Source organism: Protomyctophum bolini (assembly GCF_963924005.1).
Source record: "Protomyctophum bolini genome assembly, chromosome: 16".
Taxonomy (NCBI): Eukaryota; Metazoa; Chordata; class Actinopteri; order Myctophiformes; family Myctophidae; genus Protomyctophum; species Protomyctophum bolini.
In genome coordinates, this window is record NC_137877.1 from 19,560,458 (window position 1) to 19,704,636 (window position 144,179).

The 144,179-nt window shown below is 42.7% G+C and overlaps 3 protein-coding genes across 3 annotated transcripts in view; 1 reads left to right on the plus strand and 2 right to left on the minus strand.

The window, feature by feature from the left end:
- Window positions 1-51,537: 51,537 nt before the first annotated feature.
- On the plus strand, window positions 51,538-77,842 carry vwc2l (von Willebrand factor C domain containing 2 like; the record flags this gene model as incomplete). The annotated part of the gene is made up of 3 exons (XM_080786501.1): window positions 51,538-51,927; window positions 68,495-68,624; window positions 77,691-77,842. The coding sequence occupies 3 exons, from the start codon at window positions 51,538-51,540 to the stop codon at window positions 77,840-77,842; spliced, it is 672 nt and encodes a 223-aa protein (XP_080642627.1).
- Window positions 77,843-83,876: 6,034 nt separating this feature from the next.
- Window positions 83,877-119,724, minus strand: bard1 (BRCA1 associated RING domain 1). Its single transcript, XM_080785003.1, has 11 exons — window positions 119,546-119,724; window positions 116,869-116,925; window positions 116,346-116,494; window positions 112,235-113,250; window positions 110,086-110,166; window positions 106,425-106,597; window positions 96,399-96,516; window positions 95,653-95,788; window positions 94,195-94,287; window positions 86,025-86,122; window positions 83,877-85,060 (listed from the first exon to the last, which is right to left on the minus strand). Exons 1-11 carry the CDS (start codon window positions 119,635-119,637, stop codon window positions 84,719-84,721), a joined length of 2,355 nt encoding a protein of 784 aa, XP_080641129.1. The 5' UTR covers window positions 119,638-119,724; the 3' UTR covers window positions 83,877-84,718.
- A 5,549-nt stretch (window positions 119,725-125,273) lies between these two features.
- The window catches only part of abca12 (ATP-binding cassette, sub-family A (ABC1), member 12), a 105,849-nt gene continuing 86,943 nt past the window's right edge, over window positions 125,274-144,179 (minus strand). Inside the window, exons 57-70 of the mRNA XM_080785324.1 lie at window positions 142,946-143,000; window positions 140,597-140,774; window positions 140,285-140,400; window positions 138,059-138,218; window positions 136,610-136,863; window positions 135,136-135,340; window positions 134,733-134,842; window positions 133,260-133,410; window positions 129,936-130,070; window positions 128,638-128,741; window positions 128,263-128,355; window positions 127,891-127,996; window positions 127,270-127,407; window positions 125,274-126,102 (exon numbers count right to left, since the gene is read on the minus strand). Of these exons, the coding sequence (XP_080641450.1) occupies window positions 126,010-126,102; window positions 127,270-127,407; window positions 127,891-127,996; window positions 128,263-128,355; window positions 128,638-128,741; window positions 129,936-130,070; window positions 133,260-133,410; window positions 134,733-134,842; window positions 135,136-135,340; window positions 136,610-136,863; window positions 138,059-138,218; window positions 140,285-140,400; window positions 140,597-140,774; window positions 142,946-143,000 (1,898 nt within the window). The 3' untranslated portion in view covers window positions 125,274-126,009. The remainder of the gene's footprint in view (window positions 126,103-127,269; window positions 127,408-127,890; window positions 127,997-128,262; window positions 128,356-128,637; window positions 128,742-129,935; window positions 130,071-133,259; window positions 133,411-134,732; window positions 134,843-135,135; window positions 135,341-136,609; window positions 136,864-138,058; window positions 138,219-140,284; window positions 140,401-140,596; window positions 140,775-142,945; window positions 143,001-144,179) is intronic.

Consider the following 144,179-nt stretch of genomic DNA (forward strand, 5'->3'; position numbering starts at 1 on the left):
TTGTGGTGAAACTGTGCATGCATATTCCCACTATAGGCTTTGGAAGAAATGCCACTTGACCATTTTCAAATCAGTCTCATGGTGGCGCTACAACAGGCCAAGCCACGTCACACACACACACACACACACACACACACACACACACACACACACACACACACACACACACACACACACACACACACACACACACACACACACACACACACACACACACACACACACACACACACACACACACACACACACACACACACACACACACACACACACACACACACACACACACACACACACACACACACACACACACACACACACACACCTATCCTCCTGTGGAGACCTGTGCCCAGAACGGCACTTTTTGTAGTTCTGTTTCTTTTTAGTTTTTTTGTTGATCTCCAGGTTCTTGTTATGCCTACACAATCAGGTTAGGTCATCCTGTCCCAGACAGTCCTTTGATTTACACAAACAACCCAGCCCTTGCCCAGAGAACCTGCAAACGCAACGGTTGAACAAACAACTGAAGCAAACTAATGGCAACTTGCTGGTGGATCTCAAAGGGCACAGAGGAGATGCCAGTGCACTTCAGATTACACAGAAAGTGACTGAGGGCTTTGAAGACATTCCTGCTTAACTAAGGTTGACAGGACTTTGTTAACCGACATCCGTGCATCAGAAGGTTTGATTCAGAAATGGTTGAGATTGAAAGGTAAAAGTAACTGAAAATGCAGAGCTTAGATGTACTTGCTTTAAAAGGGGACATTACTCCCTACAGTAAACAAAACAGTCAAAACTAGAAAAAGTGCCCTTCTGGGCACAGGTCTCCACCAGAAGGATAGGGGAGTGTGTGTGTGTGTGTGTGTGTGTGTGTGTGTGTGTGTGTGTGTGTGTGTGTGATGTTTGGCAAAATGTTTAGGAGCAGTGTGTGTGGCAGTTTGGCCTGTTGTAGCGCCACCATGGGGCTGATTTGAAAACTGTCAAGTGGCATTTCTTCCAAAGCTTAGTGGGAATATGCATGCAGTTTCACCACAATCGGACGCTGCGTTGAGTAGTTTTGGGCGATTTGTACAAAACGGGTGCAAAGCAGGCTACTCCTGAAAAGTTTAGAAACCAATCGTAGCCAATGAGGGTGGATTATGAGAAATAAAAAAACCCGTCTTGATCACATGACTATGACGAGCATGTGTACCGATTTGCGTGAAATGTGGATAAAATCTGAAGGAGTAATATTAGAAAATGTGTTTTACATATGTTGGCATCCTGGTGGCGCTAAAAAGAGCAGATGTAAAAAAATCCAGGCAAAGGTTTTTCCTTGGCCTCTAAGGAGTTGGCATACAAAGTTATCCACAGATCCGTGCTGTTAGAGGTAAAAAAACTTTTCGGCCAGTTATAGCGCCACCATGAGGCTGAGTTGAAAATGTTCATGTGGCATTTCTTCCTCGGCCTAGTGGGAATGTGCGTGCACAATTTCACGGAAATCCCACGATGTGTTCATGATTTGCAGCATTTTGTTTGAAACTGAGCACTCCTGCGAACTTTGGAAGCCAATCTTAGCCAATCAGGATGGAGTATGAGAAATCTGAAAGACGAGTTTCGTTGAATGGCTCTAGAGAGACTGTGTACCAATTTGCGTGATGTTTGGACAAAATCTGTAGGTGTACTGTCCAAAAACTTGTTTTGCACAAAGCGGCCTCCTGGTGGCGCTAAAACAGGCCATCAAGGGAGTGTGTGCAATTTGGCATAGACCGGGTTAACGGTGCCGGAGATCAGCTGTTCACAGACGGAAGGACGGACGGACACACGGACACACACGGACGGACGGACGGACGGACAGACAGACAGACAGAGTGCAAAACATTCTCTCCCCATACCTTCGGCCTGGTGGAGACAAAAATAAAAGAGAAGTCCTAATAGAAATAAGGTGGCCTCATCACACATATATGTCAAACAGCAGAGATCTGACATTGAGGCTGCAGTCTCTCTCTTTGTTTTTGTGAGGCAGTCTCTGTTTGCTAGGTTAGTTCTATATCATTCAAGAATGAGGCATCGCAGTCTCCCTTGGGCCCTGGCAGGCACAGACTAATAAAAGATGATGTGGCAGCCACTCATTATCCACTGATTGCTAGCCCAAGGACAAGTCAAAAACCCCTCTCTCACTGCGGAGCAAACACACGTACGTGCTGCACACATATTATGCATTCTGAACACATGAGTGCAGCGCACACATACATGCACATAAGCACTGCCATCACCATCACCAGAATAGAAGGCATTAAATGTGTCAAAACACATAATTTAGATTCAGCAGTTTTAAGTTTTAGCACCATCCATTTCTGAGCCTGTATATGACAAGCCACACAGAGATTTCTAGCCTTGAGTCTTTGAAAGAGGGTGAGAGCGAGGTTCGATGTGTATGGGTCACTGTGTAAACATTACTAGCCGAGATGACCTTAGATCTTGCGTAAAATCCAGTGAGCCTCCCATTACATGTTTTTAGACTAGAGCTTACTTACATTAACCACTTGAACCCTAGTATCCCTTTTCTGCAGAACTTTACCCTAGTATCCCTTTTCTGAGGAGAACTTTAGCCAAAAATAGCCAATCAACAAGTTCACAATGCTAGGTGCTTGTAGATCAACTATTTTCGGCAAAGAAGTTTGGTGTAAGGGAAAATGTGCATATATATTATTTTTTTAGTAGTAGTAAGGTTGTGTCACACCCCTGTCTCAGGCGAGGGTAATATGAACATAAAGGATGGCGAGGCAACACAGTTGGGCAGAGTTTAACAGTTTATTTCCCCCAAGTGCAGATTAAAGTGACATTAAACGTCTGAAAGTAGAAAATAAGTGTATTCAAAATAAAGTACCGGTACTTCATATTATATACATAATGTAAATCAAATCAATCATTTTAAATACCGGTAAATTATATTATAAGTATTTATAAATCAGGCCTTTTTAATATAAAGCAATTGTAACACGCACGCGCACAAACACACACACACACACACACACACACACACACACACACACACACACACACACACACACACACACACACACACACACACACACACACACACACACACACACACACACACACACACACACACACACACACACACACACTTGCAGCCTCAATGCAAAACGTTATTTATAGTATAGGTAGTGTTTCAACAAGAGTTATCTTCAGGGAATTGCTTATAGTAATTACCTCATCACAAAGAATGGTGATGAAGATGAGTCTGGGGGTGCAGCCAGGCACACGGCACTATTCTCCATATTTAGATCGCAGCCATCTTGCCAGCAAGGTGATACCTAGGTGACACTTCCCTTAGAGAGCCCATTCATCCAAACAGAAAAGTCCTCTCTAATTATATTAAACAACGTCAAATCACCAACATTGCAGCTGTAGGGAAAGCTTGAATTTTCCTCTTTCAATCTGTAACGTTTTTGTTTAATAAAAATCCACCGTAGACATTTTATGAGCTACTTCCTGTCAAGAAATTCCTTGCAGATGATTATTTTCTAAGTATCAGAGTATGGAAGCGCTCGTTATCAGTAAAGCAACCCCCTGCTGCGTCCTGCATTATGTGCACATTCAAAACAGGTGGTACGCATGGGCCGTTGAGTGATAGTCAACGAGCGCTTCCAAACTCCAGCACTTGAAAAATGTCAATCATCTGCAAGGAATTTCTTGACAGGAAGTAGCTCATAAAATGTCTACGGTGGATTTTTATGAAACAAACACTTTACAGATTGAAAGAGGATAATTCAAGTTTTCCCTACAGCTGCAATGTTGGTGATTTTGACGTTGTTTAATATAATTAGAGAGGACTTTTCAGTTTGGATGAATGGGAAGTGTCACCTAGGTATCACCTTGCTGGCAAGATGGCTGTGGTCTAAATATGGAGAATTGGGTGGTATTAATGTAAGCCTATAGATTATTCATGAGTGTGTTTTAGGTGTTACCATGTCTAGTCCCTTTCTTTTTAACAGGTGCTTAATCTACAGGCCCAAATACAATTCTATTTAGATGACGGGTTGGCTATGGAAGTGATTTCTTGACATAGCAGTGATTTCTTGACATATGAACTTAACAATCACTTGCTCATTCTCAGTTACTGTATGTTCTTTTTTATTTAAATCTAAAGGATAACAGAAACGCTGTGTAGAGCTCTATGGATATTGATTGCTAACTGCTGTCCACTGAGCAGAGACGGTGAATGAAAATGCCAAGAGGCTGTATGGATTGGATTCACAATTTTCTTACATGATGAAAGGTTTTTCAATTTCAATAAAATCGGCATGCAGGCTACTTTTTGAAAGTAACCTGCATCACGTCAACATTAGTGTGTATTGTGTACGTTACCAATCACTGGTTCCCCGCAAACACTGTACAATCACTGGTTCCCCCGCAAACACTGTACAATCACTGGTTCCCACACAATCACTGGTTCCCACACAAACACTGTACAATCACTGGTTCCCACGCAAACACTGTACAATCACTGGTTCCCCCGCAAACCCTGTACAATCACTGGTTCCCACACAAACACTGTACAATCACTGGTTCCCCCGCAAACACTGTACAATCACTGGTTCCCACACAAACACTGTACAATCACTGTTTCCCCCGCAAACACTGTACAATCACTGGTTCCCACGCAAACACTGTACAATCACTGGTTCCCCCGCAAACCCTGTACAATCACTGGTTCTCCCGCAAACACTGTACAATCACTGGTTCCCCCGCAAACACTGTACAATCACTGGTTCTCCCGCAAACACTGTACAATCACTGGTTCCCCCGCAAACCCTGTACAATCACTGGTTCTCCCGCAAACACTGTACAATCACTGGTTCCCCCGCAAACACTGTACAATCACTGGTTCCCCCACAAACACTGTACAATCACTGGTTCCCCCGCAAACACTGTACAATCACTGGTTCCCCCGCAAACACTGTACAATCACTGGTTCCCCCACAAACACTGTACAATCACTGGTTCCCCCGCAAACACTGTACAATCACTGGTTCCCCCACAAACACTGTACAATCACTGGTTCCCCCGCAAACACTGTACAATCACTGGTTCCCCCGCAAACACTGTACAATCACTGGTTCCCCCACAAACACTGTACAATCACTGGTTCCCCCACAAACACTGTACAATCACTGGTTCCCCCGCAAACACTGTACAATCACTGGTTCCCCCGCAAACACTGTACAATCACTGGTTCTCCCGCAAACACTGTACAATCACTGGTTCCCCCACAAACACTGTACAATCACTGTTTCCCCCGCAAACACTGTACAATCACTGGTTCCCCCGCAAACACTGTACAATCACTGGTTCCCCGCAAACACTGTACAATCACTGGTTCTCCCGCAAACCCTGTACAATCACTGGTTCTCCCGCAAACACTGTACAATCACTGGTTCTCCCGCAAACCCTGTACAATCACTGGTTCTCCCGCAAACACTGTACAATCACTGGTTCCCCCGCAAACACTGTACAATCACTGGTTCCCACGCAAACACTGTACAATGACTGGTTCCCCCGCAAACACTGTACAATCACTGGTTCCCACGCAAACACTGTACAATCACTGGTTCTCCCGCAAACACTGTACAATCACTGGTTCTCGTGATGTGATGCCTCTTGGAACTATGACTGGTGGCCTTCTGTTGGCATTGTTTCTTTATTGTCAATGTGATCTGTTTGTTTGCATATGTTTTCTGTATCCTGATGATTGCTGTGCACAAGACAAATTTCCGAAAGGACAAATAAAGTATCTATCTATCTAGTAGTAGGCAATTCGGAGCCTTGGATATTATGGGGATGTTTAATCAAGTTCTTTGTTTGAGAGTTTGTCTAAAAACTGGTTCTAATTATGTTTTTGACAGCACTCCATCAAGAAACTATTTTCAGAGGGATCTTGAAGGTCTTGATGATATTCTGAAGGATTGGTGACAGCATTTTGGCCATTTGTTCTTGTCGGAAAATGCTGTCCCTGCACTAGGGAAGCTTTTTGCCTTGTCAGCTTAAAACGTGGCAAACAATTTTGAAAACATTTGGAGCAAATGAACAACTAAGTACTGACTTTCCTGGGCCGGTGGGGACACAGGACATACTTCTAAAGCTTCCATGTGAATGCTTGAAAATTCTGAGAGTTTGTTCTCTCTCTCTCTCCTGTATTCATAAAGAATGCATACACACAAGCACATGATGTACATACAGAAGGATCAAGGACTGAGTTTAGGTCATCTTGTTTTGCAGAAGTCTCATGCATGGATCAAAGATAGTACCTGTAGCAGCTATTGCTGGGTGACCTTGATCCCAGGTCCAGAGCAACATAATGCTATTTCAGATAGACCTCCCAGAAACACACAATACACCTCCTTGGATTTAAAGTACATAGCCATTAAACTACTTGATGCATGGACATGACTGCACATGATGGCCATTTAGTCAATGGTACAAGGCTGAGTTTTATGCACGCTGGCAATGCAAAGTGTGGAGACATGTTTGACCTCATTAAATGGAACGCCACTATTATCATTATCGCCCCACCATATCTCAAACTCCTACGAGAGTTTCAACATATAGGCTTCTATCTGAGCTCTACTAGGGTGAGCCTCCCCCTCGTTAATCATTTAGGGGAAGCAATTTGCAGAGCATCTGTCCCAAGAAGGAGCCTATTAGGGGCCTTCGATGAAAGAGGAACGGCAGGACTAATGGTTGAGAAGTACGTTTAGAGAAATATTGCCTTCTTTGGATTGTTTGATGAACAGGCTGGGCTGTTGGTCCATTTCCCCGTAAAGGAGTGGATAGCTGTTCAGTCAGTCATTTGGACCCAATATTCTCAGGTGAAGTGTGTGCTTAGTCAAGGTAGACGCACTGATTGTGATTAATGTGCTCCTGTCGTTTCCCCTCCAGTGACCCAAGGTCTTGGAATCCCTCCCAGAGAGATAAGATTGGGCTTCTTTTCATGAAAAACAAGATCCGATACTGTACCACTTTTGTTAAACGCGCAGTAGTATTTCTGTCGCCGGTACCTTAACAGCACGATCTGCATTCACACGTCATTGTGCGGTTTAACATCTGTATTTACCCAGCCACCTCACTCCAGTGCCTCCCCAGTGCCTCCCCAGTGTCCCCCCAGTGCCCCCCCAGTGCCATCCCAGTGCCTCCTCAGCGTCGCCCCCCAGTGTCCCCTCGGGGCCCACCCAGTGCCATCCCCAGTGCCCACCGTTTGGCATTGCCCTCTACCATATTACGGAGTTTCACGAAAACCGACTGCATGGTCCAGCCAAAACTGCAATGTTTGGCAGAAGGAGGTGAAAAAAACAGACAAAAACAATAAGGGTCCCTTCAGGACGTCTTGGTCCCTTAACTACTGTACTTTTGAATCCCTGCATTTCTCTGAATTTATATTAAAAAGAAACTCAAGTACATTGATTGATGACACATTTTGATTGTGCAATTTTCACTTGTGAAATAAATAAATAATAGAAAAGTAATGATTGACCAGGAATATTTTTTTTACTCAAGTACTGGTGTTGAGTGCTACTGCGAACAACCACCCCTTGAGAACGCAGTGAGTTATTCATTTAATAGCACTCCTCTACCAAGATCTCAGTTGGAAGCTGTTGCACTGGCATGGTCGGCAGAAGAAAAAGCAATGGTTCGCATCCAATAACATGAATATGTTGTGTATTCAAGGGATACTTGACTAGGGAGTGTTAGGCCTGCATGCATGTGGAAACTGTCCACGTTCAATAGTTGTATTATGGGAAAAGGTTGGCTCTGCCCTGTTTGGCTTATCATTCCTCTCCTCCATTCTTAACGTGGGCGTCTGTCATTTTGCCTGTGTTGCAAGGCCGAGAGCCCCTGGGGCTTTACAGCTTTCACGTGTGATGTCTATTGTCAAAGACAGGTCAGATCAGTTGCACACTTTTAGTTTTGACTAATCTGAGAGAGCAAGTAAAAAATAGGTGGTTTAAATGCAAAATAATATAATAATATCTCGACGTGACAGGAACAAAGGTGCTTGATCCTATGAGTTTTTAAACATAAGTGACCAAATTTGAATGAGAGACTACCATTGGATTTTTGGGATTTTTTTTAAATGTCATATGAAAGCAGGGAATCATAGCTTCAAATTGATATATTGGTTGTTCAGTTTGACCCACCAGTTTGTGAGATAGGCTTATAGAGTAATGTCTTGCAGAAAACAGCGAGTTGAGAAAAGAGGCTTGAAAGGTTCACTTCTGTGGTAACATTACACCTAGCTACATGTTTAAGCATTTATTTCATATTTACATGTCGACACTTATTTCAGACATGCTCTAGTTAGTATGTGAAGAGAGTGCTATAACTCATTAAAAAAAAAAAAAAAAAAAAAGTTTTTCTCCTCTGGTCAAATCTGGTCACATAAGCAAAGCTCTCAAAAATATGTTACAACTGTGTCACATGCTCTGTTAGGGTCATTAAAAGGCCTGTACAATAGCTGTTGGGCACGGGTGTAATACTGTACATCAGGTATAATAATGTTAAGCATCAGGAACTCCACAATGTTGTTTCACAATTTGTTCAGTACCACTTTACCAGCAGGCAAGAAAGTGTGATTGTGGCTATAATGACCATGTTAATCCTCTGTATTCCAGCAGGGCTTTGGGAGAGCATTCTCTATGTTCACCAACTTTGATTCAACTGCTGAGCTCATACAGCATGCAAATTACATTTTAGGGTGGAATTGCCAATTTAATGAGGTGCCTTGGCAATAAACGAAAGGACAAAAAGGTTTTAGAGACAAGGCCAGTAAAAGAGGAAACAAAAGGCTTGGGAAATTAGCTCCTAATGGGCAACCAAAGCTTCCAGTTTCCACTGCAAGTTGGAAGGCTGGACTAAGGTGTATTGTACTGTATCACTACACCCATTAAATAATATAATCCAGTGATGGATGGCTGCATAAAGGAGGCTTTATGTAGGGGCCTATTAATGATGCACAATCTGCCACCGTATTGTCTATATAGCTAGAAAATACTGTCTGGAAAAACATGTATACCGGTATGCCCAATATTTATAAGAGAGGCGTTTCAAAGGTGGAAATATTGGAAATAATACAGCACTGGCTCCATGATGATGGCATCACATACTGTAATTACTGCTCTGTACAGGGGGACTGCCCATAAGTCCGACCTACCTACATGGCCGGTTTAGACTGAGGCGTGGCCATTAAGACTGAGGTTATAGAGTTAGCGACCTACGTGGCCGGCAGAGTAATAATATAGTAAGAGAGTGGCAACACTAGCGTTGGACCAGATACCACATTACGTCATCGTTGAGAGCTGGGACCAGAGTACATAGTGTGTATATGTATGACTAGCTCTCAGTGATGACGTAAGAGATATGGTCATCTGTGTAGTCTGGTCCCAGCAGACCAGGCACAGATTTACAAATTACAAATCACATTACAACTACATACAGAGTATGTAGTTGTAATTTGATTAGCAGTATACTGTTGTTACTTGGTTCCAAAAAGTGACAGCCAGTTTTTTTCAACCGTTTTTATGTGTATGCAAGTTTGTGCCTGGTTTGCTGGAACCAGATACCACATTACGTCATCGTTGAGAGCTGGGACCAGAGTACATGGTGTGTATATGTATGACTAGCTCTCAGTGATGACGTAAGAGATATGGTCATCTGTGTAGTCTGGTCCCAGCAGACCAGGCACAGATTTACAAATCACATTACAACTACATACAGAGTATGTAGTTGTAATTTGATTAGCAGTATACTGTGGTTACTTGGTTCCAAAAAGTGACAGCCATTTTTTTTCAACCGTATTTATGTGTATGCAAGTCTGTGCCTGGTTTGCTGGGACCAGATACCACATTACGTCATCGTTGAGAGCTGGGACCAGAGTACATGGTGTGTATATGTATGACTAGCTCTCAGTGATGACGTAATGTGGTATCTGGTCCCAGCAAAACAGGCACAGATTTGCATACACATAAAAACGGTTGAAAAAGACGGCTGTCACTTTGAAGAGACCAAGCGAAATTATTACTTGCGCGCTCTGCTTGCGCAAGTAACAAACAACGTAGTAGTATTTTTACTTCACTACTTTCTAAATTTTTCCAACTTTACCCTTTTGAAAGCTTCCCCAGAAAACACTGATTGAATCTGCAGCTTTCATCATCACTCAATACTTTTTCATCTTCACATTCAAATCAAAATATTTTAAAATAAAATATCTGCAGTGTTATAAACCTGGGATCATTGCGTGTTTCTGGGTCTTACAACAGACAACGTTCTCTACGCGACCCGACCAAGGCTGATCAGACCCGAGGCCCGGCCTTGCCAAGTGGCATGCTACAGCCCATGCAGTCTCTTGTGAGACTGAGAGACAGTTAATAGGGACATCGATGTCATAGTGATATTGTATTTTTAAGGCTGATATTACCGATACCAATATGATGACTGACTGATTAATGAGAGACAGCGAGGTGAAATTCCCGTCCGACGTTACCAACCGACGGTATTTTCACCTCGTTCTTTCAAGCATCCCTATCCCCACCTCCGGCCATTCCAGCCTGGAGATAACTCGTGTCTCCCAGCCAAGATGGAAAGAGGACAATGCAATAATGATTATTCAAAAGGGTTTCAAATTACTGCAATAATATCAAATGTTCTAAAGCTAATACAGTTTTAGTTTTTTTTCCTTTTTTGACTAAGGGAATACTTGTGTGGGTTCATGGCTCATAGTACAAAAAAGCAACTGAAGCGATTCAGTGAATTTGCAGGGCTTCACTGCAAAGTCACATCAAAGGCAAAGTAATTGTCTATCTCTCCCCAACCTTTTATCTTGTTGTAAAAATGAGAAAATCTCACAATTTTGTTGAAACAATGTCAGGCTTGTTTTTCTTTTAGGTTTTATGACCTCAATTTCATCCACCTATACCCTGAACTTTGAACATTGAGTGGATTTTCCGTGGTCTGGAATTTTCTTTGTGTGTTCTGAAGCCTTTTGAGCTGCAATGAAAACAGGCAAAACAACATACACATACAGTATATAGGATTTGTGGACTCTTACCTCACAATCGACAGGAAAATCAGAGCACTTGCTTGAGCAAGAAAACCCCAGACCACAGAAAATCTACTGAATGTTAAAAGTTCAGGTTTTTTTGGGTGCAATTGAGCTCAGAAAACCTAAAAAAATACAAAATACAAAAACTTTTTTGTCACAATCCATTAAAAAAAACAAAGGAGATCACGAAAACAAATCTGCAGAAGGAATCGTATTCTCAATATGCAGTCACTATCCTCTAACTATCCTTTCGCAGACGAAACCCACATTTTACATTATATTCAGCTTAATTCATGGGTTAATGACTTAATCGCCCATCCAAAATGATTATTGCATTGTGTGATTATATTCACAGGGATATCCCTGTCTGAGGAGCTGGACCTTGTGATCATCATCGCTGTGGTCTTCATCTTTTTCTGATGCAGACAGGGCAGGAGTCAGACAGAGGAGGAATTAGAATTCACCACCTCGACGCCAGTGCAACAGAATAGTCATTAATCTCCATGCGGACGGCCCCCCTCTCACCCATCCCAGTCACCATGTCACACACACACACACACACACACACACACACACACACACACACACACACACACACACACACACACACACACACAAAACCTCCATGTCTCTGTATTAAAAATGTATTCCATTTGCATACAAATCTGAATCCCAGCGCAATCTTGATATGATGCTGGGCATAGAAAAAACGTTTTCGTTATGCATCCTAGTGAGGTTTGATGTGTAGTAGGGCTCCTCATTCAGCATGGGAAAGGATAGGGAACGGGGTCAAGTCCCTTCCCCTGTGCGGAGGGCAGGGAGGTGGCGAGAATCGGCTTTCGCATACAACCCATATGGCCCTTTTTTTCTTCCCACCAGATAATGGACCATCTGAGCAGAGGAATAATCACACTGAAATACTGTATGAACAAATACAAATGTGCATAGATCATATTATAAATGTGATTCATGATGTCTCGTGTAACATAGAGTTATGTTAATATTAGTCTCTCATAACTGTTGGCATCAATTAACATTCCCAGCCCAGAGTGTGATGTGTTTATAATTTACAACCGTGTGCCTCATGAGGCACAGCTCACATGCTTATATTGCCAGTGGGCTTGAAGTTTTTCATGTGTGAACTTTATTACATTACACAGTTCCACAGAACCAGTAAATGTGTTATTCCACTTTTGGCTTCATGTGCCGACGTGCCGTAGGTGTAGCTTTGCCCTCCACCTTAGAAGTTCCAGTATAAATTAGCAAGGATGGTGGTCAGAGAGTCAAGGTGCTATGGCAGAGTCAAGGTGTCGTCTCTCGGCATCACTGCGGGCCCAGTCATGCTCCGCGGGTCTCTCAAATGTGCTCACACCTCAGTTTGGGCCGAGCCTTCCCTAGAGGTCGGACCACAAGTGGTGGCACATCGGGTCTGGCCACAGGCGATAAGGGGGACAAATGCGGGGAGTGTACGGGGGTTGTCTGCAAATACAGTAAGGCAAACAGAGAAGGAAAATGCATGGCTGTGGTGCCTCTGCATTGTGCTGAAATGCAAAGGCAGTGACCCTTAGGAATTGGATATGCTGCTCTAAAAAAACATGTTGGCTTAAAAAAGAACATAATTTGTGTCCATGCCCTCCAGCTACAGTTTTGCAAGCAATCTGTGGAGCTCAAACCCATAGTAAGAGTCAGTATAGTATAGGCTAAAGGTTGTATGAGATTAGAGCCTGCGACCACTGCCAGAATTTCAACCATCATTTAATAAAAAAAAAGAATTGTGACTGTCAATGAATTTGAAAAACTTTAGTTTCTATAAAAACATAAAGTTTCTAATTGAGAACATTTCACTTGTGAGCAAACAAATAAACGTTCATACAAACTGCAATATTTGAAAAGAACATTAAACTTAAAAAAACAAGCAAAATGCAAACCACTTTTGCCTCGTTCGATCGCTTAATGACATGCCCAAAGGTGGAATATTCTCTCTCAACCCCTGCGGCAACCGCTACTTTGAAAACAACAGGTTTAACAAATCGAAATTACAATGACAAAAATGTCACCATGCTAAAGTGCAACGGGGAAATAGATTTTTAGTCCTCAACTGGAGCATAACCTCAGTGAAGGCTTGTGTATGGGCTTCAGGCAATGACGTACAAGCAGGGAAGCAGCATGAACTATGAAGGTCTAAGTAACACGAACAGCCAGGGAACAGGGGGCTATAAGGTGAATGTGAAGAAAGGATTTTTGAACCCTTTCTATATATGTCCCCCTTTTGGTGACATTGGCCCAGTTCAAACTTCAACGTTGCAATTGGTAAAGTATTTTGGAAATAAACCCGAAGTGGTATGGTTTATCCACTCGTTATGGCTTTTGGCTGGCTATAAGTGCATCAAACTGGCTTAGCAAGCTTTGGTTGTTGCAGTACCAGTGAAAACCAGGCACAGACTCGGTGATGACCACAAAGAGTGTGGTGACATCTGTAGAGACAGAGGCCGGCCGGAGAGACGGTAACCTGGGGCTGGGATGGTGAGGTTTGGCAGCCCAAACCACTTCCTCCGTGAGGAGGAACCCAAAACCTACAGACCTGTAAGGAGGGTTTATAATCAGCCTTGAGTGGCACAGAGGCTGAGATGTGTGCTGTTCAGCAGCAACGAGGAACACACAGAAGGATTCTGTACTTCTGGTCAGACAAAGGAGGAGCCAGGCCCGGATGCCCACAGCGCCAGGAGCGTCTTAGTGTCGCCAACATCTCATCAGCCATCTTCCCTATTAACTGTCTCTCAGTCTCACAAGAGACTGCATGGGCTGTAGCATGCCACTTGGCAAGGCCGGGCCTCGGGTCTGATCAGCCTTGGTCGGGTCGCGTAGAGAAGGTTGTCTGTTGTAAGACCCAGAAACACGCAATGATCCCAGGTTTATAACACTGTTGATGTGTCCAAGTTTGTTCATCAATAGATGTTTAAATTTACGGTAACCGATATGAAGCGGCTGCACGAATAGAGCTGGATCAATGCCACATTTGTGAGTCGATTTCAATCCCGGTTTTAGAATCCTATAGAGTCTATAGGAAATATCAGTCAAAACAACAGTAATTGGTGGTCTATATATATAGCCTACTGTAATACTAGGAGTATACTAGGAGTTTACTAGGGGTATAGTATACTACTCCACTACATGTCAGATCCAAATATTGTACTTCTACTCCCCTACAATATTTGGACACTTAGTTACTAGTTACTTTGTAGATTTTGATTATTATTATTACAAAAGATACATTAACCACTTCAGCCCTCTCAGACGCTCAGGGCTCTGAGCTGTGTAATTCCATTGAAAATAGAACCATCCAGAACCAACCAAACAGTGGAATTTCTAGAGAGGCTAACCTAACTTTTTTTCTTCCGTGGCACCCCTGAATTACATTGATACTAGCACATTACATTTATGTCATATTACGGTACGAAAAATACGTCAATCCTTCCTCCTGAGATACAGTATGTCACAAGGAAAACTTGGAAGAATATCCGATTCCTTTATACTTCGACACGTTGGGACTGAAATCAATGATTTTGCTCAACAAATGACACCAAAGCATAAAATTACATCTTAGCACTGCTATGAATCAGGAATTGAGCTCCATCCATTTACAGCTGGGCTTCCCTATAGTGACAGAATAGCAGTGGCTTGATTGGCCTCTATTCATTTCACCCGAAAGCGGCCTGGGCCAATTCGTAGTCAATCATTGACCCATTCAGACACATGGCAAAGATGTCATGATGGAAAGGATCAGCCACCTCAGCCACTGCCTTATTTACTATAACAAGCCAGTGTAATGTTACTGCACAAGACCATTAATCATTGCATACAAATTTCCATTCCCTTCCCATACCCGTTCAAAGGATTTCATTTCGTGTCCAATGTCCTCATTTCTCACACGAAAACTAAGCAGAGAGGGATAATGCTTAATTTATGCCCCGTCGTACAATGGTGTTGCACAAGAGGGCATACATCAGGCTACTATTATGCATTCATGACCTGGGACAATGAAGACATCACCATTGTAGCACATGATATGAGACAACTCAAATGGTGTTGCTTTAGTAATGCCATTTGATGACAAGAATGTCATTGTCAGCTTCAATGGCAGAGAAAAATATATCCTAGAGTAGTCTTCATCATAATCGTCTTTGGCTAAATAAAAGGGGGGGGGGGTGCACATTGCACTGTTCTCCTCTGGGCAAATACAGTCAGATTGCTGGTGGGTGTTATCATTGTGTTTTAAGCCTCTAGTCATTGGATATGTCCATTCCTGGCTGAGTGACATGAAAAAAATTTATTTTCATGATGGTGTTTAAGTAGCCCCTCAGCCCTCAAAACAAAAGCCACACTTATTGCATGCTTATGTTGAGTATGAGTATCAGTGAAGACACTGCTATTTGTTTTGTCTCCTCTCATGCCAGGGGCTCATCAGCATGAGGAGGAGTGATCGTGTTGTTGTTTGATAAGTGCATCACTGCACCTCTAGAATTAAAAATCAACTGGTGCATGAAATAAACAAAAGGCAGAGCGCAAGATGGCCTCTTCTCCTCTCCAGTGATTACCGGGGAATAAAATGTTGCATTCGTAGCAGGCTTACAGCAGTTAACTATGGAATCAAAATCCCCATATATTGTGCCCTGGTCTCGGGACATCACTATGCCATCATCAGGGATGATAGTAAATCAGGGATCAAAGTAAATGCGACCTCCTGTCGCAATTAAGCCCATGTATGGAGATTCCTTATGTCATCAATATTAGTATATGATATATGTTGATCCTTCCCTTCTTCGATGTTTCCCTTTTGACTGATACCTGTCCATTCAAACTCTAGATGGCTGCCCCAAAGCTATTTGTGCAGCCGCGCCCGACAACCGGCCTGGACCGTCATCCAACCCTGACATTCCATATGTTGATCTGACCTCATCAAACCCTGTACACTCAAGACAAGCTCCATCTATGGCCAGTGCATGTGACCTCGCCCCTTAGCGTTAATTTCACTTTCATGCAATGTATATTATTTGAAGGACATTTGACTTCCCATCCCTCTACAATACACAAAATAGGTTGTGAACTGGGTACCAGTGCATCTGTTCAATCACGATGCTGGATGAAGGCAAAGGTATACAGGAGATTTTGTTTTGAAATTTAACAGCATATTTGTGAAGTTATTGGCTTGCTTTGTCAGGGGAATGGACTCAAGTATAGATGGAGGTTCAATACAGTTATTAGATTAAAAAATCTAAAAGGGAGCAGGCAGGATTAAAAAATATACGGTACAAGGTCAAGGTCACACAGGTCAGGTCAGGCAGGCAGATCAAGTGTCAGGCACTATAGAAATATGAAGATAACACTTAAAGTGACGAGAAAGCCAATACAGGAACAATTTTAAAAAATTGCAGACGCAATTTACAGTAAGAAATTGCAAGGAAAGGGCCTTTCTGTGTGGAGTTTGCATGTTCTCCCCGTGTCTCCTAGGGTAGGTACCCTCACAAAAAACATGCAGTAATCCTGGTCCCTAAACTGCTTCCCCCTGGCCAGCCGGGAGCCTGATGGAGGGGAAAGGAACTGGTTGGAATAACGTGTTCCTTCCACGCGCTGTCCAAACAGGGAAACTCCCTCGTCAGGTGTAAAGGAGCTACTTAGACACTCATGAAGGAAGCATAACCCCCGTATATGGGGACTATGTTGGTGGAGGGTGTGTAGAGCCCAGGATCACATTAGATAATTGACACAGGTGTGAAAAACGGGTTACAAAATCGTGGGATAAAAAAATAGAGTAAATAGAAATAGTAATCTAGGATCCTATAGGTAAACCAAGAATCATAAATTATACACCCCATGAAGCCTTGAATTATTGATTATTTTTGTTCTCATTCCTAAACCACTAATTTGATGACTGGCGGTGTCTCCAGTGGACCCGGTTTACAAGTTCACAATGAGTAAGGCCACGACTTGTTGTGACCTTGTAGATCTGCTATTTTTGTTTGCCTATTTTTGAGTGGTGCAACCACTCCTACAACCAGCAATGTCCGTGCGTATCTATGTATCCATGTTCATGAGCACGAGTATATGACTTATTAGTACCAGTAGGGGGCGCCAGAAACAGAGAGGGATAGTGCTGTGCCTGCTGCCTGCTAATGAGAGAGAGAGAGAGAGAGAGAGAGAGAGAGAGAGAGAGAGGTGAGGTGGGGGGTATGCCAAAAATAAGGATGCTAGGGCTCATGTGTTTGTTTTTGTGTTAAATGTATTGTTCACGTAATTAAAATTGTTTTAGGAAGAAAATAAAACGTCATGAAAACTACTGGTTGAACTGCCATAGAATTTGTTGTGCTCTAAAGAGGATGAACGCATCTAAAAGTCTATAATATTTTATATTTATTCTATAATATTTCTTAAGGGTTTTCTTTCCATATCAGTTCACTTGATATAGTTAACACCTCTGATTCCTCTGCATCAGTAGCTATTTCTAAAATAAAATAATATATCTGCAAAAAACCCATAATGGTGAAGGCAGAGCCTTTTCCTTTCAGTCTGATGACTATAAAAGGGATTATGCTAAGGCTTATTCCAACAAAAGGTGAAAACATGAATCTTTAGTTATTCCAGAAAATTGCTGTGAATTAAAAAACAATCTTTAAAAATACAGCACTTTCGGAGGCAATTTAACTTGACGTCATGCAGATGTAAGAAAAAATCCTTTACTTTTGGATTGGATAGAGGGGTCAGGATAACAGTTAAAGAGGCCCAGATAGTCTGAAAATGTGTTAAATCGAAATTTTAGAATTTTTTATATGAATAGACTGGAAGTAAAGGCCTTTTGCCAAACTGCACCCATCGTTTTCACCAGAGCCTTATCGATTAATTTACAATTCAACCAATTCGAAGAGAAACACACCCAGGATTTTAAAATTATTTCACCTTGAATTTTACTTTTGAATCAACAAGATCAAAACATGATTTGAGTTAGATTTGGAAGCCAATCTAAGCCAATAGAATATGAAAAATCGGACAGATAACATGACTATAGAGATAATGTGTGATGCGTGATGTTTGGACAAAATCTGTATGAGTAATAGCGAGAAATGTGTTTTGCTAAACTCGGCCTGCTCATGGCGCTATAGCAGGCGGATGAAAACATTTGGGATTTGGGTATTGGTGGAGAACATGGGCTTGAAAATTAGAACTAAATAAACGAGAGTAAAGTTCAAATTAAATGACTGAATCAATAAAAAATACTTCTGTAGTAGACATATTGATGGTTGGTCATATTGATTCATGTTTTAATCCCTCAGAACAACTCTGCAAATATAAGTACAAGTAGATTATTTAATATAACAAATGTCAGGGGTGTGGGGGTGAGACATATACCAGAAATACAGCATTGCAGCTGCCTCACGCTACAGAAACAGGAGATAGGCTCCTACCCTATGGGCCTCATGGCTCGGCAAGGCTACATACGTGAGGCTAGGCATTTGTGTCAAATATCTGGATATTCCCTCATAGAATTCCTGAGATATCACGCTCACAAAGCTAGGACGGATATACGGAGAGACGGACGGTAAACATAATTCCTAAACCCTATTCTTAAGCCCAAACCACAGAAGTGTGTATGTATCACCGGCACCACCGTGGCAAAACATTTCACTCACTCTGTCCCCCATTAGAGAAGATGAATGTCAGCATACATTTATGCCACCATGATGTGTTCTTGTTGTTGTTTCCTAGTACCCACCACTATCACCATTCACCACCATCACCATCATCACCCACGAACTCTGAATCTCTCTTTATGGCATCCCTCTCACCATGCTGTGCTGATTTAGTGATTTTAATGTCCCATTACTCTGAACAAAGGTTTATTACAGGCAGAGAAACAACAAGGATGTGGATCGTTAACAGGCATAACAAACAACATGGACACTTAGACAGCACCTGTAAGGGTGTGTGTATGTATGTGTGTGTGTGTGTGTGTGTGTGTGTGTGTGTGTGTGTGTGTGCGCGTGTGTGTGTGTGTGTGTGTGTGTGTGTGTGTGTGTGTGTGTGTGCGTGCAGAGTGTGTGTGCGCATGTGAGTATTCGCACGAGTGTGCATGTGTGTACAGTATGTGCATGTGTGTGTGAGCGTGTCCACTGCACTCGGATATTTCTACTAGTGCATTAATTTTAGGGCAGCCGATTCAGCCATTGGCTTTGTAATCAAATCACCAAAGTCATTTGATTTGCCCTGGAGTCTTTTACTTGATAGAATTAATCATTTACCACAATCTCCCATGACCAAACCTGGCATCAGGAAACATGGGATACTCTGCCTCCAAATCAATGGCTGTGCAGAAAGGACGCAATTACAAACTTAACCATCCCTTCCTCAATTTCATTAACCCTCTGCCTTCCTCCGCCTCCACTCTGAACGAGGTGGTCGATAGCACGGAGACCCTTAATGGACTGACTTTCAGTTCAGACAGACAATAAATGACAGCACAGGCCTCATTAAAGCCTGATTTATGCTTTGTCGTGCGACGTTGTCACACGTCAAAAGCAGCCCATAAGCTCACAACACGTTGCAGACACAGTGCGTTGTGAGCTTGTATACCGGCTTAAGGGTGAGTGGCTGCATCCAAAACAACCCATTGGAACCATGCGAGACATACAGAGAATTCTTCAACCAATATTGCAGGTGATGAAGATTTTGTGAGGGAAAGGTGAAAGGCCATGGGCAATTGCTCTCAAATTAGTTGTGCAGCCAGAGCCAGATTAAGCTGTAGAATTTCAAATGAAACGGCCCCCCTAGCCACCAGTGTGTGGCTCAGGGAATTTGTAGGCATAGCTCCATTGGATTTATTATTTTGTTATTTATTATTATTGTATTGTTTTGCACATTTATGAGCTGTGCTCATCCTGGTGAAAACGAGAACCATCAGATGCATCTCAAAATACTTCTTCCCCACCCGGTAAATGCAAAGCAGAACATTCAGCCATCCAGTTGACAAAATGTAGGCTTTGGCAAACAATAACATGCACGTCAGTGAGTTTGTTTCATTCGTTAATCTCTGTAAGTCTCAGGCCTATAAACTCAGACAGGAGGATAGAAAAAGCAGAGCACTCCGATAAACTGACAGGGGAAATGCATGACACACAAATACAACCATTATTATTTAATTCAGAAATAAGTAAATGGAGCGTGTGTGTGTGTGTGTGTGTGTGTGTGTGTGTGTGTTGGGGGAACAATGGCAAAGTGGAGCGTGTGTGTGTGTGTGTGTGTGTGTGTGTGTGCGTGCGTCTGTGCTTACTTGAAACAGGAGTAAAATTCCCTAAATTCATCGCTGTGGCTGATACTCTGAAGTCACATCCAGACTGTTCTCTGTTTCCTGTCATCTAATAAAAGGCAGTAACATGATACAGGTGGTTCTTCGGGCAGAGCAGAGTGATAATTGGTCCTCACTAATAAATAATTAACTAAATAAAAGTAAAATACATCTGTGTCTCAGAGGTGGGCTGAGGTCAGTTCAGAAACCTGCCTACCAATGCAATGACTACTGATTATTTACTTTTTTATGTTTACAATGGCTTTTATTTCAGCATGCTAACCTTGCAGAAAGAGCAAGGCTGTAGTTTCAATTTGCCTCTAAACCCCGCCAATGATGTCACTGGTAGGCAGGCTTCTGAACTGTCCACAGCCCACCAATGAGACACAGGTCGAGGACACAGAAAATGTGCCTTAAGTTATGATAATGAGCAATTAGTGAGGACCAATTATATGAAGATAAGCGCTCCTTTAAAGGACCTACACTATGAATTTAAACCTTTCCCATCAAGACGCTACAAAGACAGAGGGGTTTATGGCACCAGCAGTAGCCTAGTACAGTACAGTATATTCTAAACAAAATACGTCTATATTTCAATGTGCTGTCAGCGCTATAAGAGTACCATAATCTACACCATGTGTCTTCTTGTGATTCCCCTGCAATTAAATTATGTTCCTCCTCTAAGCTACAACGCATGGAGAGTGTAAAGAAAACAGTTTATACTCACACTTCTATTGATTTATCCTTTATTGCCTGAGATTTATGAATTATTGTAAATCGGGTGGTGTCGCTCATAACAGTGCCACAGGCCTTTTAAATCAAGCTGACAGGCTTATTATTGTGCTCAGGCAGAGAGGGAGGAATTTACCATCCCTGATCCGGGAGGAGAAATTATTACCCAGGTCTCCCCTGGTGGTGAGGGGCTTCCGCCATAATGGCATTCCCAAATCCTTCCCATGACACTCTCAGACATTCATGGCAGTGAATAAGTAATTCAAGGCTATAGAATAATTTAGCCTTAAATCAATAACATCACCTTTAATGTTGGTATTGCATGATTACAAGACCGACAACTATTTCAAGGACAGTTGTAATGAGTATCATAATATTTTCTTGGTTTTTGGTAGAAATCGGAACAATTTTTTACACTTTCCTAATTCCTGTGTGAACAGAGTATAGTGCAGTTTCATCTGCTTGTAGCATTATGTGTGAAATCCTTTTTTTCCCCTTTTACTCCCCAATTTAGTTATGTCAATTGATTCCACACAATTATGTGTTGTCACTGCTCTTGTTGACACTTTAAATGTTCTGATGAATTAAGAACAAAAGATACAGATAGTCTTTTTCTGGTTTTATCCTCGTAGCAGCTTTTGTATTGACCCGTACTTTCTTTTGAACTGTACCCATTCTACAAATTGTGAATAAAATGTTCAATCAAACTCACCTACCCATGAGTAGGGTGCCCCACTTCGTCATATTTCTCTCACCCCACACTCCCTGCCTGCTGACAGCCTTTCCTGGCTGCCTTTGCCCTGGGTTGGAGGGTTGGCTCCCACAGTGTCAGTTTGCTTGCCAATAGTTCCGGGTGCTTGACACTGCAAAACAGGGGGTGGTCAGATGTTCAATATTACCTCCCAGCCAGTATCCCTGTGTCCACATTGTGTAAATGAGTACCGCTGAGGTACATTGTGTCCGGAACCGTTCCTTTTTGAGTGGTGCAACCACTCCAAGGAACAGCAATGTCCGTGTCCGCCTATGTGTTCACCTATGTGTTCACCTATGTGTTCACCTATGTGTTGGTTAATGAGCACGTACTGTATAATGAGTAGCAGTAGGGGCGCATTTGAAATGCACTCCTCTCACTTTGCTTCTCCGTTCCTCCTCATCTTGTTTTATGAAGTATTTTTTAAACAGACGTTAACCTCAAGTAGAAGAGAATATGCCTTTTTTTTTTACACGGTACAAGATTAATCTATCTCAGATTTATTGCAGAGAGAAAAGACGTGACCGTCTTTTATTCCATCCATTCACTTTTATAAGATCGTCTTTGGGCCGATTCATACTCCTATTTTAGAGCCGAATAAAAGTCGGTTCGGCTCTGTGGAGCCTACAATGTGACGTCATTTGAGGTTCGTGGGGGGCGGGTACCGTCCTAAAGTCGGCTCTTCGGTGCTACTGAAAATTTCTGACGAGCTGAAATCATTTCGGCACTATAGCGCCGAAACAGCGGTAAAATAGGAGTATGAATCGGCCCTTAGTTGCTTCCACAGCAGCTCTATGCTACCTGACATCATGCTCTTTTGTGAGCACTTGTTGAGAATTGCCTCATAATATCTCAGCCCCTTGTTTTACTATTGCATTTTTAAATGAACTTGTTTTGTTTTTCCTAATAGAGTTGAATATTTATTTTCTTCGTGAAGCGATTATTATTATTATTATTGCAACCAATTAACACTGTTGGTTATAATAGTGATGTAACAGGAATAACTTCCAACCAATTTGGATCAATAGATCTAAATACATTATATTCCACTGCCACTTCATACAATACATAAAACACAAAGCTTCTAACAAAAGTGAATAAAAGAGATCCCTCTGGTCCAAGGTCCCACTCCTGGTGTGCACACAACAGAGGGACCCCTGCTGTGTGTGTGCGCCGCACACCAGGAGTGTGCACAGTGTGTGTGTGGGTGTGTGTGTGCAAAGTACTAAATAGCAAGCAAAGCAAAGGACTACTACTGAAAGGTACCTTGGGGCCATAGTCTAAGTCCTTGACTAGGGGGTTAGACTCCCCATTGTTGTGTGGGTTAAAGCTCCATGTGATGTCTGAGAGTAAGATGCTCTCAAACAATACAGTATACTCCTGAGGAATAACCAGAACCTTTATTCATTTTCTAAATTACTGTATGTTTTTGATTATCTTGTTAATTATGCTATTGCTGTAAACAGCACTGCAACAAAGTACATTTACTTGAGTACTTTAATTAAGTACTTTAAGTATTTTACGTCAGTATGTACTTGGATAATTTGGATACTACTTTCACGCTGTAAAGTAGCATACTCAATACCTTCAATTCAATTCAATTCAATTCAATTCAATTTTATTATAGTGTCAAATCACAACAAGTTGTTTCAAGACACTTTACAACCAACATCCACCCAGAGCAAGCAATATTGCGACAATGGTAATAACGAAAAACTCCCCTTTAGGAAGAAACGTCAGGCAGAACCCGACTCTAGGGTGGGCAGCCATCTGCCTCGACCGTGTCGGGGGGGGGGGGGGGGGGTAGAGGGAGAGAGAGAGAGAGAGATAGACATAGAGAGAAAAAAGACAGAGAAATAGGCAGGTGGGGTCTGGTCCACATCTGGTCCAGGTCGAGCTCTGTGAGGCCACACTTCTGGTGGGCTCCAGAAGTGTGACCTGTTTTTTTTTTTTGGTGTCTATTTCAGCACAGTTACTGTGGTTACATTACCGATTGCATAATCCAAGGCACTGCTCACTTCACACTGGGTGTGATTATTTTTCTTCCTGAATTGCAATTGGCCAGATTGACTTTGAAATGAATTTCCCCTTGAAATGTGGTATACAAATACACTTCCTTGCCTTACCCCTGCAGTCCTGCCTTGAGAATCACACATGGCTCCAGTGTTGTTCTCTTCACTCTCAGCGCAACCACACAGGTTAAGATAAATGTAAAGGTTTCCATTATAGTCTCAGTGAATTGCGTATACACTGCAAATTAGTCAAAAGACATATTTTATCAAAAAGGTTTGGCTGTATTTTATTCTTGTGATACCAATGTATGTTTGTCCACAGCTATTAATAGATTAAGTCCAACAGTCATATATCTTCTGTCGGTATATGGCATGGTCTGTAATGACAAGATACAAACCTGTCAGACGCACATGTCCAATTTGTGGCTTCCTGTAAATTGATAAACATGCAGGCATGCAAATCAATCATCTGTCCAGCTGATAATATCCCTAAAGAAGCTCTGCTCTACTGGCTAAACTATTCCATTCGTGTGAAAGCCATTCTTCAAGCTCCTACAGTGCTCCTGCTTGATGTGTTATCAATTTCCGTGCGTCTGTATTGAACATGCATCCACTTTATATACCGGTAGTTGTGTCTATTTGTGTTGTATTCATCCTCGGTCGAGACTCGATATCAAAAACCGCTTTCCATCTTGACGTTGTGGGGAGGTTCATTTTTTATTTTATTTTATTTCCCCCTAAATTTAGAGCAGCCATTTATTTTGTACCGCATTTTTTCTCCCCAATTTAGTCCTGCTAATTAATTCCTCCTCACACTTGTTTTCTGTGTTTTCTTTGCTGTTGTATCCTACTTACTCAGTAGCTTGTAGATCTGCTATTGTCATTATTTGTCATACAACAAAGTATATAAAAACATACTTTGTTTTTATATACAACAAAGTATGTTCGAAAACAGCTCGAATTCAAACACTGGTGTTTGAATAACTATGGAGATATAGTATACAGAGGCCCCTTTTCCACCGGGGTTCTGTAATTTTTTCCCGCCTAATATTGAACCAGTTCAGAGCATTTCCACTGAAAATGAAGGTTCCAACATGGAACCAGTTCTAGAACCAAAGTTATTTTGGGCGCCCGAGTGTGGTATCCCTGTTTTAATGTTGCTGGCAGTACAGCACATCTGAAAGACTATGATGTATGTTTCTCTACTACATCATTTAAGTCGTTTGCATAATCAGCCGTTATTATTTCAAGAATTATGGCTGAAACAAATTAGCTTTGTTTATTATTATAAGCATTTCATGACAACTTGATGGCTATAGCGCACCATAAAACGTTTAATACATCATTGTTGCAAGTTAAGCATAATATAAGCACCTATATACTTTTATAAATGTGTTCACAATGGGACGGTCCTCTTGCCTCTTTTACTGTAATTTAACGTTGGGGATAATTTAATTTCCGGATTGTCTCTCCCCATTGAAAAGGCTGCTGTGTGCTCTAAACATTATGCCGTTTCTTTTTCCCTGGGTCAGCCACATTGTTGGGGGGTACTTTAGCTAAATGCTGATGGCACCAGAGCTGTGGCCACAATCCCATTTGAGCAGTCACTGATACTTTGCATTAAATGCTTTTCAATCTGCTAGAGATCACATTAGGCGGTTCCCTCTTATCGACTCATCTAAAGAGTTTATGTCTTCATCTAATTAGAACCGATGCTTTCTTAATAGCTCAATGCTTAGAATGATTTCATAAGCATGTCCCATATGGCCCAACGACGGTCCACTGCACAACACCCTTGCAGTCTCACCCAGAATGAACATTGAACATTGTGTGGTCACGTCATATTGTGGCCTTCGCCATATTAACTATGACCATTATTGTGAATGTCACAGCTATTGTGATGATCGCAGAGGGCTCCAGTGGAGAAGGGAGTTATTACCAATGTCATCGTCGTCAGCATCAATTCCATTCTCGTCATTATAATACACATGCTGCTAGTGGACAAACGGCTGTGTTAGTTTTTCAGTCCGTCAGAAGTTTTAGTCCCAAAAAATATATGGGGGAGGGGAGGGAACAATTAGGGAAGCCTGATGGGCAGGACCAAAATGTGTTACTGCACCAGTGTCTCCTACAGGTCAGGTTATGCAGGTTGTCTATCACCAGGGGGTGTTGAACTGTGGGTCGGGTGTTATTCCACTCATGCTGTGTCTTCCCGGCGAAGCCCATAATGACCGACTAGAAAAAGCTACAAAAAACGAAGCCAAATACATCCAATGCTCTTGTACTACTGAATTCAAGATTTAGCACAATATGCTACTACTAATAATACTAGTACTGTATACTACTACTAATATTTATTTAATGATTTTAATTAGTTAATCATTAAATATTAGAGGCATGATACCAAAATGCATCAATCTCAAACATAAAATAAAACATTTGTTTTTTTTTTGTCTCATCTGTTGGAGAACCTGCCTTGCAATCAGTCTACACTACAGCTACAATTTATGTCCCAATATGAGCAACTAGGTCCAGTGTCCAAAACACTGCAATTGTGTATTGGTATATAGACCTTAGAGAATATATATTAATTGAGACGTCACTGTATTTCTCCTCCCATCCACTTAATTCCATTAAGTTGCTCAAAAGTGCATGAGGCTATTTCACTCCTCCTTCCGGGTAGGAACAGAGTGCATTCTGGGATGGATTGGGCCAAATTGTGAACGCGCTGGCCGTTGACTAGCATTGCGCCATTTGCGCACATTCACGTATGAAACATAGCGTTCACGTGTCAACGGCCCAGCACTGGCTCGAGCTGCAATACCAAATTCGGCCACTATGTCCATTTCGCCTCAGGGTTTCCTCTCGGTGACGTCTCTATTACTCTAAGGTATTAGACGCCTTAACAGACGACGTCACACTGATAAGCAACAGCATGCTTGCTCATACCGGCAGCACAAGAACCCTAACCTGACGCTGCCAGATCCAAAAAGCTTGCTACACAAATTTGTTTCACAGTTTATTTGGATCTGGGATCTCTGAGGGGGTTGAGCTAACACCAATCCGTTCCGTACCGAACCAATCAGCGTGAGCTAAGGGCGGGATATGTGCGAAACCGGATGTGAAGCTATATAGACACGTCAATATGATTGGTTGTGTTTGCACGCCCACATGGTAATAGACAGACGGTCCCATCCAATCATCTACCAAGTATCTTGAAAAAAAGGAACAGCCCCGTCACCGAATTTGCTTCCGCGATCCCAGATCCCAATAAGCTGTGAAACAAATTTGTGTAGCAAGCTTCTTGGATCTGGCAGCGTCAGGTTACAAGAACCCTGCCTCTCATAAGATAATCTGAGTTCCCAGAAGTTTTATTTTTCGCCACTAGGCGGGGGAGAAAAAAGGAACTTCTGGGAAAAAAGGAACGTATCCCTGTGAGGGAAGTACGTTGCGCTCAGAATCTGAGCGGACACTCCCCTTTCCGGTCTGAAGCACTGTGCATACCATGAAAATAGTCCGAAGGGAATCCAATTCCAAATTGAATTGTAGTAGGCCACCACCGCTCAAGGAGCAATTGTTTCCCTTCCGTCTTATTTAGATGTAGCGCCCACTCCATGTGGAACCCGCCCCTGTTTTTTGATTCGCATTTCATTTGAAACGCAACGCACTGGGACACGCCCCTGCTGCACAGGATCTGAGGCCAATTATCCTAGACTACTCATAAGATGCAATGGAAAAGTTCTAACTGCACTGACGTGTAAAAAATGCACCATCAAACTTTCAGATGCTGTTTTTCTCCCAGTGTGGAGACTGGAGAGGGATTTTTATTGTGATCTCTCGCCCTTGAAATCCTTGGCCCCGGCTGATATCAGTGATATGAGACACGTCCCAGGTGTCCATGGCCAAAGTGTGCTGCTCAACATGCCTTTGCACTGTGCTGCGTGTCACAGGGGCAATCCTTTTATTTAGAAAAGCAAATGGAGCTGCATGGATGTTTTTTGTTTGTTTGCTTTATGCATGTGAGATACAAGAGGGAAATTGGATGCCAACATCATATCTTAGTAATGAGGAATCCCAATGACATACCTTTAATACTGTGGTTCCAGTGGTTTCCATTATCTGTGTTTACCACCTGTTTTGTTTTGTTTTTGCTTTGCATAGCAAAACCCTGTTCCTTTGTGTTTCAGCTGCCTTGTTAATGAAATGAGTCTTGACTTCACTCTGGGTAATGTGGTGCTGAAAAAACGAAGACTGGCAGGTAGAAAGAAGGTACCTAAGTTTCCCAGACTCTTCGCCCTTCTGGCTCCAAAGCTATGCAATGAACTTCCAATTGCAATCAGAACTGCGGACTAACTCCCAATCTTCCGCCGAGGTCTGAAGACCCACCTCATCAGACTTCATCTTAGCCTGTAGCACTTGCCCTAGCCTTGACGACCTTGCAGGCGTATGCAAAGGCTCAATTTATGTAATTTACATACATTTTATGTAGACATAGCACTCTATAGTCACTATAGAGTGCTATGGTATATACTATAGCAGGGGTGCCCAAAAGGTAGATCGTGATCTACCAGTAGATCACACAGGCTGTGCAGGTAGACCACATGACATGCCCCTAAAAAGGTATAATTTAAATAAATAAAAATATATTTTTTGGCATTTAGTTATATACAAAAAAAACATACCAATTCCATTTCCCCCCTCTATTTCCCATTCCAAGTGCGTTTGCCCTAATATGTAACTATTTTCAGCAATGGGATAATATAAATATTTTGGTGGGTAGATCTGGGTGAGTTGGTCATTTTGAAAGTAGCTCTCAAGTAGCTCTAAAATGTGTGGGCACCCCTGCACTATAGTATAGTGTGTACTCATAGTTTAACTGTACAGATATTTTACTGTTAGATGGATGTTAGGTTCTTAGATATTTACTGTAAATTGCTCAGTTGCTAAATGCCTAATTGTGACCTACATCTTTTCACCAGAGGAGAACAACACAGGCAGACTCTTCACATACTAGAGAAATCCCCTAGAAATATATGTCAGAGGTTCAAAGCTGAAATTGACATGTAAATATGAAATAAATGCTTAAACATGTAGCTAGGTGTAATGTTAAGAGTCCACAGAAGTGAAACTTTCAAGCCTGCTTTCTCAACTCAACAAGACATAAGCCATATCTCCAAAACTGGTGGGTCAAACTGAACAAACAATATGTCAATTTGAAGCTATGATTCCCTGATTTCATATCACATGACATTGTAAATTATCCTCCCTTTATGAAGAAAAGGCGCTGCACTGCTGAAAATGAGGTGGTGTTTGTATTGTATATAAATGGTTTTACATCATCATTACATCATCCTCGATGTAAGATGTAAGACAAGGCAACATTATTGAAAAATTAAACTAGCAACATTGAGCAATTGGATGGCCTATTTATCCTCTAAAATGTATAGATTGTTTACAGAGACGGACGGTGGGTGTTTGTTTCTCCTCTTTGTCTATGAGCTCTCCTGCCAGGCACAGCATGCTGGCTTGAGACCCCTGGAGCTCACGCTTATTCATTTCCCATAGGTTTCTTCACAGGCTGTGCCCTGATTTTAAAGGCAACACAAACACAAATGTTGTGCATATTGAAGGCATATGAAGATCATGTCAGTGATACTGTATATATGTTCACACTAGGTGCATTTTATGATACAGAGTTTTGCATACAGAGTTTTCTTTTCTTACTTTTTGTTTAGTCTATACTATTTTAGAGTCTATTGGAAAGTGCCGCATATTGACAATGAAGTTTTAAACTAGTTGGTGTAGATGCAAAATTAATGAAGTCTGAGCAACTACATGGTATTCATCAGCTAAAATGAATCAATCTTTTATAGACAAGCTGTCAGTGGAACACCAACGGTCTGTGTTTCTCTTTGCAGGCTGTCACCTCTCTCTTCTGGCGGGCATGGCTGCCTTTCTCAGTTATGGAGCAGTGTGACTGGCGTTGGTGAACCAGCGATATATTCATAGGTATGCCTTAAAGAAAAGTTCAACTCCACGATGAATATAGTGAATTTGATGTATATGTTACAATAGGTTTGATATGCTTTTTTTGAGGTAGAAGAGGAAGAGGAACGCTGTGTAGTCATGATAGCCATGACTACACAATAGTTGAGCTTCATGATAGCCATGAAGCTCAACTATTAAGGATTAACCTGTGATGTCATGCCGTACTTTTTATTTGTGTTTTTTCTATTAATTTGGTCATTAAGGTCCACAGAATGAGAGGCGTGCTCTGCCGGGAACACTGCGAAAAAAAGTTATGGCCATTTTTGTATACCACACCATAGACAACCTATATAAGGCAACATTTTCCAAATTCCATCATGCTTTAAGTAGCATGTGACAATTGTGACATGTCAAACTAGGCGGTTTTCATGATTCTAAATCCATTCCAAGCATTAGTTTTGCACGAAAACCACACCAAAATTCGGCCATAGCCACTTGCCACAATGTGCCCAAATGTGCTGACCTCATCACATTTGTGCTGACCTCATCACATTTGTGATGACGGCTATGGCCGTGTTTAAGCCAAGGAGTGTTTTTCGTGCAAAACAAATGCTTCGAATGGATTCAGATGCACTCTGCTTAGCAGTGCTCTGATCAGCGCCTGCCGCTATGTGGTTGCCTTTTGGCATTTCTCATAGTGTTTGGGGCGAATGTTTAGTTTTTGTTGTTGACTAGTGATTGAGCATACCCTTATGAATACTATACATATCTATGAAATCCTTTCCACCCAACTTAACTCCCACAAATCAGCTTGATTGCTCTCTAGAGTCAATAATGATGAATGATGTTGGTTGTCATGCTGAGATTCTAAGAACTGTAGTGTTAAACACCATCACACATTGTCAAACACATGTTTAGCAGCATGTACAGTATTTAGTAAAACAAAGAGAGCCATTGCATAGAGGGCGCCAGCTGGCCAGCAGAGCTGCACACACCCCAGGCACCTTACTGTACTGGAGGTGAGATGGCGTTCCATGCTGTGCCGGTGACATGCATGGCTTTAATAGTTCGGCTAGAGGACGGGCAAAGTAGCTTTAACACTAGCAAGCACTGCTGTGAAAGAACATGGCAGTCCCAGATTACTTTTTTCATAGTGCTCTGTCTGAATAGAAAGATGGATGTGGTTAAACTTTTTCAATATCTGAAAGTAAATTGATGTTTTAAAGAAATAACCACATTCAGTGATTAAGATTATAATAAATATTAAACTAGAACTGCACTCTGTCGAGTGCCTACTTGCTTGTTGCACCCAAGCAGAGCGCAAGCAGAGCGCGCAAGTACTGTCGAGCGCTACAAACTCTCGAATCTCAGCCTCTCTGTGAAAGAACGTTTGCAATATTGACTTTTTAGGTTTAGCTATTTGCTACGTAACTAGATTTTGGAGGTAAAAAAGTAGTATTTTGAAGTATGGTAAAAGCGATCTATGAAATAAATACAGTCCCATCGATTTAGAAGTGTCCAGGATCCACTTGTAGTTTCTCAAAGAAAAATATGTTTCAGTGTTGTATATGTAATTTGTAACTTGATTAGCGGTATACTGTGGTTACTTGGGTCGTTTGATGCGTACTGTATGTCCCGTAGCAGCATATGACGTGATGAACATATGACGTGCCTCTATGTATATATGTGTAATTTGTGAGTTGATTAGTGGTATACTGTGGTTACTCGGGTCGTTTGATGCATATGTCCCTTTAATCCACCCGACACTGAAACATAATTATTATCATCATTACGTCACCACCGTAAACCAATTATACCCTGGCATTGGTACATATCTTCATCACGGCATGGGACATACGCATCGTAGCACCGGACGAAAACATACTGTACCTGCACGGTCTGCTTGTGTATGTCCCATGGCAGCGTATGACGTAATGATTACTTGTGCTTGTTAAGGTAGTGGTGTCGGATTACATAGGGGCATTACCTTTAATCCACCCGACGCTGAAACATATCACCATTACGTCACCAGGGTTTGATGCGGTCAGTGTCATGATCTTCATATAGGAGACAGCCATATATGGAGCGTGTCACGAGGCGTGATGGACTGATGACCAAATATGGAGCGCGGTCACGAGGCGTGACGGACTGACGGCCATATATGGAGGCGTGAGGGTTGGACGGACTGACTGACTGGCTGGCTGACTGGCAGGTTTTCATATAGTAATCTGCGACCTGGTGGCCATAATCTGCGACCTACGGTCGCAACTATGTATACTTTCAACCTGGTGACCCTATTTTAGGCATGCCATAGAAGAAGTTGAAAGCTTTCAAAAGAATTGTCCATGTCCAATAAGGCATACATATAAGGAGTACAGTACACACATTTGGAGTTGTTTTCAATGAGAGTGTTGCATATTTATACTGTGCTGGAAATGGCAGCAGCTAGCGCAATGAGGTGCTGATCTTCTATTTAGCACTGTATGTTATGTCTGCCATTTTTATCTGGTCGCTGAAAGTTGAAATATTTATTGTGTTTTGAGCTGGGAAAAATGCTTTGGTGGACACAATGCCTTATAGCTCATTTTTATAAACCTCAGTCTCCGCTATCCAACATAAAACATAAAACATAATTTTAATACGAAAGCTAGCAGAGCCCTTCCAGTGCGAGCTCTTGACACACAGGACATATATATCAGATTTTCACATATTCTAGGGGATTCTGGGTACAAATCTGCAAAATTGTCCTTTAAGAAAACAAGAAAAGTGAGCTACTGTATTTTGGAAAGTGAAGGGGCCAATGATCATGTTCCAGAGGAGACTTCCTCTGTTATGAACATTTTACCTCTATAACGAGTCCTCGCTAATGCTCCCTAGAGGTGGACCATGGATGGATAGTTCAAAAGATTGCATTGGCTACGAAATTACATCTCCTTTTTATTGAAGCAAGAATAGTGGCAGCAGTCGTGCAGCGTGCCAACTTTCCAGGAAGAGAAATGATGCTGTTTCCATGAGCTTGAAATCCCCACTGATGTTGTCAATTTTAGGCATATTTCCATACTATCCACAGCCCACCTCTGAGACCTAAAGTGAGCAGACAGAAATGGTGCCATCTTATATAGACGAATTCAGAAACGGGTCTCATGGTCGCAGCTTACGTATTTCCTGTAGTGTAGGCGGAGCCGACATAACTACGGGGTAAACCTGCCTCTTAAAAAACCTCTTCTACTAAGGTGATTGGTAGAGTGACTGAGTTAGTCTGAGTTAGTCTGCCTCAAAAGTTACTCTTTTACCTGCTTTTTACTAACACTAACATTACAAAGATGCCCAGAACATTGGGATGAACCTGTGTAGTTTATAGCTGCTCCAACAGTAGTGGCAACATTCCAAAAAAATAAAAACGAAATGTCAAAATATCCATTGCGGTGGCTGAGAGCAGAGCCATATAGAGTACCCAATACCCAATCTTATTTTTTTATGAACACATGGCAACACACTTTATACCTCATACTAAGCATTTGGTATGAGGTATAAAGTACAGCGGCCTTGTGTTCATAAAACAGAAAGATTGGGTATTGGGTATTGGCTGTTGAGTTGAGTAGTTGAATAGAGTTGAGTTGAGTAGTCTACGACAGATAGCTATAATGTAAATAGGTGATCTATAGGCTCACAGCGCATTGAATCATGATGCAATGTGAGCTTGTAAATCAGCTGTGAACCATATTTGAAAAATCTCTCTTGGTTAAAGGTAGAAATGCAGCAGAGGAGCCAGCCTCTGTTCCTCACTCGTTTTGATCAACCTGTTGCTCCTATTCTGGGCACAAGTCTGTACTGTGCCTGCCGACCACCTCTCAGTCCAGGACCATGTGTTTGATCTCTCTGCACTGTGCCTGCAGACCACCTCTCAGTCCAGGACCATGTGTTTGATCTCTCTGCACTGTGCCTGCAGACCACCTCTCAGTCCAGGACCATGTGTTTGATCTCTCTGCACTGTGCCTGCAGACCACCTCTCAGTCCAGGACCATGTGTTTGATCTCTCTGCACTGTGCCTGCAGACCACCTCTCAGTCCAGGACCATGTGTTTGATCTCTCTGCACTGTGCCTGCAGACCACCTCTCAGTCCAGGACCATGTGTTTGATCTCTCTGCACTGTGCCTGCAGACCACCTCTCAGTCCAGGACCATGTGTTTGATCTCTCTGCACTGTGCCTGCAGACCACCTCTCAGTCCAGGACCATGTGTTTGATCTCTCTGCACTGTGCCTGCAGACCACCTCTCAGTCCAGGACCATGTATTTGATCTCTCTGCACTGTGCCTGCAGACCACCTCTCAGTCCAGGACCATGTGTTTGATCTCTCTGCACTGTGCCTGCAGACCACCTCTCAGTCCAGGACCATGTGTTTGATCTCTCTGCACTGTGCCTGCAGACCACCTCTCAGTCCAGGACCATGTATTTGATCTCTCTGCACTGTGCCTGCAGACCACCTCTCAGTCCAGGACCATGTGTTTGATCTCTCTGCACTGTGCCTGCAGACCACCTCTCAGTCCAGGACCATGTGTTTGATCTCTCTGCACTGTGCCTGCAGACCACCTCTCAGTCTAGGACCATGTGTTTGATCTCTCTGCACTGTGCCTGCAGACCACCTCTCAGTCTAGGACCATGTGTTTGATCTCTCTGCACTGTGCCTGCAGACCACCTCTCAGTCCAGGACCATGTGTTTGATCTCTCTGCACTGTGCCTGCAGACCACCTCTCAGTCCAGGACCATGTGTTTGATCTCTCTGCACTGTGCCTGCAGACCACCTCTCAGTCCAGGACCATGTATTTGATCTCTCTGCACTGTGCCTGCAGACCACCTCTCAGTCTAGGACCATGTGTTTGATCTCTCTGCACTGTTCATCAGCAAAAAATACTGCACATCATGCCACCCTCACGTCACGTGTAAGATGTACAAATCCAACAGCACATGTATGCCTCTGAAGTATCATTTGAAGATCAATCATTCTGTTTCATTCCTCTGACAGAAAGGACATTTTGCATGTGAAGGTGAATTGAGTCTATTTGCAAGTCTTTTGAATAGAATAGAGGAATGAGCTGTGTTGTTGATGTTTTTATTCATTTATTTTCATTGTGATGATAAGGATGTGAATAATTAAGTGGCACATGGGGACCGATTTCAATTACCTTCAGGAGGATCCCTATTCACCGACAGACCGTATAGAATTCTGTAAATGGTTCTGGGTCAAATTATTCTGGACAAACACAAGAGACATAGAAGGCCCAAACGCTATTAAGAATTCATTTGCAGGTTGATATGCAAATTAAGAGAGGAAATCTAAATATTGACCACTTGTTCTTTGCTTTGGTTGAGAGATTTTCATGCGCAAAATAAATTAAAAGGGCTATAATTAAAACGTGTTAAATCTATATTTTGGGAGGGCGGATTTTCATTTCAATTACATTCAGAGTTTCAGACAGGCTGTTTTTCTCCCCTGGTGTTAATCATTCAATACAAAAGGCACTGTAATGTATATGTAAGTGAAAGTGGAATGTCTTCAGAATTAATTTACAACACCATTCAGCCACGTATATATCACAACTATATCTTCTCGTATAAGTGCAACATACTGTTTACTGGTACATGCTCTGCATGGCCATACTGCAATACCATTAACACTCTTGCCTATTCAGGCTGCCAACATAAAGTACAGGACTATGGTATTTTTGTTATATGTTGATGCATTGTATAGGTATAGAGACAACCTGCGGTAGATGCTACTAATGTGATATGACTCATATAAGTCACAGTGAATGGTATCCCTGTTAATTATGCAAATACTGAGTAAAAGCCATTTGTCACAGCCTGTTGTCTAGGTTTCATTGTGGATGCACTCACCAAGAATTAGCCAACAGGTCCGGAGTCGGTGGGTGTGTGTATGTTGAGAAAGCTACTCACATAAATGGATATGGACATGAATTCTCACAGATGGTAGAATTGACGGGCCCTCCGTGCGCGCTCTCGTTTCTCCTGGAGGTTTGTTGCACTTGCAGCCAGCATCCACAGCCTGCCACCACCTGTGAGGACTCCCTCCTTTCCCCTCTTTTAGGGCTGTGAATATTGGATGAAGGAAGGAGGGGTGACAAGAAGAGGAATCAGCAGTGAGGCAGATAGAGAAGATGAGAGCCCCCATGGCAGAAAAGGTTTGTTTCTGCTGTAAGCTAACAGTCCCTGTAAGAGAGAAAAATAGAATAAGGATTCTTTAGGGGAGAGAGAGGGTGGGCGGCCGTGTGCACCTCATCCCCACCAATGCCACCATGCTTCTGGCTAATTATCAGTAGCAGCATCGAAGCAGCCAGATGTTCATATTATGAGGAATGTTGGCCTATACCATCTGGCATTGGGTGATTTGACAATACAGTATGGTTTCATGTAGACTAAGCTTATGGAATCAGATTTTTCTGTGACTATGCTAACCAGTGTTAGTGAGGGGGGGGGACGGTATATTGAGTACAGTATGTCTTGGCTTTTATATAGTCAGACCTGCAACATACAGGATTAGCCTGTTAAACACCACACGCCTGCAAAACCTGCCTTCCTAACTGGGACTTCCCTTTAAGATAACACTACTGTGCCCTACAGTGCCAGCAGCTGCATGTACTGTTTACAGTAGTGAGCTATGACTGTGTACTGTATATGCTCAACACGTACACAGCTTAGCCAGAATTTGTTACACCACCAGTCCAGGAAGAAAGAAAAAAGTAATAAACTAGGCCAGGCGATTTTTGCAGTGGAAGAATGTGTTACAGGTGCAATGCTTACCTGCTTGTTGTGCATTATAGTCACCCAGTCTACAATTCTTCCACTTCCATCTCAAACCTCCCGCCCCCCTTTCTGTAGTACATTGTTGTCTTAGAAAGCAATGAGCACACTGTGATTTACAATCCTTTACACTATATATGTACTGTCCATTTGTCTATGTTCATGTAGTTTCTGTAAGAGGTTTTTTCTTTTTTTTTCATCCTCACATCTAAGGGTCCAATTTAGGTGATATACAGTATGTATGGCACACATTGGTGCATGGTCTAAAACACAGGACACAATTGCATTGCGACCAATTAGACCAATCAGAGCATCTTCTACCATTCCCTTTGGGAAGTCAAGACAATTTTCTGCTGAGGAAAAGTGGACGTGTGCATCTAGCAGTATTAATGTGATATCACTTCAGGACATAGTGGGAACTGGGTAGTCTGGGCAAGCAAAGAATCACACTTTCCTCTATAGCAATGTCTCCTCATTCTAAGACTGCCTGATCAGATAAATATGTGAGCAAGAAAGAAAGAAAGAAAGAAAAATGGTAAATGGTGCATTTATATAGCGCCTTTATCCAAGGTGCTTTACATAGATTGTGCATTACATTCACCCAGTCACACATATTCATACACCGATGGCGGTGGAAACCATGCAAGGCACCAACCAGCACATCAGGAGCAATTAGGGGTTCAGTTCAAGGACACTTCGACACTAAGGTTCCCTGGTTCGAACTGGCAACCTTGCAGTTACCATCTGGCCACTCTACCCCTGAACCACCGCCGCCGAGAGAAAGAAAGAAAGAAGTTCCATGGCATTCTGCCCTTCAGTTGTTTGTTTATAATTTGTATATTGTTTGTTCAAAATTGTGTTCCCTTTAATTGTTTTCTGTCCCTGTACATTTGAACATAATTTGAAGGTATGTTGTGGACATTTTACTTGTTTGCATGATGCAAACCAATGTTTGTCAGGCCATATTTATGACAAATATATATGATATATATATTATATATATATAAATATATGATATCTTCATTTTAAATCAAATTAAGAATTTGCCATCTCTAATATTTATGTATATTTGGGGCTTCTGTAGCAGGCATCCGATCTGTGGCATGTAGCATAATTTGTATGAGTTTGGTGTGTATTGCATTGATATTGGAACATCACAAGACCACAATTAAAACCAATTACAAGAATGAAAGGATAGTGAACTGAAGAGACTTGAAAGGCTGCAGTAGGCCGTATAGCAGATACGATTCATAATATATTTATGCCATACTACCAAGAAGACGTCCTTCATGAATACATACAGTACATTAACCAAGCGGTTACACACTTAGCACACACTTTATAGCCAACACAATATCTTTGCAGTTGTACCTACAGTTGTTTTTTACTTGGCCAAAAACCTTTAGATAGGCCTATGTACCGGTATGAATGTTCAGATCAAGTTCAGATAGATCAGTTATAAGGTTTTTGTATCTTTTGTAAATTCAAAATGTGATTATAAAATGTATTGCCCACTTAAAACATCTATACTTAGTAAACTAATACTTAATTGACCAGGGTTGGCTCTGTGCTCAGTCCGCTCTTTTTCCCTCTTGCCCATCTACAAGTTGTGAGCTTGTTGATCTGCTGTTACACATCTAAGCTACCTGTATGCAACACCATACAGCCTGCGATATAGTCTCAAGATAGTATATTATTCTACCTCAGGAAATAATTAATGGACATTCTGAATGATGACATTGGCAGGGGATTAGCAAAGCTAAATGTTAGCTGTGGTGTCGTATAGGGCCAAGGGCCTATACGACACCACAGCTAACATTTAGCTTTGCTAACCCATATACTTTTTTATGGCCTATACTATAGGCCATAAACTACTCAGAATCTTGCACCTTTGGTAAGCAATAAAGAGCAGGTCTTCTCTGTGTTCACCCATTGGTCAAACGATCACGCAGTGATAACTGCTGTGGCATCGTCCCATTAGTTTGGTTACTACACACACCAACATCCATTACATGTCCCGTGGCCCGCCCCATCGTACTGTTTCTACAATAAATCATTATGTTAGAATCAAACATGATAAGCGTGTCATAGGAACATCATCATTGATCAGATGTGAATTCAAAGCAGTAAAATCTATGATAAAACAAGGGTATATTTTTGATGGCTGGATGGACGCTAAAAAAGTCTATTACAAATTTGTAGCATCTCACATCATTATGTCTTGGAGTTTCATCCCATATCTCCACTAATAGCCCAAACTGTTGTAAGCAAATTATCATTACTTTTTTCATGAAAACCCATACATCATGAGGCATAATCTGAAACAGCACATAAGGTATGCAGAAACTGTAATTTGTCAAATGTTTGTATACTCTGCAGTGACAATAAATTGAATCTAATCTAATCTATGCTGAAACTTATATATATAGCTTATATAGTTCACACTATGTCCTGAAGTGATATCACATTAATACTGCTAGATGCACACGTCCACTTTTCCTCAGCAGAAAATTGTCCTCCGACTTCCCAAAGGGAATGGTAGAAGATGCTCTGATTGGTCTAATTGGTCGCAATGCAATTGTGTCCTGTGTTTTAGAACATGCACCAATGTGTGCCATACATACTGTATATCACCTAAATTGGACCCTTAGATGTGAGGATGAAAAAAAAAGAAAAAACCTCTTACAGAAACTACATGAACATAGACAAATGGACAGTACATATATAGTGTAAAGGATTGTAAATCACAGTGTGCTCATTGCTTTCTAAGACACAACAATGTACTACAGAAAGGGGGGCGGGAGGTTTGAGATGGAAGTGGAAGAATTGTAGACTGGGTGACTATAATGCACAACAAGCAGGTAAGCATTGCACCTGTAACACATTCTTCCACTGCAAAAATGGCCTGGCCTAGTTTATTACTTTTTTCTTTCTTCCTGGACTGGTGGTGTAACAAATTCTGGCTAAGCTGTGTACGTGTTGAGCATATACAGTACACAGTCATAGCTCACTACTGTAAACAGTACGCAGCTGCTGGCATTGCAGGGCACAGTAGTGTTATCTTAAAGGGAAGTCCCAGTTAGGAAGGCAGGTTTTGCAGGCGTGTGGTGTTTAACAGGCTAATCCTGTATGTTGCAGGTCTGACTATATAAAAGCCAAGACATACTGTACTCAATATACCGTCCCCCCCCTTGATGTCATGTAATCAATATATGGTCTCAGACACAGGTTACTTGGTTCCCTGGTTAATTGTGAAGACATTGAGTAAAAAAAGAAGAAAATCTATTCTGAAAACACATAATGATTCAGAGCAAGTCCGGGCAATATAGTACCACTCAATTATCCCAGCTGAATATGGAAATGTGATGACTTTTGTGCCGCCCTCGTTACGTAGAGAGGATAATTTGGCATAATTTGTCGGTGAGCATAAACACCTTCCTTCCATCAAAACTCTGGAGACCGTTCTCTCTTTAGATAGCAGGTTTATTGACAGTTAGAAGTGTAAAACTGAAAACAGACAAAAAGCATTGTCAAACTATGCTGCTTACTGTAAAGTGCAAATATATTGCATGTATAAACTGCAAACTGCATATATAAATTGCATGTCATTGAATTACTAATGTAACAATTAAATATGCATTGCATATTACACAACTTCAACAAATGTAATTAGTAGGCCTAATTACTTTAAAGGCTACTGAAGTCTGCACTCTAATGCCGAATTAAAGTACAAATGTCACATTGACATAAACACTGATGCACTGTTGCATAACACCATGCATAATAAAGAAGCAATAAGAAAACTTAGGTAGGTATACTGTGAGACATGTGAGTAGACTCTACACAGAGAATCACTTGACAGGCATTCTCACGTCAAACTTGACAAAACGTACTTCCATACAGAAAATAATGAACTGCAAAGATTAATCAGGTGAAAAGGTACAATACATACCAACGATGCTACGACTGGGAGAACATCTTCTTCTTCTTCTTGGGGTTTTATGGCGGTTGGCATCCAAATAGTTGCATTACCGCCCCCTTCTGATCCGTGTGTGGATCAGACAAAACTAAAACTTATATAGCGTAACTTATCATCGCCCTGTACAAACTTAATAGTGCCCAGTCCAAAGTGATCCCCATCCATATTGTCCATTCTGTGCGCTACATCCCAGACCCTGAGGCCTGAGATGGTGTGAATTCTTCTCTCAATGTACTATCCACGTCTTCTGCAGTGACATCACCTACATCTAGGAATCTCCTCGCCGCTTCCAACACCATCTTAATTCGCTCCGACTTAGTTTGTATGTCCGCCGCACAGTTGATGATCATCGCAATGAATGCAGATACAATATACAGAAGCTCTGGTCTGCATGTGTCGTGAATAGTTTGCAATGAAAATATAATGCACTTCCTGAAAGGTCACGTGATGTGTCACATGATGACCTGTATTTCTTAAAGAGACACTACTTGCCATAGGAAACAATGAATTAGCTTATTTTCAAAATAAAACCCAAAACATGAAATAAACAACCGTAACAGAACAACTTTATTAGAACATGCTTCAATCAATAATATACAGTGAAGATGCATTTGAACAACAACCTGGCTTCCCGTACGTCATTAAAGGCGAAATCTTCTTCAATATGCGTAAGTCATACATATTCATGTGAGTATTTATTTTCTTCTGCCATGTTTGTGGCCGTTGAGGCAGGAGCAAGGAGTAAGTCCAGCACATTTAACCCTGTCTAATTATGGACGCTTTCCCTGCTCCTGTTATGACTGCATGCTGCACGGTTGCCACGGCAGCGGCCTGATATTCCCCTCCTCTGTGACAGGCTTTAATGAGGTCTGCAGGTTCTCCCCTCAGTATGCAGAGCGACGTTTTCTTTCAATCTGCTCAATGCTTCTAACACCAAATCAAATCCTCTCTTGCCACAGGGTTCCCTGGATTATCACACCGCCTACCTGTGCCATCAGATCAGAGGCCTCGAGCAACAGACATGGAGATCAGGGGGACTGGTAGTGATCGTGGGAGGCATGGGAGGGGGGCATAGTTGATGGGGTCAACGATTACAGAAGTGACAGACGCTGATCATTATTATCCGAGCGTTTTCCAGGAATGAGAGAGTGGTTACCAGAGGTATTTAAACCTTGCTGTTGCCTGCTGCAGCCTGTCGATATTAGCAGCAGCCTGCCTTCAGATAATTCCCATTTGGCTGTACTCTGAAACAAGTATAAAGTAACTGCAAAAGTCTGCAATAAATACAGTGATATGGTTCCGAATCATGCAGTTGGAGTGCATTTTGCCCATTAGCACAGCCTTCATGGGTCAATTCCATAACTAGTGCGACACGCCGACACCAACATCGTCTCCCCTAGAGAATGCAGTGCATTGAGCATCGTTGTCTTTAAAGGTATATCAAGTGATTTCACTTCATTCAAATATCACTTCTTCTTTTGTTTTGTTGTGATAATCCTCAATACCATAGAATGTGCTGACCATAAGGAGTTCCTCCCTGTCCCCAGTTAACCCCTGGGGGTCAAAAAACCTAGGTGGCCCAGCCTTCATCCAATCAGAATAGAGAGGGGCCTTCCGGCCAATCATGATTGAGCGGGGTGTGTGTGCTGTTGGCCTGTCCCCCCACTGTAGTGCGTGCATGTAGCAGTTGTGCACATCTTGTTATCGGGGCGGAACGGGGCGGGTTTTCCGAATCACCCAAATAACTGAATGCTCCTTTAATTAGTGACCTAACGTGTGCAACAGTGCATTCAAGCTGTTCAGCAGGTGGAGTTACAAGTAACAGGTCTTTAATCAGACACAAGCTTTGAGATTAATGCAGAAGCATGTGCACATCATCAGATGAGATGATCCCCTCTCAATACAGGCAAATAGGTTGTTGTGAATTGCAGTATCAGGATAGGCCATGTTTCAGCGGATCCACAATCCCAGGGCGTTGAGTCATTGAAGTTGGATACCCCAGAATACATTTCATATAACTGACTGACAGGCCTTCCACGCCATGTATGCAGTGACAATCAATCTAATCTACTTGCTGAATGTCAGAGAACATTCCAACTCCCACCTATCTCATGTGCCTGGAGTCTGATGAGTTTCTGACCGGGTTGTTTGGCATGCTGCTAAAAACAGCATCATCGTGCAAATCAATTTCAGAGTGGAATATAATATGCTTATGCTGTCCTAAGACCGGTATGGTTGGTTTACTGGTTTACTGGACTGTAGGTGTGTGGCAGATGCATGATTTGTGAAAATGACAATAAAACCAAAAGTTAACGAGAAGGGCAATGGAAAACTAAGATACTGTAGTGTACTGTGCAGTGTGCATGGATTTGACATTCTGATTCGACAATTGGGAGGGTCCAATTTAGCCACAAATCACTTATGCAGCGTCCGATCTGTCACATATTGAGGTGCCTCTAAACAACACATAACAAATGTGATTTTATTCCCCCCACCTAATTACAGTTTGCCTGTAATTACCTTAACAAATTTGTGGGTGGGAGTATTTCTTTCTAAATTGGCATATGCAGTATTATGAACGCAAACTTCACTAGTGTTATACAGTAGCCTACATGTACCGATGTGTTCATGAAAATAATTCAGCTGTGTTACAGTAACAGTTACACTGGAACAAAAACGGAGGAAAATGTATCCAATTGAAGATGCAAAATACATCAAAATATAATCATTCCTCTTGTCATTCCTTCCTCATGACAAGACACTTATTTTGTTCACAGGCGGCAGCAGACAGACAGACAGACAGACAGCACGTAACAGCATTGAAGACTGTGTGGTTGTGTTTCTGTATACATCTTGTCCCTTGTGTTACACAGAGGAATCATCTCAGATTCTATTTGATTCAGATGCCAAAACGTACAGTATATCCCTGTAGGTCTTCTCCCTCTCCTCACTTTACATGTGTATGTTTTAAAGAACTGGAGTCATAAAGAAGCAACACAGCAGCACCGGCGCTCACCTCTTTGCCTCCCGGAGGTCCTGCAGCGCCATCAGCCTTTGGAGAAAGCAAATTAGAAAGCTTCTACAGGTCCCCCTGGGTGGCTGGAGGGCTCTTAGCCTAACTTGGTGGAAAATGCCAGCACCCACAGGGGCCCTGTAACACACAGCCATGCAGGCTAATAAGCATCACATAGAGATTCAAACGTCCACCGGTGAGCCGAGACTAGAGAGCACACTGTTTATCAACCAGTGGTCCTCGGACCACAGTGTGGTCCATGGCATAGTTACAGGTGGTCCTTGGGAAAATGTTTAGCATTACTTAAATGGAACAAAGAACACACGTGACGTGTCCATAGTGCAGCAGGGGGAGGGGGGTATGTGTCCATTCATGTTCATGTTTCTGCTATTCCTTTGTTATTCATTCATGTTGTTTACTTCTTCTATCTCTCTTTCCTCCCTTCCTTTTTGTCTTTGTCTCTCTTCCTCTCGTTCCTATTTATATTTCTATCTTTCTACTTGCTTTCATATTTCTTTTTTTTTCAAAAGCAAGATTAAATGCCATATGTTTTTGAGGGACTCTAGCCCCTCCTATATTCAGCTATAGATTCTTTAGATTCTTGTCCTAACACAAACATCAAATGCCATTGACAATGAACAGAGAATTTACGTCATTATGTGTCTGAGCAAATCGGCTATTTTTGTGTCAACACATGCCATTGACAATGAATAGAGAATTTATTTCATATGTAGACGAGCAAATCAACATGATGTTAAGAGCGCACCTAACCTAGTTCATATTATTACTATCACTTTCTGAGATCCGTTTCTTCATGTTTATTTCTATATAACCCTGTGTGAAGTGTATAGTATATATATATATATATATATATAATTTTTCACATTTCACAAATACAGGACAGTTCTATCTGAATTAGCATAATATTATGCAACATAACGACGTGAGTATACTGGAGATACACCCTGCATGGAACTACGGATGCTTCCAAATAACCACAATGACTGATCCACTTAAACATTCATCATAATAAGATTACAAAATTACTTTAGTGACTCCAAGCAAAAACCAGCGGAAGACATCTATTTTTCTACACAGTGGAGAGGCATGAATTGGCTATTGTTATGCAGTCGAAACAGCAAGGGATTCCAGCAGCTCATGCCAAGGATTAGATTTGTCACAGTTAAATTCTAATACTAGCCTTAATTTAAGGGAGGGAGGAGAATATTTAGCTACCTAGAGGTGGTCTGTCTTGTTAAATGGGAAATTCTCTGCTAGGGGACCTTGGTCCAAAGATATCTCATTAACCATAACCTACTTTTCATGGAAGAGGGAAAGTTCATGGTTCACTCCTACCACAAGTCTCCCACAGTATCGAGTCACTTCAGTCACACACCCGAACCAAACTCCCCCATTCCACTCTCACATCTCTATTTCTTCTCTATTTGTTCTCTCTCTCTCTCTCTCTCTGTCCCCCTCTTTAGTTTAATAAGACAGCATGAATAGCTGTGACCAAATACAATGTCTTGGACCTGCTATAGCAGTCTGTAAATGCAGCCCTAATGACTAAATCATTATAACATGTAGGACCATAGTGGATGCACTGCTGGAGGAAAGCGAGGCATGAGTGTGTGGAAGTGGGGAGGCGGGAGAGACAGCTGCCTGTCCATTAGCTAATTGAATTGGAATCACTCCTGTGGTCTGGGATTTGCTCCCTTCACTGCAAACACAGAGAGCATGACTGAGAAATAAACATATATCTGTAAGCGCGCACGCACGCACACACGCACGCACACACACAGGCTACCTACCGGTGGTGGAAAAAAGTACTCACAATTTTTCCTTAAGTAAAAGCATCAACCATCAATACTGCAATGTAGACATACTGTTAAAAGTCCAGAATTAAAAATGTAATTGAGTAAAAGTACTGGCAGTAAAGTATTGGCATCAAAATATACTTAAAGTAGCAAAAGAAAAAAAAATACTCATTATGCAGAATGCCTCATTTGAAGTTTTCAAATGTATAAAAACCATTTGAAAATAGCAGATCTACAAGCTCACAATGGGTCACGATGTCACATTGTGAGCTTGTAGGTCAGCTATTTTCAAATGGCCAAAATGAATATAGGGCTGAAGTGGTTACTGTATATTTTGTGATAATAATAAAAATCTACAAAGTAACTATAGTAAATAACGTTTTCAAATAAATGTAGTGGAGTAAAAGTACAATATTTGGATCCGAGATGTAGTGGAGTAGAAGTAAAAGTATTGGAAATTATAATAATTATAAATAATCAAGTAAAGTACAAATAACTCAAAATTGTAAAAAAGTACAGTACGCCTATACTTACCGGTAAGTAAATGTTCTTAGCTACTTTCCACCACCAATTCTAGTTTAGATTAATCGGCATCAGTTCAATTAATCAATCAGACGATGAATTAATCGGTCGGTCCGATTAATCGGTCTGTCTTTACAGATAAACAAGCCCAAAGTAACAGCTTGAACAGATCTACAAGCTCACAATATTAAATATAAAGCTATTTAAGTTCAGGTTACATGTTCAGAATGGACAAAATTATTATAATTTTTCAATACAGAATGAGATCATATCGACATCGGTAATATCGGTTATCGGCCATAACAGCAATTAATTATATTGGATATTGATATCGGCCAAAATGTCTCATCGGCATAATACATACACCTAAGCAAAAACACTCCATCCATCCATCCATCCAACCACCTTATTTATAGCAGCAGTAGTTGCCCTGGCTGGTACATTTCCCAATACTGGGGTTGTTTGGTTTCATCCAGTCCATGTTTTTCATGAGTAAGAGTGAAGGCCTAATGGGCCATGCCGTGCTGCAGTAGCTGGCTGTCTGAGACAACACATCCCACGTTAAAACCCAACATGGACCCAAGTGCGATGTCAGATTTAATAATTGATATATCCCTGTTCCGGCTTGGTGCCTTGCCTTCCCCCATAGCTAAAAGTAGGTGCAAGAGGAGGAAAGGAAGTGAAAGGCTTCACAAACCATCAGTGTGTCCGTATTATATACACGGCAACAGCCTGGCTGCTCTGCGTGACACGGCTGGGGTGTGGAGCTGTTGTGATGCATAGTTGAACATGTGCTGGTATGGTAACTGGTAAGGCAAAACCTGCCTCTCAGTTTGACTATTGACTATTTTAGTTTAGTCATAGTCTTTGGAATGAAACTTAATTTAGTTTTAGTTACCTGTTAGTGACCTGGAATGTTTTAGTGTTATAGTCTAATTTTAGTCAACTAAATGTCATGCGATTTTAGTCGACTAAATATACAGTTGATTTAGTCGACTAAAATGTATTTTGGCGGGCCTTGATGTCGTCATAATGGCTGATTTTACACTCGCTTTACACTCACAACGCGTCACGCTGCGACGCGTTGTGAGCTTGTAGATCGGCTATTTTCAGCATGCAACTAAGTGTAAAATGACTTTGGCCCTTGTGCTAACCTAGTTTTTATTTGTTGACGAAATTGTCAATATATTTAGTCTTAGTTTTAGTCCTCATTGATTAGTTTTCAATTAGTTTCCATTTAGTTTTCGTCAGCGGAAAAAGGTAGTCGGCGAACATTTTTCGTCTTAGTATTAGTCGACGAAATCAACACGGCTCTCTCTCAGTCAGAGTGAGATTTATTTTGGAGGCCTTCAGTCTCTGCAACGTCTTCCAAGAGTTACATCCGTGCATGGCAAGGGGAAGTGACCAAAGGATAGAAGCTGCACTACTCAACATCCCCTGTGGAGGAGGGGGCAGAAGGAGGGAGAGGACTGAGGAGCATACGGTACACGCCAATACAACTGGCAGAAGTCTGGAAATGAGATGCTAATAACTTTTGAGAGAATAATGCAAAAAAAAAAAAAGTTAAAAACAAAAAAAACAAAATGCTAAAACGAAATGCAGGAAACCGTGAATGAATTGCACACCCCCTGCTTCTGCATTATTCAGCCAAAGAGAAAAAAGTTATCTGTAGCCTACGACCTCAGTTTGCCCTCCCACGTTAGCCTGCTAGATGTTTGAGCTGACACTGTAATTATGCGCTTGTCACTTGTCACGGAGGGTTTGCGTGTTGTGATTGCAGCCGAGGCAATCTCTGCATTTCCAGACACCACACCTGTCACCTTTTAGAGAGAACCAAACTCTGCGTGATCCCATACAGTGTCAGAGGTATTGTCTCAGGGTCTGATCGACTTAATGATGTGCTCAGATTGTACAATATATAATTACGCAATATATCATTAGGTTGCATGCAGTAACCACCACAGTATAAATACATGGCCCTGCTTGTGGAGCCTTTAGTAGGAACTCAGGAGCCAATTAGCAGAACATAGTTGACAGCTGCACGTTAACGGGTCACTACCTCGAAAAAGTGAGAAAATGTGTCTCAATTCCATGTCATCAAGCCAAGGATCTCTGATTGCGACCACAGGTCGCAGTTACTATGAAAACGTGCAGGAAGCCTGTCACGCTCAAGCCTGTCACACTTCCTGTACCCGCATTAAACCAGGAAATGTCGCATCAGGACTTAATCCTTCTTAATCTGTGTATATGAAATATAGCTAACTCGTTGAATATCTTAGTTACATCAATATTGTTCAAAATCGTTTAAAAAAAGGCAAATAACTTTAGGGACAATGGGTTTAGCACTGATGAAAATATAGCCCATATATATAGGCTCCTGCCCTATGAGATCACAGGGCTCGACAAGGCTTACTTTCTTTCTTACATACTGCATGTACACAATTACACACAGACACGTTACATGGACTTTTCTTATATAGTTATATAGCCTATACTTATGTACTCACGTAGGTCTATAGCCCACAGTGTGTCTGTAAGAGTGGTTGTCCGCATGCGGCCCGCGGATCACCAGTTTGACACCCCTGGTATAGATCATCACTTACCATGCATACCATGTCTATAATATTTTATAAACTTACTTGTAATGTAATGCTAATGCATTATAATCTGTTATTTCTCTCTCTCTCTCTCTCTCTCTCTCTCTCTCTCTCTCTCTCTGAACATTTGTTGGGAACATGCATGTAGAGCAACAGATATGCATGATGTGGACTGTGGAGGTAGATTGGCATATAGAAACATTTGATGTATCACAGTTATCTGCAACCATGGTAAATTAGGTTTCAATATTCCAAAGAGTGGCATTTGAAATGTATCAGCTCCAGGGCTACTTCAAATATTATGTTCCAATCATTACATCAGCATTATAACAATTAGCTAGTAGGCTATTTATCTAAGGCAGGCCCCAAGGATCCCTTTGATAATATTGGTGCCATTAAGCAGCAGGGATCATTGATTAATATGTGGCCTCTGTGGCTGATAATCATTTGTGTTTTCACTTTGAATGTGGGCGGGCAGTGGCCTCTATGGGCAATCTTCTGTAAAGTGAAGTGGACATTTTTGTTGCTCTGAAGCAAAAGCCACATTCACTAAGAGATGTAATTTTATATAAGTGTGGTCGAATTAAAAACTAATGCTGCAAGTGACTGAGGCAGTGAAAACATTGATCATATTGCAGGCACAAAATCCATGTCCACACACAAACCCACTACACGTGCAGGCACCTATATTCTGCGCACTCTTCCGCACACATAGTCACATAAAGAATGCACAGCGTAGAAGCGCCACATTTTATTGGCATGCAGAACAACTAAATCCATTCTTAATGCATTTGTTTTAATCCCTGGCCCACGCCCGGTTATTATTATTATTATTTTTGTCTCGTCATGATTGCACTCACACTTTCTGATAGTTATCGCACGTCGTTTTAACAGAAAGGGGAAGCGGGATGAGTGCAGGTGCTGAGGTCCTCGATAAGACGCGCTGCTGAACAGCAGCTGCATGCATGTGCCGTGGACAGTCGCTCTCCAAGGTTCTGAACAGCGGCTGTGCCGTGGACAGTCGCTCTCCAAGGTTCTGAACAGCGGCTGTGCCGTGGACAGTCGCTCTCCAAGGTTCTGAACAGCGGCTGTGCCGTGGACAGTCGCTCTCCAAGGTTCTGAACAGTGGCTGTGCCGCGGACAGTCGCTCTCCAGGGTTCTGAATCGAGGCTGTGGCGTGGACGGACAGTCGCACTCCAAGGTGCCGAATCGAGGCTGTGGCGTGGACGGACGCTCTCCAAGGTCCTGATCCGAGGCTGGACGTGGCGTGGACAATCGCTCTCCCTCCTCCTGGAAGTCGGAGCGTGTCCTCCTCACTCGCAGAAGGATGATGACAACTTGCTCTGTCCGCTTTCACATCACTGCCCGCATTCGGACTTCTTGAATCGTGTGGTTATTTTCAAGCCGGAGGGATGTCCGTACAAAACACTTTCAAGCTCACGGTGAGCTTTCGCCGAGCACCAATAGCGCCGCATTATATCTCTGTAACTGCCCTTCTTGAATATTTTTCGACTCTTGAAGTTGTCCAGTAAGCTATATTGTCTGGATTTTGTCTAATTCTCTCAGTCTATATGCAAAGTGCTGGATGTATGCAACAAGACCGAATGCCATTTCATACACCTGCATCGTTTGGAAATATTATAATGACTGGGTGACCGATTGCTCTGGGAACAATTCATAGGATTTCTCTAAAGGTTTTCCCCCATTTTTTCCCCATCACGTGTTTTTCTTTCCATTTATTTTATTTCCGTTTTTTACATTACTGTTACCATGATTATGACCAGTGAGTTCCCAGGAAAACCATGAATCAGACCTATAGTTTTACGTGGATATCACTTTGCTTGCGGTGGAAAGGGGCTAACGATGTCTACAAAGGGCTGGTGCTTTAATTGCTTTTAAGCAGAGCCGCAAAAGGGGAGGATTACGCTATTTGTTTTCGGAGCCTGGCGAATTTACCCCGTGGATAAACTGAAGGTGGCTGTCTTTGATCAGCTCTACGAGCCAATGCCAGATTCTGTTGCTTCAGATTAAGTGGAATCAAACAATTTAACGCGGTGAGTTTGTTGTTGCCAAATTTCCTACAGCTTACAGTAACTATACCATTGACTGAAATACATCATCTTTGGTGATTACTGTATACCTCACCCTGCTCGCTGCTGACAGTAAGTGACATTTCAACGCATTTCAATGCCAGTGAAGCAAATGCAAAATGAATCAGAGAATCCTTTAAGTGTTTACAAAGTCTATTGTGTTCTGCTTTAGTTTCCCCCTCTCATGAGGCGATACACTTGGATTAAAGCCCACTATGCGCATTTAACAGTGAATCGGAACATGATGGTGTGTACACTATGGCTACCGTCTACAGCAGGCTACCTGTTGTTCCGCGCAACTCATAATGGATTTTAAATTGTTCAAATCGAAATTAACTATTTAATTTCGACGTAGGCCTAAGAGGAGAAAATAAAGCGAATAGCCTGCACTCCACCCACTTTAAATAATGGACGTGTTGACATTTTCACACGATGGTGGGAGCATAATTGTCATGACTTTGAATTAGGCCTAGTATTGAAATTAGAGGCACTCTCTATTCTCTCTCTCTCTGCCCCCTCCCCCTGGCACACACTCATTATGAACACACGCGCGCGCACACACACACACACACACACACACACACACACGATATCCATTGATAGATTTGTTCTATATTATGAGTATGACGTAGACTTAATAGTCAAAAATGCGTTTAATTTGTGTCTGTTATTTCGTTGTCCCCATTGAAGCGCAGGAAAGGCGAGTGGACACAACAGGGGCCTAGAATGACATCCAGACCCTCTTGTTGAATGCAATGTTGGGAATACCGCCGTGGCGAAGGATGGGCCCTTTCTTTCCAACGACCTGTGTTGTTCTCCTCGCCCTGAACGCCGTCTCTCCGGCCTCCGTCAGTCCCGAGGATTACCCCGTGGCGACGGACGAGGCGGAGCGGACAAACAATGACAACATCGTCTTCGACGACTACCGGGGGAAAGGCTGCGTGGACGACAGTGGCTTCGTGTACAAACTCGGGGAGCGGTTCTTCCCCGGACACTCGAACTGTCCGTGCGTATGCACTGAGGACGGGCCCGTGTGCGACCAGCCGGAGTGTCCCAGGATCCACCCCAAGTGCACAAAGGTGGAGCACAATGGATGTTGCCCCGAGTGCAAGGAAGTTAAAAACTTTTGCGAATACCGAGGGAAAAAATACAAAGTCTTGGAAGAATTTAAGGTAAGGAGCCTTAAACTTCGTTTAGAGCCAATTCAAATAATTTGCTTCATTGATGCGTTTGGTTCCATTGTGTCCATACGTTCATTCAAAAAGTATATAGGCCTACATATAGAAATCTTTGGGAAAGCATTATTATCCTATTATTTAGTTTAATGTCTGGAGGTAGCAAAGGAGCCATGTGCTATTATGGCTGAACCAGAAAGTAAATGTAACTATATACAAATAGCCTTCTCCGAGTCCTGCATGCATGCTCACATTAGGGTATTATGCAATATGGTCAACATCACGATTGCCATTGACACAAGAGCACTGCACAAAGTCTCTGTTGTTGTGTAGATCAGTGGTTTTCAACCAGTGGTCCCCCGTGCATGCTAAGTGATGGAAAGTTGGTAAGCCTTATATATCTTTAACTCTTGACCATTTGGTTTCATGAGAGGCTAAATGAAATCAATTGGTGGTCTGTGGCTCAAATGCAGAATAAATAATGGGCTTGATATGAAATGGGTTAAAAACCACTGGTGTAGATGGCTGGGTAGCATATAGCCATAGCATAAATAGTCAGGGATCTCAAACTTAATTTTAAGTACCACCAACTTAATATGTATTTGTCTGTGGAACCCCATCTGCAAAGATTTTGTGCCAGAGATGCAAAATAAGAAAATCAAGATCTTAAAAAATTAAATAAAAAAGAAAAGAAAATGCAGACATAGGCCTTCATTGCAATTTTGTGAGCTTGTACAATATAGGTCTGCTATTTTCAAATGGCCGATGTGGGTTAACTTATAAAGCACGGTTTTAGACTGATTTTGTTGCTATATTGACACATTCAGCTGGGGACCCCACCCCCGCACCCCCCTCAACAACCCCTTGGAAAAGGTTGCGAGTGTTAATTTAACACTCAAGGTTTGTGGTGTGTGAAGAGTAAAGTGTGTTTGTGTGGGAGGTATGCATGGCTGCCTCCCTGAATGACATCACTTGCTCCTTGCTGCTCCAGTCATGCCAACATGCAGCATTTCTAAAGTTCCAAAATGCAGTGCTGATGTTGGGAAACCTTTGCTCTGTGGAGGATGTGCTGACATCAAACCAAGAAGCTGTTAGATGTGTGCGTGTGTGGGCGTTTGTGCGTGCGACAGTGCGACTGTGCATGTGCAGCTGTGCTCCAAGATAGTTTATCTTTCTGGAACATGTATGCATGTAAACCTTGTGCTGTTCTTGATGGAAATCGCTTCCCTTTTAGACGTACAACTTACAATTTAGGTGTTTAGCAGATGCTCTTATCCTGTGCTTACAAAGTGCAAGATGGGAGAAAGCAGCTTGAACCTAAAGTATAGTCCACTGGTCCTCAACATGAGGTCCAGCAAACTCAGGAGTCTTTGAGGCAGAACCACAGGGGTCCCCACAACTAAATGATTGATGGTTAGAAACCAAATGGAAAAAAACCTTTAAGTAAAACTACCAATACAAGTAAAAGTCCGGTATTCAAAATTTACTTCAGTAAAAATACAAAAGTATTAAATATAATATTTAAATATACTTAAGTAGCCTACTGAAAGTAAAAGTACTCATTATGCAGAATGAGTCCCATTTTACAAGTTTCCAAATGTATAAAAATACTTTGAAAACAGCCGATCTACAAGCTCACAATGTGTCACATCATGATGCATTGTGAGCTTGCAGATCTGATATTTTCAAATGTCCGAAATATAGGACTGAACTGAAGTGGTTAGTGTGTTTTGTAATATTAATCAAAATCTTCAAAGTAACTAGTAACTAACGTTTTCATATAATTGTAGTAGGGGGTGGTGTCATGTAAAGTGGGCCATCAGGTAAAATGAGCCAGCTAAGGTTTCAGCCTCCTAGCTATATTGTGTCTTTAGATTTTTACAGCCAATGACTGCACAAATGTCTTGCCACAACTGTACTTGACTTCAAACAATTGATTGTGTATAATCTGTGTTATGATGGTCTTCACCAGATATAATGCTGATATTTTGCTTAGCTAACACATTTTTTAATGAAAATGCAAATGTTGTTAGTGGCCCAATTTAACTTAATGTCTTTCAGGTTAAATGGGCCACCCATTTCAGCTAAAATGGGCCACCCATTGTTATATCTGTAATGATGAGCCCCTAGATTATTGTCATTTCTGCATGCCTGTGTGATTGCAAATAGGTTGCATCTATGTGATTGGGGCTGTTTTTGCATGCACATTTCTTCCAAAGCACAGACTTATATTGACTTAAAGTTGAACAAACTCATTTGTTTCATCATTAAATGTTGTAATTCTACACTGTATGTTGCATGCTATTCATTGTATTATTAAAATGTAGGCCTAATGACATTATTTTTTATCAGAAATGACTCTGTTTTGCTTTTGCATTGTAGATGATAGAGTGGCTCATTTTTGCTGAACACCTTTAAAATGTATTTCACCTGGCATCCGCCCTGAGCAGTCATCGGGCACGTTCGGAAATAGCGCACTGAGCACTGTGCAATGCAAACTAATAGGCGAGTGCGCTCCCAGTGCGCATATCCGAACGCACATGACTGATGTGGTTGCACCTCATCAGATGTGATGCATTGCATCTCCCACCATAACAACCATAGACCAAGCATGGTCTTTTTATGTCAAGTACAACTGTGGCAAGAATCATGTGCATCCATTGGCTGTTCAACTTTAAAGAGCAAGGAGCTAATAGGCTAAAAATAAATGTGGCCCATCTTAGCTAATCAGGTGGCTCAATTTACATGAAAATGTAAAATCAAAAAAATATGTGACAGCTTATGTTTCAAAAGCTGTAGGGGCTGAGCTATTATTTTTTCATTATATAAATGTAACTCAAACATATTGAAAACAGTCAATGTTAATCATAAAACCCAATGTGTCACTTTTTCTTAGATTCCCAGGCACACTCAAGTAACACTCAAGTAAAAAATACCTCAACATATTGTACAATACTTGTGTAAATGTACAGTACTTGTAATTTTATGACACTGCTATGAGCAATGTCAAATACAGGCTGTTTAACCCACTTAAACTCTATATACTTCATTGACCCCATGTGGCGTAGCTCCCCTCCTACCTTTTCCCTCTATATACCAAATATCTTAGTGGATAATTACCGATCTACCACCTCATGTTGTTGTTGCTGCCAACGAGGTTCAAACAGCTTAATCCAACTGTGTGTGGGCTGTGGATGATCAACATCGCCTTAACCCATTCAGGACGGGAACCCCTTTTGATGTTTTTAACATTATTTTATACTTAAGCTATTGATGCCTGAAGACCGAAAGCTTGCAAAATAAATACTTTGATTGTGCGCAGATCTGAGTGTGCGGGGCTTCCCTTCTCATTTTCCCTTTGTGACTCCAGCACCTCACTTAATTTTTTTCAGCAGATGAGCCGTGGTTCTTTTTACATACTTTAGCTATTGGAAAATAGCAGATCTACAATCTCATAGTGCAGCACCGAACTACGTGCTATGAGCTTTTAGATCTATTTTTTTTAATCGTGAAAACTTGTCGCAAATCTTTGAATATATATTCTTTTAGAGCGAATGTTTTTAACTCAAATCTTTACTTCTGGGGGTCCCTGGAACAACATATTTTCAGATGGGGGTCCGCAGCCAAATACAGATAATCCTTGACATGCCTTGTTTTGTCTTGTTCTCCTGTATGCCAACTGTCTGTTACTGTACATGATGTTTGTCTAATTGCTCAGAAACGTGTGTATTTCGTAATCTCTGGATCCCCTTGAAAACGAGATGATTCATCTCAAGGGGCTATTCCCAATAAAGAATTTCCAAAAGGTTGAGCACCACTGACACAAACATTTTAAGAATTTAGAAGACTTTTTATTTTAGAATCGCGAAAAAAAAGAGAAAAAAATAGAGGATCCACAAGCTTTACAAGATTTGTTGTTTTGCATTCCCTTCACCATAGTAAAAACTGCATTCTTTGTTCTGGAGAGGGCAGTTTTTTACATATGGGTATGGCAGGGGCTCAAGCCTCCTTTGAAAAACAACAGAAAGGAGCTTTAACTCCAATATGCATGCAGGTATACAGTATTTTCTCATCTTCAAGCCCTATAGTGCCACCGCAAAACAGCAGATCTGCTATTTCCATTTGGGGACTAAGATTTAGCATGATGCAAAACAGCATTAATAATCCTGTTTAATAATCCTATTACTACTATTAAATCCTAATACTTTACACATTTTTGGAGTAATACAAATTGGCTTTTGAAAGTTTAGACTGTTGTGGGTTAAATAATTGGATTGAGGTTGGAATGAGAGCTACACAAAGAGTAAATGAGGCCTTAAATTAAACTTCAAATGAATGGTGGTCTATGGCAGAGTAGGAGACGAGGCGGTGGCAGCAACAAGGGCCAGCATGAGTATAGAGCGTCGCAGTCATGACGACGCCAGGCCCAGGAAATCAATCCCAATGCATTTTTCCCATAGACATTTCAAAACGTAGACCTTTTAGGCGTCTCTTGTCGTGACAAATCATGACAACACACACAATATTTTGGACCAAACAAATAATTTATTAAATAATAAAAGAAAAACAACAACAAAAAGTGTTGTAACCTGCCGTTTTTTTCTTCTACTTTCTAATTATTTGTTTGGCCCTGAAAAATTGTGTTTGTTGTCATGATTTGTCATGACAAGAGTTGCTTTGTCCGCGGCGTAAACGTCTTTAAATAAATACTTTCTGAAAAGTCTATGAGGAAAATGGACAGGGATTTATTTTCCGGGTCTCTCTGACGCTCTATTATATGCACAGCAAAAGCCTTCAACACTTTTACCCTATAATTAGTTGATTGTGGTCCCTCCAGGGGTCTATAGGTCCCCTCCTTGTTGCACTCTACACCCACTCTCTGTGCAGAAAATAGCCAGTCTACTTGCTCACATCAGAATGTTAATTTGCCTGCTCTGAATAGGGACGTTAGGTTCCATGTGGTTAACTTAACCACATGGAGTGTATACGAATGTCTTCAGATTAAGCTTGAATATTGCCATAGAAATGTTGGATTTACACAGGGGATCGTTTTTATCATATCCTGTGTTTTGGTAAAGTACATACTGTATACAGCCACCATACGTTCAATCTAAATTCAACTACATTCAGAGTATTACTTCATTCGTCTGGCTTTAGAGTCACATTATTGGACTGTGCAAAGTGTACCTGCACCGGATGAGTGCAATTACACACAACTGCAAACACAACTTATTGACTCACTGTAATATTTGTTTTAGGCTAATTTATGAGTCATGTGTCAGGGGAATAAAAGGTTCTCATTCAGCAACATTACAAGCAGTAGGATGCGTCAGAGCATTTCTCTTTATCAAATACCTGGAGCTAAATATGGCTTGCTATTGTTTACAAAGCTTATTAGCTCTCGGGGGCTTTAACATCAGGCATGAGCGTGGGGACTTCAAGCACAAACTTGATCTACTTATCTATGTCACATTAATAATCCTTGAATATTATATCTGCTATTTTTGCAAACATATTTTAACGTATGACATGCCAAAATAGGGACAGCCGTTTTGAAAGTGGTTAAGTGACGTAGTGTGATGTTAATCAGGGGATGTGTAAAATCAGCCCTTTTGCCCATGTAGCTAATCTTATGTGACCAGTGTGTTTGCCAGCATCAGCCTCAACTCTGCATTGGGATGCATGCACACACTCTCCCTGCAAGCATGTGAGCATCTCAGTTTTGAGTCCATCAATAGTGCATCTCACCCTCACAGCCACACTAACCTTGAATTGCGTGGCCGGTGAGGGAAGGACATTTCACGGCACTCAAAAAACGATTCATTTGCCGTTATTGATTTTTCCAGCATTGAAAAAAGACAGCCCTAAAGAGAGAGGAAATCGTGGCTATGAATGGCCACCCAATGTTAATCAGTGAAAAAAAAACTGATATTGCCCAACTGGGAAGGGGCACAGAACTGCTCTAGCAAGGTCATGTGGATTACTCTCAGCAAGTCTTTGTCAAATACAGCAGTGGTATCTCAACTTATAGGGTCCGAGGTCCCCAAAGGAGATTCCTAGGGGTCCCAGAAAATATTTTCTGGGCTGCTCCTTACAGAAAATATTTTCTGTGAACTCCCAGAATGTTTTATTTAAATTGATCATTTTTTGATCATGAAAGGAAAAAAAAGTCTGCAAAAGCAGACAACCCGCAACACTCAAAATTAGAAAAGTATTCTTATAGAGCGTCGCAGTTCCGCTCCTTTTCATGACGACAAGCGTCCGTCATGATTTAAAGACCTGTAAGCCTCAGACAAAGCCAACTCGGATGGTGACAAAATCATGATCAATATAAAATTAATAAACACAATTTTTTGGGCCGAACAAATAATTAGAAAGAAGACAAAAAACAACAAAGAAGTGTTCTACACCGCATGCCCTTTTCTTCTTCTGACCTCATCAAACCCTGTACACTCAAGACAAGCTCTATATATGGCCAATACAGAATTCATAGCAAACAAAATGGTAGGAGCACACACCAAGAGTAAGGAGGTGCTGACCACGGGAGACAAACTTTAGAACAGAAAGGAGAGGTCGCACAACTCGTAGTCCCGATGCAAAAAAATACTTTTTATTTACCAATGTTTCGACAAGCTAGTTGTCTTCTTCAGGCTAAGCCAGCCTGACGGCGTGCCGCGGGTTCGACTCCCGATCCCGACGGCCTTTGCCGCATGTCCTCCCCCCATCTCTCTCCCCATTTCCTGTCAGTCTACTTTCAACCTATCAATAAAGGCATAAAAAGCCCCAACAAAATATCTTAAAAAAAGAAAAGCTACTGTAGATGTCTTCTTCAGGGTATGAATACAGAATTTATTCCATATGTTGATCTGACAAAGCGCCAGCGCTCACCCAGCAGTCTGCCGTCACCCAGGTGGATGCGTGCACGCGACCTCGCCCTTTAGGCATTTCATTTTAACACAAAGTATGCCAAGAACACAGGACTTCTTCTCTCCACAACCCGCCTTTGCCAGAACGAGGGAACTCGTCTTTCTTTAATTTTATCCAGTAAATAAAAATAATATTAAATACATGTTCTGCACAAAATGAGACAATCTGGGGTGTTTAGGATCTTAGAAAACATGAAAACAAGCTAAGCTAAGCTAGCGCTGATGGTACCACGCCGGTGGGTGCTGCCCCTCCATGAGTAATAACAATCCCAACATGGGGGCTGCACCACGTGGTTAGTCAGGGAGCCCTTCTTCTTTTTTGGTTTTTCACGCATTCTTCTGGCACTGGTGCCCCTTTTTCCCCTAGAGGGCTGGGATGGATTGTATTAACTTACAAGCAAGCAATGTACAAAAATACAATAAACACGTTTTTGATACGTAATTTAATAAAACCACTTACAGTAGGCCCTATTAAAACGTTTAGAAAATGACCAACCTACATTGCTCACATAATCACATTGTGACACGTTGAGAGCTTGCACATCTGCTAAATTAGAACGTTTTTGAAAAAGTTTGAAAGCAACACACAGGCTGCATAATTGCCTATACAGAGTCAAACAAAAATAGCCGATATGTTGGCCCTATATACCGATGTATCTGTCTGGCCCTAATTTGGTGGAGCTTGACAACTAAAAGGCTGAGGAATACACAGCATCCAGCGACAGCCTGGAGTACTTCAGTCAGGAAATGAACGTCCTGGCACCCTGCAGTGATCAAGGAAATCAAACACTCCCCACAGTGTCTGAGAATAGAGACCCAATTAAAAGATGCCGACAGGTTAACCTTTGGTGCAGGCCTCGTGGCATTTATTTGGTTGTGATCCTGGGGAGGTGTGTGCAGCTCTGTATTTGCATTCGACAGCAGGAGAGGATCTGCATTGATAGATGAATTCGGACAAGACATAGGTCACATATAATACATACAGCAGTGGTTCTCAAACCGTTTCACCTCAAGGACCCCCAAATTGAATGTATTTGACCGCAAACACCCCATCTCTCAAGAGTTTGTGTGTGTGTGTGTGTATATATATATATACACAAGATCTCTACAGTACTAGCATACAACGCAAGCTTTCAGATATAGGCTATTGGCTATTTCCGAATAGACAAATTATATAATAGGCTTGCTTAAACTGACTTTGATGCTGTATCAACACATTTTAGCTGGGGACCCATTGGACCCCTGGGAGTCCCCCGGGCCCCACTTTGAGTCCCACTGCAATACAACATCGCCCTTGTTCGCCATCATTATAGTGAGTCTCATCACATAATACAACAGAAAGGTCAGCCATTAAGTGACACTTACGTAATGCTGAGAGCAGACATTGTGTCAGTGTTTTCAAGGGCCATTCACCCCACGTATAGCGTTGGTACATTGTCGGACTTCCATTTGTATAATTCTAAGCCTGGCTTGCCTCATGCAGTACATCAGCAACACAGGAATTATTTTGACAGTGAAGCCCAGTTTTGCAGGGAAAAACTACTTTTACAGCTTCCCCCAAGCAGATGACGGCTCAGATGGCTCTGATGAGCACACAGGGGCATCTGTTATGGGTTAAGTGTTTTGGACAGGGAGGGACAATTTGACACATAGCCGAGGGTGACCTTCCAATTCCCAGATGGCCTACATACAGTATAGTACTACCCATTCATCTACAATACAGAACAGCCGGACTGTATCAGTGATGCAGTGTTTGTTTTGCTGTCCATTACTGCCCTGAGAGAGCTCACTCACTCTAGGCATTTTACCTACAGGGGGCAAACTACTGTAGAGGGTGCCTATAGGGATTCCGCTTAGAGATACTGCAGGGGGGCCGAACGAATCATTATTGTCCGAAATGTTTTGTTCGTTTTCATGAGTTGTCATGATCCGAGTTGGAAAAGGAAGTTGCCGCCCCGTTGTTCCTGCCTGTCGACTACAAAACAATACTACAACATGACATAACGATATAATCCGCTCCCGACAGGATCATATACCCTAAATGAAATGGTGCCCTATATAGCCTGGGACCAGTGTTCACTTTAGGGCTGCACTGTCTTTTTCTTTGGCTAACTGGCTGTATATGCCAAGTAGTAATTTCACATCATTCACTCTTACAGTATGTACTGTATACGTGCTGCAGAAAAGTCTGTCTGTGTGTGTGTGTGTGTGTGTGTGTGTGTGTGTGTGTGTGTGTGTGTGTGTGTGTGTGTGTGTGTGTGGGTGTGTGTGTGTGTGTGTGTGCGGGGGGTGGGGGAAGTAGTAGGCTAGGCAACATAGTGTCAATCATTCACTGACTATCTGATCAAGATTATCTCTCATCTATTATCTCAAATACACCCTTGGCCTATAGACTGGTGTGGTCAGAGACAATAGTGACACGTTTCACTATTTGAAAGGAGAAAAAAAAAAGCACCACATTCCAGAACACATTAAAATGCACTATGTCGTCATGCCACTTTGTGTTTTGGCATCAGCCAAACACGGCAGCGTGCGTTTTGTCTGCGTCTCTGTCCTCAGGCTGCAGGCAGTGTGTGAGCTGAACCTCTTTGAACCACTTACTGTAAACCCTATATACTTCATTGACCGCGGTTCCCGGAGGGTCTGTACTCTTTTTATTTCCCTCAACTGAATGAGGTGCACAACTAAAAAGCATTCTCAGTGGTGCTGAAGCAGTGCATGCTTCCGCACAACAGCAACAACAACAAAAGAGAGCGACTCGTAAGAAGGTGCTGTGTGGTGGCACCACCGCTAGCCAGCCCTTGGCTTATAGGGCACGTGTGCCACTGAGAAAAAGGGAGCAGTGTAGCATGTCTGTTCGGGAAAACGTCTGGCCCCAGCCTCGCTTCAATGAAGAACCAAGAGACATAGCTTTCTTCTCTGCAGAAAAAGCAGAATAATTCCTCATTTAAAAGCTAACAGAGTTTACTGATTTTTGAAAAAAAAGAAAATCATCAGTCTCAGATTACTTATAAATGTGAATTTAAAATGCTCACACAGCTTTGCATAACTTGACACGATTACTGAAAACTAGATTAGATGAATGCACACATGCGCAGTCATGTGCACACTCATAATAACCAATCCTGGGTAAACGCGCACGCACGCACGCACAACCACACACACACACACACACACACACACACACACACACACACACACACACACACACACACAATTAGTGACTTATCTTGCTCTTCATCAGTGACACCTATGAGAGGAAAAAAAAGCAGCAGCGATGAGTAGCTCAAATTGATTTTCCTATCGTGCTGCGTGCATGCTTGCGTGCGTGCGTGCCTTAATTTGAAGAAGTGATCAAGAGCAAACAAGTAGGCCAGAAGCAACTTTCAAGACAGTTTTTCCTCAAGAACTAAGACAGGTTTAAAAGCAGACCTCCTCTTAACATCTAGCAAACAACGCACCACCCCCATTCCTTCCCCTGATGTGCTGAACTCCCTGACTGCTGATAACATGCAGCTCTGACACGGGTGACACCAGCTTCCAGTTTGACTGTCAAAGCACTATAACCCTTTATCTGGTAGCTGCCTGCGTGAGCTCCCTTTGACCATGTTGTCTGGCTTCAGTGTACGTTTACTGTGCTGTTTACCCGCTCGAAGGTTGGCTTTTAAGCAGATTTATTTGGCCTCCTCCTACAGTTAAGTCGGAGTGAAACTGGAGGGGCGTGACAGCCGACTCACTCATACAGTATACCAGGGTGAATGGGATTTGGGGGGGGGGGGGGGGGGGGGGACTTTGTCTGAGCATCACCAAAACATCCTGCGGCACTTCTGAATTCGGTGTCGGTGTTGTTCGGGTTGCTGGGCTGAGGCATGCATAACTGACACAAAAGTTTTCATTAAAGACTTGAATGCCACTGAATACTGAGTTGATCGCTGCTGTATCACAGGTGCATGTTATTTATTATTATTATAATTAAGCCATTTAGACCGGCTGCCATGGCACCGTTACTTTATCTTTGAAGCCAGGAATGCATGCACTTCTCCTTGATTTATAACCACGGCCCGCTTCTGTGGCCAATGCGGAAGTGCCTCTCGCCTGCAGACTAGACCTAAATATATAATTCTATGGACTAGACCGCGACGGAGGCCCGCTGTCTCAAGCAAACTGAGACATTATCGAGTGAGTTGCCGTGTCGAACGTTACAAAGTCGAGCCGACTGAGGGGCGTTCGAGTTGCGACCCGATAGGCAGAGAATAGTAAATCATGTTCTAGCGAGAGCGTTTTCCCCGACTGCCACTCGAAGAGGCTACTGGCCAATCACAAGTGTCCTTGCACAACCGTGTAGGCTTTCGAAGGACGCAGTTAAGACAAACAAACAGACAGGCCATAGGACACAAATATGATGTGCCGTGCTGTATGACACCATAAGAATAACAAGTACGTTGTCACATTGAGCGGTATTGACTGTCACCAGTGCCTTTACCGTCGCACCACGATTTGACAGAAACCTCTCACTAAGGAAAACAAACATAGCTTAAGCAGGTTTAGTCATGCATCACTAATGTGGCCCTCAAGGATTATATACAATAACTAATTTTCTCCTTTTTTGGTCTCTCTCTAAAGATTGTAATGCATCTTCTGAGGAAAATAGTGTCTTTGTTTGCCAAATATAGATTTCAAAAGACAGCTTGCCTTCGTGTTTTCAGTTTTCTGCACGTTTTATAGTAATTCCCTCCTCCATGGCGTTGGCAGCTGGTCAAATATTAATAACAATTTGAGTTAGTTGGATCCATGCATCCATTTAACTAATAGTACCACCTGGAACTCCAATTGTGAGTTCATGTTTGTAAACGTGTCTGCTCCCACTATTAGCAAACTTGGACTGACGCGTATCAGAGCATCTGGTAATTCCTGTGCAATAGCATTCTGCTCATCAATTCTACTGTACTCTGCTGTCCAAATAACTATCACATGGATTGTACAAACAAATGATTTTACCAGGCGCAGGATCAACATAACACTAAATATTCATTTCAATTCAAAAGGGCATTATTGTCATGAGAAAACGTACGTTAAAATTGACAATGCAAAATTATCCTGATAGGTTGAGTTAAATATCTCAACCTATAACAAATTTTGTTTGTCATAAGACACATCTGCTTCAATAACAAGATGGAGATTCAGTGCTGCTAAGGTGCAGGTATAGATTATGTTCAATTTGTCACAGATTTATGGGTGAAACATACTGTATATTTTACTGTAGATCAGACCCTTATTTGTAACCATACACATACATAGCCAATTTGTAAAATAAGCTACAGTATTCTTACTTTAATTCCCTGACTAGGCATATCTGCTGTGACTCAACATAATCTTGATTGAACATGGGTTTTGGCCGCTGGCTATTTCGTATCAGTATAAAGCCAGTTGTGAATGTGATTGCTATTATATTTTTCACAGACCCAGGCACCCTAATTTCACTCGACAGGCAATCAGTCTTGCCAGTAAGCTTGACAGTAGTAGTGTAACCACACACCTTCTTTTGTCCTGCAGGGTAGGTTCCCAAACCTCACCTCAGAGTGCAGATGTTCTCATTGAAGTAACAGACAAGAGAATCATTAGTTTGAGATAAGCCAAAAACACGGCAATTACACCGTATTACATGGTTTAAACGCCTTAGACTTAGGGAGGTCTCGCTTCTTACCCCCGGTGTTCCTCTACTGACCCTGGCTCCCACCCTCTCCTGGCCCGACAGGCTGACAGGCGGTGAGCCTGTCTCCTCCATATGCATGAATCAATATCTTGCTATTTTAATTGGCATGCTACCGCATGGACGGGTGAGAGGGGCAGCAACCTGTAGTAATGTTAAACACTGCCATTTGGAGAGCATTTCCTTGCATTTTGCTGATGAAAGAATACAAACTCTTTGACCACTTGTCTTAAACCCTATATACTTTGTTGAATGGAAGGGTCCGTAATTGGTAATTAAATAAACTAGTCCGGGCATGTGAGGGAAGATAACTGAGGGGATGAGGAGCTGATGGGTAAGCATGGACTTAAGGAGAGAAACTAATCTAAGGAAAGATGGTGGTGGATTTAGGGAAAAAAAGCATGGAAATGGCTGTGGTGAACGCCAATTTCAAGAAGAGGGTGGAACACTGGGTAACAAGAGCATAAAGGTAGGAGCACAATGACTGGACAACTACTGCAGAAGTTGTAAGGGAGACAGCTTAGAAAGGACTTGAGGTTGAATGAATGGAGTGCGGGTCGGGAAAGCATACAGAGAAAAAGTAGGCAGGAGTACAAGGTGATGCAGGGTAAGGTGAAGAGAGAGGTGGCAAAGACTAAGGAAAAGTAGCATAAGGACTTGCATGAGGTAGGTTGGACACAAGGAGAGAGAAAAGAGGTTGGACACAAGGAGAGAGAAAAGACCAGTACCGATTGTCCAGACAGAGGGACAGAGCCGGGAAGGATGTGCAACAGCTAACGGTGATAAAGGATAGAGATTGAAATGTTCTGACAAGTGAAACAGTGTGTTGAAGATGCATTACTTCAAGGGGCTGATGAATTAAGAAAATGAGAGAGGGAGGGAGAGAGAGAGAGAGAGAGAGAGAGAGAGAGGGGGGGTGGATGGATGGATGAGGGGGATTTGGAAGGAGGAAGTGAGGGCAGCTATTAAGAGGGTGAAAAATGGACAGTTGGTCCAGATGACATACCGGTGGCGGAGTTTCCTCACTAGATTTTAGTGATCTTGGAAGGCAAGAGGATGCCTGAACAGTTGAAAAAGTGTTAGAGGTCTAAGGTTGATGAGCCACAGCATAAAGCTATGGGAAAGAGCACTGGACGTTAGGCTAAGAGAAGAGCTAGGTGACGATTAGTGAGTAGCGGAAAGGGTATAGCACAGACACCATTCGCCATGCGAGTGTGTAGAATAGATGGAGAAGGTCAGAAGGAGTTACACTTTTGTCTTTGTGGACCTAGAACAAGCAGGTGCCGGAGTGTGGAGTGTGGTAGGAGTGACGGTTTCAAGGTGAGGATGGGCTTACACAAAGGATTGTCTCCAAGCCCTTTCATTTTTGCATTGGGCAGGCTGACAGAGTTAGGCAGGAGGCACCGTAGAGTAGACTATGATATGTGCAGGCGACATTATGATATGTAGTGAGAGTTGTAAAACAGAATATGTGTGCTTGAACGAGAGAGAGAGAGAGAGGATAGTGAGGATGCAAAGAGTATAGAGGTGGCAAAGGTGAAGGATTAAATACCTGGGGTAAACTATCCAAAGTAATGAGGAGTGTGGAAGAGAGATGAAGAATTCTTATTTAGGAGTGCAAAGGAACATGAAATTGAAAAAACCCTGTTTGACACTCATTGTCATATGACTCCTGGGATCATGTGTACCTCATTTTGTACAATAATGTTTATTCAACAAACACTGGCATTTGCAGCATTTGTGTTGCCCCCTGTGGGTAACAATGTGTTTTGGACAACATCTGTATAGTAGTAGAAAAATCACACCCGTGTGAGATAAGGGGTCGCTCTTCTCATTATACATCATCAGACATCATCTCATGAACAACTGAATTTATGTGATTGGTTAGCCGATTTGCTTGTCTACATATGACGTATATTTTCCCTTCATTGTCAATGGCATTTAATGTTTGTGTTGCCACAAATTTACGACATATTTGAGGCACATATGACCTCATTTCACGATCCATTGTCAATGGCAAATATGAGACATGTGGGGACAAAAGCTGTATATACTGTAGAAGGGGCTAGCGCCCCTCAAACAATTACACTCATGTGAAGTGAAGGGCGCTCTTAGCCAATAAAATCATCACATTCTGTGCTACAAACACATTCTGTACTCAAACAAATTCCGTGCTCAAACACACCTATACAAAGCTGTGCATAGGAGAAAAAGTGTTTAAGTAAATGCTAAATGACGGAAAAATCTTGTTAGGCAGAAATGTGTGTGGCCTACATTGGGAGTTACGTCATGATCCAAGGAATCCAGGGGAAAGTAAATGTTGATAGTGCGACCTACAGTATGGTTCATGAGTTATAGGCCAAAATGTAAAGCAGTCTGGTATAGCTCCACTATGAGGTAAATAGAAAAATAAAGAAAATTGGGTAGTGTGCACAAAACGTTTGATGACGATCAGTCCAGCAGTTTGCGGAATTACGGTAGCTGCACATAGACACAAACATAATCGCTGCCGCCCAGTATTAATAATAATTATAACTTAGTGTTAAATTAAAGTCTATACCAGTGTCAGTTAAGCCTCACTGAGAATCCACAGAAAGCCTGGTTTAAGACACTCAAGCTCCCACGGAGAGCTTAGATAAAAAAAAAATAATAATACTAAAAAAAAAAAATCCTGTCACAGCTCAGTTGAGACCGAAGGCTCATTCTTGTTATGAACTGCAATGAGCAGGACAACAGTGACATCACTTGAACTGGAGGAATAATGGAATAACGGGGGCTAACTGTGTCACACATTCGCTTCTCAATCTTATTTTCCCCGGTGATCTGCTGCAGTCACCTCACTACTCACTCTCCTCCCAGCTGGATTGTGAACAGAACGAAAGGGGAAATGAGCAGAAAGGTAATGTTAGCACAGAAAGTGCTGCTGGAGCTCGCATGAGTGCAGCTGGGAGGGACTGTCGATGATGGCAAGACTAAGAGAAGAGATAAGATAAGATAAACCTTCATTGATCGCTGGAGGGAAATGTGGGTGTCATAGCAGCAACAGCAGTAAGAGTGAAACACAGGAGAGGTACAGGTACTAGAAACAATGAAAGACTTTCCAAACAAGAACGAGATGTACTTATCGCTAGCAAGAAAATATAGCAGATGAGTTATTGTGGTCTCATCATCTTAAGACTTTTGCATGCTATACACTAATACATTGGACAAGGTCATGAGTTGCCTTCTCTTTCCAATTTTCTGGGGAGATGGGGGAGTGGGGTATGAAACACTTTGTGGCATCAATATTATACATCTTTCCTACATCCATATTTTCTCAGCAAGTGCAGACCTATTGCATTTGTTGACAGAGGACATGCACTGCTGATGACGAGCGGTTGGAAAATCTGGAATGATGAGGAGTAGTTGACCTTTGGCGTGTTGTGAACAATGTGTATTTTTCCGCTTCATGCAATTGCAATTTTACGGTCAAAAGAGTTTGTACAGTTGATGCAGTCAAGATGCACCAGTGCAGATGGGACAGATCATCACTATAAAGAATGCTAGGCGAGGCCCCTAAGCCGGGTCTGGAGGCACAATGCAGCAAAATGCAACACACTGTGAGCTAATTGAACGACTGAAAACATACCAGATTCTATATTACATTCTTACTCCTAATGCCCTTGTTCAATGTTGGCTCAAGGCTGTGCCTGTGCACAATACACAGACTTATTTCTCAGCTGGACATTAGTTGCAGAGATGGAAAATTTGCATTAGACAAAGATCAGCACAAAGGCATAAAAGGAGCTGCGAAGTGTGGAGAATGAATCTGAAATATGACTGGCGTTACTGTATAGGCACTCGAACTGCACTTCAATAAGGGAGATGAAACATGTTGAGTCATCTAACCCACATTCCTCTCTCTCTATCCCTCTCTCTGCTCCCATAGCCGTCGCCTTGTGAATGGTGCCGCTGCGAACCAAATAATGAGGTGCACTGCGTGGTCTCCGACTGTGCCATTCCAGAGTGTGTCAACCCCGTGTATGAGCCGGAACAGTGCTGTCCCATCTGTAAAAACGGTAAGTGGCCCGTCTTCTATGCTGGAATTCATTGCGTGCACTCTCTCCAGAAGTAATTAAAATTGCATTAACCACTTAACCATATATAATTAGTTGACTGAGGTCCCCAGGGATCTATACTAGGCCTCCTCCTTTTTCCCTCTACTCAAAAAGCTTTGCCGAAAATAGCCGACCTTTACAAGCTAGTGTGTCCTGTTGCAACGTGCTGTGTGCTTGTAGATCGCCTATTTTCGGCAAATGGTCTCCCCCAGAATAGAGACACAAGGCTTGTTATTAAACTGACAGCAGAAAGTGTATCTGTATCCATTTTATGACCAATCCTTCAGAGGATGAGGACATAATTGATGTTTTATGAATTAAAATTGGCCCGTTGGTCACTAATGAGTGGTACTAGCTTTAATTATAAATGACACTCTAAGCAGAGTAAACATTGGCCCATTGATTAAGGCCAGAGTAGGAGGGGCTAATGGGACCCTGGAGAGCCCTTTATCTCCCAGTGCCCCCATGCCCTTGTCACACTCAGCCAATCCCCAAATTAGAATTATAGTATTCCAATGGCTCGTTGGCTATTTACAAGGTGGGATGGGAGATTCCCCTTAGCCAGCCCCAATTCTGTAGGGCAGATGGAGCTTTATGACTGAACTGCACTAACGGCTCCTTCTGAACATGGCCCAAGAAGGGCCTGGGAATGATTAAGTACAAGAAGTGCTTAGAGTACATAACATCGAATGCAGTCGACAACAATGTTGCGGTATGCAAGAGATTTATAATCAGCCACATACGTTCTTACGTATGTGGCTGATTATACATTGTTGTGGCAGTACTGATTAGAAGACTAATAAGACTGTTAAACCTCCAGGATAAAATTCAAAGGAACCCCTGATAAGCAATGATAGGATCATAGAGAACAGAAGGAAATGCAAACTCGTTATTGTCTTCTCAATTTGTACTGTACCTCAATCAAATGTAGACATTTATTTCGATAATTGCCTATATATAGGATATATATTTTGAAGGTTCTAATGGCTGACCTACTATACTCAACTTAGCTTATTTAAAATATAAATTAAAATGGTATTGGACAAAGATATTGACACCTACTGTATACATTGAGGACTCTAACAGGAGCTCTCATTCAAGGTTTCTTCGACTATGCATGCACCTCGTGGTACCACGTACAGCACCACAAAGGCCCTAACACGGCTCCAGACATCCCAAAACAAACTGGTCAGGCTTCTGCTTGGCCTCACTGCTACAACCCACCTTACCCCTACTCTTTTTTTTGTTTTCTAAGATTTGTTTTGGGGATTTTTTATGCCTTTAGGGAAGACAGGAAATGCAGGGAGAGAGATATGAGAGAGAAAAGAGATGGGGGAGGGAGGGGAAGAGAGAGGGGGGGCGGGGGGGGGGAGAGAGAGAGAGAGACACGCGGCAAAGGCTGATGGGCTCGGGAATCGAACCTGGGCTACTACTAGGTGCCCAGATGGTTGAGATAACCGTCCGGGCCACCCCTACTCATTTTGATAGGTTGGGATGGCTCAGGGTAGAGGACAGTACATAAACTTGCAATGGGCCAAGTCTACAAGATATGCTACACCACATAGACACCCATGTACTTGTCAAACCACGTCCTAAACATCAATGCCTTCCACAATCACCACACCAGAGGGAGCTCCACTAATCATGTTCAACCCAGATTTGGCTCAAACTAGGGGTTAAATGTGTTCTCCTCCAATGCAAATCCCTACTATCCTTCAAAACTGCTCTGAAAGAGCACTTACAGATGGCTGCAATTTGTTTGATTTCTAACCGGGGTTTTTTTACGATGTTTTTGCATAGTACTGTATATTTGTATGTCATTATTCATTAAATGTTTCTTATATGAAACAAGCCAATAGACTTTCATGTCTTAGCAGACATACTGTAGTATTGAACTGTACTTTCCTGTTCTTTTTTCTGCAAACTGTTAAAGCAATCAATCAATCAAACCTCAACTTAATATATTCTAGCAGCTTTGTTGAAGCTTTGGAAGCAATAACTGCAATCAAGCACTTTCTGTAACTGAATAAGATTGATCTACTTTACTTGTACAGTAGCTTGTTGGCCCACTCTTGAGCAAACCGTAACTGTAGTGCGTAATGCAGCAATGCAACCCCAAATCATCACTGAGCTCTTGCATTAGAAAACTTAATTTTGTCTTGATGGGATTTACCAAAACACTGCAGTCCAAAGAACATGACAGTGGCTTGTCAACATGCATGATCTGGCAAAGTCCAGTTGGACCTTTTGTGCATTCAAACAGCGACAAATGATGCAACTGTACCTTCAACTTAAAGACCAGTGTGATCTATTTAAAAGTTTCCCTTGCTTTTTTCCCTCAACCATTCAAACAATCTTTCTTTTCCATCTTGGGCCAATATTCCTCTTGCGACCGCATTAAAGTTAGCTACAGTCCCAGGGGGTCCCAGGGGCATTAAACGTAATACTATTCGCAACAGTTGTCAAAGGACCATCAAGCACTTTGAAGATAGTTATAACCTTTACATTGAGGCAAGGCAAGCAGAATAGCAGTAGTTTCTGAACTTTTGTGTTTTGTTCCTCCTCAAACCATCTTGCACACCGACTTGTAGGTGGTGCGCATAATAAAATATATTCTAATTTGAGCACATTTCAGGAGAAAACGTTCGTGTGACCACCGCGCTCTGATTTATGTTGTGTTACCAACTTAGATCAACATCAAAAGCAGAGAGGTCGAACACACCAACACATACATTTGAGCAGGTTTATTTACTTCTTCAGGACAAATATTTCAGCTACAAGCCTTCTTCAGTGTTCCCCACTCCCACAACTACACTGAAGGCTTGTTCTTCAGTGTTCCCCACTCACACAACTACACTGAAGAAGGCTTGTAGCCGAAAAGTTTGTCCTGATGAAGTAAATAAACCTGTGTAACCAAATGTATTTCTTGGTGTGTGCGACCTCTCTACTTTTTATGAAGCACATTTCAGGAGAAATTCTACATTCTCTTAAAAAGTGTGTGTAAGCCAAATAGTCTCCTGTAGCAGTAGAAAGGGGAGAGTTAAGCCTAATATATCCATTGTCTCACGATTGTGGCACGACACTGTCGTGCCATTATTGTTTTGGTGTCTTTATGTGATAGTTCAGTGAAGAGACAGGAGACGTTGGTGAGTGACAAGCCGCAATTGTGCCGGCAGGTTTAGGAATGGAACACGGGACACGCTGTCAGGCATCAAACCCTATGTGGTACATGCCTTAACCACTTGGCCATCAGCACCACCGGAATCAGGCTTTAATCCGGGCAGACAGGAAACACCACAGTGGCATTTTAGGGAGGCCTGCTGTCTCCAAGCCCCCAAGGGAGACTGGCCCAGCTTTGGCAGGCATATGAAAACTCTCTGAAGGTGGACAGCTGAGTGGTGGTGGGGGGTGGAAAGAAACACATAGTAGCAGAGCTTCGCTTAAGCCATGGGACGGGCAACCGTGGGAGGAAGCCATCCACTCATGTACTGCAGATGGGTGCACAAGTATTCAGAAGACTCGGGCTTGTCTTTTTTTTTCTCTCTTTCTTCACCTGCTCAGAGAAAGGAGAGAGGCAGAGAGAAATGGAGGTTTAAGGCTCCAGTCACGCATTTGAAACAGAGATTCGAATGTGTGACTAAGGCCTAAAACCTACCGGCCACTGGCTTCCTGAGATTGGACACTTGGCCATTGGAAGGGGCTCTTACACGCATCACCAGATACAACTCTTAACTAAAACATTCTGCCGGAAAGAAAGAGACATCAAGCTCAGAACAGTTTCACCCCAGGCCAGTGGAAACTCAAGAAAATGTCTCCTCCTACTGTGCCACACTAATCATATGAAATCACGAAGGGGATACCTGCAGTATAATTATAGAATATTTGTGTGCCCCCCGGCACATACAGTAATTAGCAAGTAAAAATAAATGGCCAGTGTTATTTGTGAACTCAAGAAGGCTGAATCATTTACAACTCATGTCAGTTGGCCATTGTGACATGCTGTCAGTCTGCCACACAGTGACACAGAGGTTACTAAAGCCAGGTAACACTTATTCCTGATGACACTTTGACAGCGTTTCATGGACAACTGACAACTGACAGTGACACGAGACTTTATACACCAGATAATGTCATATACTGTACTGTAGCCTGCAGGTGCATTCTCAAGACAGAACACCATTGCAAATTTAGGAAGTAAGCGATCTGAAGCGACGGCGTGGACACAGAACCGGGCAGAACCGGGCTCTTTCCCTAAAACTTTATGGACCATAAACCCAGAGAGAGCCTGCAGACCAGCATCCTTTGAGCAGTGACAGGTAGCGGAAACTATGTCCTTGTGCCTTGCAGCGATACGATCTATCTGCCCATAAACAATCACACACTTGGCAGCCATTAGTGGTCACCCTCTTTCCTCATTAACCTCCCCTGGGTTTGTCCTGTAACCTGTGCCAGCTGTCCGGGGGCAGATCTATGAGAATTTAGACTTGGCAGGCTCTCTCATAGGGGATTCACACTGAGACGGACTGAGTCCGTTTCATTCCAACCGTTCCCAAATATGGTTGACTGGTCCCCGCTGGCCATGATTCACATTGGCCGAGATTCAACAGCGCACCCGGGTACAATTCATTCAACTTATGTGCCTCAGAGGGGCGCTGTGGACGATGGGGCCTTGGGAGAGATAAAATGGTAATGTCACAGTAGAGTCACTTTCAGAGTTTAGAGCAAATAATAAAGTTTGGCTGTGTTCCTGACGTTGTCTTGAGTTATAATAATAACAACATCATACTATAATTCAGTCAATGTCTGTCTGTCTGTCTGTCTGTCTGTGTGTGTGTGTGTGTGTGTGTGTGTGTGTGTGTGTCAGAAACACCGCCGTAGCTCCTCACTGCCTGCACCAATCACTCCCACTTTTCACACAGGCATTGACCATAATAATATGGAGGTCTTAACGAAGCCCTTTTTCCAATTTAACAAATTATAAATGTAATAATGAATTTATTAGTGAATAAAAAATGCGAAAACGCACCCAGGGCGCAGTACCCCCCGCGGGGGGGGGGCAAATATCTCACAACGGGTAAGGGCTAGTAACAACAATACACAACTAAAGCAGTGTGCGCTGATGGTCTTAAACAGCACAATGCAACGTTGTCTCTCGTCTGTATGACGGTGACATCACGTACATATCCTTGGTATGTTAACAGTGAAGTCACTGACTAATCCTTGGTATGTTTGTCCTATAGCTGCATTGCGTGGCATGTGTTTCTTTTCCACAGCTCGTGCTGTGCTACTCAAACACTAGCGGATTACCAATCATTCTTTGTCAACATTCAAGTAGAACACAAGAAGTACAACCAAGGTAAAATAATGTGTCATTATAAAAATATCTAAATTATGATAATAATAATAATAATACACTTTATTTATATAGCACCTTTCATACATAAAATGCAACCAAAAGTGCTTAACATAAAACAAAAAGCAGCGAAGACCAAAAAAACTAAAAGCTAGTCAGTACAAGAAAAAAGTTGTACAAATTAACAAATAAAATAGCAATACAAACACAAGACACAAGATAAATGTAAACAAATGCCAAGTTGAAAAGATACGTTTTCAACTCGGTCTTAAAGACATCAAGGGAGGTCGCCCTTTTAAGGTGCAGTGGTACTGTGTTCCACAACTTACGGCCTCACTGGTATTCTTATGTTGAGCTTTAGGCAGTTTTAGTAGAAGAGCGGAGGAAGACCCGAGTGTTCTAGGTGGAACATCAAAATTGATGGAATTCAATGTATATGAGGGTGCCAGGATATTACGTGCTTTATACACAAATAAAAGTGCTTTAAAGTTATTCTAAAAGATACTGGTAACGAACAGGACTGGACTAATGTGATCTCTTCTTCTAGTATTTGTTAAAATTCTAGCTGCCGCATTCTGGATTATCTGTATTCTTTTCATAGATTTTTTTAGGTAGTCCTGTAAAAAGGGAGTACTTCTGCATCTCTCTGATTTAAAAAAGGTCTTACTTTAGCCATGTTTCTTAAATGAACTTCCACTTCCTCCTTTTAGTACGGATGGCTTTCACATTGCAGCAATCCGTATCCGAGACTTGATTGATTGCGAACGGTACGCATCATTCACACTACCACAACATCTGCAAAGTGGTCCCGAGTGCGCACCCGGGACCATAGTGTGAATCCCCTATCAATGTCTCCTCTAAGGCCAGATCGAATGGCTTTTATTATGTCCGAGTAGTCCATGGGACACATCTGTGCCGAGGGGAAGCAAATTAGGCATAAGAGGTTGCCAAAGATTGCTTTTTATGGCTTTCATAGTGTCGCCGCCAGGTCGGAAACCTTGTATGTACAAAACTGTTACTTTATAGGAAATGGGATTTTCTTTTCCTTTAACACTTTCAACCAGGGATCCTTATTTTGGGCACGTCACTGCAAACATTTTCAAAAGTAGTGAAACTAGCAGATCTACAATCTGATGACATGCGAGCTTGAAATAGATTGGCTATAGATTTAGATTATGCAACACTGTTGTACAACGTCTAAAAGTATAACGTGACCAATAAGATTAATAAAAAACAAACCAAAGAAAGTACAAGGAGAATAAGAGATACAAGGTTCCTGCCTGACAGGCTAACATATATAATAGGGACTTTAAGCAATGACGGTTTTCAGGACGGCTCCGCTAGGCGGAAGTACGGCTGCTATGACGCAATCGCGGTAGCAGCCAAAATCGTTAAGCAAACAGCCGTCGGTGACGGGTTCCCACCCCTTTTTGGTTCCCATGGTGACGACGTGTCTATGCAGCATATGTCAAACATAAACAGATAAAAAAGAGAACACCCCGTCGTGCGTCAGCTAACTTGCCAATAACTTGCTTCTTACATGCGCTGGACATGATCAGCAGTGGAAAGAGGAAGGTACTGGATCAATTTGTGTTATTCTAAAACAGTTTTAATAAACATGGTAATTATGACATATGGAATTAGTATCATTTCTTCAGAGCATGCCAACACATTACACAGCAGAAAGTGATGGAGCAATCGGTGTAAATGTATGACAGTTTATTTCAATAAACATGGTTATTGACATGGCGTTGTAGACACTACGTGGAAGTGTAGGTTCTGCCGTAGTAGGAAGGGCTATGACGGCAAGCAGGTTTATCTATCGAGTGCTGATCCATTTCCGGTTGCCGGATCGGACTGCCGTAGCCGTCGTTGCTTAAAGTCCCTTATGCTTGCTCACTGCACCACAGCTCCACTCGTAAACAGGATGCAGGGGCATAGGAAGTTGAACCGAAGGAGAGGAAAGTGATTTTGAATCCAGTCTGATGTGAGAACTAAAACAACACATATTCTCACTAATGATGGTCCCACGGGGCTGTGGGCTGTTCTGGAAGGCCCTGCTCTTCATGCTAATCTCTGAGTTGAGTCAACATCCTGGAGAGGAGGCCGACGCTATTATTAGGGTCCAATGCCGATCCTAATTTTGTCCTAGACCACGAATCTAGAATTGATTAGAGAAAACAAAAAAATAACCGACAGCACAAGCAACACAACGCATCATGAGCTTGTTGGATCAATTTTTTAAAATAATAATTATTATTATTATTACTATAATTAAAACGTATGCTCCGATAATTACATGCACAAAAGAGTTCACTAGCGGCTGCATAATTGCAGATGGCGATGACATGATAAATGTCAAAAATGATAGGTTGGAGGAAGAGGTCTGAATATTAATACACTGTTCAAATTCCACTAATATTGCTGACTGCATGGTAGTCACTTGGTCCGCGCTCTTGAGACTGTCTCAGTAATAGGTTATTAACCTTTTTTTAATGTAATATACTGTATAAACACTGTAGTGCTTATAATACAGAAGGCCTATATTAGACAGCACTAATCAAAATTATAATTAGTTAGATATATGATGTGCGTGAATAATAATCAGAAAAGCCAGTGTCTCCTGGGGTGTCAAGGGTTTTTCATCGTCAGAAACGGAGGTATGGAGTCTGGCAAGATTTACAGAGCTAAACGTAAGAGACAAATCCAAAGTGACCGTCACACTAATTGAGCCACTGATTGTTTCATTTAAATTATTACAATTGGGACCAATTCCTGGCACATGCATGCACTTCTGTCTTGGCAAGGGACGTGGACGTGGCAGTCTTGACTCACCAGAGGCAAGATCTTGATCATGTGGTTTACATTTACAGTAAGTAAGGTCGATGCATTTAACGAAAGTGACAGCGATTTGACACGCAAACTCAGTCAGATGATACATCCGGTGAAATAATTGTCCATCAAATCAGACAATTTGCCACATGAACCCTAGCGTAACCCATTCTGGGCATGTCATAGTAGGTAGGCTATAAGATTTAAGTGGTTAAAAGGAACCAGAATCTTATCACCAGAAACAAATCCATGGAAGTAAATCTTAACCGCATTTCACAGATAAATGTGACTTCACGCCTTATCAGTTCAATAGTTCTCTACAGTTTCACCACAGGACGGGATGGGCATCCAGAGGAATTGTGTGTGTGAGGAATTTCTAAGGAGTCTGTGGCCTTTTCATGCAGACTGAAGTGATTAACACCATCCTCCCTGCTGCCTCTCAAAGCAGCTTTCTCTCTCTCTATCTCTCTCTGTGTACTCCCAACCTCTCCTCTCTGTACTGCCAAGCCAGTGCCTGGCAGCCTTCTCTGCTCGCGGCGCATTAGGATGCAAAGCGCTCCATGTCAAGGGAGAAGGGGAGGCTAACAAAAGCGCTTTAGTGTAGCAAAAACAAGCCCATCGGTGCATGCCCGTGAAAATATCTGTGCGTGTGCTCCGACTTGGCCGACTCCCTGCGGCCCTATGCATTGCTCCCGACACCCCTTGTGAAAAAAAAGTAAAAACAAAACGCAAAAAAAAAACATAATCCCAGGAGAGCCTTACTCAATGTATCCCCACCTCCTCTTTCTCACCCCTTCTTGCTCTGTCCCTCTCCCCCCTTCCTTCCCATCCTCATGCGGCAGGTCCAAATTGCTTTGCCGGAACGACGATCATCCCAGCCGGTATAGAAGTGAAAGTGGACGATTGCACCATCTGCCGCTGCCACAACGGGGACTGGTGGAAACCTGCGCAGTGCCTGCGGCGGGAGTGCCTCAATGGCCAGTCGTTGTCATAGAGACCCCATCAGGGAGGACAGTGGCAAAGTTAGGGCGAGGGCCCTGCCCGCTGTGCGTGCCATTTTGTATGATTGACAGGGAGAGGAGCACAATTCCTTGGCAACCTGAGGCTGCGTGGTGCAGCCTAGAGACACTTCACTGGCTTCAAGCAAGAGCGGCGGACTGGGCCACTGCTGGACGAAAAGGACGGAAGTTTGTCTCAAGACTCTTTTCACCTTTCCAGTTTTAACCGTTGCTATATATTTTCAGAGATCGACTTGCTTGACTTTGCTGCTCTCACACACTGAAGTTTATATATTTCACAAACTCTTTCCTAACCATTTGGCACTGATGAAATGCTCTGTTGATTTCTGTATGTATGTCATCCCGCTCGTTGTAGTCGCCATCACGATCACGCAGGTGTTGTAAAAACCTACCGACAGCAGGTGAAATACAAAGTAAGCACACAACTTGGGGCGTTTCTTTCTTTCCTGTAAGGATAAGATATACGGATGGGAACGGAACACTGCAAAGCTTTGCTAAGCTTAACCACTTAGTATATCAAACATGTCACAACGCATGTCGTTGTGACCACGTTGTGAGCTTGCAGATTGGCTAGTTTTGCCGAAGAGATCTGGTGTAGAGGGCAAAAAGTGACCAAGTACACAGCCAACCCCATTCAACTAAGTATTAGTTTACTAGAGAGGGTTCAAGTGGACAAGAGCTTGTTTACAAGATGCACATAATCACACAGACACACATTTGTGTCCTCGTATGGCTTTTTTGTGCTTTCCACTGTGGCAGGAAATTATTACTTAGGTGCTGCTCAGTATTCTTATTATCAAACCCAGCAATGTGTATATGGTACTATGGTTTGTGACTTCATCAACCATGATAATGTAGTTTCAAGCCCCGTCTGTGATAGGGTAACATAGGCCGACAGAGTGGGTGGAATTTGACAGGAAGGATTTAGCCAGCAACTATCACAAATCATCTGCGAAGCGAAACGCACACCCGAAAGCCGTGGTGGACAGCATTTCTACAGTCAACCCAACTCTGGGCAATCCCTTTTCGCTTAATTGCCTTTATTGTTTTCCCCTGCGGTCCATATCCACCAAAAATATTCCTACAAACAGCTTGAACTTGTTATCTAAGCAATTAGTGAGCCAAGAGCAGGCTGCTTTAATTTCCCTTAATCAAGGAGTATTGTGTGATAAATCACCCGGCTAGAAGCTTGGCACCACAACAGCACCCTGCATGCAGAGATCACTTGGCACCAACCAGGAGACAAAACTGGGAAATCGACGTGTCTTCGTGCTGTAGAGCGCCATTCATAGCACATTATTCACATGCATGAACACAAGCACTTCCATCAACACACATAGCTCATTTCAGTTCATGTTAACGGTGTTGTCCCACACTGTACCATGTTAAGCACTCAAGCCAATAAGAAACTTGATGGGACAAAAGGATGTTACCCGCCACTCTTCTGCTATAGATTCTACCATAGACTTTCTGTTTTGCCACCTCCTCTATATATCTGCATAGCTCAGCCACTGTGGTGTGTGGCTGTAACACCGGCCTACAGTATACCTTAGGACAGACTTTAATGCATTGGCTTGATAGATTCCAGTTCCAGGTTGGCTTTTAAGAGGTAACACAACACTCTCCCAACAAACCCTGCCTATCCTGTGCGCAACACATCACCGCTTTTTGAGATGATAAATACTAGTCATTAATTCAAAGGTGAATTCTGGTAAGCTTGCACAATTCATCACCAGAATTTTTCTTTTTCCATTTCCAGAAAATCCGTTCCCGTTAACCTTACAGACCCTATTTCTGGGCTGTGATGGATGGGCTGTTTAATAACGGCTCCCAGCGCTCTGTAATGAGACAGAAATGAACATAGTATGAGGACCCCAGACTGAAAGAGGTGGCAGACTGAAAGACGGCGCAGAGGAACACGTCACCTTAAAAGCCACTAAAACACTGGGTGGGCATTCAGCGAAGCTGCAGTGTACTGCGAAGGAATGCAGATACGGAAGGTTGCCAGGTTCAAGCCCTATTCAAATATATTAAAAGAAAATAGCCTATATAAACATGAAGCTCACAATGCGCCATGCTTTAAGCTTGTAGATTGGCCATTTGATTTATGTTTTTAACATTTTTGTTAAAACGGCTACATAATTGCACATAACGATCGTCAAATATGTAAAATAATGGCTGATATAAAGTTCAAGCGGAGGTCCAAAATTGTATCCGGGGTCATTTCTACCATTAAAGCTGCAATGATTTAATGTCTCTCATTGTAGAAAGACAGACCTCATCCATCTGGCTTGAGACGCACTGGTCCGCAGACAGTTATGAAGCTGATGTCTATATTTTATCAATCAGTCTCAGTACTTCAACCCTTTGTGATTAATGGCGGTGTTTCGTTCATGTTAATTACTTTAACTGTCAAAGGATTATTCAAGTCTATATAGACATGTCTAAATGAATGGGAATGACGGGTATTGAGGGAAAGTGAGTGTTCCACATGACGGGGCATTACTGCCCACTGATGCCTTAATGCTACTGTTCCAGAGTAGATCCTTATTTAAAGCATGGCCTTGGGCTGCGTACCAACAGCTGAGACCTCTCTATAAGAAAAAAAGAGCAGGTGGGAGACCACTGTACAGTGCATTAAAAGAACATTAAATGCCTTCAAAGATGTGTATTTGAAGGCTTAAAATGTTTTTTTGTAAAATGGTCTCCCACCTCATCTTTTTACTTTGGACCTTGGCCTTATTGGGAACCCTCAGACTTTCCACTTGTGTGACAAATCTACATATAAGTGCCGTTTTACTTTGTACCCTTTGGCGTACTGTACCAGCATTGCTGCAACGAACCACAATAAGCAAGCCAGACTTCAACCTGGTCGCCTAAACCTTTTGTGGGTGTCCAGCCGCAGCAAGCAGGGCAAAAGTCAGGGAGAGAGACTCGTCACAGCACAGAACTAAACGAAAACATGTCTATGACTGAGGTTGACAGCCTCCAAAGATAGCCGATAGGACTTTGAAGTAGCAGTAAGTGGTTTCTGGAAAGGACATCTACAGCATACCTACTGTACTGCATGTAGATGTATATGGATGTATATATGTTGCAAAATTCAAATAGGAGCTTGCAGATTGAGCACTCAAACTCATTGAAATTTGAAACTGTAACCCACACACATGATCTGGATTTGAAATTTAAAAAAGTCACACAGACATCGAAACGCACCAAGAATTGTTTATTCTTGTGACTTGATAAATGTAAAGATATGAATAATTTGTGCTTGTGCAAATTTCAATGTGCAACATGTATATCGCATGTGTTCAAATTAAATCTATCCATGTCTCAAACTTTACAACATATATACCTTCATGTGTATGACCTTTCCTTCTTTTCATAAATGTGCAAGTGTGAAGAGCTAGGGCAGAGGACCTGAGCCAATACTTCATTCTCATTCCCTCAACACTGACTAGACCGGAGGTTTCACCCTCACTGGCTAGTGGCTGCCCACCAGTCTTTTGACCCCAATGCTGATCACTACCGTTAGTACATTCTACATCAACTCACCACCAGCTGCACAAGATGAGCGACAGGATTGAGAGAGACTGAATTCAGGTAATGAGATAAGCTAAGGAAAGAAGCGGGGAAGTATTGGGATCGCTTGAATGGGGAACGAGGCATAGTACAAGACTTTGTACATCACAAGAAGTAGGTCACGTAATTAGTTCCCTGAAACTAAGTTTGAAAAACTTTGATCAACTGGGAGTTGAGAGTTGGGGAGTGGAAGTAATTCCCCAATTAGATTTATGGCTTCTGATGGATTATTCCACAGAGGAACACGAATAACCCAAAACTCAGTTTGACAGCCCCACCCCCTCTCGTAGGCAGGGTTCGTGCTTCGATGTCAAGATGTATGCACATCATCTTTCGTGATTCGATAGCATAGGCTGCATAAACACCTATGTAAGACGCAGCCACACACACAGCATGATGGGCTCCATGTGAATGACTAACTGTAAACCCTGAGGTGACCTTTCTCCCGTTAGCATGGTGTGAATTTCAGGAATAACCCGCAACAATCTGTCAGTATTCATTTTCCATCAAGCAATTGATTATTTTGTGTCTGTCCCCAAGTGTCTATTCAAATTACAGTAGCCTACCACCCCCAATCCATTACAAACCACAGGCTTGTACATGGGCGTTTTGTAATAGGTGTACTACTTGCTCTTTTCATGAGACACCGACTTACTGTAGCTGGACGCTTTGAAAGATTGTTTTGTTTTTTTTCTTCTTCTTCTTCCTTTTTTTAAATAACAAAACTGTTACATAATGTGTGCCTGAAAAACAAAGAGAGAACTATCTGGATTAAGGAGAGAGAAACACTGTTATTATACAATCAATTATATTCCTTTTCAGGGGCACCAGGGGTCTGTTGATACAAATGTGGTTTACTATTATGTCTTCATAGAGTCAAACCGTTATGTAAAATAGAAAGAAAAGTTTTTAAGTTCTGGCAGTCCCCGTAGCACGCACACCCACACAGGATCATCACTAATAGAGTATGTATGAGCAAAGGGTACGCCAGGCCAAAAATAAATTCAAATTAATACAAATTCAAATTTGACATTTGAAAAGTAAAAACAACCTTTGGTGCTCCTCATGCTGTGAATATGTAAATATCTTCGAACGTATAAATGTGTATTCTGACATCCCGAGGTGGAAAAAGGAAATGTGTATTATTTATGGAAACAAAGACTATTTTGTTAAATAGACTTGAAAACGAAGTGTTATTCAGAAAAACGGTATGTGTCGTGTGTGTGGATTTCTTTAATCTTTTCTTTAATTTATGTTTTTTATTTGCGTGGGAGTGCTAAAGATCATTCACTGCCCTGCAGGTCACTATACAGCAGACTCTGCATGACAGCACGCCGATAACAGATACTGCACACACACAATTCCTTAACTGCTGACAAGGCCGGTATAGCTCCCTGCGTCTAAATGTACACCGGGCGCTGCATGTTCGCTCGCTGAAATCCCACCACAGCTCAGAGAACGTGGCTGCAAACAAATTTCCCTGAACCTAGTCCCACCACCACTCCTCCTCCTCTCTGCACGCCAATGTCGAACAAAACAAAACATACAACTCTCTCTGCTATAGGTTAAAGCTGACCCTGCGAAACACACACGGAACCTGTCCACCGGGAAGAGGTCTGTTGTGAATTTAGGTCAAGATAAAAAACTATTCACCCGTCTTGCTGCTGTGGGAGACAGAGAGTGAGATGGTAAAGAAGATTGTGGTGGATAAGGGTTTGGTGCCGCTCGGTGAGTTAAAGGGCATTTACTCACAAGTTCACCCGCCCTCCCCCATTCCAATGCATTACCAGTCAGTCTGGGCTTCTGTCCTGTCCGCACCACTAATTGCCTTCTACCCCCCCCCCCCCCCCCCCACCCCACGGTCGGGAAGGGGGAAGCAATTTAATGCAGCACGCACCAATCAATAGCAATTAGGCGCATCCCTGACTAATCCTATTGAAAACAGCATCTTGGGAGATGGCCAGTATGAGACCTCTGGAGGCGCAGGGCCAAATCTGCTGCCTTGCACCGGTAGTGGTGCTGGTAGGGCAAGGGACGCACACATGCGCACACAGAGTACACACGCGCACACACAGAGTACACACACGCACACATACAGTGCACACACCTTGCAGAGACAATAGGGAGAAGAAAAGTTTTTGCATCCTTTCCAGCGCAACTACGAACTGACAGCGATAAATTGCCTTGCATTTCCTCATTCTATAATTAATCTTGCTTTATAATCGATTTTTTCTTTCTTTCAAAGACCCATTTTCTTTGTGTTTCTTTGTTTTACCAGTCACATTGGCAATTAGAGTTAATTAGTTAATTAACTATTTCTGGTGAGTATTAACTCACGCGGTAAGACTACCATTGACAAGAACACAAAACAATTGATTCCAATACGCTGTACCCACGGTGCAAAACAGGGATATTCATTTTCAAATGCATTTAACATGACTTTTATACAAAAAGAAAACACCTTTACAGAACACACAATAGTATGTGTTATACATCATGAATACGACACAATAAATTGTCATAGCATGTCTATAACACAATACAGACATTGAGTCATGTTATGGTATTCCTGTCTAGGAGCTCTTATCAACACACAAAAAACAAAACAAAATTTGTATAGTTTTCAAAGGATCATTCCATGGATCAATACATGTCATGGACGCAAAACAAATTTCAGTGCAAGCCGACAATAAAGTTGTATCATATCGTATCATTAGGCCTGGTAAATGCATCAATATTATATCGAGACTAGATATTCTAGACTATACTTATACCGATCTAAAGCCTCACAGCGTGTTGTATCGTGACCCGTTATGAACTTGTAGATCTGCTATTTTGGGGTGTAAAGATTAAAAAGTTATCGTCACAAATAATACCATATTGGTCCAAAATATAGTGGTATTTAATTTGGTAATATGATTGATTTAATACTTTATTGTCAGAAATGTAATGTGTACATATCTTTCACGTAAAGCGCACGCACTGGGCTGCTGGCCTGTAATTGATTCAGAACTTTGGTAGGTTGTATTAGCAACATTAGTCCAGATATTGTCCATGATGCCATCCACTGTCAAAACAAGTCTCAAAATGACACATATAGCCTCAAGGCTACATGTGAATTCCCATTCCCATTACAAGGAGTCCGTGGCCTAATGTATATGAAATTCGGGTAAAAATGTTTAAGAATCACTGATTGGCATCACAAGTTTAACTTGAACCAGACTAAAGGTTTTAGCGGCTCCATTGCTTTTCAGAAAAATGCAACCACCTTAAGTCCTAGAGTTGGGCACGGGCAGCAAGCGGAACGCTGCGATGCAGTCAATGACCCAGGAGGAGGGGGCCGACCACACCTTGCCCCGCCTCACCTCCGGTGGCTTGTGGGGGCCCCGGGGCTCGTACAGGATGTACTGGGTGCACAGGGCCTGGTCCGAGCCTGGCAGGGCATGGTAGGCGGCGGCGCTCAAGGTCTGCGTGACGTCGCTGTCGGGCTTGGGCTGCCGCATCAGGAGCTGGCCGCCGCCTTCCCTCAGCAGCTGGATGAGTTCCTCTTTGGGAGGCGCCGTGAAAGAGCCCAGCAGGAAGAAGAAACAGCCGTCGAAGAGGGGCGGGAACTGAGCCCGGGAGAGGAGATGGGGGAGGGGGTTCACGGAAACGGAGCGCGCAAGATGGGGAAAGGGGACGAGGGAAAACGCAGTGGGAGCCAGAGAGAGGGACAGAGAAAGAGACAGATAGAGAAATTAGACATCAACGCCCAACGCACCACAAGCGAGTCGTTTCATGATTCACGCAGGCCTGTTCCACATTAGCAGCTTTCTGCAGCATCAAAGGCCTGGCTCAGAAAGAGAAACAGTCAGGAGTTAGATCCCTTATCTCCAGCCGTTTAAAAGATGTTAATCATTCAGCGGGATTCACTGGGTAAAACCTCACGTCTTAACGAGAACAGAGGCGGAGGGAACAAAGTGGCGCCCTGTTACCATTTCCCTTTGCTTGTAATGAATTTTAATGCTGAATCATTGCATCGACTCAGTCTCACTGCTCTGCTGTTGTGTTACCAACAGTGTGGGGTACACAGCCGTTTGTGTTCTGTTGCATTTCCAACAGTGTGGGGTACACAGCCGTACAGTGTGGGGTACACAGCTGTTTGTGTTCTGTTGCATTTCCAACAGTGTGGGGTACACAGCCGTACAGAGTCGGGTACACAGCCGTTTGTGCGTTTGAGTCGTAACGTGTGCGCGCTCCCAAACTTTTTAAAGCAGCAGGAACAGAAGCAAATCGAGCCACCTGAGGCCGTTCTATTCGCAGCATCAATGAACTCAATTGTTTCTGGTTGAAAAGATTTTCACCAATATAGCGTGCCACTCTGCTCTAGTCTCCTCAGCAGTGACCATTTTCACTGCACAAAATGAAGAGGACCAGTCGAAAGGCAGGTATTTGTTATCCTGTTCAAGGACAGCGCTGTATTACACTGTGCTGAGCATCTCAACGGGCTGCTGCTGCTGTCCTTCAGGTAATAGAAAACATCTTCTACAAGTAGCTAAACAGAACTACGTACATGTCTGAGTGTTTCAGACTTACCAAGCTGCATCTGTTGATGCGGCTGCGCTGGGGGCCTTCTACTGCCTCGTACTCAGGCTCAGGAATCCAGGTGCCTGCCTGCAGGCATGCATCCACCCCTAACAGTGGACAGAGGGGGGGGTAACACCAATAAAAAGATAAAAACACACATAAAAAGCAAGTGAGACTTGCAAGCGAGACGGCTGCAGATGAGGATATACGATGGCTGCATCCCACTCATCGTCGTCAGTGGCTAAGATGAAAGTGCTGCCATCACTGCGTGTGTTGACCAACAACAAGCGCCATCCCCAGTATGATGGACTTAATGATGCAATTACTGTTCAGAATAACAGAAGACTTAAAAGGGATCAAGCTCCATCTCTACCCTGCCTCACTGGAGCTGCGTGACAGCAAAAAAATACTATTTTCAGGAAAAAGATGAAAAATGTTTCCACTAAAACTCTTTTGTGATTTTTTTTAAGCAGAAAATACAAGCACAGTGACAGTGAAAATCACGCTGCCTTCACGACCCAACGCTGTCACAGATAAAAGATGTTTTTGAACAATTGTATTAGATATGGGAGTCTTCAGATGCAGCTATTTTTCAGTAAATACTCGGTTATTTCATTGTTGATTTAAAAAAAAAGACACATGGGGGAGGGAAACATGGGGTGGAAAAAGATGGCAAACATGATCCATCCCTGACAAAGCATTGACATGATTGCAAATACATCTTGCTTTAGATTCTACAATCACACAAACACAATATAATGACTAAAACGGCTGTGCAGCAACTTAAAAATAATAATGATACCCTTGTTTGTAATGATAATTCATAGATTTTGCATTAAATACTGTCAATGCAAATGGCCTAGCGGACTTAATGGAGATCGACATGGTGCCCCGTGCGTGTCGCCACAACAACTACACGCAAGCCCCTCTTCATTCATTTCACCTCCCGTGGCCATTTAATTTCCCATGTGGTTATGCCTGGCTGCAAGATACAGTGACATTAACAGATTAGGTTACAATGTGTGCGAATGCCCCGCCACAACATGGCCATCTAAAGATGAGACACAGAAACCCAGCAAATTATACACGCACGCACGCGCACGCACGCGCACGCACGCACACAGTAACACTGGTTGGGTATAATTACATTTCCTCATCCCCCTTAATTACAGCTTTCATTTGGAGACCTTGTTGGGGGGGGTATTAATCCAGCCCTCGCTCCGGACGATAGCACTGGTTCGTTAGCCCGGTACCAAGAACTCATCATTAGCATATCTGCTAATTACAGTTGCACAGAAGACGAGTGCGATCTGCAAACCCTTCAAACTCTGCCTTATATCCTAAATGAGCAGTATATACAAAATAAAATAATGCGTGTGCACTGGATGCACAAGTATGAGGGCTTTATTTCCCTCCTCAAGTACCAGCAACTACACCTAGAAGGCGAATTCACTGTGGTGTGCACCGCAGTGAACCGCAGCCATGTCCAGTTCCAGAGGGGCTTTGCTATGAGGGCATGCAGGGGACACTAACACACACTAACATAAAGAAACTGGGGGTGACGGGGAGAGGGAGAGAGAGATGTGTATCCACCACAGCTTGGATACACTAGCTCCACAATAAAACAAAGCACAGAATGACAGAGTAGGGCCGGCAAGAAGCAAACTGTGGCTTTGCTATGAAGGCATGGGGCCAGAGTCACACACTAACATAAAGAAACAGAGGGTGACGGTGACAAGGAGAGAGAGAGAGAGAGAGAGAGAGAGAGAGAGAGAGAGAGAGAGAGAGAGATGTGTATCCACCAGAGCTTGGGTGCACTAGCTCCACAATAAAACACAGCACAGAATGAAGGAGTAGGGCCGGCAAGAAGCAAACTGTGGCTCGAACCTTGCCGTCAGTGGCAGGCTACTGAGGCATGGCACGCCCAGAGCTGCGTGCACGCATGCACACACACAAACGTGCACAGGCCCACACAAGAAACATGCCCAAGTGATTGTGGAGAGGAGACGAGATGTGTCAAGAGCTCAGCTGCTGTGGAGAGGACAGGGGAACGTGGAGGGTTCCACACACACACACCCACAGGCATGCAGTGCACGCATCGACAAACATTGAAATTTCTAACTTCTAAATAAAAGATGGCAGGGACACAAGGGGTGTGCACAACATTTGGCATTAATTCTCTCTCACACACACACACACACACACACACACACACACACACACACACACACACAGTAAAGAGACTGCTGATGGATACACCAGTCAAGGGTATACCGCAACAGACACCTCTTTGACAGGCATGTCCTTTTCACTTCCCCTGAAGCAAAGCGTCTCTGAATATCTGCTTGTCGCAAGAAATGTCGTTCAAGGATGCCAGAGGCAGATTGGGAATGGCTACATTTTGGCTGGACCACATTATGGCGGGGCCAGCCGTATAAAGGTGAGTGTCTCCGAGTCAATGTCTGATTAATTGAAAATGATGGACCCTGTTGTAAACAAGTGTAATGTTTTATCATCGTGTTGTCCACAGTAACAGTTTTTGTATCGAGTTGTGCTTTTGTTTGAAATGTACCCATTCTGCATACTGTGAATACATTTTTCAATGAATCAACCAAGCAGACTTTTTACACCATTACAGAAATTACACCATTTGGCCCAGTTGGCCTAGAAACGAAGAAGCAAACCGTGAAGCAATCTTACCTCCAGGCTATAGCATGTAGTCTATTCTAATAACCAACCGTTTCTACAGTGTGTATTTGCCCGTAAAAATAGATATGTACAGACCGGAAAAAATATTAAGCAGACACATGTGACAACTTTTCATTTCCCATTCACGTGTCATAACATGAGCTGTGACTGTAATATAGCTCTAAGTAGTTTGTGTAGTCAGGCCACTGCTGTGAACACAATGCTAGGCTCTCCTCTATTTAACATCTCCGGCACCCTCCCTCCCTCCCCTTCAATTTGATTATTATAATAAACACATTTTTATAGCACCTTTCATGACATAAATGCAGCGCAAAGTGCTTTACAGAGTAAAAAAAGAGAAAAGCAAAAAACTAAAAATAACATAACATCGAATAATATCTTAGAACATAAAACATTAAAATAACAAAAGGCAGCAATTCAGGCAGAACAGTGAATACATGAATGACTAAAAGCTATGTGTAAATATTTCAGAGATTGGCCAGAAAGTTGGTTGAATTAAGTTCATAACATTGCGATCTTAAATTCCTTTAGGGTCTGTATAACACTGGGTACGAGTGATTAAAGGCTTGCTGTGTGTCTTTCCCAGGCCCCGAGGGTTTAGAACTCTGCCTCAAAACCAACTTAGTCAAAGGAACGTCTTTTGCACTTGACACGCTCTCACTTCTGTCAGCGTTTCTGTGAAGTCAGGAGAGTTTACGTAGCTGTTTTGGGGGAAGGAAAAAATGTGCTCGGCTCATACTTGACATTCAGGTCAGGAGCGTGCAAATAGAATTTAGAAATGGGCAATGTTTTCTGCTATGAATGCACCTAGACGCCAACCAGACAGATCTCATCAAACCCTTAGATGTCCATATGGAGCAGACCTGTTCTGACATTCCATATGTTGATCCTTCTCCCTTCCGAGGCCCTGCCTGGCCTTACTAATTAGCACACATGTTACGCCCTACCCGGCCCGGGAAAGAAAATCTCATTATGGGCATTGCCAGACCTGTTGTTTCAGCGCGACCTCGCCCTTTAGGGTGTCTTACTGGTAAATTAATCAATAAAATATTCTATATTCAATGTATTGCCAAAACCAGCTTAGAATTGATTTAGAATTTGTTTGTGTGTGCTCAGAGATACAGTAACAACTTTGATGATGTAATTTCATCAAGTCACTGACGTTATGGAGAGTTTCATGTTCACGTCTTCCTCGTAGATGTTTGGACTTTGGTCATGTCAGTTCATAAGTATAAAAGATCATCCTGGCTGGCTGAAAACAAAGGATCGGCCAACCAGCTCTGGTGTCCTCTCTGCTTGATCGACTGCTGAGCTCAGCAGAGGTGGAAACTGCAGAGAGGGGCTGCAAGAGCTCATCTAAAACGTATGAAACAGTATGGGCACAAAACCTCGCTACGTGATCTATTATCGACCATTATGAATAAAAGGTTGTCCGTCACCTTACTAATCGTGACATTCTTTTACCAGTCCATCTGGATCGAGACAATACAATCTCAGAACTAAGATTAAAGACACAGCATCAATGCAAAGTCTGTCCTCCTCACGTACAGCTCAGAATGCTGGGGACTGGTTAAAAGTTGAATACTTACTTCTGGTTAGAAGTTCCTTCCACAAAGGGTGCTTGAGAAAAATCTGCTAAATCTCATGTTAAGTTTCTTCTATTATGTTGATGAACTGAAAATCTGGAATGAACCCCAGTTCATTCCAGGTTGGGACCTTAGGGCCACTCACTTCATAAATATTTCATATATGCTGCTACTACAGTACCTTCACAGGAGTCTCTTTATTTTTTTTTATTGAGCACACAGCTCGACATTAGTCTGTTTTAAGTTTAACTGACATTTTCCTTCTCTCTACTCTCAAGATTATCCATTTTGTAACTGAAATTCATGTTGTCTTGTACAGAAAGTAATTTTTTTAAACCTCTAATCTTGTGACGTGACAATAAACTTGACAATCGGCTTGTGCCCTCCCCAAAGCATTCCTCTCACCAACCATCTGTCTGAACATACTGGCTGTCCCTACAGAGCACAACCTCTCACCGTTCTGAATCTGGTGCTGAGCATGTGGGTGTCTGTGTGCTGCTCCCAACTTGTTCATTGATCATGTAGGAGTGCACAATCTTTAAACACTTCAAGTTCTCCTATTAAACATTACTGGTGTAAGACATTAGCTGCAACAAACAGTATGCAACTCCATAAACGAATACAAAACAGAAAAAGTACCAAGATCCTGGCACTGCCTCTTTAAAAGTAACCAACATGAATGGAAACACATTTCTTGTATTATAATTGTGCATTAAATTACTATACTATTGTGCTATAACTGCACAGAATTGTGTTGTGATGATTTGATCGTTATATTGATTATCAATAAAGCCCAATGCCTATCGTCTCTATACTGAACTCAAAATAAAAAGCAGTTTTCTGAAAAACTCAAGGCTTATAGCTTACATATCGAGAGTGGGTTAACTGGCTGGTTGACACCGGCAGCTTTCTGCACGGGGGAGTTTGGAAGCTTTTAGTTTCTTTCTGCTGGGAATTGGTTGCTCCTAGCTTAACCCTGATCCATGACGCCGAAGCTATGGCATTGGCATTTAGAAGAGCCCTACTGAACAGTTAGTGATGACAGCTCTGAGGGACAGCTGAACGGCAGACACTCAAATCTTTCCTCCCACCAAAACAACCTTTGCTCACAACCTTTTACCCCCTTTTTTTCTCCCCAATTAAATCGTCGTGCCAATTGATTCCGGCCACACACTTGCTGTGGTACTTGTCACTGTTTAATCTTACCGACTCACCTGCCAGTGAGGATCCACCACCGGGAGGATGTAGAGCCTTCGTCCTACTCCTCCCGCTCAACTCTCCCTGCTGACAATTATCAGTTGCACCATTGTGGATTCAAACCTACAACCTCCGCGGTGGTGGGATAACGAAAGATTATATTAAAGACCCGGGCTGTTTGGAACCTCTGTGAAAGAGACTTATAAATGAATATTTTCTGTTGTACAGTTGTCCCTTAGTTTACCGGTATGTTGTGTCCTTTACCTTTATTCCCCTAAGGAGCTAAATAATTGGGTGGAAATAGTCAATTTGGAGTGTCCTTGGCTTCTATGGAATACATTGAAATACCTCTACTACAGCATGCATATATTCAATGTTCATGGTCACCTGGTGCAGCTGAGTGGAGAGCTCCTGATTCAGTTTAAGCAGTGTTGTCGTGAATGAAAAGTACCAGCCAGTAGCCTGTTTATGCAAACCAAGAATTAGATGGTGGTAACGGCAAATAAGTTGGCTTCTCTTCTCACAAATCTTTTTTCGTTTTTCATGGACAATTCAATTTTTTTTCATCACGTGTAATTCCTGTCACTGCTCACCCCTACAGTTGGTCATGTGGGCGGTGTAGACAGTCATTTGTCTCCTTACTATACACACTAGTGTGTATAGTAGTTTCCAGGAGACTCTTTTCACCTGACAGTGAGAAGTTTCAGTGGGAGGACGTAATGCATGTGGAAAAACACCATATCTCCCCACTGAACAGACAACCTGACCACCAATCTACAGTATAGTAGTCGCTAGGGAAGTTACCGGGGTCCCACCCATGAACACAGGGTACTGTAGATAATAAGTATATTGGTTACGTTTATTCCTTTAGATAATTTATTGCTCGTTAATTTATGTAAAGAATCAAAGTTTTTGTTGCAAAATGAATCAAAGAAAATTAAATCAAATGAGGCAGAATTAGCTACTGTGATTTCCTTGGTTCCTTGCCAAAGTTATACTGCATTTTTTGTAATTAATGATAATAAAGGTATAACACATCTCTGCCAAGTACTGCCAGGTTCTGGTTAAAGATTACAGGCGTCAGGCATACAGTGTGACTAACATGTTACTAGGATTTTACACATTTGGCTCCACAGAAAAAGCCTATCATTGTGTAACCTGTCCAAACATGGTCCAGGTAGTATACGGTACTTTTATTAGCAACAAAAAATAATAATAAATAAATAACGAAAAAAGACAAATATTGCCCTCTATTACAGTAGACACTTTTGTCTGGTCAGCGTAGCATCATTCTGCATTTTTACTTGGGACAGCACAACAATACAGGACAGGGTTATAACATTTAAACACTAATACCTGCTTTTGGTGAACCACCTGGTCTAAGTATGTCTGACTCGCACAGACATGAATATGAGGAACAAGAGGAGGAATATAGTAACATGCTACTGTGTGTGTCGTATCGATTTGAACCAAATGGACAGAGAAAGTCATGCAGAAATATGTGGAAAGGGTCACTGAGGTTGTGTATGACAGAAATTACTGCTGGTATACAGCTGCAGTATACACAGGACAAATGGGAGCTCTGGGAATTGTTTGGTGATGTCAACAGAGGATGAATCCTGGTGTGGCGAAAAAAGAAAAAAAACTTTGACTTTCAAATAATAGTCCATCCTGCGTATCGTAGTGTGTGCACCCAAACTACGACTTGAGACTGCAACCACTGATAGGCTCACAAAACAAACTACGACTTGAGACTGCAACCACTGATAGGCTCACACCCAAACTACGACTTGAGACTGCAACCACTGATAGGCTCACAAAACAAACTACGACTTGAGACTGCAACCACTGATAGGCTCACAAAACATCTTGATGGTGGTAACACTGTATAGAAAGGTCGAAGGAATAAACACATTCATAATGCATTTATACGTATATATCCGGTACCCAACCTTCCTAGTTCACAACTAAAGCAATTTGCAAGTGTGTCACACAGATTTGTGCAGTGCTGGTCAGCAGGCTGTGGGTCCACTTCCCAATGCACTACAAACACTCAGAACAGCCACAATTCTTTCTATAATGGACAAACCTCGACATCAGAAAAAGACAGAGCATATACTGTACAAGTCTTTTGGAATAGTACATCGATCTAATGTTAAAAAAATATATATATTATTTTAAATGGCTTGTTATTCATTACAGTATTACATTTATTTCCATATGTGGCCCCTGAACATCTCGACACCTACCCAGGTGGGCCTCGAGTTGCAAAACGTTTGAGTAGATTTCTTTTGAAAAATGACAGCACAAAAACTTGGGATTCTTTGGTAAAATTCCCTAGATGTTCCATGACTTTAACAGTTAATGTATCAACAATCAACACTTAGTACTTGCTGAGTGTACTGTTAAGAGCTGTGGTCATGTGTATCTTAATGGCATAACATCATAAAAAGGACCGTGTGGCTTAATGGCTAAAACATTAGTACTGATTAGTACCGAGGTTATTAGCCGTTTCCTGCAGGGCCCTTCTATAAATAAAAGGCATACAAGTAAATAGTTTTTTCGCAAGCCTGGCATATTGCAGCATCCCATGATTCCCATAGCCTTTGAGCAGTGATACAGTCTGATATCCTATTTGAATTCATCATTCACACACACAGACACACAAGGCGAGAGCTCGTACTCACAGCTATATCTGAGCACCCAGCTACCAGCGAGCACACCCAGGAGGCTGGAAAGGGTGGTGGGCATGGGTCCGTCTGGTACCACAACATGGCTCACTGGGGGGGGGGGGGGGGGGAGAGAAAACATATCTCAATCAGGTACAGTGTACACACACACAGACTCACAGGATAAGTAGCATACTGGATGGGTACAAAATAGAGTACCTGCGGTTAGTCACAAGCATATAAATGGAGTGTATCGTTACATTCAACATCAAATCTCAGGTGGAAAAGACAATGTCATTTAATTCTCCTTCACTTGTTCAAAAACAGCAATGAAACCTTTTATTTTATTATTTTTATTATTTTTTTTAATTTTTATATACCTTTTATGGTGAGGTATTTGAAAGACAGAGAGTCTGACTATTAAATGCCTTTGTTCAGATTGCTGATTGACTGCAATGATTATGCAAGTCTGAGAAACCGCCCAATTCAAGAGACTGAGACAAAGACACAGAATTATGAGTTAATCAAAAATTAAGCACAGGCTTATTGCCTCTTCAGTCAACAAGCCGCAGTGGCTGACAACTACGAAATGACTATAATTATATCTCCGGGGCAAAAGGATCCTTGCATAGTGCGTCAAGTGTGGATTCGCCTCGCCTTAAGTTCAACATGCGAGTGATTTTCTGAAAGCGTCAACTTCAATCCCCTCCGGTCAGACGGGGAGAGAAACACTTATAATTTCCATTACGGTTTGTTCGTCACTCTGACAGTGCTTCCAAACGGCTTATGCGGAATCGCTTCAATTACTTTTGCATTCTGCTGTTCTTCCAGCCATTACTAGGCAACAGTGAAGAAGCTGCCACCTCGACTACTCTATCAGAATGACATATGAAGCTATGAAAGCTCTCACTAGTTACTGCTGTGGTTCTGTGAGTGATAATCCTTAAGTAGCTACCATCTGGACTGGAGGTTCTCTTTTCTTCATTTTTTTTATGAAGACAAAAAAGGTCAAATTTAGCTGGTAAAACTTAAACGTCTGCGTGGGATGTGAGACAAAAACTTCCTTACTTCAGAAGTATAAAACACTATGAAAATGATTTTGAAATGCTACAAACACTCAGTTGATGAGTGCTGTACCACTTCAGACTTCACCTCACCCATTTACACTCCTCTCCTTGTATCCGATTCTCTTTTTGTCACATTGTTGTTTACTATACTTGTTCATATGTTTGTTACTTTGATACGTTTATTCTTGACCACAAAAGTTGAAATGTCATTTAGTTCACATTTAGTTTAGACAGATGCTACTGTAGGTTAGATTTTTTTTACCAGATATCCTAGTTTCACTGAGGCACGCCGCACAACATTGCTCATTTTGCACTCTACTTATGTGACAATTTACCTTGTTTGTGGGTTCATGCTTACACTGATGATCTCGCACTTGTTAAGGGTGTCTGCTAAATGCTTAAATTGTACCTGAGCCGGAGAAAGCATCCGCTTTTTTTCCTCCCAGTAGCCGGCCCAGTTTGGCCACTCGGTTCTGCTGAGCTCGGGACAGTTTACTGGCCAGAAGCACCACCTGCTCCTCCCTTCTTGCCACCACACTGCTCAGCTAGAACGGTACACAACAAAATAGCACACAGGGTCAAAAAAAGAGAGAAGAGGACGCACTCACCCACATAATGAAAAGTCTTGTACTCTAGAGGAAAGGCGTCAAAGAGAGAAAAAAGGACGATGGTCTTTTTTTAAGCAATGGTTAGTCATTAAAATGTGCTGTACCCCAAGTAGAAGGGTTCATCTCTGTGGGGACCTACAGTACGGAACATCGACGACATTATGGTTTATGAATGCATGCATCATTTAGTTTCAGTCTCATGTTTCTACTACAGTAGGTCAAGGTCAAATCTGACTTCATACCAGTTTAACCCATTTTGGGCGTGAACCCCTTTTGGTGTTAGCATTATGTTATGCTTTAGCTATTGAAAAATAGCAGATCTACAAGCTCATAGCGCGCCACCGAGTGGCGCGCTACGAGCTTGTAGGTCAGCTATTTTTGAAGAATCGTGAAAAGTGAAATGAAAGTGTTTGAGAACGACTGACATAGAAAAACATAGCTTTTTCAAGAAAACAGTCAGGATTTAGAAGACATTTGCAGAATCGTTCCCAGGTCAGAATAGGTTAATCTTGTGCCATACACTATTCTAATTCCCATGTGGCCCTACCGAGGCTGGAGGAGTAATGGCTATGCCAGCAGGGTCGGGTCCTTCCAAGACTGTCTGGAACACTGCCTGCATCTCCGGAGTGACTGCGTAGTCTGCCGGCCGCTTTCCATGCAGATTCCTGTCATTAAGAAAGAGGCTTTGTTTTACTTGAAAACAAATCAAATAAAACACGCACGCACACACGCACGAGCGCACAGTAAAATTGCAGTCTGTGTGTGTACAGAGGGCAAAGCCAAATATATAAAGATGGATAGCATCATGACAGGTATACCCGAGTGTGTAAGCACAAGACTGGTATTGTTTCTGCTTCCCCGTGTGCGTGAATCCATGTCTCAGTCCTGTTCCACTCCAGTGCATACACACTACATATGGATGCTAAAGGTTACATTTACTTAACCACGTATCCCCTATACACTTAGTAAAACGGACCCGAGTTGGCTCTCTACTTAGACTGCCTGCCCCCCAGTCTACACCAAGCTTGTGAGCTTGTGAATCCACTCAGAATTCCAACATCCCATTATTTCGTCTGTCAGGTTAGTGTTAGGTTAGGGATAGGGTTAGTCATAATGGGGGCCAGTCAGAGCAATGGGACGTCTAAAAATAATGACACGTTACCACCAGAATGTGGATGCTGCGGTTCAAGTGCAAATGTGTAAAATACATATTAGAAGAATAGGGACAAGTTAGCCGTCGTTCAGTGATTAGTTAGTTCATTACAGTGCACGTTGTTAACACTTTGGCACGCCATGTATCTGTATGCACACAGCGGTGAGAACAAGTTTCCCGCATTTATCTAGGCCAGAAGCACGTTAACAGCATGCCCATATTCTGGGCATGCCAAAATAAACATTCTCCAAAAATAGCTAATCTATCAGGTCATAATGCGTTGAGCTATGAGCTTGTCGATCGCCTATTTACGGCGAAGACATTTGGATTTTGGTGTAGGAGTAACAAGGAGGGGGCATGGTACTGTATAGGGCCCAGGGGGAACACGGTTAACTATAGTCTAAGTCAGGGGTGGGCAACTGTGACGATGGCCAATATATTTCCACACTCACTCCATAGGGCCACAGTGCATATTACTGTCGTAGCATAAATAGCCGATCTACAAGCTCAAAACACGTCGCAATGCGACAAGTTTTGAGCTTGTGGATCAGCTATTTTTGCTATATTTTAATTGAAAACCTGAATATTTGCTATTTTTGAATTGGAATCCTGAAAAGTAACCTTTTTATTGAATTTCAAATACATTTAGTTATAGATATGTTAACTTTATGAGCTGTTAACATAACTACATTGTAGAGGAGATCTTGAATAAACAAGAAGGTGGCCGCACACACCAATAGCTAGAGTACCAATATGTATTAGGACAGCGAGAGAGAGTAGAGAGAGACAGCAGGTAAGACAGGAATATCCAACGTTTCGGCGATTAAGCCTTCATCAGGGAATACAGAGCACATAATGGTTCACACTTAAATATGGTGCCAGAGAGTCATGCAACCAATCAGAAGGGGGTACACAGGTTAAATAAGACCTGTCCCTGTGATATGAGAGGTAGGGATCATGGTCATGTGGTGTCTCAAGTTCAGTCTCAGAGTTTATCTCAAAAATGACTATAAGGCCTCCTAAGAGGCTCTGGAATAAACATTCCTTGTCATGGAGACACTACAATGTATATAAGAGTTACAGCAGAAAAGCAAATGTGAAATAAAGAACCATATAACAGCGATATCTATACAAAAATAAAATAAAAATACATAATTAAATACATTCAATGCAATCAATTTAACATCAACATTTTAAGTGGATTCAATACATATACTGGCAATAGACCTGAATGCCCCTCTATGGATAATGGAGTCGGCCTGTATACAGTAGGTATAGGTCACCTGCAGGTGAAAAGGGGGAAGGCGGCCATCAAAGTGAGGTTAAAAGGAGGATTTACCAAAATTGTATTAAAAGGTTAAGTATAAAGGTACAAAAATATTTTGATTTTTACAAAAAGGATTTGAGGTCAAAATCTACATTAAGGCCAAGGGGAGATAATGTTTTTAAGGACTGAATCCAGAAAGCTTCGCGTTTAAGCAGAAGCTGATCAATCTGTCCTCCTCTTCTAGATACAGACACTTTTTCTATGCCTATATAATGTAGAGAGGATACAGGGTGGTTGGCTTCCACAAAATGGGCGGCAACAGGATATATAATATTCTTGCACCGAATAGTCCTACGGTGCTCAGCTATGTGTGCTTTTAATTCACGCGAAGTCATACCTACATATGCCTTGCCACAAGGGCATGTAAGAAGGTAAATGACAGCCCTAGTTGTGCAGGTAATAATGCCTCTGATGGGGATATTTTTACCAGAATGAGGATGCTTAAATTTATGACATTTTCGAGTGCCGTTGCATTGGGCGCATTTATAGTTGCCGTTAGGAATAGGAGCCAATACACGTTGAGGGTAAATCGGACTTGACCAAGTGATTTCTAAGACTCTGACCACGAGAGAAAACAATCAGAGGAGGTTTGGAAAAGGTGTTATTAAATAATGAATCCGATTGTAAAATATGCCAGTGTTTCTTTATAATATGACTGAAATTTTCAGACATTTTAGAGTAGGTAGTAGAGAAGATGGTTGACTGAGTCTGTTGACTGTCTGTGAAATAAATCAGACCTGGGTTTTTGATTGATTTTATCCAGGGCGTTGTCAATCTGGGTATTAGAGTAGCCCCGTTCTTTAAATTTAGCCTGCATATTTGTCAAATGTCGGTTCAAATCCGTAGGTTTCTTGCAAATACGCTTGACTCTGCAAAATTGGCTATACGGTAAGCTGTTTTTTAGATGTAGAGGGTGACAGCTGTCAGCTCTCAGTAGGCTGTTTCGGTCAGTTGGCTTGGTGTAGAGGTCAGTATATAAAACACCATCTTCTCCCCTGCAGATCAGTAGATCCAGAAAGTTCAAAGAATGAAAATCTAAAGACATGGTAAATTTCAGATGATCTGAACATGAGTTAACAAACAAAAAAAAGTTATTAAGTTGTTCTCTTGTACCATTAAACAGAAGGAAGACATCATCTATATATCTTTTCCAAAGAGTTATATTTGTAAAAAATGGGTTTTGAGCAGGATTGAGAATTTTTGATTTCTCTAGGTACCCAACATACAGGCCTGCGTAATTATGGGCCATAGGTGACCCCATCGCTACACCCCTCTTTTGTAGAAAATAGTCATCCTGAAACATGAAGTAATTGTGTGTAAGTACTATCTCAGCCAGCTCAGTGGCCTTGTGGTTATAGTGTCCGCCCTGAGACTGGGAGGTTGGGGTTCAATCCCTGGCCGGGTCATACCAAAGACTCTAAAAATGGGACCCAATGCCTCCCTGCTTGACACTCAGCATCAAGGGTTGGAATGGGGGTAAGTCCCTGCGACATACTAGCGTCATGTACATCAAGCTGCCTCACGCTACAGAAACAGGAGATAGGCTCTTGCCCTATGGGCCTCATGGCTCGGCAAGGCTACTTACTTACTTACTATCTCAGCCAGAGTGACAATGCACGAGTTATGGCTGAGGTAGGGCGCTCTAATAGGAAATGTTCCAGGGCCTGGATGCCGCCTTCGTGAGGTACATTTGTGTACAGCGACTCTACATCCAGCGTGACAAGAAAGGTATCTGATCTTAAGGGTGCAAGGTTTTCAACAATGGATATCATGTGACCTGTGTCTTTCACATAGGACGGGAGGAGTTCATTAAAGGGTTTAATAAAAAAGTCATAACTACATTGGACACAAAAAGACAATAACATTTTATAATAGTCATTAAGTGCTAGTCATTTAATACTAGTCATGAAGTAAAGCAGGTTTGGAATTGTAACAGCTGAAATCAATACTATATCAGTATTCTAATATCAACATGCATTAAGTGAAGGTGGGGGCCGCATGTGGCCCCCGGGCCGCCAGTTGCCCAACCCTGGTGTAAGTGGTTAAGTGGACACATAATTACACAGAGATGAAAGCAAAAGTACCGTTACTAGCAATCACATGACAGTACATTTATTACAGACTCTGAATAGTTTCTGCTAATTACGTGAAGTAAGACCGATGACACCTTGCACCGAGCGAGGAGAGGAGACAAAGAATGGAGGGAGAATTAGGAAAGGGAGGAAGGAGGTGGGAAGGGAAAACCAGCAGGTCGTCTCTAAAAGATTAGGCGTCAGCAAAGATAACACCTGGGGGACAATTAATAGGTCCAGTGGTCCATAAAATATTTCATTTGGATTCATACCTCCACACAAACACACAGACAAACACACACACACACACACACACAGACACATGCGCGCGCGTGCACGCACGCACACACACACACACACACACACACACAAACAAATGGAAACGGTCCATGACTCCATCGTATTATATGCAAAGATCCACACACTCGGGCGGCAAAGACATCACTTTTGGTTTATGCTGCAGCATGCCGACAGAATATCTAAAGAAATTAAAAACAAATGTATAGAAAATTGTGCGGGGGAGGTGGAGTCTGAGAGCTGCTCTACTTACAAGTCTCCACTCGTATGCTTTTATTTTGTCAGAAGGGGAACCACAGGGGGAGGCAGCACCGTAGAGCCACAGCCGCAACTCCAATCAGGAGAGGAAAAATGTGTTAATTTCGCAAGCTCTGATCGGAATGCTGATTACTACTGCAGCAGCGCAGCATGCCGGCCTTCATTAACACCAAACACCAGACAGACACCTCAGTACTCATACACCAAGCAACAAGCTTTCAAATCAGTCAATCTAGCCATTAATTAATACAAAAACAATCGTGCAACACCCCTGATCGTGATCTGTGGAGCGGATCTAGAGAAGATGAGACAAGACGCCGGGAGGTGTCATGTCACCGGGGGTGGGATGTGATCATCTGTGGAGGTGCAGATACTCTCCCGGAGAGCGTTAAAGCAAAGGCTTGGTATCTGCATAAACAGGAGGTGTGCCAGTCCAAATCCACTGCATATGAACAGTATTCACTCGTACAAACACACACATACGGTACACACATCCAGAATAAGACCTTCCACCAATGTTGTCCAAGCTTCACCAATTTAAAAAAAGGAAAATTACATAGATTTTTGTAATGTTGTATAATGTTTTTTAGAACTAATCTAAATGATGTAGGAGTTTTCTAGGTGCATTTAACAATGAGGTCACCATATTGAATTTGATCATCACAAGTTGTCACCTATTTTTCAATCACAGACTTTGTCTAGTGCTTGGTTGATCTTGACCCAAATGTTTGTAACTCTGGCAAAATGCTGTATTATGCCTGAAGAAGGTCAGCGACCGAAATGTTGCCTACTTCAAATAAATTATCCTCTTAGCAGATTAACAGTGTGTGGGCGTATTTTTCTATTTTACCATTGACGTGCACTTGCCTACGCACCTGCTCCTAAGCCTCTACTGTATGTGTTTTTCTCAACAGTTCATATCTGTCCTGTGCAATTTGTGATTATGAACCCTAAACACCAAACAAATAAAAATGGTATTCATATGTTCCAATGTTCAATGCCAAAAAACAATCAATAACACCAATAATTGCAATTATTAGTGTGACAGTTAATAGTCAAATAAATTTGTCAACTTAATCGTGATGGCCCTATTTGTGATGAGGGCCTCTGTTCAAGAGCATACCTATTTACACACACCTCGACAGTGGGTGCAGGGCCAATGAGGCAATCATGGAAGGAGGCAGGGCCCGCACATCATATTTAGGCAAAGGAATTATTTTATTAAAGACAACGTTTCGATCTCACAGGATCTTCACTGACCTGATGAAGACCTCTTTCCACCTGTGTTCATTCACCCATTACACGGACCAGCATACACACATTGCTTCTGGGTTGCTTCAGTGCATAAGACAAGAAGCCACGTGTGTGTAAAACTATTACTTGAGAGAACATGGCCCTGAACTACGAAGATGGATTTGGTGTTTTTGATTGATTTATTGGTTGACTGAATTCTTTATTAGTCAAAGATGTAAACAGCACGGAGGTACAGTAACACTTGGGCTAAAAGGATAACATATTGTGGTCCTAGTAACTTGGGGTTTAACTCTGGATTTCCAGGTTTAGGAGTCACAACAGTGGTTTACTTCATACAGGGGGAACACCCATCCATCGCCATTTATGCCACACACACACCTAGCCTTCTCCGGAGCAGGGTATGAGGTAATAGATCAGTGGAGTAAGTGGTGGAAAAGGTACGCCATTGTACAAGTACAAATGGTCAGACGAATGAACAATCTCACAATGTGTCACTTCTCGACACGTTGTGAGCTTGTAGGTGTCTATTTTTATTAGACAAACTATAAAATGTGGCTTAAAAATGGGTTGATTTACACACAGAGTAGACAGTATGTTTTGGAATAATAATCTTAATCTACACATTAACGTGTAACTAAAACTTTCAAATAATTGTAGTCAAGCAAAATGTTACATTTGACCTCGGAGATGTTGTTGAGTAGAAGCGCATTGAGAAATGTAAATTCTTAAATACAGTAAACTTTTACTAAATATACAGTACTTTTAAATGCACTTAGAATGTGCAGATCATGGCAAAACCCTTTGGCTTTCCCTGTGGATTTGTGATTAGCCGAGATATAGTCCGTCATTGGAGGCAGTGTTATCTGTGTCAGCTTCTTGAGCCGTGAGCTGTTGGCTGCAAAGCAATATTAAAACCATTTAATTGTGCTTTTGTATACCCATATCATCCCACAACAGAGACTGATGGAAGCACTAAAGCCTTGTACTTGTACTAAGCCTACTTACCGCCTTGAATTGCTTTATTTATTTTTTATTTGCTCCCAGTCCCTAGTCTGTTTTAGGCCGCCAGAGTCGCAGCTGAGAGAAATCCTAAAGGCAGGGGTCGAGTTATAATCTGACTTTTGTGAGGGTCTCTTAAAATTACAAATGTTAGGGGCGGTAGTGAATAATGAATAGCCTAATGGGTGCACTTGCTGAGATAAAAAGATAGACTTTACTGCTCATTACCTGGTTCTACACTTTCACACACTCTCACACAGCCACCCACTACTTGCAACAACAAAACCGCCCCAGATCTGTGCTTTCATCTAGCTAATGCGGGAAAGGGATTTGACATTAGAAATATATTTATTTATTATATTTTTATTATGTTTCCTCTCTTGTGCGACATGGTCTACAATCTAGGCCCATGAATGATGGGATCAGTGAGCAGGGCTGACTGATGCACCATTCATCTTGTTAAGTTTCATAATAGGATTCTGTTGTGTACAATATAAACACAACCTTTCTTTACTGCCATGAACAAACTAGCTCTCTTTAAACAGAGACAGCTAGCAGAAACTGGCGTTGGGTTCCGCATAAGAAACACGCCTTGAGAACGAGTCTACGCAACATGCGTTAATTCGTAATCACAAATCTGGTTCTGTATATCCAGCTTTTTTCTCTTCCAAAAACAGTTCCAAAATATATATATATATGTGTATTTCTGTGGACAAATCACAAATGCCAAAATGCAGTATGCAAAACTTGTCGTGAACTTGTAATATATCCAGCTTTTTCTTTTTCCAAAAAACACTGAAAAGGTTTCATCTATAAGCTCCCAATGCTGATATTTTAATAATGATATTTCTGCTGAATCTTAGCCCTAGCTAGGTTCAAAAATATAATTGCGATCAGACGATAATAATTGTGTAATAATTGTGACATGCCTAATAACGACACCAATAAAGGTTCATCATCCAAATTCAGTATGAACACTTACACTTTGGAGCTGCTCAAGCAGCCAGGTTGGCTCACAACAGTGACTGTCCAAATGTACTGCACTTAGGGCAGGTTATAAATAGGTTTGCAAGATTGAGTCCCATTGACGTAAGCCTTGCTGTGTGTCGACACTCTGCAAGGTAAGCTTAAAATGCGTAGAACCGTCTCGTCTGAGATAAATGGCCCATAGTGTAAAATGTGTCGATATTCACTGAGCACTTTACTACATACCTTCCCTTTTGTATAAGCAGTCTATTAAAATACCGGTATGCTTTATTTTTTATTTCTTTACGGCGTAATGTACAAATATTCCATTGGCAATTATTGATTTGGGGGTTGGGATGGCACTCCGGTCAAAATGAGTGTGCAATTGTGAAAACATACGTGCTGTGAAAACACAGCACGAAACTCCACTTCTTTATTACAGAAAACAGAGATCTGCAAGACACCAAGTTTTCACTGCTGTGCCAATCACTCCATTAGGGAAAGCATTGGCAAATCCAGGCCTCGTCTCACTCAAGCTTCAGCCTTCAGGGAAATAACTTGGGTGGCCCAGTGTCGGTTCGGTCCAGTGTGCCGTTTGTGTGCGTGAGCAAGTGAGTGTAGGGGAGGTTAATTGACTGTGCGTGACGGAGAAGGATAGCATTTGTCTTGCAGCACAGTGACAGCTTCTCCCACTCTGTCTCTTTATCTCTCTCTCTCTCTCTCTCTCCCTCTCTCTCACTTTTGCCTAGCTGAGGAGTAGAAGGGTAAAGACTTGTAAATCTGTCACCACTATCCTCAGCCGACACGGCCAGAGCCCTCGTAGCGGAGAGAGAGAGACAAAACAAAAAAGCAACAATGGATGGAGAAGGAAGGTGGATATAAAAACCTAATGCCAACTGCCAAGGGAACGGGGGAGAAGAGACCGCAGTGCATGGCTGCCCTGACTTGACTGTCTGGCCTGTCGATGGGCATTGATTAACTGCCGTCCTCTCCTTCCTACGTGGGCGTCCTGTGGTGCACATGCCACGTTCCCACAGGGCCAAGAACGCTGAGGTGGCATCACCTGACCGCCCCGCAAATAATCAGTGTCCCTCGCCGTTCCCCCGGCTATCCATCTGCCTGCTGCACGTACAGGAACATGGGGAGCTAAGACCCATTTACTTGCTTTGACTGATGAAAGAGCTGACAAGCCTGACAAGCTGACAGACGACTAGGCATTTATAGACTTTATCCAAACACGCGGGGGACAGCAATCAGCGGAAGGCTATAATGAACAAATAAGGTTTATATAATACTAATGTGAACGCTAATAATTTGTGCAGGTAGTTGGAGCTGTTCTGGACCATCAAATCTTTGCCTCACTTACTGAGCCACCAAGTTGTCTAAAAATGAATACTTCATTAACATTCAGGATTCCAGCTTTCAGAAGGATAGTGGTTAATTTAGTAATAATAATAAAAATAATAATAATAATAATATTTAGGCTACAGCCAGTCGGCCACACGTGTGAGGGGAGTGGCCAACAGCTGCTGAATTGTCAAAGTTTAGCAAAGTTGAACTCCAGTCCACATGAATCACATGAATTTGCTCTGCCCCTTTGCTTATAAGCGCTGGTCCGTTGATTGGGGCTATGACACGTGAACGCTGTTTCATAATGTGAACGCGTGCAATGATAGTCAACGGCCAGCGCGTTCACGATTTGGCCCAATCCATCCCAGAATGCACTCTGTTCCTACCCGTTAGGAGTGAAATCGCCTCATGCGCTTTTGAGCAACTTAATGCAAGTGGATGGGAGGAGAAATCCGGTGTCGTCTCCATTAATATATATACTCTAAAGGTCTTTCCCTATGCTAGCACTGCTAAGGGTGTATAGTCTAATTATCGTTTCAATTTATTAGTTTCATTAACTATTGCAACCCTACTGCCAAGCATGGTAGTGTCTCTTTTACCAAAGTAAAAATATATATAATAATAATCGCAAGCCTCAAAATACACCCACAATGAGCTCAGACTCACTTTTGGTATCGTACTAGCTCAGAAGACGGTGGTTGGTGGACAAATACATACAATTTTGGGAGTCCTTGACATGAAACATTTTTAGAACCACTGACATTACAGCAGCATAAGTTTTTCAGAAAACCTCTAGAAGACATATTTTTTTAGAAAAGACCTCAGGTCTTAATTATGGGTTCAACACGAAGTCGATGGACGTCTGGGTGGCGTGCGTTGAACTCTGGTACTACTTACAGGACGTTGGCAGACGCTCCGTGCTGCAGCAGCAGCCTGGCGATGGACGGGTAGCCGTTGGTCACGGCGTCGTGGAGCGGAGAGTCGTTCTGGTAGCCGGGCGTGTTCAGCATGGCTCCTCTGGACACCAGGACCTCCACCACAGCCTGGTGGCCCAGGTTACAGGCCTCATGCTGGAGGGAGCACAGCAGCAAAGGAGCTCAAAGGAACCACTATTATGAAGACAGTATATACTGTACTATACATGCATTGGTGGAGAAAGTAGAAAGCACTCATTGTGCCGAAAGTTTTTAACCCATTCAGGACGGGAACCCCTTTTAGTGTTTTTAATAAGCATTATGTTATAATAATCATTATACGGCTGAAGGGATTAATGTCTGTTTTGCAGTAATAATCAAAATCGTAACTAAAGTTGTGAAATAAATGTAGTGGAGTAGTGTAAAAGTATTTGAAATTGAGGTACAAATACCTGTACTTTCCACCACTGCAACCAGTATTATGAAGCCAGTATACATGTACATGTATTTACATGACATGTTGAGAGCATGATTCTGTCATGATGCTCAGTGATCATACAGTAATATGACAAGAGCAATGAGGAATGTTATATGGTCTAAGTGGATAGGGGTTACTTATCCACAAAACTGGTCTAACCTTGCTCCCTGCTCATTTTATTCCCTCTACACCAAATATTTTCAGAATATTTGTGTCATTTCATTATTATAATTTGTTTGCGTTTACTATTCAAAAATAGCAGATGTACAACCTCCCTGCGAGCTTGTAAATATGCCAAAAAATAATAATCGTGAAAGTGTGAGAACTACTGATTTAGAAGGCATTTGTAGAATCGGCCTCAAAGAATGTTTGCCAATCATGACATGCTCAGAATAGTGGCGGCAGTGTCTCAGGAGGTAGAGCGGCCGCTTGGGTACCGCAAGATTCCCAGGTTAATGCCAGGCTCCCCCAGAGTTAGTGTCGAAGAGGAAGACACTGATTGCATGGTTTGCCTCTACCATCAGCGTAAGAGTGTCAGAATATGTGTGTGATTGGGTGAATGTAAAGCGGCTTGGATGAAGGCGTAGAACCACAGTGAACTTGAGCCAAACACAACGTTGCTTCAGGGGCGGCAGTGAAGTTGCGCCCAGCACTAATGGTGGCGTTTAAATGGCACAACTCCACCAGTTAATATAGAGTGAGGGATGCTACAGACAATTGTGCGCAGTGAGATTCTCAGTAATGAATGTATGAAACGAAGTGTTGAAAGGCACACCACTTGTTTTCTTCTTGGAATCAGGCCACGATTAAGAACTCTGTTACACCACGCCAATTAAATCTCATGTAGAGCCAGCCTCCGCATTGCAAAAACTGGTTAGTTCAACTTTGTTCTCATTAGCTGTGTGTGTGTGTGTGTGTGTGTGTGTGTGTGTGTGTGTGTGTGTGTGTGTGTGTGTGAGACAACTGCATGAGTTAAAGTGCCAGCTTTAGCCCTACCATAATGTACACAACTGGGAAAAACACAGTTGTCAGTAGCGATAGTTCAGCTCCCGCCACCGTTCAATTTCGCCGTAGAAGAAGACCACCCTCGTCTCCCCACAACAGACAAAGCATTAATATTTTAGACGTGCGGTCACCGGGAGACGCTATTGAGCCACTAAACACAGTCGCTTTGTTCATCCAGCCCCACCTTTCTGTTTTTCAATGCATTGAGGCTGAAGGCCGATGGAACACGGAGCAGCCGATCGACCAACAGAAGCCAACATTATATGTTTATCAATAAATAGAACTCTAAATAAGACGTTAAAAGGTGTCCATGGCGCTCTGGGATATTAATAAAACCACATAAATTAAGTCCATGGCGCTGGCTGCTGGATGAGTTAAGAGTGGAACTGTCAGACAGTATAAATATGGCATAAATGCAAAGATGAAAGCACTGCAACAAAAAGCGGAGGAGTACTTTGCTAACCTAAGTCTCTGGTGGGAAACGACAGCCAAGGCTGAATTAAACGCAGAAGATTAGGCTGTGAGGGAAACAAGTAAATTGCAGTTTAGTATGAGAGTGTTTGGAAAGGTGATTAAGACCCTTTGCAAAAATAAATAATATGAATGGCATTTAAATATGGCCACAGTCCTTGCTCAGAGAAATTGGGGCTAAACTGGTTGCCACCTTATATTACCAAACCAGCTCACGTTGTAACTTGTATCTGGGCTCAACAGCACTCTCATACTCTCCTGCCGCAGCAGCCACAAGGCTCGCTAAATTATTTGGTTTCTTGACTGTTGCCGTTATGAATCAATGGCACAAGAACAGAACTATAGCGGAAATACTCCATTCGCTGCTTGCCCCCATTGGCCATTTCCCAGGGGAAGAAAACAACATTTTGCTTTCGTTTGGTTGCAAAATAACCCAGTATCTTTTTTAGATTGACGATCAAACAATGTTGTCCTATACAATGACATAAAGTAAAGTAAGTAAGCCTTGCCGAGCCCATAGGACAGGAGCCTATCTCCTGTTTCTGTAGCGTGCAGCTTGAAGTACAAGTACATCCCCTGGACATAACACTAGTATGTTGCAGGGACTTACCCCCAATACAACCCTTGATGCTGAGTGCCAAGCAGAGAGGCATTGGGTCCAATGTTTATAATCTTTGGTATGACCCGGCTGGGGATCGAACCCTGACTTCCCTGTCTCAGGGCAGACACTCTAACCACAAGGCCACTGAGCTACAGCCTACATTCAGCCCATGCTGAATGTACAGTATAAGACTGAAAAGGTTTACAGCATTCTATTTGAGTCCATGTTAAATGTCTGGCGGGCATGACTCATCCCCTGTGGACTGAGCCATGAGCCGTGAGTCATGTCCATAAAATTACTTTCAATTATTTACTTCGAGTAATTGAGTTTTCATTTTATGCAGTTCTGCACCTTATTTTATTAAAGCTAAAGACACTAAATAGTAAATGTACTATAAAAATTGTGAAAAACACTTTGCCATACACACAGGGGGAACGACGAGGACAAGGATAGCTGTGGATGAGTTACTGTGATGCTCCCCATGGTAACTAGCCAACAGCCCTATCACTGTTTCCCAAACAGTGGGTCGGGACCCATTTGTGGGTCGCGGACACATTGTTATGGGGCCCCTTAGTTTTCGTTTACCAAAAAAGCTAAAAAAAATTATGAATTAAGAATTTAATTTTATACGATTATTTTCAGAAAATAGCCGATCTACAAGCTCACAACGCATCCTGGGTGAATATCTAATTTCTATATGACGCAGACAGGAGCGTCAACGTCCCTATGGGCTAATAGGGCTATTATTAATATGACGCAGACACTGAGGAGAGTCAAAAATAGAGAATGTGAGAGAGAAACTTGCTGTTGCAGTGCCTTTCAGAGATCAATAGCTTTTAAGGCAATAACACCGGTTGAAACAAAAGTTTCTTTAGTTCCTCTTTTCACCCACAACAAAGATTGGAATTATATATATTGCATTATAGCTTTCATTCCAAAACCTTGTTTTTCTCTACCATACGCCAATTCATAATTTAATGCCATTGTATAAATATGAATACGGATTTTTCTATGCAAGTATATAGCCCCGTGTATATAGCCCCTGTGTGTGTGTGTGTGTGTGTGTGTGTGTGTGTGTGTCTGCCTCACCAGAGGTGTCCACCCAGCATGATCCTTTAGGTTGGGGTCTGCCCCTTGGTCCAGCAACTCCTTGGCAGCTTCCACGTCTCCCTGAGGAAAAAGGAGAAGTGAATTAACAGACCTCAGGTCATCCACCAGAAACCACCAAACATATCCCTTCAAACGCAGCGGCTGATCTGCGAGCAGCGGGGAGCTCCGCCGATTATCAATCATGCCCCGCAGCGCGCCATTGATTACCTTGTTCAGGATCCAGAGAGGGATTACGGCTATGTTTACAGGGATTACCCTAAAACGGTTTATTCTTGCCGGGCCGAAGAATGTCTCTGATCATCAGAAGACTAAAGCAGGATTTATGCTTAGTTGTGAGCCGGTGTCGTATGCCGAAAATAGCCAATCTGCAAGCTCACAATGCGCTGTTCGGTGACATGTTGAGAGTTCGGAAAACAGGGATTTTTGGTGCTGCGCGATGAAAACCACATGAAACAAAGTATATCAGCCCATAGGGCTTGATATCATATAGGCCGATGGGGGGAGCACTAACCTACTGTAGTGTGAGTACAGAACATTAAAAACATATATACATATAGGCCGATGGGGGGAGCACTAACCTACTGTAGTGCGAGTACAGAACATTAAAAACATATATACATATAGGCCGATGGGGGGAGCACTAACCTACTGTAGTGTGAGTACAGAACATTAAAAACATATATACATATAGGCCGATGGGGGGAGCACTAACCTACTGTAGTGTGAGTATCATATAGGCCGATGGGGGGAGCACTAACCTACTGTAGTGTGAGTATCATATAGGCCGATGGGGGGAGCACTAACCTACTGTAGTGTGAGTACAGAACATTAAAACAAAGTATATCAGCCCATAGGGCTTGATATCATATAGGCCGATGGGGGGAGCACTAACCTACTGTAGTGTGAGTACAGAACATTAAAAACATATATACATATAGGCCGATGGGGGGAGCACTAACCTACTGTAGTGTGAGTACAGAACATTAAAAACATATATACATATAGGCCGATGGGGGGAGCACTAACCTACTGTAGTGTGAGTACAGAACATTAAAAACATATATACATATAGGCAGATGGGGGGAGCACTAACCTACTGTAGTGTGAGTACAGAACATCATATAGGCCGATGGGGGGAGCACTAACCTACTGTAGTGTGAGTACAGAACATCATATAGGCCGATGGGGGGAGCACTAACCTACTGTAGTGTGAGTACAGAACATCATATAGGCCGATGGGGGGAGCACTAACCTACTGTAGTGTGAGTACAGAACATCATATAGGCCGATGGGGGGAGCACTAACCTACTGTAGTGTGAGTACAGAACATCATATAGGCCGATGGGGGGAGCACTAACCTACTGTAGTGTGAGTATCATATAGGCCGATGGGGGGAGCACTAACCTACTGTAGTGTGAGTACAGAACATTAAAAACATATATACATATAGGCCGATGGGGGGAGCACTAACCTACTGTAGTGTGAGTATCATATAGGCCGATGGGGGGAGCACTAACCTACTGTAGTGTGAGTACAGAACATTAAAACAAAGTATATCAGCCCATAGGGCTTGATATCATATAGGCCGATGGGGGGAGCACTAACCTACTGTAGTGTGAGTACAGAACATTAAAAAGCCCAAGTTTTGGTTGTATTGTAATCTGCTCTACACTCTAGTAGAGAGCTCTAGTTCCCACCTTTTTTCATCAAATATTCAAGTATATTATTCAGGTCCATAATTAGCACATTGCTCAGGTCACCTCAGACCCCCAATGGCCCGTACATTTTATGCCTATGACATTTATTGTTGCAATATGATTTTTTTGTTTCGTTTCCATATTGTTTGTTTTGTTTATTTGTTTTGTCATATGTATGACTGACTTGTAAATTAATGTTTTATTTATAATAGATGTGTATATATTCCACATTGATGTAATTTTATCCTACAAGTAATGTATGAACATTTCCAGTGAATGCTACTTCTCTTAGGGTTTTCTCTCCTTATGTGTATCATCTTTAAATTCTTGTTAGTGAAAAACATAAAAACACACACACCCAATGGCATTGATATGGACTACTACAATATCCACCAGTCCTAATTAAATTAATGTTACTGAATCTTCCAGACCTTTATAGCAGCAAGATGTAGTGGCGTCTCCCCTTTGTGGTTCCTCTTCAAGACACCAGGGCTACCAGGAGAAGATCCCCTCCCAGTGATGGCTCTTGAATCAGTGCTGCCTCTTTTCTCCGCTCTGGGACTTTTTATGTTTTTTCCAGACGTGAGGCTGGCTGGCAAGAGTGGAGTGAGGACGACTGAAACCATTCTATGTGCTGATCGTCTACTTTGACCAGCTGAAGCCATGGGCCTCTTTGGGGTGCCCTCTAAAACGGATTCCTTCTCCTCCTCTGCCACCCTGCATCGCTTTGCGCTACGCTTGTCAGGAGCTGCGCAGTTTGCCATGGCGTCGTCATCTCTGAGTTCGAACTGCCGAGTGGGCTCCTGCCGATCATGTCGGAAGGAGCGGGCCAACTGGCTGGGACTAGAAGAGGCTTTGTCTTCTGAGATAGTAGACACATCTCCAGAGAGGCTCTTGCCGGGGCTCAGAACCATGCTGTGTTCTTGAGGGCCATAAGGCTGGTGGTTCTCATTGGAAGCATTGGGGCTAACAAAGGACACCCTCTTACTGGACCTCCTACTACCTTTCTCCTCATCAAGGGCTTGCCCCTCATCCCTCACGGCATCCTCCTCGCCGTTGATGCCCCACTGCCGGTTTACAGCCTCCAGCCTCCCACTCTGTGTGCCCTGCTTGCGAGGTGCCCGCCTGGCTCCGCGGGCTGCCAGCTTTCTGCTGCCAGCTGTTTTGGTCGCCCCCTTCCTCCTGCCGCCGGCGGCAGCATTTTTGCCTCTTTGCGACGTGGCGGAGTCAGACTCTTGGGAGGAGGAGGGGATGAAGTTGTATACCGATAGGTCCTGGGTCCGGGTGGTCTCTGGCGGTGCAGCGACATCCACACTGCTGCGATCCGGTGGGATGACCTCTTCCGGCTTCTCTACCCTGCAGCGCACCTTGCGGCTGCGGGGGCTGAACCAGATCTTGTAGTTCTTTTTGTGCTTTAAGACAGAGTTCTGAGCAGTGGGAGATGTGTCTGCAGTCCAGAGACAGAGAGATAGAGAGATAAAAGGAAAAAAGACAATAAGCCCACATGGAATAAATCAGCACCATAATCTTCTTTTTATAGTGAAGGTACATAATTATATTATTATTAGCAAGACTTCAAATTCCACTCAAATAGAGCTTGTCATAATCTCTTTTACAGAGATCTTGCAATAGTGGCATAAGAAGAGCTTTTTTTTTTACACAACTGAACAAAGCCACCCACACTGTGTGTGCTTTTAAATGGCGTTAAGTAGAAGTTCAGAGAAGTGCTGTGTAACACAACAGTGTCAAGTGTCTATGTTATAGTGTTTATTATGACAGCTGCTGTCGTCTGTGGATTGTAGATCTTTATATTATATTTATTTATACACTGTACCTGTAAATAGCCTAGCCTACGTATTTATTGCACAAAAATGATGTAGCAGGCCGCAGTCACAAAAGCTCCAGTACTTAAGGACTTTCCTTCACTGAGCGACATAAAAGGTTTTTATATTTAGGTTTAGTTTTTGTCTCCACCAGGCCGCATACTGGGAGAGTATGTTTTTCACTCCGTCCGTGTGCGTCTCCCTCCATTTGTGTACAGCTAATCTCCGGCACAGTTGGCCCGGTTGATGCCAAACTTTGACGAACCTCTGAACGAGAATGGTCTGTTATAACGCCACCATGAGATTAGATATTTAGATTTTTGTAAAAAAACATTTATTTACATTACTCATACACATTTTATTCATACATCTGTACCCACAGATCTGTCCGATTTCCTATATTCCATCCCGATTGGCTAAGATTGCCTTTCAAAGTTTGTAGGATTGGTCAGTTTTCAACAAAATGCCTCAAATCATGAACGCAGCATGCAATTTATGTGAAGTTTTGCTCGCACATTCCCACTAGGCCGAGGACAACCTTTTTCATATAAACCTCATGGTGGCGCTATAACAATCCGATTTGCATGTACCAATCTGTGTGAAACTTTGCATGCACACTACCTAGAGGCCAAGGAAAAACCTTTCACCAGCATTTTTCACATCTGCCTTTTATAGCACCACCAGGAGGCCGACTTTTGTAAAAAAAGATATATCTCTTTCAGATTCTGTCCGAAAATCCTGCAACTTGGTACTACACAGTATCTCTAGTCATGTGATCAAGATGGATCTGTCCAGTATTTCATATTCCATCCGAATTTGCTAACATTGGCTTCCGTTTGCAGGATTGACCTGTTTTGAACAAAATGCCTCAAATAATGAACACAGAGTGCAATTTAAGGGAAATGTTGCACACACATTCCTATGCCGAGGAATAAAAATTCCCACCCTTTTCACATTGGCCTGTTATAGCAGCTGTTATTGCGCCACCACTTACTTTTGCTAAACACATTTTTGGAACAAAATGACTCAGATCATGACTTTGAATGTGGAATTGCTATCAAATGCGCAAGAAGAAATGGCACCCTTTTCACATTGGCTTATTATAGCGCCACCAGGAGGCCACAATAACCTACCTGGCCTGGTGGAGACCTGTGCTCAGAGGAGCATTTTTTCTAGTTTTGTTTTCAAATAAGTGAAATACGCTAAAGTTGTATAACTCACTTAGGTCACATTCACACCAGCATGCTATATTGTGATTAAAATAAATCCTTCTGTGTATTGTCGGAAAGTGTGCTTCGTTTGGCAGGTGTGAAGGCCCATTCGAATGCTGATGCGCATCAAAGAACCACATTCAACTGGGCTTCGCTTCCAATCGCATTTTCGATTCATTGCAGGTGTGAAAGCAATCCGCAGCAAATAAAGGAGACAGAGAAGGCATATTTTACGCACCGCAAAGACGTCCCGTTACCGAGTGGATAGACGTGGTCAAATAAGGAGACCGAAGCCCTCATCGAAATATGGTCAGATGGTTAAGGAAACACATAAAACACTGCAGTATACAGAATATTCTGTCTGTCTGTGCATAAACATGGAACGCCGGATCATTTTGCGCTCCCGTATCCGATGTGCCTCTGCCATGTGTCCAAAAGAACAGTGGCATGCATGCACGCACACACACACACCTCAAGTCCTAACTATTACTCGAATAACACACACACACAAACACACACACACACACACACACACACACACACACACACACACACACACACACACACACACACACGCAAAGTCAAAACTATTACTGTGGTTTGACACAGCCAGTGTGAAGGCAAACGCAGCAAATTGAATATGCAAGAATGATGCAACATCTCCGCCCATTTGCATTGAGTCTACCGAAGTAAGTCGTTAAAAGCCATTGTAAAGTCAGTCAGGGCTGAAATAAATGCAGAAATGTATTGGAGATTAAACTGAATAGAAGCAGACACCCATGCCTCTCTACAGTCTACACACCGATGTATTCGGCTCTGTGACTGTCTCTGCTGTCAGCTCAAAGCAAAGGCGACACTACAATGTCCTCCCCATTCCATGTCAGTACCTTTTATACAGAACAGAGAGGCAGAATAACGGTGGAACAGTACCACCTTCAACAGGCTGTGTTAAAGTGGCTAACCTAGACGAAGATTGATCACTCGCAAATACAAAATGTTTCACTAAACAAACGATTACCGAGCAACTGAAATGATACATGACAGCTGAGCTGGCAGCAGAACTAACTGAGCTCAATCACTCATTGGTCTTGTTCACACAGCATCAACATGCAGAGAGTTGCCCCGCAGGGTCTTACACACTCCTTTTTAAGTAAAGTTTCGATAGCTGGTGCTTAATTGAGACATCATCACGCCACAAGAGACGGCAGCTCGCGGGTGAGGTGAAGCCGAGCCGTGGCATCCTCTTTGTCACAGCCGATATCTACTTGGAAGCCAAACACCACCATGGCTAATTGCATTACATAATTACAGTCACTGCAAGCACGCCGCAACGGTGATGACGATAACATGCCACAGGGACAACGGACTAATACGATCATTCAGAGAGATTACGCAGCAGGGGCGGAATGTTTAACATCTCAGTCAACAACAGATAGAGGGATGCGTGGGAATGAATAAATTGACGTTATAGCACGCCACGCGGTGGCATCAATTCATTACATACCTACCTAATTTTTCGGTGGGGTTCAATATTGCATCCAAGCTGCAGAAGGCCTGCGTGATGTTGTGGAGCTGTCTGTTGATCTTGATGTCCTGCACCCACGCAGGGCTGTGACACACCACACAGCCATCCCCGATCTGAGGAGCAGCACAGGACCTAGTGGGAAAAATATATTAAAGCACGTCTCAGTCTGAAAGAAAGCCCACTTGAGATCTCAATTTAAATTTATCTACCAGAGATTATTGTCTCTGGCAAAGTCTTTCTCTCTCTCTCTCTCTCTCTCTCTCTCTCTCTCTCTGTAATTGAACTCTTATTCACTTCTCATTAAATCCACTTCCTAGTACCTACTAAATTAGTACTAACATTCAGTGATTCAGTTTAAGATTATTCCAGCAATAACAACTGAAATGTAGAAAATGGCTGCAACGCTATGCCAGGAAAACGGTCCTCATCGATTAGAATTTAACTCATTTGAAATAAGTTATCTGCTATAGAAAGAACAATGCAATTTGACTTATGACTGCCATTACCTGCAAACAATGTGTTCACACGCTCCCAGACACACTGGTTCGTTCAGTAATTTCAAGCTGTGGAGGAAAGGAGAAACACAAGAATCAGGGTGAATTATAAAGGCCGACAATAGCAGATCTATAGCCTTGGATCAAGGCTATCATTCGGTGGAAAGACCCCACCATTCATTTACTAATTTAGGCCTACTGTACTCAAAAAACAAAACAAAACAAAACAAAAAACAAAAACATACAAACAAACAAAACGGAGAAGGACAACAGAAATAATAATAATAATAATAATAATGGTAATGATAATGATGATGATAATAGTAATAATAATAAACATAAAGGAGGAAGGAGTATTTTGGTTATACTTTTATGATATCAATCCACTTTATACTTGTCTATCATATTGTTTTTAAGAGTTTTTTTAAATAAATGTAATGAGCTGCTTAATTTTACTTCTTTATTGAGGCTGTTCCATAATGTTACTCCTGTGAATGTTAAAGATCTTTGTTTGCCATTGGTTTTTATTTTTGAATAAATGCATGTACCTCTGAGATTGTATCCTGTTTGTCTTGTATGAAACATCCCCTGGATGCAGTCCGGGAGCATGTGATTATTGATTTTGTACATTAGTTGAGCGATTTTAAAGTCTACTAGTTCTCTGAATTTAAGACTGTTTGATTTTATAAATAATGTATTGGTTGGCTCATAGTACTCAGCATTGTGGACAATTCTTATTGCTTTTTTTTTAAGTATATATATTTGGTTGCTTAATGTTTTATAAGTATTTCCCCAGACTTCAATACAGTATGTAATATTAAAGATTGATACAGAATATATAGTGAATCCATGGAAAGAATGGTTTTTGTGATTATGTCACTGGTGGACGGTTTTCTGAACTGCCCACAGCCCCGACACAGACAGAGTAGAAAATTGTGGTATTTTATCATGAACATTAGTGAGGACAAATTATATGAATGAAGATAGGTTGAAAAGTGGTCCTTTAAGTATATCAAGTAATCTTTTCCCCACCACTGACATCATAGATGTAAGCAAAGTCAGACTCACTAAAATACATGATTAAGTCTTGATATCTAGCTCTTAACCATGGACCAGCATATCTAGATCATATCTAGCAGTAGCCGCAATTTGCACTAGATTTTTTTATAATGGGATGAATCTAGAGTTGCAATACCCTCCATTGACTCCCCACTCATCTTTTTTGGTTTGCGATCTGCTTGTCTTAAACGACGTTAAACTCACCAACATTGCAGCTGTAGCTTGAATTATCCTCTTTCAATCTGCCGACCTTGTTTTTCATAAAAATCCACCGTAGAGATGTTATGAGCTACTTTCTGTCAAGAGATCCTCTGCAAGTGATTATTTTTTTAAGTGCTGGAGTTTGGAAGCACTCGTCGTACGTCACTGAACGGCCCTGCGTTCCACCTGTTTCGAATTTGCACATAATGCAGGAGGCAGCAGCGCGACCCGTTAATAAAAACGAGTGCTTCCAAACTGCAACACTTAGAAAAAGAATCACTTGCAGAGGATGTCTTGACAGAAAGTAGCTCATAACATCTCTACGGTGGATTTTTATGAAAAACAAGCTCGGCAGATTGAAAGAGGATAATTCAAGCTTGTACTACAGCTGCAATGTTGGTGAGTTTAACGTCGTTTAAGACAAGCAGATCGCAAACCAAAAAAGATGAGTGGGGAGTCACTGGAGGGTATTGCAACTCTAGATTCATCCTAGCCCCTCTCGGAACCCCCTGGGTCAGCTCAATCTATCGTGCCGAACCCATGGGGTCCCTGTTCGGAAATGTGTTTTCTTATGCAAATGATATGATTTATGTTTATTTATGTTTGTGTACCAGGTAAGCGATGGAACAGGACCCCATGGTATGGAGTCAGTGGCGGAAACTCCGTGGGTTCAGAGGCGCGATTGAACCCCCTGGCATTTTGGCAAAGGCGCGACTGAACCCACTGCATTTTGGCAAAATATATCTACCGGTATATGCACTGCAGTAAATTATGCACCCACTGACTGTCCACTGAAATTTGTGCATGTTGTCATGCACGTAGTAGGCCTAGTCACATACCTTTACGAGGGGTTACATTTACAAGATAGGTGTTGGGCCGCCGCGCATGCCGCATTCAAATGCTAATAAGGTGGCTTTTGTTCGAAAAAACAAAACTCGTTTTTTTTCCACCGCTGGGGGGGGGGGGCGTGGCTGCTTGAACCCCCTGCCATTATAAGAACTTTCCGCCTCTGTATGGAGTCTAAAAAATGTCAGAAATTTCACTACCATTGGGTTCTGACTCGCGGGGCTAGATTCATCCCATTATAAAAAGATCTAGAGTTGCAAATTGCAGCTAATGTAGCAGATCCAAGCTCACAACGTCGTTATGACAGTGTGCTTGTGTGAGCTGTGATCTTGTAGATCAGCTTGTCGGACGGTGGGGAAGGGGGAACACGGCAAACAAAATCCAATGCAGTTTGCTTGCGTTAACTTCACAAAAAAAGATGAAATGGCAAGTCGTGCTAGCGTTAGCCCCATATGTGATATATACCAATCCCTCCCTATACGCTCATTCCGTAGCTCCGATGAGCGTAGGGACTGAAGCATATAGGACTGAATTACCGGACACGCTAGCATTAGCTTAGCCCTGCTTCTTATTGCTCTCTTACCACTTTGAACACAGCAGCAGTTGCTTAAAGTTGGCGACAGCCTCTCTGGTTTTCGCCCAGGCTTGTGTCGGAGCGCGATCGTCGCGATGCATATTACTGCATATATTCCTTAAAATGTCTATTTTTCGCTCGCTCTCTTTCTTACTTGCAGCTGTTTTGACTTGACTGGTCGTCTTACTGACAACAGTTTTTCATAACAAACATTCATTCTTCTCTTCCTACTTCCTACTCGTATCTCCCGCCAGGCCGCCAGAGATCCACGGAAGTTGTAGTCCTTTTCAAGTTCAACCAGTGGTCCGGGGACCACCAGTGGTCCTTGAGGGGGTTCCAGGTGGTCCCCACTCCCCAGCTAAATGATGGAGAGTTGGTAACCATGAGCGTCGCGTCCATTTGGGTTCATTTTCATTTTTGGTTCATTTTACGCTAAGAGTTACATTACATTATTGTTAAAAATCTGCATTACTTTACAATTTAGTCTACACAATAGAGAATGTACATTGTACAATAATAGTTATTTTTTATCAACGTTCGCCTTTGGTAGTTGATATAGTGGCCTACTTAAATACAGCATGGAATTAGAAACATTTTGGGTCTGACTCTAGTAGAGTCAGACAAATACTGTCTCTAGAGTAGACAGTATTTGATTGATTGATTGATTTATTAACAGTTTGCAGAATTACAGTACATTTCAAGTACAACTCAATACAAAAACTGTTGTGAGTGGACGACACCATAAAGCATTACACTTGTTTACAATATGGCCCACCATCTATTTTAACATTTGTCAAGTTGGTCACGTGGCCAAAAGCGGTGGACAGAAACTGGTCTACATGTTCTGTTGCCCCAACAGGGGCAGAAACAAGGCCTTTTAACCAGGCTACTTGCACACACTACAACTCGCTTACAATTCGCAAACCTGGCAACACTGCTCTGTGTTCTCATAGGCCCACCAGGCCCGCCCCCACACTACTTCTTTCAGTCTCACAATCAGCCATCTTGCTTTTTAGGGCCCTCGCAGGATAACAGAAAGAAGGAAGGGGAGAAATTAGTGCTTATCCCTTCTAAATCCCTGTATTTACAAAATAAAACACTCAGCGAATCCCTTAGTTAAATCAACATTGTTCATTCTCACTACTTGGATTGTGCCGAAATATTTACATTACACGTATAGCTTTTGCTATTTTCGCCTGCCAGCCCACCGCCGACTACACACGCCTGCACACACACACACACACACACACACACACACACAGGAATGGCTATACGGCGGCGACACAGCAGTGCAGCGTTATAATTTTCAGTTTCATTAAATAACTGTCTTTCTCAGCGTGCGCACGTGCGCACACAACATTATTCAAGTGAAATGCGTAACGCCAATATTGGCCTCAACTACGTTCACTTAATGGGGCCAGTCCTTCACAGTGACACACGCGTTAGATGAACCACGCGACCGGGATGGTTTCTACCCCTCAATGTCGTGCAATTGCTGCGCCCTTCTAATGCTGCGCCACGCCTACTCTATACTGCTCCATGCGACTCGAACAGCGTCAGCAGCAGCAGCTCCGAGCCTCCGTCAGAAAGGCTGCCCACACCACTGCACAGCCCCACACCCAAATGAATCGAATGAATGAATAAGGCGCTTATATCGCTTTTGCTCAGTGGATGGGACATTTACATTCAAAGCAATCGGATGGACGCGTGGATAACGGCATGGCTGTGTGCAATCGGAGGGAAAGCTTCCATAATCCATATAGCTTCCATGCTAGCTGCTTCAGACACAGGGGAGGGGAGGGAGAAATAGTGCGAAATAGCGCTTATGCAACAATTACCCTTAAAACAAACACCTCAACTCGATGTCATTGTGAATCAGAATTTCGAGCGAAAAACAGTGTGCGTGTGTGTGTGTGTGTGTGTGTGTGTGTGTGTGTGGGGGGGGGGGGGGGGGGGGGGGTGTGTGTCGCGTCGCCCTCCAGCTGCAATTGCGAGTGTGCGCTGTGTGCAGGGCACACTACTGAGTTTAAAAACACAGCTGAAACATGAAGTGGAGTCTGTCCAACGACGTCGAGTCTGTGGGGGCTATATGAAGAATTAAATAGCCCCTTTTAGCCCCCATGAGGATTTTCGTGGACATTTTATATTAACATTACAGATTTTCTGGGAATTATTGACACTCTGTGACTCTGTCACAGACTGCATACTAGCGTATTTACACATGCTCTGGAATTCCGCCGGCTGTTCAGAGGTGTTAAAAGTACTCAAATGCTAATCGGGTTTCTTTTGTTTTCACCTAGCCAGGTATTATATGCCTACAGTACAGTGCCCATAGGCGGCGGGTGTGTAAGGCAGCAACACTGACACTTTCAGCGGAGTGACTCGAGAAAAGACCCATATCGTCCAAAATAGGCTAATCCGTCGTTGTCTGTGTATAGGCTAATTCATTGGTAAAAGTATGCTAAATAACTCAATTTCAGACCATTTGGGAAATAAATAAATCCGCGGCGGAAAGTACAATGTGCATGCACACAATATGTAAATAAATAAATGTGTTACATTTTCTTGCATAAACACAAAGAGCTGTTTCCATAACTGCACAAATTATTGCACATAACATGAGTAGCTGTTATAATAACATAATAACATAACATGAGTAGCTCTTTGCCTGCCTGCCTGTCTGTCTGTCCATGAGTAGTTATTTGTCTGTCTGTCAATGAGTAGCTGTCTTACTGTCTGCCTGTCTATGAGTAGCTGTCTGCCTGCCTGTCTATGAGTAGCTGTCTGCCTGCCTGCCTGTCTGTCCAATTGTCCATGAGTAGCTGTCTGTCTGCCTGTCTGAGTAGCTGTCTGCCTGCCTGCCTAATTGTCCATGAGTAGCTGTCTGTCTGCCTGTCTATGAGTAGCTGTCTGCCTGCCTGCCTGCCTAATTGTCCATGAGTAGCTGTCTGTCTGCCTGTCTATGAGTAGCTGTCTGCCTTCCTGCCTGTCCAATTGTCCATGAGTAGCTGTCTGTCTGTCTATGAGTAGCTGTCTGCCTGCCTGCCTGTCCAATTGTCCATGAGTAGCTGTCTGTCTGTCTATGAGTAGCTGTCTGCCTTCCTGCCTGTCCAATTGTCCATGGGTAGCTGTCTGTCTGTCTATGAGTAGCTGTCTGCCTTCATGCCTGCCTGTCCAATTGTCCATGAGTAGCTGTCTGTCTGCCTGTCTATGAGTAGCTGTCTGCCTGCCTGCCTGTCCAATTCTCCATGAGTAGCTGTCTGTCTGCCTGTCTATGAGTAGCTGTCTGCCTGCCTGCCTGTCCAATTCTCCATGAGTAGCTGTCTGTCTGCCTGTCTATGAGTAGCTGTCTGCCTGCCTGTCCAATTCTCCATGAGTAGCTGTCTGTCTGCCTGTCTATGAGTAGCTGTCTGACTGCCTGCCTGTCCAATTATCCATGAGTAGCTGTCTGTCTGCCTGTCTATGAGTAGCTGTCTGCCTGCCTGCCAGCCAGCAAGTTGGTTAACAGAAAATAAATTGTTATGGCTGAGTAAAATAAAATACAATAAACACAATTTGCCTGAAAATAGATTACCCAGCTATGACCTTTTTCATGACAAAAATGTAGTAGTGATATGGCTGACTGAGTAAAATAAAACAATCTACCTGAAAATAGATAGCTATAAGTGACGAACTATTAATGGCAGCTGGGTTTCATCATTCAAATAAAATAGAATTCTGTCCGTTTAGCTATAAAATTATGTCAGGGAATAGGGATACACAGTATATGTCTTTCATTTGCATTGCATCTCCCCCCCCCCCCCCCCCCCCCCGCCCCAAACTTTTATTTTCGTTCGAGTAATAGTACAACTCTAATAGTATTACTTATAATAATGTCATTAAAGATAACTTCATTCAGATTTATTTATTTTTATTTCATTTTTCAGATTTTTTTTTTCTTTTTTTTAGATTTTCATTGGTGGGCCAGTCATAATGGTCCCGCGGGCCTGATGTGGCCCGCGGGCCTGAGGTTGAGTATCACTGCTGTAGCCTACCCAAAGTACCAGTGAAAACATCAACTTATTTTTTTCCACCGCTGTGGGGGGGGGGGGGGGGGGGGGGCTGCGGGGAGGCGGGGCTCATGAGGATCATCAGAACTATTCGGTTCTGAGTCTGTCAACTCCCGCAATTTCCTTCTTCCCATATTGCGCTGCAACGACACTAGGATTGAGCCCCCCGAAGGGGGGCGAAATTCTAGTTTTCAATATATCAAAACATTTAGAGACGTACGAAATACGAATATACACAACTATATAGTCAAAAGGAAATCATCATAGAAGGTAAAAAAAGTTAATTGGAAAATAGAATTTCAAATGCAATTATCTCTGAACTAATCCTAGAAACAGTACAAAACTGAAAATACAGGCTGTTTAACATTGCTTCCAACACAAAAACTAAATATTTTATGGGTAATTTTTTTCTTGAAAGCAGAGCTTTCTCAAGTCAAGCTTTCTCTGAAGGTCTTTCGTTGTCGCACATTCACAACAGAGAATTTTCAATAAATCATTCAAAAACTGCAATCTGCCATAGCAGAAACTAGTAACCAAAGTGATTTGACACGAATCTGCTAAAGAGTTAAACATTATGTTGGGGGCCAAGTTTGTAATCAGTGGGAAGTATGTGTCTCTGATGTGTGCTAATCCTATGGTGCTAATTGATACAATTGGCAGGTAGAAAGTGCAACTCGGATTCCATCTCATTTTGTGTGCAGTGGGTGTACAGTCTGTCTTGTCTTGGGAGCCGGCCCGCGTCTCCTCTGCCTCAGGTGGCCTTATACTCGTATATTCGACAGTGAGTCTGTGTGCATAGTCAAGGATTTCCTTTGTTTTGGATCAGTCACAGTGCTTAGGTATTCTGCACTGTGTATTCTCTGTTTAGAGCCAAATAACATTACAATTTGGTGTGTGTGTGTGTGTGTGTGTGTGTGTGTGTGTGTGTGTGTGTGTGTGTGTGTGTGTGTGTGTGTGTGTGTGTGTGTGTGTGTGTGTGTTCTTTCCAATGGGTCAGATAGTTTTCTTTTTGTTTTCTTATACATTTATTTGGTCCAGTGGGGTTTCTGTTTGGCTCTGCTTGTGTTTACATAACTGAGCTAGAGCGGCCTCTAAAGTGGAGGTGAAAGCTTTGTTGTGGAGCCACGTCTGTCTCACTTTCTTTTAGTGCTTATAACATTTTTATGTGCTCTTTTGAAGTTTCATAATTAGCAGGTTTCATCCTAATTCTGCTGTGTGTGCAATTATTTGGTGTTTTCTGTTGGATTCGGAAGTGAAGAATGGATTTGCAGAAATGGTTGTCTGCTCTCTCTGTCTGTCTGTCTGTCTGACTGTCTGTCTGCGTCCACAGTAAAAGAGAAACATCTTCTGAACATAGTAACAGTAATATTAAACAGCTAAAGACAGAAGCAGCATTTTTAATTGCATAGACTATTTTAAGCCTGCAGCATATCTGGGATATCAGACAACATGCTAATCTTATATCTACACACAATGGAGAAGGCATGACAATGAACAGCAGATGCATTTTGAAATTTGCTTTATTAGATGTATAAAAAAAATAAAGCTCAATAAGTTCCAGACTATGTGGAATAAGCCTAGAGCCATAAGCAGGAAAGGAAAGTATCCATAAAATATTCAGTACATTCATTCTAAAATTTAGACATGGCCTTAGAGGAGGTGTTAATGAGAGGGGAATAGTGCAGATATTGAGGGAGCTCATCTCTTTGAGCCAAGAACGTTTTCTTTTGTGATATAGGCCTACCGCCAGAAGACAGTAATTATATACACTCCTAGCCTGCGGATAAAAAACTCACTCATTTGGGAACATTATATGCCCTTAGTGTATGTGTTATTTTACATGAAGTTAGATCATGTTGTGTCCATACTAGAGTACATCAGCTAAAACATAATGGTATCAATTAAGAAATGATCTGATTAAAAAGGTAATGGATACCTAATAAAGGTAAAGTGTTCTGATAAGGTGCCCTCACCACAGACAAAAATAAATGAAGACAGCAAGACAGAAAATGGAAGCATCCCAAAATGTATACAATTAATTTAAGACTCCTTCCTGTTAACTTAATTAAAATACAAGTAAACAAATAATTGCACTTCTGTTTTCAAGGTGATTAGATGCATGCCATTCATACAACACACACACACACACACACACACACACACACACACATAGCTAATCAGCAATGTGTCTGTGAGGGACGGGGGTATAGTAAAAATGGGTATACTTCAGTGAGTGTGTGCATTGACCATTGCTTTTGTCCTCATAAACAGCCAGAAACCTGTCATTTATGCAATATTGCAACATAATATATTATTTTAAACAACCATTGCGTGCTCTCCTTTCGCACTGTGCATGGACCAGACGTGTGTGTGGTCGTGGCGAGCGGACAGCATCAAGGACCAACATGGCCGTCGGTAGACCGGCTACGTGTCAGACGAGTCGATGGAGCACAGACTGTCGGAATCCTCGCTGCTGGTCTCCATGCCAACCTTCCCCATGGCGAAGTTGATGAACACCTGTGTGTGTGGCAGAGGGTTATGTTATGGGTTGAGATGGGTGGTGGTAGTGGTGGTGGAGTTATTTGAAAGTCCATTCATTCTCCCTGAAGTATTTCACCTTAGCTATTCTACAAGTCAATCTCTCTGCCTCTCTCTCCCCCTCCCTCCCTCTTACCACCAATATAACACCTTCCTGTGCTCGAGTGTTGGTAGAATATCTTTGCTAGCTGTGAGTTTAAAGCTCATATTTTTTCTCTCTCTGTAATTCATATTGGCTCTACTTTCCCTCAGGCCGTGTTAGCACCCGCCACCCCTCTAACTTCCTCAGCTCATTCTTTCGTTTTCCTCTCAACTCACTACTGTCTCTTCTTTCTTTCTTTCTTTCTTTCTTTCTCTCCTCTTCTAAGTCAAAGTGTGGTCTGGGGACCCCCAGGGGTCGTTGAGGGGGTTCCAGGGGGATACTCAGCAACATTAGTTAAAGGGATATTTCACTTTCAAACTGTATTGTATCTTCAAACTACATTTTAACCATGAATTAATTCATTGAAAATACCTATCCTATCCTCTTAGCATCAAGTAAAAAAGCAATCACACGACGCTGGTACCAACAGGACCCACCAACGAAAGATCAATGGATGGACATTATTGAGGAACTGTATTCTATGGAAAAACTAACATTCATACTGAGACTACAAGAGGATAAATTGTATAAAAAATGGGAAAAGTGGAATCTCTTCTCTCAGCCTAGCGATATTGCAATAGAATTTAATTGAATGTTTATTGTAATATGAAAAATGCAGCCTTTTTATCTTTTACTTTTTGTCCTTTTTCTTTTCTTTTTCTTTCCCGTATTGTTAGTTGAGTTTTTGTTTGTGTCTATTCTTCCTTCAATAAAAATTAAGTGGAAAAAAAAAGAAAAGACCTATCCTTAGTTCTAGAGACTGATATTGTGCGTCCAATGTATGAGGGAGGCGTGATCTTTCAATTACATTTTTCATTCATTATTTTATATATGTTTATTTTATTCTAAAGTAAAATATCCCTTTAACATAGCCTCGAAATAGTTTTTTACCACTTTAACCCTAAATGCATTGGCTATTTGAAAATATCTTGAAAATGTCATATATGGGGAGTCCTGGGCACAACATCTTTTCAGATGGGCTTAATGACTCCGCTGTGTCTTACCTCGTCCAGTGTGGTCTGGCTGATGGAGAAGTGTTTGATCTGCAGGGTCGTCTTGTTGGACTCCAGCTGGTCAAAGATGTCAGCCACCCCTCCGGGGGCCACCGGGACATGGTACTCCACCATGGCAGAATGCTGGTCCTATAGTGGGTGGTCAACAGGGCACATACAGTAAATGAACCCTGTCACATGAAATGTGACATTAATCTGAGCCCCTCTGCCAGGGGTGGGCAACCTTTCCGGGAACATGACCCATCCATCCATCCAATCATAAAATGTAACATGGGTGGCCCCTGGAATTCAAACCCACAACCATGGTGCTGTATGGCATATACACTAAAAAGTAGGAGACTGTTATAATGTCATTGCCTTAGAAGGGGCATGAGAGTTCTCTCAGAAGAGAGATTGTAAAAAAGGAAAACTGTGCATGCCCCGCTAGCTATACTTGGAAATGATTCACAGTAAGCTGACAGTTACGTATCACCTCTAGCCTACATTTTTCTAAGTTTCCATGAGCTGTCCGCAGTGTACTTGTAGCAACGACTCACACCACAGTGTGAGTGTGTGTCTGTCCTCTCTCCCGTCAGGGCCTTGTGACTGTCCTAGCTAGCCTGCAACGCTCACCTTGAGATAAGTGCTGGGGAAACAGTGCTGCATGAAACTGGTGATTGCTTCCACGTCGCAGGAGGCCCGCGCCAGGTACATTTTCACTGTAAAGCCACTGCCGAACCTATAGAAAGGCAATTTTGCAACAACAAAAAAACAGTAATTGTAATTGCGTGTGTGTGTGTGTGTGTGTGTGTGTGTGTGTGTGTGTGTGTGTGTGTGTGTGTGTGTGTGTGTGTGTGTGTGTGTCTGTCTGTGCACATCTGTAACGTGCGTCCGTACAAAACAAGGCTGAGAGAGTGTGGAGAACAAAGCCACTCCAGGGTGGAGGATGAAAGGGTGGGGCGGTTGGGGTGGAGAGGGCACTAATGACAGGCAGGGAGGACTGACCTGTTCTTAATGTGCTGCAGGGAACCCAGGCAGCGGAACTGACCCTTCACCATGATGGCCAGACGGGTGCACAGTGCCTCGCACTCCTCCATACTGAGGTCGCGAAAGAGAGGGATGGAGACAGGCAGTCAGACAGAGATAGAGGAGACAGGGAGACAGAGAGGAAGAGAGTAACAGATGAAATAAATTAACTTAATTACCACTGCTTCTATCATACAGCCTCATAAACATCCTGCTGTTCAGCTAGTCCTTAGCCATTTTACTTTAAAACACAACAAGCCACGTGTCCATTCACGATCCTGTTACGATTATTACGGGTACAAAGAATATAAAATTACACAGCAACGGGCAATGCAGAGATAACGTGCTGCTGACCTGTGAGAGGTGAGAACCACGGCACAATTCCCCTTCACCTCATCGGAAATGATCTTCCACAGGTGGCGCTTGGTGCGGGGGTCCATGCCAGAGCTGGGCTCATCCTGGGGAGAGATTGATGAGGGGGGAGTGAGTGAAAGACTGTAAAAGACGAGGGCAGTAGGCGTGAAAGACAGGAACCGACGGGAGAGGGGACAAGAGGATGAAGGGAAAAGCAGCACAGTCAGATTCAGGCAGAGAGAGAGAGAGAGAGAGAGAGAGAGAGACAGACACGGATGGACGGTGGGGAGAGAAACGAGATAAATTGAGAGGCAGGCAGTGGTGTGTGAGCGAGAGACCCACAGAGGAAGGTGAAGAAATTAGGACAGGGAGGGAGGGCGGAGATGAAAGAAGTAATAAGCACAGATGGATGATGGGAGCAGAATAAAATAAGGTGGGGGGTGGCCTGTCAGCATGTGACAGGCGGACAGAGGAAAGAGAGAAACAAGGACAGAAGGGGTTAGAAAGAATAAGGACAGGGGGATTAGTGGAGAGGGCTTATGGGAAAGTGAGAACACGCAGGACAGAGGGAAAGGACAGAATGGAAAGAAAGAGAGCGCAAGATGGAAACAGGAAGTATACAGTACATGGAGTTTAATGCTGGGGGCTAACCTACACTAAAATGTTAGGGAGGGACTAGTGGAGAAGAGATCCACTAGAACCAAAAGACAAGTCATTGTATGTTTGTTGGTTGTTCTTGGATGTTGCGCTCTGAAAATAGCAGAAGCTCACAACGCATCGCAGCGCAATGCGTTGTGAACTATTGTGAGCTATTTTAAGCATACAACCAAGTGTAAAATCAGCAATTGCGACGCCATCAAGTCCTGCCAAATTATTTTTTTGTAAAAACAAAACCAACTCTAGATTTAGTCGACTAAAATCTTATGATATTTAGTCGACTAAAACTAGACTAACACTTCAAAATTTCAGATGAATAAAATATGACTAAAACTAAATCTAAATTGTATTCAAAAGACTACGGCCTCTATTTTGGTTAGTGCCTTAGCCCTTATCCCTTTTACACTATTTTGAAAAACATTTTTAAATAGTTCAAATAACCAATCTACAAGCTCACAACATGTCGATGTGTGTAGATCGGCTAGTTGAACAATTTTTTAATATTTTTCTGAATAGTAAAAGAAAGCTAAGAAGTTTAGGGATAGGGGGTAAGGCACTGACCGACTAAAAAAAATGTACTGTCAAAAATCAACACTTGTGCTATGATACCGCTCATAGCACAATGATACCGATATCCTCACCAGCAGCAGGATTTGGGGGTGTCCGATGAGGGCGAGTGCCGTGGAGAGCTTCCTGCGGGTGCCGCAGCTGTAGCCGTCGGTGATGGTGTTCCTGTGGTAGTCCAACTCCAGCTTCTTCAGCAGGTAGTTCACCACCTGCACCAGGGAGAAAGAGAGCCAGTGGTGGAAAAAGTACTCAAATGTTTTATGTTGTAAGTTAAAGTACAGTATCACTACTGTAATATAGTAATACTCCGTTACAAGTAAAAGTTACTTGAGTAAAAGTACAAAAGTATTGGCATCGAAATGTACTTAAAGTACCAAAAGTACAATTTACAATTTATTTAGCAGACGCTCTTAATCCAGAGCGATTTACAGTAAGCAGGAACAAAAACATGGTAACACATCAAATACATCAAAAATAGTCATCATATGTAAGCTAAGAACCTAACAGTGGAATATCTAATGAAACTATGCATATACACTCTAGAGTGCTATGTCTACATAAAATGCTATATAAGTTACATAAATTGAGCCTATGCATACGCCTGTAGGGTCATCAAGGTTAGTGCAAGTGCTACGGCAAGTGCTGCACTACGGGCTAAGATGGACTCTGAAGAGGTGAGTTTTCAGACTTTATCCAGCTACTAGTTTATCCAGAGCGTGACATACCGGTTGAGCTTTGGAGGAAGAGCTACATGTGCTGTTGTAAAACACCACCGGTATTACAGCTAAGGCCTTCACTTTGTTGTTTGTTTGCAGAGCTGGGATTTGCACATCCTTCTGGGTGTCTAACTATGCTAGCCATGTCATTCCTTTGAGTTATTAAAGATGACACAAAGCATACCAAAGCTGTAAACAGTGTGGTTAAATGGCTGCAAGTTTATTTTCCATCCCAGACTCATTTTCTTCAAACCGATGACAACAAGCATGAAGTGGTTTTTATCCCCATACGTAGGCAAAATGTACACATGACTGTGTTTTGGAATTCAGATTAATGGAGTGAATATATATATATATATTATGTTTTTCTGCTTGGTAATTATTCTGGGTTGAACGGTACATGTATTACAACACTGTGTGTAGACCTATTAGACACTTCACAGGCTACGGGCAGAGACAAAATGTCAACAGCAAATTTGAATTATTATTACAACATCCCTCACTTTGTTACATTAGATCAAAAATATCGTTGCTGTCAGGCTTTTAATTGATTTAATGAATTCATGAAATTATTTATTTCCATAAATGAATGCCCTACTTCATCATACAAAAAGTAGATTTAAAAAACTTTTGAAAACCATAGACAATTGAAGTAAACGTGGTCTATTTGCTACTCTATATGCTACTTTTGAAAAACATAGAAACTGTCAGGGTTTTACAACCAATATCAAGTATTAACAAGAGCTTGGGACTAATTAATAACATTTTGTGTTGCACGTAGCTTGAACACACCACACTTTACTACTTTTTTTCGATGGAAATAAGCGAATTAGCACAAAAACCCAAACCCCATTGAGGGCGTATGGTAGGGGATTATAGCCAATAATGCACTTTTGCACAAATTTAAATGGGAGGCTATTGTGCAGTCAAAGTTACCAATACAAGCTAGTTAATGCAGCATTATTGTATTGACCAGTCAGGCCAGTATGGTAGGCCTCTGGCCTACCAATATAGGCCTCAGGCCTACCATACCAGGTCTACCATTGCATGGCACATCTGCACGGAATATCTATGTTCACAGTGAAAGGGGGTGTTGTTGAGAAGAACCACACGCATACTCACTATGCATATTTCGTTTGGGAAACCCAGCCAACAATGTCGTTGGCTGGGAACACAGGTTCCTTTTTCCATGACATGGAAAGTCACGGTTTTGGACATAAAAGGTGTCCGCCCGACGGCAACGGTAGGTATATTGTTGTATTTCTTCCCTAACACGGTAAAAGCCACCGGTCTTGCACCTCTGATGTAACAGCTCATTAAGCATGACAAAACCATGTAAATGTGAAATGGGCCCATTAGAGCCTGTCTCATTATCCTCCACTACACTGTCAGTGCGACACAACATAAGAGGGGGCAATAATATATAACCTCGTCTGTCTGCCAGTGCTGGGGCCATTACAACCATTGTTGTCACCACTGACCGGAGAGACAGCGGTGATGGTGATTAGAGTGAGTCACATCCATTTTTCTGTATGATTGGCTGTGTGTGTGTGTGTGTGTGTGTGTGTGTGTGTGTGTGTGTGTGTGTGTGTGTGTGTGTGTGTGTGTGTGTGCCTGTGCGTGCGTGCATGAGTGTGCCTGTGCCTGTGCCTGTGTGTGCGTGCATGCATGCGTGCGTGTGTGCATATCGTGTTGGTGACATGTGTGCGGTTGCCAGATTCCATCAGTGTTGTGAGGCTGATGTGTCCTATAGGCTAGAATATGAATCTGAGAGAGAGAGAGGGAGAGAGAGAGAGAGAGAGAGAGAGAGAGAAGATGACTCTAAGGCGTAATATATACTCCGTCGTACAGTGGAGTCTCGCAAACGAAAAAGAAATATGAAGATCTCCAGAACGTATCACTATCCACCTGCACTGTGGGCTTTTGGGATTTTTTGGGGGATTTTTTTCATTTTTTTGTGCATGTGACACCGTTGTATGATGAAGTATAGATCAGGCTTCAGAAGGCGAGTTTTCACATGCTGATATCACACACAGTAAAGCGTTTGTTGCTTCATATCATTGGATCTGGGCTGGGTTGCTTTTTTTTTTGTTTGTAGATGCCTGCCTCTCACTCGAACTTGCCAGAGGGCTTAAAAAAAAGAGAAGGAAAATGTCAAGATAGAACATCAGAATTTTCCGTCATCTTTTGAGCGTTTGCGCTGTGCATTCCACTGACAGCGTTAACAAAAAAATAGACAACATCACGAAGCCCGAAGAAATGTGAGATTGATTAGCATTCAAGGATGATGAATGCAGAGAAAGGGGCTCAAGAGAACTGTCAGATGAAATCCTCTCATCAGCAAAAGAATCGCTTGAAACGTAAACCTCTCAAAAATGATGCACACAGCATCACCTTAATTGCGTAGCTCAGATTGCACACATGCAGATGCCAGATTTGTAGGTCCGATGCCGATTTGGATTTTGGACAGTCCTCGACTGCCGATTAACAATGTTTTTCTTTACGTCCCTGATGTTTTATGTACAGCACTTTGGTAAATTTTGATTATTTTAAATGTGCTCTATAAATAAATAAAGGTTGATTTAATTTGATTCATGCCTTATCACTTGTCTGTCTCTGTGCCCTTTGAGGAGCAGGGGTGGGGTTGGGTGGGGCCGCGAGGATTACGGGTCCGTGACTTACCGAGTCGATCTCCCCCTTGGAGATACCTCGGACGCGGGCGTAGAAGTACAGATGCTCCTCACCGGTGAGCAGATCATCCAGGGCGTCCACCTGGGGACAGTAACCAATGTTTATGCCCTGGTTACGGCACTCCATGATGTCTACCATCCGCCTGGGGGAAACATAAACAGAGACAGATTCCTTTTAAGGCCAGCATGCTTCGGGACAGATGGAAAGTGTGTGTGTGTGTGTGTGTGTGTGTGTGTGTGTGTGTGTGTGTGTGTGTGTGTGTGTGTGTGTGTGTGTGTGTGTGTGCGCGCGTGTACAGTATGTGTGCGCGCGCACGCGCACGCGCACGCGCACGCGTGTGTGTGTGTGTGTGTGTGTGTGTGTGTGTGTGTGTGTGTGTGTGTGTGTGTGTGCGTGTGCGTGCGGCTTGTCCCCGTGGCGCTGTCGTCTACTCTGTATTGTGCTGTGCTGGGAATAGCCTGGCAATACAGCACAAGTCTAAAGCAAAGAGCATAGAGACAGGGGGAAGTGAGTAGGGGGTTGACTAACTATACAGGAGACTCTAAAACACACATGCTGTCCTAGTTTGAGTGCTTTCTAAATATTTAAATATTTAATGCTTAAAACCATATCTCTAGGTATACTCTCTCCCTCTTTTAAGATACTTGTGGAAATTGTCTTTCAGATTTCATTAGTCAGAGTTGCCGTGACGCCTAGAAGGAAAATAGATAATTACTAGAGAACCTCTCCCTGTAAGAGAATTACTTATATAACCCCAAGGCGATTATATTAAGTACTGCCAATAAACACATTTATATACACAAAACGCTGTCTATGATCTGCTCCGATAATGGGAGGCAAGCTCCCCGAGCTCCAGGAACGTACGAACAAGCGGTGCGCAGTCTGTCGTCGGACTGCCCAACAAGTCACAAGCCTTGTTCGGCAGCCTGATGACAGGTGATGCCGTCAGGCTGGTCTCAGACCTTTGCTCTTCCTTGAACCTATGGATTATACCTGGGACAAAGCTGATTCTAATTCTGATCTGATACTGAGTCTAATAGACCCCCAAACTGTGTATTTTTGCTTTCTCAAAAGGTCCAATCGAGGCCCAGGTCAAAAGGCCCAATCGAAATGACAGTGATATAGTGACATCACAATATCATCCCCTCTCCGAACCCCTCCACCTTTATCATACAACAGTTGTTCCTGCGTCATGGTATCCGTTCAGGTGGGTGAACTGGTGGGTGTGGCCACATAAAAACATCTTTCTCCTAGTATAATCATAGTACCCGACGATCATGTTTTAGGGGGGGGGGGATCATGGCACTACCTCTTTAATTATCTGGGTGCATTCACACATGTGATAGCTGTCATTGCCTTAGTGGGGGGGGGGGGGGGGGGAGAAAGTACAACCACCATGATAAATTTGAGTCCAGAGCTCCTTTCACATGACTGATAATCCGCTCAGGTACACAAATCACTTACCCATCCCAGTCCTTGATCTGTGCAGTTCCATCAGTGGGGCTGACATCTCCAGTCAGCATCTTGAAGGTGGTGGTCTTTCCAGCTCCATTCACACCCAGCAGACCAAAGCACTGCAGAAACAAGGAGAAATGTTTTGCGGTGCTTGCGAATGCCGTCAGCTAACACAACTGCTAGAAACGTAGCTGATGTAAGCTGATGATCATACGGTAACATCAATGTTTAATATAGCCTTATATTTTTTGTTTAATTATACATTTGGTGTTAACCCCATTGAACTAATTGTTCCCTTCATTAGACGCCATTGCTGCTGAAAGTTATACTAACTAATTTCCATTAACACCCTGCAATGGTTGACAAAGTGCACGTGTCGTGCATGCATCAGTGCCAGTTCAATGTACTGTACCTCTCCTGCAGGGATGCCCACGGACAGCCTCTTGACCGCATGGACCTTACTGCTGAGGTGCTGGTAGATCTTGGTCAGCTGGTTGACCTGCAAGAGGTCTGTGTGGGCGGCACCGCTGGCCATTCGCTCGCGCTCTGCCACTACATCCTCATCGTCATCCGCATTCGTGGCCTGGGGTACCACCTTTCTGCCCAAGATCAGGTGCCTACAGCGAGAGGAGGAATTGTCTGTTAAATAACGACGCATGTCGATAAGTTCATTGCGTAGGCAATATGAATTCATAGGCCAACAGCCTGGAGAGAGATTCATTCCTCACCCAGCTAAGAAAGGAAAATGTTTTACGAAATGTTTATCAATATTACCAGAGCTATAATATGGGTATAGAAACTAAAGACACTAAATCAGTGATGGAGCGAGAAGTTATCAATAATTTGCTATAGGTGAACTGTAAGTCATTGAGACAAAAATAAATAAATGAATACGTTAAACTTGTGGTTTGTGGTTTATGACTTGATAAATGAATGCCCCACTGCACACACCGACATCACATCCATGTATTTCAGATTATCATCGATACTGGATGTATCAAGCTGGGTCTGTGACTGAAGAACAGGGATGTGTCAGATAAAGCCTTTATCCGACAGGCAGAGATGTTTTCACCTAACTAGATATTCAGCCCATTGCAATTTATTCAAAACACAGTTTTTGCTCCTACTCCAACTGATTTTGTCCAAAAGTCACACCAATCAGTACATATAATCTCATGTGTACAGACACATGTATGTACTATGAATTAGCATGGCATACATTTGTAGTGGGTATTTACAGTAGAAGGGGCGGCGAAAACATACTGTATAGGAGCGAGCAGGCACATCTGCTCAAGCAAGATAAGAAAAGTCTAATTCTCATGCTTTGAGATCCCTGTAGTAAAAAGTCATGTAATAAATGCATCATTCAGAGTTTTCATATTCAAATCCAATTGGCTATGATCGCCATTTCCCCCCAGCTTCCTCGCATTCCTGACGGCTGCGCAACCCATGACTTACACGGTTTAGGCTTGCCAACCCAGCCTGGCGGAGATACGCGATAGTAGGAGGACACTTTTATTTATTTATTAGTTGCATGGGAAAATTTAGATCGGCTATCGAACTATTTTAACACTGTTTTAACTTTTAACCCAATATATAAACATATTCCGACAATAAAATTGGAATTGCACATGAATCAACACTGGTTTCTTTCTAAATTGGTCTGAAAAACATCTATAAGGAGACCAAAAGGGTCTCTTTTGTACATATAATGTTTGTATTGGTTGATGATGACATATTATTGCTAGAGTATGTTAATGTCCTCAGGACATTTTTTGTGTGTAATCATTTTAGACTAAATGTCTTACTGTGCCACACGCTGTACATTTCTGACTAATATAGTATTCAATCAATCAATTGAACGTATTGGGGTCGGCCCCTCTCACCTGAGTGTGCGTACGAGCCCCTTGTTGATCAGCAGACGCAGGGAGAAGAACACCACGCCCTGGATAAAGGAGGAGAGGAACATCCAGCCCAGGGTGTCCATGGAAAAAGGGTTCTTGTAGGCATCGATGCCGTAGCCACTGAGGAGCTGCACCTCCATGTTGATCCTGGCCAGCTCCATCAGGCCGTTGCCGAAGCTGAACTGGGGGAAGATCAGGAAGGCCCTGCATAGCCCCTCAAAGATAATTTTGACGGGCTGCGGGAGCACAGAACACAGAGAGAGGGTGAACAACAAGATGGAGAGCAGGAAACTGAGAGGAGTGGGAAAATACAGTAGAACTGCTTCTATACCGGCGATTGTCAACCTGGTGCAAGACCGTGAGGATCCTGCAAGTGGTTCCCCACATAAAAATAAAATAAAAAAGTAATAGGCTAATATAACATTAAGAAGAAAAAAAAATCTTGAAAAATGAATTTTCAGTATGTTAGCTTCATTGATCAATGATCATTAAAATAAACTGTAAAGTATAAATGCAGGCAGCCCACCCATCTGACCACTTAAGGGGTTAGATGCAGGGGCCACAAACACTTTTAAGATTTTAAAGTGGGCCCTGATCCAAGAAAAGGTTTGAGAACCACTGCTCATATAGTCTAGGCCTACGCATTCATCCTCAAACAGTCTGTCCAAATCTCTGATAGTAAGTATCTGGTGATGCAGACTCGTTCAGCATCTCAGTACACCACCTCGAATACTGACCAGAAACATTGAATTAAAGGTGGTGTAAGTGACTAAGTTAATGATTAAATCCTCCAGTTTTCTGAAATAAATATTTTCACGATTTTTCAAAAATAGCAGACCTGCAAGCTATGAGCTTGTAGATCTGCTATTTTTCAATAGCTAAATCATAACATAATGTTTACAACACCAAATGGGGTTCCCGCCCAAAATGGGTTAAGATCAGACCATTACTATAGAATAGTGTTTGTTCAGTAATGGTGTCTAGAGTTTCCCCATCTCTCTCAAGCTCTTTCGTAAACAGAAAATATTTTTTTCAGGACGGAATGCCAATTTAACCAGGAGATAGAACCTCACAATGGTCATTTATCAGCTTTAATTGTTCCAGTTAAAAATGTTGTCCGCTCATAGTTTTTGTTTCATCACTTCCAAATGTATTTTTTGTGTTTACTAAAGAGCTGGAAAGATGGGGAGACTGAACAAACACTCTATGGCAATGATGGCTATCTATTTATGGCTATCTATTTAACGCATGCATGCACGCACGCACGCACATACGCACGCACGCACAGACACACGGACACATGCACGCACACACGGACACAAGCATGCTCACACACACTAATCACTTAGACTCTTTAATTATCTAGACAGAGTCAAGGAGGCTGCCGATGTTGTGACTATCCAATGGTTTGCCTATTAACCTCACACTGACCTCGTTGTTGAACGCAAGTTGACCCATGAAGTAGACGATGGAGGTGGTCATGATGGCATTGACGCTGACGAACAGGTTGATGCACACGTACGTGATGAAGGCCATCTCGGCGTCCCTGAAGATGCCAGACAGCAAGTACATCCATGGAAAGGTGGAAAACCTGAGGACACAAACCGACAGGACAGCTTGACTACAGGTCTCCTCAAACCTGAGGACACAAACCGACAGGACAGCTTGACTACAGGTCTCCTCAAACCTGAGGACACAAACCGACAGGACAGCTTGACTACAGGTCTCCTCAAACCTGAGGACACAACCGACAGGACAGCTTGACTACAGGTCTCCTCAAACCTGAGGACACAAACCGACAGGACAGCTTGACTACAGGTCTCCTCAAACCTGAGGACACAAACCGACAGGACAGCTTGACTACAGGTCTCCTCAAACCTGAGGACACAACCGACAGGACAGCTTGACTACAGGTCTCCTCAAACCTGAGGACACAACCGACAGGACAGCTTGACTACAGGTCTCCTCAAACCTGAGGACACAACAGACAGGACAGCTTGACTACAGGTCTCCTCAAACCTGAGGACACAACCGACACGACAGCTAGACCACAGGTCTCCTCAAACCTGAGGACACAACCGACAGGACAGCTTGACTACAGGTCTACTCACCACTGAAGGTGGGAAGTCACCAGAGTGAAAAGAAATCAGACCCGTCTAAAGTGAGTGGTGCGCAACAGTTACACACTATAACGCTATTTCTGTGCTCGGACACAGCCAGATACACAGCCAGAGACATAGTGGCTGCACCACTCAAAAACAAACATAAAGCAAATCATAAAACCTAAGATAGACAAATCTGTGGTTGTGTGGCTAATGAATAGTGTGCTATCATATCTGATCACACACCCCAGCCATTTAGTTGCCCTGGGTGAGTCGGTGACAAAGAGGGTCTTGCTTGGCTGATACAGCAGCTGATCAATAAGCGCAAGCTAAAGTGCCACAGCATGCTTTCGCCGTGAGCGACACACAGACACATATGGTCAAAAAAGTACAATCAGGAGAATAAAGCAATCGTGCTGTTTAAAATGGTCAGCTTTATGATCGTGGCAGGCTGGCTTTCAGAAACCAAACATCCACAAAGACCGCTTTCTTTTCAGAGTTTATTTTTCTGCAGAGAGACAGACACTTTATGCAGTTTCCTCTCCATCAATTCCTCTATATGAACAAACAAAAGAAAAGACTTGCCCTTGCTGTCTTTAACGGGCTAAATGGAGAAGTGAGGAGCATGATAAAAGCAGACACCACAGAACACTTAAAAAGGAAACCGAGAGGAGCAAAGAAAACCCAGCCACGAGGAGGGTAAACATTCAAAAACAGCACCAAAAGAAGAGGAAGATGAATTACTCCTCCCTCTATTCCCTGGTGGCAGTATACTATAAAATCTCCTGTTTTTGTTCTCTATTTTCTCCCAAATAATTTGCTTGTTCATTTGATTGGGGTGAGCGGGTCAGCTGGAACCAGAAAAAGGGAAGGAAGACAGAGAGAGGATGAGAGAGAGAGAGAAAAGGAGAGCAAGAGAGAAGAAAATAAGTAGTGAGATACAGCCAGAAAGAGGAGACAAATACACGCACCCCCCTCCCCTCCCAAACGCAAGCACGCACACGCACACACACACACGCACACACACACACACACACACACACACACACACACACACACACACACACACACACACACACACACACACACACACACACACACACACACAGAGGCATGCAGATAAAGATGGAGAGTCACCCTGCAGTGCCTATAGAAAAAGAGGCTGTGTGTGCCAGGCCATGATGATGATGGGAAACAGAAGCCAGAAAGCTGCGGACCAGACCCAGGTGGGTGCGGGCAGGCAGGCAGACGATGCGCTGTGACTGGGCCAGCGTGATTATTCATTGCCTGAGAAGAGACATCTGTCTGATAAATGAGAGGCAGACTGCTGAGTTGGCCTCATCTATCTGGAGGTTGGAATGTGGGCCCATGCGACGACACAGCAAACTGGAGCCTAAACTCCACCAAACTCAAATCCCTTTCCCGTAATAATCCACATTGGTGGCTAGCATGGCTTTTCATTGTTTGGGAATTTTACTTTAGGGTGAGTTAAGTATAAAGGATGCAGTTAAAGCTTTCCTTTTTGAACAGAACTGACTGCATTCAAAACACTGACCCAAAAAGCAACAGGAGCAAGGTGACGGCGCCCAGGTTCTCCCTCTCTGTGAATGCTGGAACCTGGAAGAATGCCACCACAGCCACAGTCAGAGCCACAGGGACAGTGTAGAGTACCTGGGGATGGGAGGAAAGAGAATGAAACAAGGCAATGGGGAGGGAGCGAGAGTGAAGAGTGGCAATGTAATATCATGATTTAAGCCACCCTACTCATGATGGGCATCAAATTACAATATATTTTCTTTGTTCACACCATCTTCAGGCTATTGTCATAGTGTAATAGGTCGCCCTAAAAGCAGCCGTAATACATTACCATGTCATAGAAGAAGTTAACGGCCCAGTAGAGGGGCTCGCTGACACCGGAGATGTGCTGGAGCCTCTTGGAGCCGCTGTGGTGCTCGTGGACCTCGTAGATGGCAAAGCTGGCCGTCATGATGGAGTAGCCGGTCAGCACGCACAGGGCCACCAGGATCTGGATCATGCCCTGAACCCTGAGGGGTGGCAGCCAGGAGGGAAGAGGACATCACTCAATGTGTTATCAACGCCAGGCCGCCATTTGAACCCACAAACACACCGGTCACAGCCATTGGTTATTATCATTTGTTGGTCATCATATTCGTCACCATCGTATTACTGTAACCCCAACCACACTTTGCCAGTAGCCAGTAGTATTCACATATGTACAGTTAAGTCATCCATCATTATCATCATCCTCGCCATCAGCAACTCTTCTTTTTCCTCCACTAAGTTAAGCACAGATCTTTACTTTGCTGCAGTACCCACTAGTGTTAAGAACCAGGGTATAATCCATTCAATATGCTCTCATGGGTGCCGACTGCCGAGTTACCTGGACTGAAGCCATATATTTTCTCATCGTCACAAAAACCTGCATTTTATAGTCTGCCTAAGAACTGACTCACGGCTGCTGAGACTTCATTCATTTGAACCATTCAGCAGGCGTACAATAAATAGAATCCCATTAATAATAAATAGCCTTGTTAAGACAGATGGGTGTGCCTGGCCTGTGACAAGATAATGGACACAAAAGAACCAGAGGCTGTTTCATATCTCAGTGTGATGTCTGCTGCTTCGACGTTGTCTAAGAGCTACAGTAGCTGGCTAAAATAATGAAGGACCTATCAGTGAAGACTGAAGAGTAGCTCAGAGTCTCCAGTCCATGATTCAACACTACACCTTGAGACTTTGATCCCTGGGTTATATCAAGGATATACTCGACAGAGAACATACGTCATTAGAAACCGAGATAGTGGTATGAAATGTTATACACTTCTGGTCTCCAGAGTGGGCCGGGTCACCCCGTGTGAACATTGTCATTAGATCTCGGACATATCCTGTGTATCCTTATTGCCAGATATTGTTTGTTGTTGCCAGATTTGTCTGTCTGAAAAATCCCACTTTAGTGTCAGAATGTTCAGAGGTATGTGGGTTGAGAACAATGGGTCCAATATTTACTTCTGGGAGTATGGGGTGACAGAATCGGTCATAATTTGAGCTCATGCGCACTTCCACTATTGGAATGAATACACTCAGGACAGCCAGTCCTTCCAGGGTCTTCCACACACAGATACAGATACAGATATCTGAAGATAGATGCCCCACTGCTCTCTCCCTGCCCTCGAAACCTCCTTTGCCCCCAAGCCTCCCTGCTTGCTCAATTAAAAGAGAGTTGCATAATTTCCTTCCCGAGATGCCCAGCCTGTACCTGAGCTGGTTTGCCCTCTTTTCTTTGGCCATAACACAACACCGCCAACTAAACAGGATGAGCTGAGCAAGGGGATCAAGCATGAAAGGGAAAGACAAGAGTGAGCGAGAGAAAGACAGACAAGAGTTTGAGACAGAGGGAGAGAGAACATGACATGGAGCAAGAGAGAGAGAGAGAGAGAGAGAGAGAGAGAGAATACAGATGAGTGATGAATGAATGAATGAATGAATGAATGAATGAATGAATGAATGAATGAATGAATGAATGAATGAATGAATGAATGAATGAATGAAAAGTGAGGGAGAATGGAGATGGAGTTAATGAAAGAGAAGAAGGGGCGGCTTATTGTAGGGCTGTGGGAGTTCTCTGAATGATTACTGTAATAAACCTCCATGCCATTTCACATGCACACCCCCCCACCCCAACCTCCAGCTGTACAATTACATCTGGAGTGTTGAGTTAGTGCAAAGAAAAGGACACCAACACTCTGGATTTTCCGGTGTACGGGTATATAAAGAGGTGCTGGGGAGTGTTTTAAACAGACCCATTTGGGGAAGTGGAATCAATCCACCTCTGAGCCACCTTCAAGGTAAACACCCATTATATTGGGCCCCTGATCAATAATGCAGGCTCAGGAAAGTCCATTTAGAAAATCAAATATGGGTAAATACAGCCATCAGATAGCGGCCCGACCTCCATTGAACTCTGATGGCTTGAATTAGAATTTAAGAGAAGCTGAACGCTTTAATATTGTACCTTGAGAGCAGCCAAATTAACAACGGCCAATAACCCCCTCCTCACAACTTTGATAACTTTGGTCGTATTTGCACTGATTAGGATGCAACTGAGAGTAGTTTCCAGCTGGGCTAGTGCAGCCGCTTATCCAGTTATGTGTCAACAATCAATTTAACAGTGGAAATGGAAGAGTGGAGTCCTTACACCGCATCTTCGTCGTCTGGTCGTCCGTAGTAGGGGTGGCTGGACACAGAGATGGCTGTAATAGGGACAAACAACAAAATGTCTGGTTAGTAGGAGTGGATGCGGACACAGAGATGGCTGTAATAGGGACAAACAACAAAATGTCTGGTTTAGTGGATGCGGACACAGAGATGGCTGTAATAGGGACAAACAACAAAATGTCTGGTTGTCCATACAAAACTAAACAATTCTAGGGTGGCTGTTTTTCTTCATTTCCTCCACATGCACATACTGTATGTGCCTTGCTCAAAGGATGTTGTGTCATTTCTCAATTTGGCACTATGCCAGCCATGCTGCACTGCAGTAGCCCTGTAGAATGTATTAACTAGTGCTGACTGTCCAGGTAGCTGAGTCGATCGGCTTTGGACAACAAGGCTCTGGGTTCCATCCAACTCAACCTCTGGGTAGCACGGCTGGGTATCTAAGACGTGTAGTAAGTACTGGGAGCTGATGGTTGGTCTGGCACTTCACCTCAGCAATCCATCTCCCAGTGGTCTAGCTTAGCGCATTGAAAAGGGGATAGACGACACCCTCGTTCTCGGCCGACACTGACAATAACCCTCTCTGAGGTATACTGTAGTTACTTACTTACTGATGACAGTGCTGTAGCTCAAACTACTAACAACTTGCTTCCATGGTATCAGCCTTCCCCGCTACAGCACGACAGAGCACTCGGTACCTCTTAACGTTTGTGGGAATTTAGGGAGCACAGGGCTCATGGCCCACATATAGCTTGCCCAAGGCATGAGTAGACTACAGGAAGCAGCCTCTGAACCACCCGAGGGTCTCTGTGTTAGATAGATAGTCCACCCGCTGTGAAAAGCAATCTCCCAAGATCCTTTCTCTCTTGCTCCACATGTTTCCTCTGTGAGTCTACAGGTCACATTTGAATGATTGCACTCCACAACCACCTCTCTTATTGACTGTAGGGTGGAAGAGAATTTAAGTGTGTGTGTGTGTGTGTGTGTGTGTGTGTGTGTGTGTGTGTGTGTGTGTGTGTGTGTGTGTGTGTGTGTGTGTGTGTGTGTGTGTGTGTGTGTGTGTGTGTGTGCGCGCGCGCGCGTGAGGGTACGAACATGAGCTTATCTTCATCTTGTGTGCATTTGTGGTATATACGGTATGGATGGATACATATATTTTACATTATACAGCGTGAGTGTGTGCATGCACGTGCATGGGCGGGTGGGTAGGAGGG

What these genes read in the sequence shown, in the direction of transcription:
- bard1 (XM_080785003.1), bottom strand. Translation starts at nt 119,637, where the DNA reads ATGCATCGCGACGATCGCGCTCCGACACAAGCCTGGGCGAAAACCAGA. An exon ending in CTGCTGCTGTGTTCAAAGTG is followed by an intron (nt 116,926 to 119,545) that starts GTAAGAGAGCAA and finishes TTTCCTCCACAG; the next exon opens with CTTGAAATTACTGAACGAAC. An exon ending in GAACCCCACCGAAAAATTAG is followed by an intron (nt 113,251 to 116,345) that starts GTAGGTATGTAA and finishes TCTGGACTGCAG; the next exon opens with ACACATCTCCCACTGCTCAG.